Consider the following 121,896-nt stretch of genomic DNA (forward strand, 5'->3'; position numbering starts at 1 on the left):
ATAAGTTGTTTTTTTTTAATGGCAGGCTTTGGGGAAGCAGATAGCAAGAAAGCAGAACACTAATGGCCTGATTAACTTAAGAGTCTGCTTCTCCTTGTTAGTCCAGTCTTTGAGACTGAAGCAAGTCTCTGTGACCAACATAAATTCTAGAGGAAATGGCCAGATAATTAGAACAAATTTGTAACCTCTCAACACTAAGAGGAAAGCAATTCTTATTGGCAAGATTTTTGTCATTGTTCCCATTCTCAAAAGAATGTTGGCTGGAATTGTGTCCTTGACCAAGTGGAAAGGTTCTCTGCTGGCAGGAAAACAACACATTTAATAAAAACAAAGCAACTGATGCTTTTGACAGAACAAGAACAGACATCTGTCTGGCTGTTCTGAGTAAGCAAAAATAGCAGAAAAGGCCCATAAAATTTTATTAAAATAAATGGGGTAATGAAAGGGTTGCAAAGAATGCACTTGTTTGTAAGTTACCACCTTATCTGGGTACTGTCAAAGAACATGGGAAAAAAAGTATATCTTTTATCCTCAGGAAATGTAGGGTGTTATATTATCAAAGCTATCTATGAAAGCAAACTGTAAAAAACCCTACAGTAACATTTTAAGAACTGTGAAGATATAGCTATTAACTAAAAGCAGGAGACGAACTTAGCTATAATCTCTCGGAAAAGCTAACAAAGGTAACTACCTAGCTCACGTTCACTTTGGATTCTGCTTCAAATAAGTGAGATTTTTGTTACATATACTGTCCTATTAAAGAATACTTATTTTCCCATTAACAGTGTTCCCTGTTAAAAGCATTTCATAGAACTATAATTTAATTTCACTTAAGTCTTAAAATGTTCAGTCTCTAACTGATTGCTTTGAGAGGACAGAATAAGCATCACAGTAAAAGCCCAGAAGCTCAGAAGCATAATCATGAAGATACATCACTCAGTTCTCTGTATCTGTCTTAAAGCAGGGTCAAATATGCCTAAGCTTTTCTTAAAAACTGTGGTAATTGCACATTTTTCTTCAGTGATCTGCAGTTGCAGTGCTATCAGTACAGTTAGAGCATGCCTGTAAGAAATATGGGAACAAACTTTTTACTAAGGCCTGTAGCAATAGGGCAAAGCATAATGGTTTACAGTAAAAGAGTGTGATTGAGACTAGATATAAGGATGAAATTTCTTATAATGGGGGTGGTTAAGCACTGGAACTGATTGCCCAGAGAGGTGGTGGACACCCCATCCCTGGAAACATTCAAGGTCAGGTTGGAGGGGATTCTGAGCAACCTGATCTAGTTGAAGATGTCCCTGGTCATTGCAGGGATGTTGGACAAGATGACCTTTAAAGGTCCCTTCCAACCCAAACTGTTCTATGATTCTGTGATTTCCTAATGCCAACCTTCTGTCTCTCTTGCAGCTTAGCTTGTAATTTGTCATCCTATCTGCTTTACAATAAACATTAATCTCTCTCAGGATTATGAAACTTAGCAATGTAATTGAAGCCTTAACTTTTGCTGGGGTAATTGCTTGAAATGTGAGTCTCTAAGCCAGTTCTGGTTCTTGTGCACTGGAAGAGCTCCAGCTGAGAGTAGGATGCGGCCATGGCAGTGGAGTCGTGTCAGACCAAAAAGATGTTTCTATATAGACACACTGATGCTGATTTTCCGGGCTGCTTCCACAGTTCTGTGTGGAGCCAACCACAGTACATGTGATGAGGACTTCCCAACACTGGCTGGGTGTCAGGGTGTCCAGGCTGCTTCTCTGGGTTAGCAGAGGACACATGAACTTTGTAGGCTTGGCTCTAGCACCCCGACTTTAGGGCCAATAGGGTTACATCAGAAGGGAGAGCTTCCTATATAAAAAGTTGTGCATGTGTTTCTAGCCCTTGGGATTCAAAGGCAAAGCTGCCAAGCGTGACCCAAGAGTAAGCAGTAGTGAAATGTCAGCTGGTAGCGCTGAACACAAGCACAGCCCCTCCACGAGCTCCCCACACGCCGAGGGAGGAAGTGGTGAGCGCAGCCGGGCAGCCTCGCACAGCCCCGCACCGCCCCGCCCCGCTCCGGCCCCGGGCGCTGCCCCAGGCGGACACGGCTTCTCCCGGGCACCTCCGGGCCCCTCGGGGGGCACGGTGGGACACGGCTTGGCTTGCTCACTGGGGAACAGCCCATCACTGTGAGATTCTCGCGAAAAGGATATGCAGCTGGCCAGGGTGTCTGACGGCCCTTGTAAACCGAGCTGTTAATTTTCTGTAGTCCAGCAGCAAGACAATAAATACATGCACTCAGAATACTGTCAACGTGCCCAGGCACAGAGGGGGCGGGAGAGGAATTTTCTGTAGGAGTAATAATTAGCAAGCATGTGAAGAACCATGAAAACGTAAAAACCTTGGATTGCTTTGCAACATTTTTCCTCATCTCTCTCACTCTCACAGCATCCTCACCAGCCCTCCCCGCTCCTCCTTGTGTATACAGCAAGGAGCAGCCCCCAGTCAGGCACTACAAACAGTTGTGGTTATAAGGAGAAGAAACCCAGCTCAGCCATGATAATTAAGATAGCTGTGATACTTTAATTGAGCTGCTAATACCAAAGCAGAGGTGTTGCATAGAAGGCCAGTGGGTAGCAGCTTTTCTTTCAGTACTTTTCTGAGCAGGAAGAACTGTAGTGCTGCGTGGGGAGTCGCAGGAGATGCTTTGCTGTAGTGGATCCTTATCTCCTCCTTCTAGCTTCCCCGTCCCAAATAAAGCCTCTCCCACTGTCAGTTCTGTCATGATGCTGTATGTTTGACTGTACTTCTCATAACAGCAATCTCCACGTTGTTCCTCTGTTCCCCTCCCTGACCTTGAGGGCTCATTTCTAACATTTTGGACTACACCGGCTTTGATGCAATGCTTGTGTCTTTCCACTCAAACAATTAATCTTGTCAACTGCTGTGCTTACAAACCTACCTACATGCTTTTAACCTCTGCTTTGTAAGTGTGAGGAAGAAAAAGTAATGGATATCCTAGCTCTTGTGTAGTGAGGATAGATTATATATTATTTATGTTTATGATGATTTGGTTGCTATGTTTTTTAAGTATTGCCTTATGTTAGTGGTACAGTAAGAGAAAGCTTTTTCTGTTATCAAATCCTTATAGTAGTTTCCCCTTAAAATTTAATCAAAATCAGAATCTATTATCTTGTATTTTCAGGTATTGTAAGCATCATCCCTTAGTACAAAATATTGATACGGAACATACTGTTCAGATAACTGACCTTCAACAGCAAGTCAGACGAAGTTTTAAATTTGAGTTATGTGAATTTAAATTTTTGGAAAGCCTTTGCATAGTAAAATAAAGTAACTATTTTGTTTTTAATTCTACTGTAGTGGTTTTATAATAAATATTTATTTGCAGTCTTAGCAAATCAAGCCATAGTAGCGGTATGCCTGTGTGTAAGCACTGTCATGAAAAGCTAAGTAAGAACTCCAGGTTGCCAGGAGAACTCCCAGCTGGTAAGAGCTGTAAGATAAAAGCTATCTTTATTTAGACTGTATGAAACTTTGTTGCAGTGTGAGTGGCTGCAGCCACAATGACCCCAGAGGAAACAACAAAATCCAAACTCTGGTGGTCAGGCACTGATGGCTAAAGACAACCTCCATGGTGAGGGCGATTCCCCACAAGCCTTTGTCTCTCTGACTTGCCTGTTGTAAGTTGATTAGTTTCTGTTGTCCCCTCCCAGTTTTATGTATAAGTTCATAAATATTTATCCCCTTAGTTGATAATGTGTTAGTTCTGGAAAGTTCTGTGTTACTCGATGCCCAATTGGTTGTTCTCTGTTATCCGCCTACAAGTGTTCCCCATTGGTTAATTCCCTGTAGACGCCTCTCCTCTTGCCCTTCCCTATTGGCTATCTCCCCTTTCTCCACCCCGATTTCTCCGAGTATAAAATCCCTGGACACTGCGTTCACACCTGCTTTTCATCCCTGATCTTTCACCTTAGGTAAACGTGCTTGTGGAACCCATACGGAGAGTCCCTCCTTCTTCTTTGCCTCCGCCCGCACGCCCGTACAGCTTAGCTTGGGACTAGATCCCTTGGGTGAGGAGCTCGCTCTTTGCACCTACAGAGTCGCTATCGGTGAGGGCACAGCCAGACCTCCCGGCTTTCCCCTGGCTCAGGGTGCCCTCAAAACTTACCATAAATGATGAAGTAAAGGGTACTTCTATATAGTTCTATGCTAATATACATTTTTTTATTTTTAATTTGAAGTTCTAGTAAAAGGACTTTATTTAAATTGACCAACAAAATGCTTATAGAATCCTTCCTTCTTGAACAGTTTCCTTTAAAATGTTTTGTGATAGTAAGAGAAATCTGAGACCATGAGATACTCAGTGTTTCAAAGTCAAACAGATATTAGTGATTTTTCGCTTTCTGGAGCAATTTTCTGTCAAAACATGGATTTGATAATATGTAACATTTTGTAGGAAGATACTGATTTCTTTAATGTTTTCAAGAGAAAGCTATTGAAATACTTTATTTATGGTTGAAACGAGAATACAAGGAAGAAAACCGTAAGTCAAAACTGAACATCTGTCACTGTCAAAACGTCATAGTCAGTTGTTTCAGAGGTCCTAAAATAAAAATTGCAGAATTTGTCGTTTTTTTTACAGAAAGTGCTGTCATCTTATTTCTATTACAAATGAAATTTCAGAATATCTGTCTTTTCTTCCTAGGTCAGCATGATTTTCTTACTTCTTTTCTTCCTGACTTTTTACATGCTTTGGTTACTGAAACTGTTCTCATGGAGAATGTTGGACCAGGGCCTTTTGCATTTGATACAAAGCTCTTGGACCTCTGCTGATTTGAAGAACGACTCGATGCTTCCTTGTAGACCCAATTAGGGGAGTTAATCAAAGGCTCTCTAGGAGAGCAATGTGAGTTCTGGGCATCTTTGAAAATCTTAGCTGAATTTCTAATCGAGAGTACAGACTGCTCTTAATTCTGCAGCGAGTGTTGCTCCATCCTAATCAAAACAGAAGGGCTGCTCCACAATGGTGCTCCCATCCATGGAACAGCACGTGCTGTTACTGTGGTCACAGCCAGCCTGGCCTAGGCTACAGATTTGGTCTGAGATCAGATGACTAGAAATAACTGCTATTTTTTTCCCATGGTCCAGATGCATTATCTTTTTAAAATGGTCTCTGTGTTGATTTGAGCTTTAAGAGCATGGTCATATGACAGAGATTAAGGTTGTTAAGTATTTATTTATCAAGGATTTCTATTTTTAAAGAAGCTTACAACTCCATTATATATCTAAATATAAGAACTTGTAATGAATAGGCAGAGATTGAAAATTATGAAGCAGGCAGAAGCTCTAGGTTCCAAATTATATTTCTGAGAAATTAGAATGTTTTATGAAATCTGAAGAGATCTTCCTGGAAATACTGTTTGTGAAACAGCACTGAGCAGTTCTGACTGCTCTGAAAGTGGAACAAAAGTTCTGATTCTTTGTGGTCCTCCTCTGAGAGGGCAGTTTGAAATGGATTACTAATGGCAAAAAAACTCTGCCCTAAACATAAGACTAAACTGCAGTAAATGATGTGTACGTATCTGCACAAAAATCTAAACACATTAAAAAGAAAATTTATTGCATACTTTTTTTGTGCATCTAGAATATTGAGGCTAATGTGCTAAGAATGCCTGAAACACTAAAATAATTTAGGAGTTAAAAAAATAAAATCTGTGGAAGTAATACAAGCTGAACTATTTTCTTTTGATAATGTGACCTGACATTGAAGAACAGTTAGCTGCTGCATGAGAATAATTTGCCTGCCTTTTGTTTGCAGATGATTCATTACTTCTGGTAATCATTACAGTTACAACACATTAATAACAGTAAAATTAATAACTAATGATAGTGTGATCTCAGTACCTCTGTTTGCAATTATCAGGGTCACTCAGTATGTCACAAGCCACATCAGCACTCAGTCCCCCTCCTGACACTGGGTCTGAGCATGCAGGCTAATAAACTGCTCCTGCACTGCTGTGTCTTTGCTTCCGTTGCTTGTTCTTTGGTCCACGCTGCTCTCAGAACTGCAGAACTGAGCAGTAAACCAGCTCAGGGGACAGAATCATGTTTAGAAATGTGGATTTTTTTTACTTGGTTCTCTTCAGACTTAATTGACTTGGCCTTTTTTTGGTAACTGTTGGGTCAGAAAAACCAGGAGGGTCTCTGGAATAGCTACAGGCAGCAGGTGGGCAAGACATTGTGATGGAAGCTGTGTATGCCTGCAATGTTGTTGGCAGAAATCGTGGTAGGAATGCAGAGAAAGTCAGTCAGGCAAAGGTCTTTAAAAAAACAAAATCCCCAAACTGTTAAGTGTTCTGGCTGTGATAAGATGTATATTCTTTCGAAGGTAGAAGTTTATTATCTCCCTTTAAAAGTTCCATTTGGTTGTTCCTAAGATTATGTCATTCAATTGTCTCTCTTCATCTTAGTGAAATAATATAGCTTTTTTAAACCTTTGTTGGAACTAGTATCTATCTTTTCAGGAAAACAGACCTATTTTATCCAGTGTCATAGAAACTGATGACAGATTGAATTTAGACCATAGCACAGTGGGAGTATTCTAAAGACAAATGGCTTAGTAAGACATTTATATTCTAAAAGCAATTTTTATGTATTATGGTTTATGTTATAAAAGGTCCTTGAAAGCAACACATTTTTTTGTCAACAAATTAATATGCTACATACCTATGGAAATGAATGGTACAATAGCACAAGTCTAGAAACAGCTCAGACAGAATGATATTGATGTCCATGTGTAGGATGGCCAAGAAAAACTTGAGGAAGTGCATTGAACCTGGTATTTTCTCAGGTTCAAGGCTCCAAGGAAGTTAATAAACTTGCGTGTGAACACATTATCTACCTGTACAGAGTAACTGAAGAAATGAACATGGGCAAGGCATAGAAGACCATGGCTTTTAAATGAGTAATCATATGGGACAGCACTTTGTGACAGTGTTGGTGGTGTTAATTCAGGCTCTGTCATTACATGGTATTTGACACAGGCCAAATCACAGCCTCTTTGCCTTGATTTCACCGCAGAGCAATTAGATTACTGATTAATTTAATCTTTATTAATCCAGAAGATTACCAGAAGTGCGTGCTTCTGAGGAATAAAACATCCTGAAAGCATACTTACAAAGAAATTCCGGTGGCAACAAAAAGATGTAAAAATCAAAAGTAGCTATTTGTGGGGCATGCAGTTTTATTTCAAGATTGTTCTTCAGAGCAGTCCAAGGATGAACTCAGTAGAAAAAATACGGGGGGAGGAAAAATAATACTTGTAATTGAAAAGGCCTTGGAGTGCTGTGGAATGAGACTTGCCGACAATTGCTTCACTTGGGGAAGGCTGATAAGAATTCAGTATCTAAATAATGATTAAAACACACCTGATGGAAATTAGGAGGCATTCAATTCTGTGGCATTCCCATCAGGGTGCCTGGAAACATCTCCTGCGGAGCTGTCAGCCGTACCTTTGTTGGGCTGGGACAGTCAGACGTCACTCCGCCTCCCCCTGCTCCTGCCTCCAGCTCTGTTTTTATTTAAAAGTGTCAGGCCGGGGGGAATGCGTGATTTGGGACGGCGGCAGAACCCATGCAGCTCTGGAGCCACTCTCTCGAACCCATCCCAAGCGCTGCCGCCCGTGTTTTGTTCCAGTGCCCGCTGCCACCCGCGCTCGCAGGGCAGTTTCGGGAGCGGGCGCTGGCCCGGGGGGCGCATCTCCCCGCGGGGCACGACCCTGCTTAGCGCTCCGGACCCCGCCAGAGCTTCGGCCAGGACCACGCTCCCGACCCACCCGCGACGGGGAGCCGATGCCTTCTCCTCCGGCTTCCGTGCCCGCCCCCGGGGCGCCCTCACAGCGCGCCCACCGCTGCCACCCGGCCCCGCCGCCGCCGCCCGCCCTCGGAGCGGGCGGGCCCCGCCCATTGGGGAGCGGGGCGCGCGCACGGTCCGCTCTGCCGCGCTATTGGCTGGCGTGACCGCGCTGCGCGCTGCGGTTGGCTGCGGCCGCCGCCAGGCAGCGGTGGGGCCGGGCGGTGCCCGCCCGCCGCCGCCGCTCCCGGCGGGAGGGTGAGTTTGAGTCGCGGCCGCGGCGGAGCCGCCGGGCGGCAGGGTGAGTTCGATTCCCGACCGCTCCCGCGGGGACAACTTTTTTTTCCCGCGCGGGGCTGACGCATCCCGACGGGGCGGCCGTGGCCGTCGGGGAACTCGCGGCCGACTGAGCGGAGCCCCTCTGGCTCCGGGTCCCGCGCCCCACCCTGGGGCAGCCGGCGGCGCGCGGCTGGAGCGGCCGTGACTCGCCGGGGCGGCGGTGGGTGAAGGGCGCGGGGAGGGAGGCCGGGAGGGGGCGGCGGAGTTGCCGGGGGCAGGGCGGGTCCTTGTCCCTGGTGCGGGGCTGTGGGGCGCCGCTCCGGTACCGGCTGCGATCTTCCCCCCCTTCCCGAGGGTCCTCCCGGGGCCCCGCCGGCATCCCGGCCGTGTCTGGCCGCCCGCTCGCCGCGCGCCGCCCGCGCACGGTCCGGCTCCGGCAGGGCAGAGCGGGCAAGCGGCGGCATCGCCGGGGCGTCTGGGGCCGGCGAGGCAGCGGCGCCTTCTGCCGCCGGGAGAAGGCGGCCGGGGCTGCGGGAGAGACAAAGGAGCTGCTCCCGCGGTGTCCCCGGAGCAGGGCAGGCAGCGCGGTGCCTAGCAGCGGGCTTCCCGGCTCCACTGCAGACCTTCGTGGGGAGGTTTGGGGCAGGGTTCGGCGGCGTGCTGCGAAACGCCTTCATCCTAACCCGTCCTGTGGGCATGTTTGGTGCTCTCCTCGGCGCGGGGAGTTGGGTGCCCGCCGCGGGGATGCGGGAGGTGGCAGCAACAGTTAGAACCGCGGAGTTGGCGGCTCCCGAGCCAGCCGCAGGCTGCAGGGCTTGTGCCTCCGTGAGCTTCGTGATTTCACGTGGCGCACATTAAATTGAAGTGACCTTCTATGTGCTTTCTGTTTCAAAGGTGACGATGAAAGCAGAGATAGTGCCCCTGGACTTGTCTTCTCCCATGTAATCCCGACAGCCGTCATGTTTGTTTCCCGTACAATTGAATTCCAGCTCTATGCCGAAAAAGCTCCCGAGCCTTAGGTTCACAGGGGGAAGGTTTGTGTACTTGAGGATTATGAAGGCTTGCTAGTGTCGACCCTTCAGAAGTTTTAGCGTACACTGCCAGTGCGTGAGGAGATGACTGTAGAAGAACAGAGTATGAAAGTTTCTGTTACACGATTGGGGTTAGGGTTGTTAGCTGCAAATTCAGATTTAGTGACCTTTTTTTTAAGGCAACTTGAGTAAATTGCACTGCAAAGAGGCAAAAATCAGTATTATGAAGCAAAGTGTAGAGTGATGGCTGCATTTCTTGGCATTTAAAAGGCTTTTCTGCAGTTTTTCCCTCCAATAATGGACTTGGACTCTACAGTGTTTTTTCAGAAGTTTGTGCTTTCCACAATGTCTTTGAAAGGTTTGAGTTAGAAGGGACCTTAAAGATCATACAGTTTCACCCCTCCAAGGATGACTTACTTCTATTCCCTCCACGTTTCAACAAGTTCTTTTGTTACAAGAAGTAAGTAGTGTTGTATGATGTGGTCAAATTCATTTGCAATCTATTGGAGTTTCATCAGTGAAATAGTTTTGGTAAAAGTAATACACTTTGAAGTTGAATTTTAGATCCTTCTGGCAGTGTTTTTGGATGTATTTTTTCCTCCATAGTAGGAAAAAAAAGTAAAAATGCAAATTTTGAAATACAGAACCCATCTGCTTCTCTTCTGTGTAATCTCTTTGTGAGGCAAGGCACTTCTAGTTGGCCTTTTATCAGAGGGATGATAATTTTGAGGAAGTTCAGTACTACTTGGGATAATTTATTAACTGCAACAATTCACTTCCTTGCAGCGGTGAGCTGTTTTAAAGGGACATATTAAATTTAATCAGAAAGCTTCTTCCAAGGAGAAAGGCTGTCAGGGACAGAATCATGCTGAAATTCTGCTCTAGTCTCCTGAATGGGCGGGTTTGCTTTCACTTGAGAGAGTCCATGGGAGACAAGTTCTCAGGCATAGCTGGGTGGTTAAGTCACTTGGATTCTAATTTGGTGAGGACTTGTATCACAAACATGTGTGTGAGATATTGCAAGGCTGGGCACTACAAGTGGTATGTGTCATCTGTGTTTTACTTAGCACAGTGGGGCTGACTGTAAGCTGGGAGAAGAGCCTGTTGGCTGATGCATGTGGATGGGTCAAACCTAGTAGTAAGTCACTGAGTTCAAGTCTGTTTCATAGTACACATTCCTCTAAAACCCCAGTATCTTGAACCATCTGCATGTTCATGTCAGGAAATTACTTGTCGTCAAAGTGAACCTTAAGTTAAATGTTAGGTTGTCTTCGTAGTGTGTTACTGACTTCAATGCATGCAATGTGAAAATGACCTTTTCATTCTTGAGGTTTAAATTTTTAGTTATCAAATGTTGGCTAATGTCTGGTTATTTTAATTAGAAAATAAATATATATTTCATGGCCTGATATAACACTGTGTTTTTTGAGGTTGTATGGAAAATGCACAGTTTGCAAAATCTGCATGATTTCTTAGAGAAAAGTCACGGTTCCCAGACTTTCCTTTGGGACTAAGAGCTTGTGGAGTATTTGAGGCTTTCAGATGAGGCAAAAATGTTTATGTTGATGAGAATATTAAAATGCAGTAGCTCTTGGGCTCCTAACAAAGATCACCTGTGCACTCAGCAAACATACAAAGCCTCTGTTGGGAAGAGCTTAGACTTAAATCCTTTAGGTGAATTGCCAGGCCAGGTTTCATTCCCAGCCCTTCCCTTTGACAAATGTGCTCTCTGCATAACCTGGCATGCTTGCTCTCTCGCAAATGGAAGATTGGGTACAAAGTTTATGCTTAGGTCTCCCATGGGACTGTGCAGGTAGTTTTGTTGGCAGAAGTGGAGGTTACACCTGTGAATCACTGCATTGCGTGTGTTACTTCAGTGTTACCAAGCAGTCAGTCTTCCAGGAGCAACGTGCATGAAATTTAAGCAGGAGATCTGATCTTGCTGTATAGGAAATGAAAACCCTGACACTGTGACCTTCCTTGTGCGCATACTCTTGTTCTCCTTGAAGTTAAGAGAACTAGAGTCCAAACTGCATATGCTTCAAAGTGCAAAACTGAAGACTGCCCATCTGTAATTATCTTCTCAGGTTAGATAGTTTGACTGGAGTGACTCTGTCTAATCTCTGAGACTTCCATGGGATTATGAAAATACAGCATGCTTAAAACCTGCAGTTCATGGGCAGTGTCTTTCAGTGTGTTGGTCCCTACTTGGTAGGATGTACTTGAATTTGTTGGTTTACTGGAATTTTGTAGTTTCCCTGCTTAGGAGAATTACAGCTTTTGTTTTGTTAGTGCTGTTCTGTTTAATTGTGCAAGTGTGTGTGTGTGTATATATATATACACATAAAAGACCACTTAAATTAGAATTGTAGGCATGAGATCTTTTCTTTCAATCTGTGTTTTCTTTCTGTTCCAGGAAAAGTAGCCCTTTTGGCATTGGCTGTCCTCAGTTGCTAGAATTGAAGTGGTGACGTATGAAATGCACATTTGGAAGGGGAGAATATGTTGGAATTAAAGCATTTTTTTATTAGCATCAGTTATTTAGAAACTTAAATTGGATTAGTTTATTTGAAATGCTTTGTGAGATAATCTTGGAAGGCAGCAACAAGGTGTCAGGATAAGGACAGAACTCTGTGTCAGTGTTGTTGAAAACAAGGAGTACTAAAGTATGAAAATGTTTTTAGTGTGTAGCAACTGCCTATTGCTGCTAAGCTGTGTTTAAAGCTGCTGCTCAAGCTCTGCATGCCATTAAAATGTTTATTCCTGCAATGACCAGACTCTTTCCTCTACTCTACAACTTGTAAGTGTATGCACACACTTTTTAGATGAAGTACTTCTGCATGAACTTGAGATTTTCTCTATAAATAACTGACACTTGAATTATTTAGTTATTTGAAAACATTTGAAATTTAAAAAGTTTTCCACAAGGCTGACAGGTGAAATGCTTCTGCATTTGTTCTTTCTGTAGATCAGATTTCTATCAGAATTTGTGTTGAAACGTCACTTGCTTGAAAACTCAAATACTCTTGAATTAAATATTAAAAAAAACCCCAAACACCAAACCTACATCTGAAAGATCTAACAACTGTAATAGTTTTCAGTTTATAGCATTTCTAAATTAGTGCTGGATATGAGGTATTTTCTTGTACTTCTGGTGAAACTGTTTTGAAGCCTTTGCCCTAATCAGGACCATGTTCAAGAGGAGCAGAATAAAAATAGCATCTTGGCCGAGTCTGTGAGGGCAACTGTTATTTATGGCAATTTCTTTAGTAACATCCCCACATGAACTTACATGCTTTGCTAACAACTGGAAAGATAGTGAATGAAAGCAGTATGACTTACGGCCAAGTGAGTCCTGAAATTGTCTGAATGTGACCCTGTTTTGTCCTGTAGTGCCAGAAAGGAGAGGATGTTGGTGTAGTTGTTTGTGTGATGAATTAAGGGTTCTGTTTGGAAGGCTTCAGTGTAACTTACAAATGGTATACAAATGTAAAACAGACGGGTTCAATAAACAGTTGTTATTAGGAGCATTATTTATTAGAACTGGAATCAATAAAGGACATGGAATTTGGACACATATTTAATTATCATCACTCTTGTATACGGAGAATGCCATGCAAAGTGAGGGCATGCATGAAACACTTCTTAATTTATAAATGACCAGCAATGCTGAAGAATCATCTGATTGTTGAGACGAAGTCTTGGAAATGGGTTATCTCTTCAAAACAGATGTATGTTTTTGTTTTTCCATCTCTAACCTCTGATTATATGAAGTGCTATGTAGCAACCAAAGCATAGTGAAGAAATTTAGGTAAAAGTAGTGCTAGTAAAACGTGCTTATTGCTGATGCAAAAGTTGCTAAGTACCTGTTTTCCATCCTGATTGGCACAAGAGCTCTCATTCTAAACTTTGTGCCAAAAAAAAAAGTATATTTGGGTCACTTTTGACAGCTATTAAAGACAGCTTTCTTAGGCTATCTTATCTTTTACCTTTACATTTTCTTACTTCCCTCTATTTGGAAGCTAAGCTTTATTTAAAAATAGCATAGCATGCTCTGAAACTGCACTGGGTACTAATTAACACACTTCAGTGCTTAGAGCCATGCTGTCTCCTAAGGTTTCCTGCTGTTTGCACTGGATAAATATTTATGCTTCAGCAAGGCATTAATTTCAACCTGACGAACAGTGCATACAACTTTAATATTTTGCTAATACTAAACATCGTGATTCACTACTTTTGCTATATTTTATTGCAGTTCATTTTTTTAGGAAGGGGGGCAGAATCCCATTACACTTTAAATATGTGGTAGAGAATTATATCTAATACTCAAAAATTAAGCTGTCTAATAGTCTGAGTATTGTACAGGAGCTAGTGCTGGGTAATATGAGGTCTCCATGAGCATCTGGTTAATGGACAAGGCTGTACTATGTCACTGTGATTTGTTTTCAAGCAGTTGAATCCTGTTCTCATAAGTAACAGCAATTATTTTCTATTTTTAATTCTTTTTACTCCTTTAATACTATTTGCTATATTAAAGGAGATGACTGGAATATGTGTAAAAGCGTTAAGTTGACCTAGTAAATTTAAAAAAATTGCATTTGACAGGTTTTTAACGCCAGCCACCTTCTCTGTCAGGATACTGTGAATATTTTCACTCTGCTGTGTAAGACACATCAGGTATGCTACAGTAACATCTCTACCTGAGGAAGTAGACTAAAGGATTTTCAGGTATAAAAATAATTTTTTTTTCCCCCTGGTTAATACTCCTTTGCAGTATTTGCTGGCTGAAGGAAATTGTGTTTCTTCCAGATTTGAAGTAGGTAGACAGCAGCATCATGTATTCTGTGATGAAGGGGAGAAAAGTGTAATCAAAGTGTGGGAAGGAGCAGTGTTTGGGAGTTCCTTAGCTCTTGGTACTTGTGCTAAAGCAACAATTTTATGTTCCTTCCAGTCAATTTAGACTCGATTTGCCAGTGAAATGCTGAGTATTATCCTACAGTTTGTGGTTAGTAGCACATCTGGTTAAACCAATTACTATATACTCAGTTAAAAGAATATATTTCTTATTGACTTTGTTTAGGATGTGCTGAAAGACCTGCCTGCTTCATGTCACATGCTGCAGACGTGCTACTGTTTTTACTCAGTTATAGCTTTTAGGCTCAATAAGCTGCAGTCTTTCCGCTCACATCTCTCACGTTCCTAATTATATTGACTCTGTATGTCAGGTCTAGAAAGACTAATAGGCTCCTGCATTTTTTCCCCTGCTTTGAACTAAATTCCCAATGCAGCAGCCAAAGGAGCAGGTGAGAGACTTTTGACAGTAATTCTGCACATCTGCTTACACATGCATCTGTAGCTTTGTGAGTGCTGGTATAATATTTACCAATTTCTGCCTGTCTTAAGAGAATGTGATTTATATTTGATTGTAAAGCTGAGGAAAAAAATCTGAGTTTCTTTACCCCCCTTCCTGTTTTCTCAGCAGCATAATGTGTCAGTACTGTAAATGAGGGGTATTTTTGCAACAGTTGTGTTGTGATGAGACACTTCAGACAATCAAATTTGTTCTGTTACTCAGTGAAACACAACAAAGGAAACATCTGTTCTGCGAAGTCTGCAATGATACAGCTTGAAGTAACAGGATTCTGTTGTCTCAGCTGGAATTGGTTGAAGTTTTGTTGAATTTTCAGTAATGTGTACAAATATAGCAGAACTCTTCCAGCACTTCTGCATCATGCTAGGGATTGGCTGAGTAAATTTGCAGTCTCTGCTACTTCGTTCGCTGCCTTACTGACTTTAGTTTTGTATATGTATTTTCAATATTATTCTCTTTGTTCTTAGGCTAAAATGTAAGAGTCTCTAAAGCATTTGCATTGGTTACCAAGGGTTTTTACTAGAATTGAGTGGTTATATGTGCAGTGATATTTTCTCCCAGACTGTTAGTGGCAAACTGTAGCTGCACAGGGAAAAATGATAATGATTTTCCACCCAAAACAACATAATCAGAGGAGATCTCTAAACTGTGAAGTTGCCTTGCATACATGATGCACACATTCATTCATTCCTTAAGAAAGTCATGGAAATCTTTGGTTCATTTGTATTTTAGTGGTATTCAGAAGTGGCTTAGAGATTTTGTCCTGTTTTGATAAAGAAGTGGATGCTAGTTCACCTACGCTCACAAAGCTGCAGCAATCCAGTGAAACAGTGGCGGGACTAATTTAACCATTTACAGCTGCTTCTTGGTGTGGTAGAGTAAAAGTCCTGTATAAATTCATTAGGAGTAGGATGTGGATACACTTGATGTCATGGGAAGAAGGAAACCTAGATGAACGTCCTGCTTGTACAGTAAATAGAGGATCTGACAAAAGTGGGAATAGGAAGTTAACTGAGTGATGAAACAGGAACCAAGTGATGCCACACTTACCCTTGAAGAAGTTCTTTAAATGCGTCTATTGATGTTAAATGATGGGTGCGTGATCTTTTTGTTCTGTGCAATCAACCCCCACCCCTCAAATGTCATATTCTTTGAAAAGTGGCCATCCACTTAGATTATATTTGGTTTTTTCCTCCAGTGTGATGGGGGTTGCTTTGCTCTTGGTTCATTGCAACACTTCTTTCATAAGCTTATGACAGTTTTTACAAGCAGAACATGTTGTGTCCAAGGGTTGTTAGGCTGTTTTGGTGTCCTTCGGCTCTGGTTCATCTGAGTCCACTGCGCCCCAAATACAAGTGCAATCAATGACCAGTTTCCATGTATTGGCACAACTGTGTGCCATTCAAGTGGCTTCTCAGTTACCTCTCGTAAGCACAATACACTCAATCAAGTTCCCAAGTTCACAAACTCGAGATTATTGTAGAAACAAATTTTGACCACTTTGTAGTTAGGCTATAGAAATATTTTCCTGGATGTAAATCATTAATTCTGTGCTCTAAGCCAGGACTCTGAATTGATAATTAATTATAGAAACACCGGTCACTTCTAGCACTACAAGATATATAGGTCTCAAAGAATACTCTTAAAAGTCAGACCTGTCTTGAGCAGAAGACATTGTGTGATTTAATGAGAATGCAGATAAACAGGAAAAGAAGATGAATGTATGCTCTGTTATTTTTGATCTTAAACTGTGTTCTGCTACCCAAGTGATAACAATACAAATTCCTTAGAAACTTTCTGTTGTTGTGGCTTTGGAGTAATGGCAGACTATTTGGTACTATACCCTGGTCTGAACTCAGAGAGTCCTTCCAGAACCTGTATACTTTGAGTTTTATTAGCGTTCTTGGAGTAATTAATATTCTGAGCTTTAAATGCTTTCATGAAATGGGAACTTTTTGTTTTAAAAGCTTTTTCATCTAGCATGAATTCAATCTAAATTAATACATCTCTTAACATAAGACAATTATAATCCTTTTCTGCTTTGACACTATTACGCTTTTGGGATTTGACTTTTTTTTTTTAAATTACAATGCAGAGCAAGGCACACATAGTAGTAAATTGTCTTGTGACTCAGTTGCATATATTTCGTCTGTGCTACAGCGTTTATATGTGACAATAGAGCATTTAATGTATTGGATGTATCTTCTGAATGAGACAGAAGCGTGGGTCTGCTCTTCTTAAAAATTTTAGTTGAGAAGTCATGTTTTTCTGTAGCTTGTAAAGTATGTAAAAACCCACAAAATTGTTCTTAGTTGCTCTGAAATGTTTTTCAAATGAGTGTGTCCAGTCTTGTGAGTATATGTGGATGGGCTGTTATGGGGGTGGGGGAAAGGGAAGGGATGAGGAAGAATAAGAGAACTGTCATGAAGAGATAAAGCATATTTTTCTTGAAACTGTTTAACACAGCTAAATACATGCATTACATGCATATATTGATGGATAATTTTAATTCTCTAATTTAACAGGGAGCAGTTATCAACCACTAAACCTAAGTCCTAAGGTTATTTGCAGTATTGATGCACCCCTCTTCTGGAAAACACACCTTTGTATGTTTTTTTTTTTTTTTTCTGTGAAAATGAGCTACTAAAACACCTGTCAGTAGACTACCATAAACCTCCTCTTGCTATAAAATCTGGGATGTATTCCTAATAGCAAGGTTCCTACTTTTCTCTCATGGTCTTTGTGGAAATGGTAGAATGGTATATGGAGATAATATTTTGCAGATAGAAAGCTATCAGGAATGATGGAGATAATATTTTTCAGATAGAAAGCCATCAGGAATGCTAATGCTGCTGCATTGGTAGGGTTAGGGTGATGGGATATGTCATAGCACTCATTTAAAATAAAGGTTCTGGAGTCAAAATCAAACCTTTCCATTGCAGTTGTATTTGATCATGTCTGATATTATGCTATGTTGTAGATCTACCCTGGGTAGCCCAGTGCGGTGACACAGCTGATCTGGAGAAGCCAATGGGAGCCCTGGGGAGAGTTCTCTTTTCTTTATGAAGGGCTGGGTGCCCTGGAATGGATTTGGCCTGAAAGCAGGGCCTGCACTTTATCAAATAAGGCTGTCCTGGCATAGGAATGGTATTCCCCAATTTAGCATTCCCACCGAAACCTTCCAAACCACAGCATCTCTGTCAGTCCCCCTTTTCCCTGCCCCTTCCCCTGCGTAAGGATGGAGAGGAGAATTAGGGGCACAAAAAGTAAAGATTACAGGTTGAAATAAGAACAATTTACTGGAAACAGCAGTGGAATAAGAAAGCAAACAGTAACAGCTACACTATCAATAACAAAGTGTACAAAATAGGCAAACACCGCTCACCATGCAGAACTGGCTAACCCAGTGCTTCCCCGAAGTGATGAGGTGGTACAGAATAGCCTCTGGGTCCTGGCCATGCCCCTCTTGGCTCCTGCAAAAATTAACCCCATCCTGGCCTGAACCTGACATAAATAACTTCTGAAGCACCTGTGACTTCTGCAGCCCAGTTCTCAGTTTGTGGAGTTCCTCACGTTTTTTGGAGGCCGAAGGAAGATTCAGTTGAAATGGAAGTCCCAAGAGCTGCTGCAAAACGTCTTCCTCGTGTGGCTTGTGTAGTATTTTCTACAGTCAATGTCTGGCTTGCAGGTAGACATCTCTGCTTTCCAAACCAAAAGAGGTGCAGATACCTACAGCAGGATTGGAAATAGGCAGTGTCTCCTAAAATCTCATTCTCAGCCAGCAGAGTTGGGATGTTTTGGTCAAAAGTCTTGTATTCTTAATGTTGCTGCTAAAGAGTACGTGAAGAGTCTCTCAGACTCCTGCCCCTGCTTTGTCAGCTGAGTCTTTTTCCTTCTGATGGGTCCCTGTTAAACTACTTGCCAGATGAATGCTTCTGGACTTGTGTTAGCTGAAACTATGTGCTGTAATGGTAGAAGGCGTTGTAATTGTGTCTTTTACAGTTCATGCTCAGAGATGAAGTACAGCCCCTGCTCAGTTCTCCACATGCTTTTTAGTCATACTCAAGCTATTGTGCAGCATCTGCCTGTGCATGCTTTACACTGAGTGTCTTTCAGCAGCTGAATTACACAACATCTTTCTTTTCATATGTGACTGACTGTTCTGAACAAACTCTAACTTGAGATGGCTTGCAATTTTCATTTAGAAATCATAACTTGGTTTTTAAAATTAGCTTGCAGCAAATCGACTTCACAAATAGTTAAAGTGAATAACTGCCTGTAAAAGGTAATGCTGTGGTAGCATTGAAGGTTGAGAAGGCAAGGAACTACATGTCACAGCACTGCTTATTAAATAATGCTCCGTGCTTTTGAAAAGATCACTGGTTGGTTCAAGACTTACATGCAATACTAAAATTAAAGCTGCAACACAATTATTCTCTCTAAAGCTTATTATATTTCACTGTTTTAAATTTGGCTTTGGGTTTTGAGAAAGCTTCCTGACTTCATAGGGATGTAGTGTACTTTGGGCTTAGAGAACGAAGGTACAAAAGAACAGTAAGTTTGTTTGGGGTTCTGTACAGAGTGTTCCTTGCAAGTGGTGAACTTGTGCAGCACTGCTGTCTGTTACAGAAGTGATAAGAGCACTGTGTCGTGTTACTGTGGAATTGCCAATGCACTGATGTTCTCAACACAAGTTATGGAAGTCTTGATACATAGAAAACAGACAAAATTTCTAAAGCTTTCTAGTTCATTCATTTGGTTAAACTTGTGCTTGTACTCATTTTAATGTTACTTAATTTAAATTCTCTTTCTTTATGATGCATATAGTTATTATCTTGATTTTTCTTTGTATGTGTTGAACAGTTAGCTATATTAATCCAGAATAAGCAAGGACTTAAATTAAGACAAGATTTTTCAATTATGTGTGTTTTATTCTATCTAAGATTATGCTGTTTATATCTGTTCTTTCTTAAAGAGTCAATAAGATGTAAACAGTAATGTGCATGAAGTAAAAGAGGAAGCAAGTATATTTTAGGTGCTAAGAAAAACTGCTTTGAAAGTAATAGCTCTTACTTTATTTCCCTGTGATGAAACTATTGATATATTACAGGTGATAGAAAAGCTAACATTTGAGGATATACTCCAGATTAAATAGCTTGAAAGAGTAGGGATTCTGCATGCCAGAGAATGGGGTGTAAGCTGACTGGACTAAGTTGTCTTACAGGTGGTCAGTTTTGACTGACTATGGTTATCAATATGCAGATGTACTTAGAGTGTGCTTTGGTGCAGTAGGCAACAGGGAAGAAATAGTAAAATAGGATTAAAAAAGGCAGCAAGGAGGAAGTAGTTAAGGAAGATGAAAAAATAAGATTCAAGTGGAAGTTATTTTCTCTCACTTCATTTTGGCGCTGTACTGTTAGGGCTGCTTTTGTCCTGCTTAAACAAAATAGATCTGATTTACTATGGCTTGTATAAATTCAAGTGAATATATCAATGATTGTAGTCTCATATCTCTGTCCTGGTGACTTGTTTTGCTGGCGTGAGTCATTTGGTTGTCTTGGGAGAGATTTCCTCTTGGTAGTAAAGGGTAAATACAAGGTTAGTTGAGCACAAATGTGGTTTGTAATTGATTGCTAATCTGAAATTAAGCAAATAAATTTGCCAGGAGTTAAAGACCAGGATTAAAAAATTCAAAAGCCTGTGCTATTGGGAATCTTACCTTCTGCTTGAGACTTTTTAGAAAGCTTTCATCATGAATGTTTTGGGTCATGTGTGCCCATGTGACTATTTGCCAGCATTGTAAATGGCCTTGCAACCTCATGACTTCAGCCATAGGTGGTTTGTTGTTTTTTATTTTTCCCCCTCTTGACAGAATTCAAAGGTTATAGAAGACTGGGTTATACTCTGATATGTGAAGTATTTGATGCTTTACAGCCCAGAAACCTCCACGCAGTATTCTGTGGTACTGGATACTTTGCAGAAGAGACAACTGCATTTAAGACAGTTATTTATGGTTTCTGTATGGTCTAGTTGATATATGCTTGCTTTCTATAGACTATGTTTTTCCTTAATTGCTGGCATCAAAACTGAATTGAGGTCTCTCATCTGTGGCTGAATATTAGTAGATCTTTTCAAAAAAACTGTAATGGCTATCATTCAGAAGGACTTCTCTATTTGATGGGCAAGTATATCACTTCGTCGTATTCCAAGTGGAAATTGTTTGAGAAGCATATGTGCACAGGATCAGGAAGTCTTATTTAAATCTATATAATGGAAAAGTCTGTTGACTCCTGACTCTTTAAGGCTGATGTTCCACATTGTGGTATAAAGTGTAAGCTCTAAATAAGAGCTTCTGTCTAAGGCTGCTTCTGTCACTGACAGATGGGAGGGGAAAATGGGAAGCAAAACTGAATAACGCCCTTGGCAAGATGAAATTAAAATTGACTGCAGTTTCAGTTCCTAAGGTCCAGTAATCTTTACAAACCACTGGAAACAAATGTTCAGAACACTTATCTTTGTGTGTTGACTACTGTATTATGCAGAAGACTGCAGAATGACCATAGTGAATCAGACCAGAATTTCTGAAACCTTATTGTCTAACAGTGGCTGTTAATAGAGGCCAAGAAAGGAACTGAGAGAAAACTGGAAGAGTGTGCTGGGGAGCAACCTCTGACCCCAGCTTTCTGAACTAGAAGTGCTTATATATTTAGTGGCTCTGAGTAGATCCTTCCATGCATATGTCCAGGTGCTTTTTTTTTCCTGTGCATTTATATAAAGTTAATGTACTCAGACCTGTATGCATACTTCCTTCCTACATTGTTTTTGGTAACTCCTGTTTGTTTGGAGCCTGTCACCTATAGTATCACCTAAAACTTGTTATTTCTCTTGTTAGAAGGTGCTGAATAACCATCTCTCATTCTAGGAATTTGCTTGAGCCTGAGTCAGTGATGCTTGGTGCACCGTGGCTGTCGTCATCTTTTAAACTGAAGATGGCAATTATCAGAGAATATTTGATACCAAGTCTTTGAGCACTGTTTACAGTTGTATATCTGAATAGAGCATGTGACTGTTTCAGGCTTAGCACAATGGGGTTTTTGTTGGGGTTTTGTCAAAGTCAAGAAGTCAGACCTCACTTTTGTGGTTTCTGAAACCTGTCAGAGTGGCTTTTGGAGTCCACAGTAGCATCTGTTTCTTTTCTCAAGGGACTTCAAATGTTTTGCTACCCATTACTGCACCTACAAGTATCTGAACAGAACAGCTTGACCATATTCAAAACTGTATAGTAAATGAACAGATCACTGTATCACTAGAATGAGTTGTGCATTGACATCAGGAAAATACATTCTCCTCTTTGTCAGTCGAATCAAGAATACACTTGTCTGAGTGCTCTTTCCTGTTCTGTGCTTTACCAGGGATTGTGTCTTTGTCTCTGAAACAAGGAGAGAAAAGGGTTCAGCAATGTGAATTTTAAGTGTAGACTGTAGTCCTTAAGTGAACTTGATAAATCAAGTAGAGCTGACTAAAAGGTTTCTAATACTACTTGTACTACTTCTAAAGGTAAGAAAAATTGAGTCCTAATTGGCCCATCCCTACTTCTGTGTGCAAACTACTACAGAAGAGAAGATGAGCATTTACTAGGGACTTAAGGGTCTCTTGTGGGTCTGATGCATCCTAATGGAATGCTCACAAGTTTACTTTGTCCCTATTCTGGGGTGAGTTGACACATTTGGCTGATGATTCATAAATAGCTTAACTTTCTGTTCCATGTTTCCCTTAAGCTAATTTTTAAATTTTTTTTAAGCAAACAATACAGACTTCCAAGCAGATACTTTACAGATTAGGTAAGGATGCAGTATATGCTTTCTCTTCTCTTCCAGCAATTCCCAGAGGGTGGGACTTGAGCAGTTTTTGGCTCCTGGTTTTGTTCTTTCCAGCTCGTGACTTTCCCTAGCAAATACCTAATACTGCGGTTTCAGAAGGTCAATTCTGCAGAACTCAAGAGTTCGTTTTTATCCAAGTCCAGCCTCCTTGTACTTAATCCAGATGCACATGCATTCTGTGGATGAATTCTGCAAACACTGGATAGCTGTCAAGAGCAAGAAAGCCACCTATTGTGAGAATTTATTTTTAAAGAAAAACCTGTGCATGTGTTGTCTGTGATGTCCTTCAAATGCATGATTTGATATTATTATATTAAAGTCTTGAGTGATGTGTATGAAAATCCAAAGCCGTTTAAGTAGATGGATGCATTAGTAAGTTTGCAAGAGAATATGTCTTAATTTGTCTTGGCTGGCCCTCCACCAGCTCAGTGCCTAGTAACTTTTTCTCCCTCCTCTATTAAAAACCAGGAAGTTCAGTAAGTTCCTGATGTATTTGTGCTGTAATGGGTGAGGGGGGGAAAACTACCTTCTTAGGGACTTTGCAGAAGTCTCTTCTAAATGAGACTTGGCTTTTGTCAGATAAATTTCCTTGGTATCTTATTTGAGTTGTAATACTCACCTTGAAACAAACCAAAAATTGGTTCTATAAGGAGATTATAAGACTTATATTATTGTATTAGAGCAAGACCAATTGACAGCTCTCAGAGGCTGCTTAGGACTTGGGCATTGTTAATTATTATTTATTATAAATCCTTTCTTTGGCTGCTAATCCAAGTTGAGAGTCTTGCGGAAAATACTCCAAAGTGCTTTTAACTCAGAAGGCGCAAGCATACAGGTTGTATTAGCCATATAAATATAAACAATTAGCCATGTGTTAGCTAGACTGCATAAGCTATGCCTGCTTTCATGTGGCAGTTATGAAGATAAGACCTGCAATGAGAGAGTATCACCTAAAGTGGCTTTACTTCATGTGTGAGACAAGTTAATAACATATATGTGTCTAACAAAAATTCAACAGAGATGAACCACCTGGCTGTTACTGAGTTGCATCACAAGTGGTTGTGTGGTATTTAAATAATTGAGACTTCTTGATCTTTCCAGTAACAATCTTCATCAGGGCATCCAAATGAACAAGGAGCATGGGGACATTTGAAGCGGCTTGTCACGTTTAATCAAAGTGGTGTTTGATTTATGGTGACAAAAGCAAGTTGTTTTTAAAGAAATTCTCAAACTCCACTCATTTGAAATCTTTGCAGGGACTTAGTAGGAAGAGACCAAGGAAAAAATACTCATTTAAAGAGAATAACATGCTGATCTTAAAACAAGACTTCTATTGGAAAAATGCTGTGTAGTAGTTGAATTTTCATTACAGTTTTGGCATATATAAAGTATATTCTTAATACAATTTTACTTTTTTTTTTTTTTTTAATAATCCCCAAAGTAGCAGGTATTTGTTTTATCCACTTTATGTTGCTTTAATTCTGTAGTGACTGGGACATCTCATGCTTAACAGTGGCCTATATCTGCAGTTATATCCACTGAAACAAAGCTGTAATTAAGGCATGCTTTTTTAATCCTCTGGGTCTTTTTTTTTTTTTTTTTTCTGTAAAAGGTTATTTTGGTCCACTTAGTGTTAGAAATCCCATTTTAGACTTACTTTTTGTAAACTTTTTGTGGGCTTCAGCAAAAAATTGTGTTGTTAAGTGAAATTTGTTAATCCTCCTTTTGGAACAGTCTTCGTTTTTCCAACTCTGTCCAAATATTGTGCTGGTCCAACTTGATCTGTTATTTAACTAGGACAAATGAGGCAGTCTTCAGCAAAGCAGTAGATTGTCTGCCTGTTTAAATAGATCCCACACAGCTGATGTGTGAAATTGAGGCTTTTTTTTCCTTCTAGGGGACATCAATCTAACACATAATCTTTATTTTCATGGAAAATGTTTTTAAAGTTAGAGTTCTTATTTGTGATACTCAAATGTGTGTTGCTGTGGGCTAAACAGGTATATATGGATTTTTTAGTGCATAAAGGTAAAATATGGACAGTCTATCTCCTGTGTGTTTCGACTGCCTTAACTCTCAATGGAATGCCTCTGCTACTTTAAAAATAAATATAAAAGATCTGATCAGCAAAAACTTTGCCCTGTTTCTTTTTTATAGATGTCATTTCAAAAGTTCATGCTTTTGCAAAAAAAAAAAAAAAAAAAGTCACCTTTAAATAGTTAGTCTTAAAATTAGTCATAAAAACTTAGTATTCTTACTCCAATGGATAATGCCAGCCAAGGATGCTCTTACTGTTTTTACTGGTCAAATGAAACCTCTCTGCTCTGGGAACCTTTAATCTGAAAATAATGCTTGATGAATCACTAGAGATAGGTGAGAAAAAAATGCATCTCTTAGATAAATGTGATATCAGCTATGGACTTGGTGTATCCAGGACTCCTCTTGACTCCAAAAATGGGATTTTTGCTTTGAACAATCAATATTAGGACAGGTATTTGTGGTGTTAGTAGGGCTCAGTAGGGAATAGTTACGATTGTCAGCTGTGCTGAAGCATGAGACGCTGCAAAAACCTTTGTCCACCTTTATAGGAATGAAAGTAGGGCTAGTAGATTGTGGGCTTCTGTAGGAACTGGTAAGGTGTTTGCTTCAGTAACTGTAGTAGGACTAGCCTTTGTGTTTGTTAGCACGTGGTATTATCCTTAAAAGTTTCCCTTCACAGCAGAGTCTCTCACACAACCTATGCCGAGTATTCAGAGGTTGCTCCTCTGTATTTTCATTGTTACATCTTCAGAGACTGTCAGTGCTGATCAGAAAGACTTGGTATTTAGCTAGATGAATATTCTTCATGGCAATCCTTCCTATTTCTTTGTTGATAAAGGGTGATAGGATGGGTGAGGTTTGAATGGATCTTTGGTGATTCTGAAGTCCAGCCACCTTAGCTCGAAGTAGTGAAAATTGGAACAGGTGTCTGGCTGCTCAGGATCTTATCAAACTGGGTTTTCAATGTCTCCAGGGATGGAGACTGCTCAGCCACTCTGCCACTTGAGGCAATTTTCTGTGCTCTGAGATCCAGGGCTCCCGGGGGCTGCTCTTGCTGGTAACAACAGAAGCAAAGATGGCAGTGAATACCTTGGCCTTTTCTGTATCTTCTCTCAGCAGATCCCTTGCTAATTCAGTCATGGAGCCCTAGTTTTCCTGTTGCTGATGATATTTTTGCAAAAGCCCATGAACCATTCTAGAACATTGCTGATCCTCCTTCTTGCATTGATCCTTCTTACTGGGATCCTGTGATCTCCTTTGTCATGGTCATTGCAGCTGTGTCTGCCCTGACCTTGATTGACATCACTGGCCAGTTTTGCCATGTTTGTAATTATGATGTTCAGCAGAGGGCCTGCCCTTGGCTCCTCAGTCACCTGTTTCAGGAAGTGATAATCAATGCAGTCCAAAAACCACTTGGGTTGCTTGTTTCCTCTTCTGCTACCTTTCCAAGAGATAAGAGGGTAGTTCATGCTCCATGTGAGCACCAGGTGCCTGTAAATGTGAGGCTTCTTCAGCTGTATGAAGAGGGCTTCCTATGTTTTGTCTTGCTCAGGTGATGAGTAGCAAACACCTGCCATAATGTCACCCGTGTTTGTTCTGCCCTCTCATCTGTGACCTGTAAGCTCCCAGCTGTCTCATCGTCCACAGCAGGGCCAAGCTCCATGTGTCCCTGCTGCTCTCCCAAATAAAGGATGGCTTTCCTGCCTCGCAATCCTTAAAGAACCCATATCCAGCCATGGCAGTAGTCTGGTCTCCAAAAATCAAGTGCTTACGCTTCCTTGCCCTTCCCTATTGTCCTTTCATCCTCCAAAGGCAGTGTTCTTGTAAGCTTTGTGCACACTAGTGTATCTTTCTAGGGTGGTGAGAGGCTGTTGCCACAGCTGATTTCGCCTGTCCAGGTCTGTTATTTGATGATCATGCAAGTGAGGAGAAGGGGGCATAGAAGTCTCTGGTTGCCTTATGGTATTATTGTGTATTAAAATGATTCTTAAAATGAAATTGCTGAACAGCCTGTTCGATTCCTTTTGCCATTCATGTCTGAATAGTCATTTCCACAACCCTGTCTGTGCATTGAAAGCTTTTGGCCACTACTTAAAACCTTATTTAAGTTTGTGCTTCCCCACTCCTCTTGCTTTGGAGTGTTATAGTGAGCTCTTGCTATTATCATATCTGGTTCTTGTCCCTTTAGGATTCTTAAAATATACTGTATATAGTCTGTATATGCTCTATTACAGTCTGGATTTCAGAACAAAATATTTGTATTTGTGTTATAAAAGGCAGTTCTTCCCTCTCATCTTTTCCTTGCGTGTCATTCATGGGCAAGCCCATACTTGGATATCAGTACTTCAAAACTAGTTTTAAACTGGCAAAGTAAAACTGGACTGATGCCTTAAGAGGCCTCCTAGAAACAGAGACTAGACAGGAGTAAGGGAATAAAAGAGGTATTTATTTGAAAGGCCTTCAAAGGTGCACCCTGGGGAGCCTGAAGCTATTCTCAAAATGGACCCCAAGATGAACCCCAGGTCACGAGTTCTTCACTCTTTTATAGGTTTGGTTCATTTGCATAGCAGGATTAATTCTCCAATTAAAGCTTCAGTTTTCCCCACAGCTTAGCCCCATCTTTAGAGGCTCTTTGGTTTATACTTTTTTGCCTAGGACAGTCTTGGTGTCCTTGGAAAGCAGGGCCGGAGAGGCTTTGTTATGTCTACCTAGCATGAGAGAGCAGAAATTAACAGGCTACAAGAAACTACACCAAGCAATACAGAATTTGAAAAATACAAAGGTTAAAACCTAAGGCATCAGGATGGGATATCTGCCATGACTGAACATTTCACCAAGACAGTGTTTATTTTTTTCTCAGATGAGTATTTAATTTTGTCTCTAGTTGAAATCCATGGGCACAGTTTGGATAAGCTAACAGCATGCTCTTTTAGTAGTTTTGTATCTTAATGCTATATTGGTCTTTTGTGTCAGAATAAGCTGCTCCAAGGGACAATTGTTTTTAAGTGATTTCTCAAAATTGAAGAGAAATCAGAAATTAGTTTCTGAAGACACTCTGCATCTCCTGTGTTCAAGTCCTACTGCTGATGATCTCCCTCTGTCTGAGATTGGGTAGAGTGTTGGGCTGGGGAGTCCGTCTTAGGCTCCATGCTGAGGCAGCAGGCTCATTGTCTTGCAGTTGCCATGGTGGGGGAGGACTGAAAGGTTTCCATCCGCCTTTATTTCAGTGACCTTTTCCACGTAGGAATAGCAGTTGACTAGGAAAAACCTAAATAGTCATTTCTCTTCAGTCCGTACAGTTTCCTCTCAAGTTCTGTAAGCTGAAAAATAAATTGAAATTGAGGAGGTAATATTTTTTGTTTTCAGAGTGCCATTTCTGCAAATCTTTGGCTTACTGAGCTTTCTACACAGTACATAGTTGGAATTTATTAAACTGCTGTATGTGAAAACTCTTGTGTTTAATGCTTCCACCAGCGTAGATAAGTGAGGTACAATAAAAGTTCAAAGTAATGTCAGCATGTAAAATGTTAAAAAGTAAAAGCATGATAAGATTCTTTAAATATTCACAGAGACTTAATTTTCATCATCTGCTTAATGCAGTGACTGGAGTATTCACAACTGTGTTTGCTTACTCTTTCAGGCTGAAGGTTTTGAAGCAGATGTTGGAAGATGTTAGCTGTGGATACTGGGGTTGTGGAGGAGTGGTTATCAGAGTTCAAGGTAATACACTCTCGGGTCTTTGGCCAGAAGTGTTTGTATCACTGCTAGTGAAGTATGCAGGAGTACTTGCATCCTGTAGAAAATGAAAAATAGTAACCTTGGTGTCTCAGTTTTGGAGACAAAACTTCAGGAGGAAACACTCCAGAGTGAGTGTCTCCTCCAAAGGGAAAAGGGCCTTCCCTTTTCCTCCACCAATGAGACAAGTGGGTCACAGCAGATGAAAGTGGAAAAAAACCAAACTGTTTATTAACACCAAACAAAACCAGGGTGGAACAGGGGAAAAAAAACCTCAAAATACAGCAAATGCCCAGAGAGGGAACGGACACCCGGGCTCAGACCAGCCAGGGCCACCCTATGGGCCCGCCGGAGCCACCTGCAGGCTCCCCGGACCAGCGAGGACGGAAGGGAGGCAGTGAGGCAAGGGGGGCAAGGGAAGGGAAAAAGAACAAGACAAACCAACAGAACCTTTCTCCTGGTAGCCAGAACACAAAAGAAACCCAAAGAGCAGCATAGCACTCCCAGTGCACTCCCTCCCGAGCCCCAGAGACCCCCGAGCCGTTGGGCTGAACCGTTCAATGCCCCCTCGGGTCCATGGCTCTGACCCCGGCCCCAGGTCCATCCAGTGTCCTTGGGCATTGAGCGGACGGTTAAGGAATAAAGCGGCTTCATAACATCACCCCAGAACGTTCCACCCCTTGTTCCATACCGTCTGCTCAATGCCCAAATTAATACAATTCAGCTTTAAACACACACGTTTATACATATATATACAGCTAGGAATTGGATCTCTCGGGCAGGTCCCTTGACTTTGTTCTTTTGATGGCAAAGCTGGCTTCCAGGAGAATCTGGATGATCTTCTTTCCCAAATACCTCCAATGCTGTGTTCCCCCATACAGTGATGTCATCAATGTACTGCAGGTGTTCTGGAGCCTCACCCTTTTCCAGTGCAGTCTGGATCAGTCCATGGCAAATGGTGAGACTGTGCTTCCACCCCTGGGGCAGCCGGTTCCAGGTGTACTGCACACCCCTCCAGGTGAAAGCAAACTGAGGCCTGCACTCTGCTGCCAGAGGAATGGAGAAAAACACATTTGCAATGTCAATGGTGGCAGACCATTTTGCTGCTTTGGACTCCAGCTTGTATTGGAGCTCCAACATGTCTGGCATGGCAGGGCTCAGCAGTGGAGTTACTTCATTCAAGCCGCAATAGTCCACAGTCAATCTCCATTCCCCTTCTGACCTGCATACAGGCCAAACAGGGCCTTGAGTGAGTGAAGTGGGCCTTGCTGACCGCCCCTTGGCTCTCCAGCTCACCAATCATTGTGTGGATGGGAATCACAGCATCTCTATTTGTCCGGTACTGCCGTCAATGCACTGTCAAGGTGGCAATTGGCACTCACTTCACTACCTTCAGGAGCCCAACTGCAGAAGGATTCTCGGTCAGCCCAGGCAAGGTGTTCAATTGCCGAATGCCCTCTGCCTCCACAGCAGCTATTCCAAAGGCCCACCTGAGTCCCTTTGGGTCTTTGAAATACCTACTCTGGAGAAAGTCTATGCCCAGAATACACGGGGCCTCTGGGCCAGTCACAATAGGATGTTTCTTTCACTCTTGTCCAGTTAGGCTCACATCGGCTTCAAGCAGTGACAACTGCTGCAATCCCCCTGTCACTCCAGAAATAGAAACCGGTTCTGCCCCCACGTGTCTCGATGGAATCAAAGTGCACTGCGTGCCCGTGTCAACCAAGGCTTCGTATTTCTGTGGTTCTGATGTGCCAGGCCATCGGACCCACACTGTCCAAAAGACACGATTTTCCCTGGCCTCTGCCTGGCTAGAGGCAGGGCCCCTCTAATCCTGGTTATCATTTGAACCTTGAGCTGTTTCCCTTCTGGTGGAGCTCCCTGTCTCAGCATTACCATCCTTCAATTCACATACCCGTGCTGCCAGGACAGAAGTTGGTTTTCCATCCCACCTCCTCATGTCTTCCCCACTGTCACACAGGAAGAACCACAGTTCAGCTCTCGGGGTGTACCCTCTCTCCCTAGCCGTGGGACGTCTGCTTCTGATAAGAGGGCCTCTGGTCTGCACGGATGCGATTTGGAGAAGGCCCTCTTTCAGCTCCTTCCTGAGTTTCTGATGAGTCTTGTCCATCCTATCTTCCACCCTCTGTATGGTCTCTGACAGACTCTTTTCCACAGCTGCGATTCTTGCTTGTGTTGGGCCGTGCACAGTGTCTGCATACGCCCAGAGCCTCCTCACCATAGTACTCACTGTCTCATCCCCATATCACTGGTGTACATTTTACCATGTCAGGGCTCCTAATTGCTTGGTCACCTGAGAATATGATCTCTATCACTGCCAGTTCTCTCAGGCATTGAATCCCTTGTTCCATGGTTTTCTAGGGGTTTAGCTGCAGCTGGAGATCTTTCCAGCACGGGTATCTTTCCTTCACGCTTCTTAAGAGCCGTGTCCAGAGACTGAGAGCTTCAGGGCCCCTTGTCATCCCTTGGTCAATACTTAGGTTGCGTGACAGGGATCCCAAATGCCTCGCTTCAGTGCCATCCAGAACTGTACCATTGCCTGCAGCATCCCAGATTTGGACCATCCAACTTAATATAGTTTCATCAGGCCATGGAGTGTAATCTTTCCTCAGGGTACAAAGGCTCTCTATGGACAGGGACTCAGTGATGATTTCAGGTTCAGATTCCTCTGCTGGCTGTGAAGGTCCTGGCTGCCCTTCATTATCCACTGAGCAAATGGATTTGGCTTTGTGTTTCTTTCGCTGGGCAGGGGCAATCGTTATTGGTTTAGGCTCCCCATCTGCTTTAGCTGCAGCCGGAGTGATTGGGGTGTCTGCCGGCTTATTCTCCTGCTCCTCTGGCTATATCTTCTGCCCTACAGTATCTAGCAGGATGCGGTAAGCGTTAGCCAGGACCCAGCACATGGCAATGAGCTTTTTCTTTTCATCAGCATTGTTATTGCAGCTTTCCTTCAGATACTTCCTCACCTCAGCTGGATTCTGAATTCATTCAGGAGGGAAGTTCCAGGCTACTGGGTCAGAAAACTGCTTCAGGGTCTGGCCTATGTCCTCCCATACCCCACACCACTTAGGATTTTCCACAACTGGGTAGGTGTCTGGGCAACCCCTCTGGAAATCTCAGCCCTTATTTTAGACAAGCTGGAGACCACATAGAGAAACCCTGCTAGATAACATCATTAAAAAGTGGTATATTTAACATCCAGGGGAAACTGGACACTTTCAAAAGGTGACGTGCCAGATCTGAAAGGGAAGAAGGAGATGAAGGGCTGGGAATTATCATCCCCTGCTTTACCCCTAACAAACTGGGTGTAATTGCTAATACATTCCAAAAGGAAACTACCAGGGCCAGGATGGAAAAACAACATAACATACACATTCTCAATGGTTTCCATTACTTCAGACAAACTTCGAGAGATCACTAACACCAAGCATGTTAAAATGGCTGTCCTGATTCTTATTCCTGACTTACAAAAGGTGTAAGCCAGGGACCTGACTGCCCATAGCTGTGGACATGTACTTATGGTTAGGTTCCATAGAAAAACTATTAAATCAAACAGTGTGGTTTTACTGATGTGAACTCACTACAAAAGTTATTCAAACCAAAATGTTTTTTTCCGCTTTCACGTGCCCAATAAGTTGGGCACCAAATTTATTTCTCGGTTTTGGAGACAGAACTTAAGGAGGAAACACTCTGGAGTGAGTGTCTCCTCCAGAGGGAAAAGGGCCTCTCCCCTTTTCCTCTACCAATAAGACAAGTGGGTCACAGCAGGTGAAAGTGGAAAAAAACCGAACTGTTTATTAACACCAAACAAAACAGGGTAGAACAGGGGAAAAAAAACCCTCAAAATACAACAAATTCCGGGAGAGGGAACAGAGACACAGTCTCGGACCAGCCGGGGCCACCTGCAGGCTCCCCGGACCGGTGAGGACGGAAGGGAGGCAAGGGGGGAAGGGAAGGGAAAAAGAACAAGACAAACCAACAGAACCTTTTTCCCGCTAGCCAGAACACAAACCCAAAGAGCAGCACAGCGCTCCCAGCACTCCCTCCTGAGCCCCAGAGACCCCCGAGCCGTGGGGCTGAACCGTTCAATGCCCCCTCGGGTCCATGGCTCTGACCCTGGCCCCGGGTCCATCTTAAAGGCACAGCGTCCTTGGGCATTGAGCGGACGGTTAAGGAATAAAGCGGCTTCATAACGTCACTTGGGTTTTGCTGAGATCATGTGACAAATACAAATGTCTGCTTTGAAAGGATTTTTTTCCTTGCCTCTTTGGGGTGACTTACTTCCTGGCAGAGAGCAGTGAAACTGTGTATCATAGGTGAATGCTTTTACTGGTTTGAGTACCAGACTTGACTGTAGGTTTTGCTCCTGGTCTGCTTAGATGCGCTAGAAATACGTTCTCCTGTCTGTGGAGTGGAGTCCTTTGAAGGACTGGAGTTAAAAAGTACTGTAAGACTTATGTACATTTAAATGTACATCTTCTAAAGAGTTAAAAAGATTAGATTTTACCTTCTTAAGTACTGGCATAAAATATGTTTAGTGTTAGAGAGGAGCTGGAATTTGCATCAACTGGAATTTGTGTTTTTCCAGATTAATATTGTATCTGGTAATAATGTTCACTACCTGTGTACAGTTGGTCTTGAGAACTCCTTGAAGTATGGATCTAAAAACTGTAAAAGTTTCACAGGACTGACATCTCACTGTGAAATTTTAGTGGGGGTTGCATTTTTGCAACTTGTTTTTTATCCATTTCCCATCCGCTGTCATTACATTCTGTATGAAACTGCAAAATGATAGGATGCAGTGTGTCTTCTGGCAATGGTGTGAAAATGTGAGGATTTCTTTGTGAAACAAAGTTTAGTTTATAGTAAACTCTGATAAATAGTAACTTGTGATGGAAAATAGTTGTTGAAATAGCTGTCATACTTTAATGATAGAAATTGCTTATAATATTTTTATTTCAGACACTGCCAGAAGCATCCATATCCAGCTATGCTACCAGCTTGAAAGACAAGACTGCTTTGATTTCGTCTCTTTACAAAGTAATTCAGGAGCCACAGAGTGAAGTGAGTATTTTGGATCTCTCACCCAAAATGTCTGACATAACACTAGCAGAATGAAACCAAGACCTTGCATGCTAGTTAATTGATGAATAGTCGCCTTCAAAAAGTTTGTTCTTAGCAATGACATACTATCATGCGAAAAAAAATTGTAAGTTTTGTAACCTGCTGATCGTAGATAATCCTGTAGGTCACACTCATGGGCTTCAGGACTTGGATATAGAATAGAGAAATACATTAAGGAATTGAAAAGATGTTTGTGTCTGACAGAATTCTTTCTGTAATTATCACTTGAATGTGGATCTCTGGGTGTCAGAAGCTTGTCTATTACAGTGGAAGAGAAAAAAAGTTAGGTTAGCTATCCTTTTTAAATTGTTCCTTAGGTTTTAGGTTCTTTATTGTTTGAAATACATACAATATAAAGACCAGGATTTATACAGTGGATGTACCCTTACTGAAATGATGGCAAGATACGAAAAAAATGGTGGGGAAAGGGGCAGGTTTTCTCAGTACCGGTACCAAGAAGGTTCCACATCCCATGACTGCCCTTGTTTTAAAGTGTCCAGGTGTGTTCAGAACATCCTGAGCTGAGTTTAGTTGTGTGTTGTTAACTGCTTTCTACCATCCAGAAATCCTTTTGTGCATTATTTTAAAATTGCACCAAATCCTTGATTCCTCTTCTGAAAAGACCCAAGGCATCTTTCCAAAGTTTGAGATTATGCAAATACTAAAGGTCAGAGGATAAAATGCTTTCAGTTAATGCTTTTAGAGAGAATGCTGATAGTGAAACTCCCAGGTTGTCCAGCAAAGAACAAATGTAATTTTAATTTGCTGCTCAGAAAGGCATTCTGAGTCATTCCAACTACTGAGTCAAGCCTGTCTGGTCTTCAGAATATGTATCAAAATGTAAATTAATCAGATGAGTCTCCCTGTTGATAGCCTAATTAATACTTTCATATGTTCTTTGATTTCTTACTAGTTCTGGCTATCACTAGGTTTCTCAGGAGCCTTAGCAGCAGGATTCTGCTGCTAATTCTGCTTGAAAAGGTTCTTGGGATAATTCCAGGGGCAAGGTATTTCTCTGTTAGTGAGACTTTGAATTGAAATGAAAAGCCGGTGCTGACACTGAGTGTTGGGCTGTCTTGGGAAAAAGTCCTAACATCTTTTTTGGGCTGTTCCCCAAGTAGCTGGTATTTTGTGGAAGAGGCGACTTGGATCTTTCCACATTGTGAAAATAATTACAAACTAGCAGTTAAAAAGAAGAGTAATATCTTTTAACTGTTCTTTGAGATCTGTTTGCTGCATTGTGTAATGTCAGCTTGCTGTCCTCTCTTATCTCATGGATGTGTGCTGCAAAGGGTAAGGATTAATGCCTCAACACTACAAATACTGCTGGGTTTAAAAGTGGACAAACAACCCCATTTGTACACCTTCGAATATATGTACTTATAATAATTATCAGTACTGTAAAATTGTCATTCATCTTGTTTTGCGGGATGGATGTGTTCTTTTTTTTAAGCATTTGAAAAGTAATCATGTGTATTTGCCTCTGTAACTGCATTTTCCTGCTAGTTCATATTTTCTTTTCATATGGGTTGTTTTGGCTTGCTTTTCCAAAAAATTAATTACCCATTTGTAAGATAAATGTACTACTTGTTTAACATCCACTGCATAGTAGCTGCATAGACTATGTTAGTTACTTTTGAGGTTCCTGGGCCACTACTAGGTGAAAAAGGTAGTTCAATGAAGGGAGAGTCTTCAGAAGATGAGAAGATTTAAAGGACTTATAACTGACTAAAAACTCCCAACAGTAAAAAATAATTAAATAAATATGTGACAGGTTTTTCTTCAAACATTGAAGATTTTCTACTTTTTACTTAAAACACTCTTGCTGTCTTTTTAGATAGGAGCCATGCAGGCATTTGCATTAGGAAACAGCAAGCGTTTGGAGTGTCTAACACACTTGGGTGCAGCTTAAAAGGACGAGGGATGAAATTGCTTGGACATTCTTCTGTTCCAGCATTAAAAAATGTCTCATACCTTTTAGAACTTTGCAGTTCAAAATGGTATCTTGAAACAGCAACAGTCATTAGTGTGTTTTGATATTAGGTTGTAGCATGTGGTGGCATTTTGAGGAAGAAAACCTGGTTTTGTACTGATTACGCATTAAATGTGCTGATACAAAGCTGTCTCAAGTGAGATAACGATGTAAACATGGATACCTTTCACAGCTATTTATGTGCCTTTTAAAGTTCAAACACATCATTCAGAGCTGATACTTCATTACGGGAAGGATGCAAATTGTGTGAAAAATGTAAGCTGAAGATGGAATGCAGATCTGCTGGTAAAGTTTTCTAGAAGGATCGTTGCTGTACTGCTCTTAAAACTGGTGACTAATTTAGCTCAGCATGGCTTTTTTGCCTTTACTGTAGATTTTTCAGAGATGGTTTTTCCCTAAGTGAAGCTATATCTCTCAGAAGCTAAAAGTTCCTCTTTTTTTAGAATGGATCAGATTGTCCCAGATTACTTCTTAAAAAAGAACTCAAATCTGCTAAGATCTTTAAGTTTCAGAAGTAACTTTGGGAGTTAAGAAATGTTGACTTGACTTTTTTTTGTGTTCAGGAGGAAAAGCTTAAGAAAGCAAGCAGGTATTTTTCTAGCACGGTCTTCTGGTCATTTTACCTCCTTTGCTTCAATAAAGGGATGAATATAGAATTTGCTTCCTTATTTTTCCTACAAACTTACTATACTAAAACTAAAGTTGTGACCTAGACAAATAGCAGAACTGAGTTTAGTAGTTCAGCTGGCTTTGAAAGTACCTGCTGATTTGACAATATTTTCTTACTGGAGAAAATTAGGGAATCTCCTAATTTCCATACATTGACATGTGGTGGTTAACACAGTGCTTCATCCTTATAGCAGAGGTAGGTGGTAGCACAAGAAGGCACGTTAAATCCAGGGACACAGTGCAGGCTGATAGCATCATTGTTTTAAAATCTTTTTTTAACTTGATCTAGCTCAGTGCATTACTTCCAGTTCAGTGTTTTACATCCATTTGTATCTTAGCTTAACAAATTTGATTCTAAAATTACTCTTGAGCTTCCCATTTCTGTCTCAAATGTATAAATACATTGAAGCTTCTAGAAGATTTTAATGAGAGTGGGAAAATAAACTAATTCTGTTGTGTAGTAAGTTTTTGTAATACTTGGAATTTAAGTGTTATACGGCTCTTGTCACTAGGTGGGTAAAGCTTCTAGCAATTTTTGTGTATTTTTTGACCTTGTGACCTTTTGTTCAGGTATTTTTCCTGTATATTAGAGAAATTGAGTGCATGGTATGAGGTGTGTGATAACTATCCTCTATTTGTGCCTTTGAGGCTGGAGAAAGTGAGTCAAAAATGAGGCAAAGCAGCCACTGGAATTTTTTATTCACATGGGATGAATGGCTTTACGTTTATCATCCAAAAGTACGCTATGAGCATGAAGGTTTGTAAGGTGACTTGAGCAGTTATTGTATCAGTCACTCCCTAATAAATAAAATGTCATTTTTATCAGTTTACAGTTTTGGCTAAAGGATTGATGCAGACAAAGTTGCAGATTTTTGTAATGTTTTATTCATTCGCAATTGTAACTTGTATTTCAGCTTCTGGAGCCAGTTTGCCATCAGCTCTTTGAGTTCTATCGCAGTGGTGAGGAACAATTGCTACGGTTTACGCTGCAGTTTCTGCCAGAATTGATGTGGTGCTATCTTGCTGTCTCAGCCAGCAGAGATTTGCAGAGCAGTGGATGCATAGAGGCTCTTCTCCTAGGAGTTTATAACTTGGTTTGTATTTCAAGATTTTGTTTCAGAATTGAAATGAAGTGATTATTTCAGTCTCAACTCTTCAAATTAGTGTCCGTCAGAAATCTACAACATGAACTTTCATTCTTTGGTCAATATTTTCTCTGCTCCTTCTGTGGTTCTTAAATTTTTTATTACTTATTTCTTGGTATGGTGATTAAACTCACATTCTGCTTGAGAACTTTTCGAGGCACTGCTTTTGAAATTGTTGCCTGTATTTTCTGGGATATTTTGACTATCTAGACTAAAACCACAAGAAAATTACATTCAACTAATACTTGACTGCTGAACAGATTGCTTAGCTTTGAGAAATTAAAGGTCTCCATTTTGAAATAACCTTGACATTTAAAAAATATTTTACATGAAAATATCGTGTTTGTTGCTATATCTGTGCTTTGAAGAACAGAATTAATAAGGAACCCTTAAAAGCACCATATTTTAGTCTTTTTATGGTTATTTTAAAATACTTAGTGTTTTATTATGTCTGTTGGAGTTCTTGTTAGTGTAGTTTCTTCTGGTGGTTTTAGGAAGGCTTTTTGTGAAGTGAAATAGTGATGAACTTCAAGTCTCCTCATTCTGAAAATGTGGAGAAGGCAGCTGCTATCCATCTTCTAGAAATAATCACAGGTGTCTTCACCAAGCAGGTGAAAACGTTTTTTTCACCCAGGAGTCTAATTTGAAAGACCTGAGCCCTGTTCCACTCCTCTTGAGGCAGAGTACAGGCTTCCTGCCTGTTATCTGACAAGAAGAACGTTCCTGAAAAGCTTTTGATCTTATCTTATGCCTTAAGGCGATTCACTCCTTTATATCCATGATGAAGTCATGGAATAATAAGATGGTTCATGGATGTGGCTGTAATCACTTGTTTTTCTCCCAGAAGAGATTACATTTACAGTTAAGCTTGAAACCAGTCTGGTAACATCCTCTCTTAGCTGTGAACAGTTTCTTTCTCAATTAGTAACTCAGCTTTCCATCTCCAGCTGCCCCGGGTCATAAGAATTCCACAGCAAGCTTCTCTAGGAAGGTGTAGATCAGTGTGACTTTTGTGAACTTTTTTCCCCATTCTGCTTTAAGACATAATGAATGCTTCTGGTAAAACAGTGCCACAGTACTCACGCTGACTTCTTCCCTGCTGTTGATGTTGTATAAAATTTATAACAGAAACAATCATGATGGTATTGTTCTTTAGTATACAGGTTGAAAAGGTAGTAGGTGACCTGCTTAGATACTTATTTTCTCTTTAACCAACTACTTTTATGTTTTCAAAACCGAGGAAATACGAAGCCTAATATAAATAATAATTCCTATGTAAATACGTACGGTGGACTCTTGGAAACTTAACATGTTCAGTTGGAGTCCTGCAGTTTCTTACTGAAGGAAAACAAAAAATGAAAAATACTGCTTAGAATAATTTTAAATTGGTTACATCGTGAGGGGCATGGAATTATTGTGGCTGAACCTTGAGATCATGAACTGGTTTGTTCTACCTTCAGCTTAGGGACTGTGGTAGTGCATGCAGTTGAAAATTTTTGCTTTCATAGCTGTAGTTTTCAGGGCTTTTTTTAATACACTTCAGATCTTGAAATGCACTCCTGAAACTTAGTTACAAATCTGATTAGAATGAAGAATACAAATATTAATATTTTTAGAATTTAGAAATTTGGATGTAGCCATTTTCTTTTCCTTTCTCCTATATTTTGAGGAACATCTTTTCCACATTGATGCAGGAACAATATTAAAAACTAAAGTATTAGTGGTTTATGTGGAAAGTGGAGGAGCTGTGCAGCTTCTCAGAAGAAACAGCTCTTTGTGCCTTTTTGATCCTTTTCAGTCTTCCTTTACCACTTCATATTTTCTTTTAAGACAGGAGATTTAATAATTACTATGTGAAGCTAGACCTCCAGCCTTCCCAAGGCATGGGCGTTAGGAGACACTGAAACTTCTCTCTAATTATTGCTTCTGGATATATGAAATCAGCTGCTGAAAATTAGAGAAGAGAAAAGTAAAATCTAGCGTGTGGTGTTTGTTACTGGTCAAGTCTGCTTTGGATCTTTGGAAGTTTTTAATTTGAAATACTCCAGTGCTCTTCTGTGGTGCAAAACCACATCTTGTTTTGCCTTACCCTTTAGTCTACTACTGTGGTGGTATCTTTCAGGAAAGTAGCTTCTCTAAAGCTTTGCATCCATGCTTCTTTTAATTCCATAGAGAGTTACCAGACTTGGGCTTTTGCAAATGCTGTGGTCTGCTGCTGTCAAACCATATGAGGCTGCCATCATTCCAGAGCTGTAATATTTCTAAAACAAATTACTCGTAGAGTGATTACTTGATGGTTAATAGTTTTCAGAACAGAACTATTGATTGTTAACCTTCACAATTAGTAAATAGTGTATAATTAAAGAAAGATAATGCTGTTTAAACATGATGTTTACTGTTATTGTTTTTAAGGTGGATTATGCATGCAAATGGATGTGCCCCTTGGCTAGTTATTTGAAGAGTTTTCATAAACAAACAAAATGTGCTGTGATAGAAAGCAAATCGAGAGATAATTTCCAGCTTGCAGCTTGGGTTGTTACAGTATCCCTATCAGTCCTTATAATAGCATTTAACATTTTTGGATGTCTGTTTTCTGTAGTACAGTGTAACCATTGGTATCTCCTGTATTTTTCAGGAGATAGTTGACAAAGAGGGACATAGCAAAGTGCTGAGTTTCACAATTCCATCTTTGTCCAAACCTTCTGTCTATCATGAAGTAAGTAACACCTACAAAGTGAAATTCCTGATTGAGAAGGGCAGTATGCTTTGGAGGCCTGTTTGTTAAGAGCAAAAGTGAAAAGTAGTTTTAACATGTTGTATGATGACATAGGAACATGTTTGTCAGATTTCTGAGTACTGCTGACTGGTCTCTGAGGCCTTTCCAAGATTGAATAGTCATAATTCCAATACCCGTGCAGCAAGTACGTTTTTGTTTTTTTTTCTGAAGCCATATACCTTATCTGGTGTAAAATGACTTCTCTAAACAGTCAGATAACCTTAAACCTGTTGAAAATTTATACATAAATATGGTGACGCTTATTATTGTCTATTTTCACTTGCATTATAGCAAGATTTAAGGTGGACGTGCTCTGAATGACCCTTTTTTCCTTTAGCCTTCCAGCATTGGCTCCATGGCTCTCACTGAAGGAGCTTTGTCACAGCATGGCTTGTCCAGGGTTGTGTACAGTGGACCTCATCCTCAGAGGGAGATGCTGACAGCCCAGAACAGGTGAAATTGTATCACAAGATTTTGTTTGAGGGTCCGTAATGGATCTGAGCTTCTAATTTTTAGTATAGTTGTAGACTGAAGGAGAATAGGTGTATGTTGTGTTTTGTCATGTTTTGTCATTTAAACACGTGTAAATGTAGATGCAGAAAGATCCAGCAGGGCATGTAGAGGAAAAGCTTACGCAGTTTTTGATTTTATTGAAATGCAATGCCAAATCTGTTCAAATAACTCTTAAAAATTCCATGTAAACTTGTTTTCTTTTAAAGAATAAAATTGGTAATGGAATTCCAATGTTTCTTTCAAATCCCAGGTTTGAAGTGCTGACTTTCCTTCTGCTCTGTTACAATGCTGCCTTAAGCTACATGCCTGCAATGTCTCTTCAGTCATTGTGTCAGATTTGTTCAAGGTAATTTCTGTAGGTTGTTTACACTTAAAATGGCATTTCCAACTTGAAAGGCCATCCGTTTGGACTTTTTCTATAAAAACAAGCTTCAAGTTCCCAAAGGCTGCTTTTAAACTTGGCTTCTTTTCATAAGTGTTTACAGTTGCATTATTTGCTATTGAAGTATCTCTTATGTAACTTTGGGTTGAGATCTCAAAATGGGGGAACAATAACCTGGTTTATATGCAGGTTAAGCTTCTTCCTTAAGAGGAGAAGTCAAAGGGAACTGTTTTTTTTTCTAATAACAGCAGTTGTAGTTCTGTTAACTAAAGAAAACCAGAAACATTTTTTAAAATTGTGGTGTATTTTGCATTGCAAGTTTGCTAAATAAATTTGGATGCTGTGCAGGTTGAAACTTTCTTGAAATTATAGTAGGTGTTAAAACTAAAAATACATTAATTTTTATGGATACGTTGAGCATTTCCAAAATCAGCTGTTGCTTCAAAAAACCAAAATAACAACGCCAACACCCCCCCACCCCGACCTCAAAACAAAACAGCTCAGCTTTAATTACAGTGCCTATTTTTTGATCAATTTCTTTTTTCAAATAAGAGAAACGGGTAGTAAACATGTTTGTCTCTAGATTTTCAAAAGTGGACTGTAGGTTAAGGGAAAAATTAGAATGCTCTCCTTAACCCAGGAAACCCAAGAGACCCAGAAGTCAACTGCAGCAACTTTCTTCTAGTTGTAGTTCGTAGTTCTCTCACAACTAAAGGATGATAATGTTTTGCCTGCAAGATTTCCTTCTCTTCAAAGGAGGCAAGAGACCTTGGAGTGTTTGGCAATATTTACAAGAGTCTTTACAAGATCTCTGTTAGATAAACTGCTCTAAAATATGAGGTAAAACATGTTTAGAAGCTAAGGATTGAGGAAAGGAGGCTGATGTTGCTTATTCTGCTTGATTAAGTTTTGATTGTATTTGGAATAAATAATTTCTAAAGCATCCAAAAAAACCACAAGCAAGTTATCAGTAGATGCAAGCAAGTCTTTCTACTTCAAAATGCTGAATGTTTGGGTACTGAATTATTTAATGCTATACAATTTAACTTCTTTCATAGTTCTTCATTCCTGACTGGTTTTGTCATTCTTGTTTCTCTGCTTACTGAAAATCTTACCCTGACAGCATATTAGAATAGACAGCATGTTAGAATATGGGGAATATGTGTCAGAAGTCCAGAATATTTTTAAGTGTCTTGTTTGGATGTGGTGGAATTTATATTCTGCTATTTAAAGATAAAGAATAACTCTGTTAATTGGTTTGAGTAATGTGGAATTTAGGGATTTTTCTTTAAGATCTACAATGAATGTGCTTTCTTCTAGTAAGTCTAATTCAATTTTTATCACTTTCCTAAATTACAAACATGGATTGTCAATATGAAAACTACAGCACAAAGTATTTTGTGCTGATCTCAAGTAGTAAATCCAAATTTTTTTGCATTGGGGCAGTTACTAAGTTTCTCTTCATAAGAATGTTATCTTACTTGTATGTCATTCTTGCATTTTTAGAAGAAGTAACTCAAGGGTTCTAAAAACTAATCAACACTGGTGAAGTATTGAAAGTACATAAACCACAAAGGTGGTTCCACAGTACTTACTAATGACAACTGTATGATTTCTTTAGAATTTGTGTCTGTGGATATCCTCGCCAACAAGTGAGAAAGTACAAGGGAGTCAACAGCAGGATTCCAGTTTCATCTGAATTCATGGTGCAAATGCTAACAGGGATCTATTATGCCTTGTAAGTTGTTGTTTTTTTTTTTCTAATATGCATACAAGATAGAGAAATGCCAGCCTAATTTGTGTACTTGTTCAGACATGCTACCTTGGGGCCATTTCATTTTCTAGTGGGCAGATGTTGTGTCTAGTGGTAAGGTCCTTGGGAAGAGACAGTAGCTGGATGAAGTTACCTGTGTCATGCTGGGAAAGATGGTTAGAGCAGCACTCGATAGGTGTAACTGCTGATGGGAAGAAAATACTGTAAAAAGCCTTTTCCAGCCATTGTCTGCTGTCCACATCTTTGCATGGTTAGTTTTGACGTCAGTCTAATTATAGAAAAGGGGTTTTATTTTTTTTTTAATGAAATGCTGATGTCATCTACCATTTGATAGTCATGTTAATATGTGAAATTAGTTTCTTTCTTAATTACTTTCTTAGTAACTGAAATACTTGGAGACTAGTAATACAGGAATACTCAAAAGGTGGAGTAATATTAAAAATTCCTGTTTGTTTTTCAGAATATTTCATGAGTAGCTGATCAACAGCTAATAATACAATTCTTAAACTGCTTGGAATGGCCAGTGAAAATAAAACTTCAAAGTTTGAAGTTTTGAAGATGCTACTTCAAAGTTCTCTAAATAGCAAGCTTACTGCTAACAAACACAAGTAGTTCCAATCCTCTAAACTGAACTCTCAAGGAACAGCAGATATGTGAGGGCTTTGTGACCAAGAAGGTTGATCTGTTGATGCTTATTATTATGTATAATTTTACCTTTGCAGTTATAATGGAGAATGGGATCTGGCTCGTAAAGCTATGGATGACGTTTTGTATAGAGCACAGCTTGAACTGTATCCAGAACCTCTGCTGGTAGGTATTTTATTTCAGCAGTTTGTTGAGTAAAATTTTTAGCTTGGGAAATGCTTCCTGTGAACATGCATGATACAAGATGATACCAGGAACCTAAATCTGTGCTTGTGCACACAGCTCGATCTGTAAGTGCCCACACTACACAGGGCTTTTCACTCCACTTAATTACGGTGTCATGTTTCCTAGTGACCAAGCTGTTTTCAGTAGAACACTTCTGAGCCTTCAGAACTAAGATAATAGTGCAGCAGAACTCTGAAGGAGTAGCCACTTCTGGAAACTAGAACCTTTGTTTTAAGAAAGTGGGAAGTATTAGTTCTGAGAGCTAATTGCAGTCAGCATTCTTTATAGGCCATGCGAAAGGGGGGCGTGCTTTTTGACCATAAATTGGAATTGTACAGAGTATTCTTCTTGAAATAGTAAGAATCTCCAACAGAATTCTTGGACCTTTGTGATAAGAACTTAAGTGCATCTCTTCTGTTCTAGGTTGCTAATGCAATAAAAGCTTCACTGCCTCAGGGTGCCATGAAATCTAGTAAAGAAGGTACAAGATGTATTCAGGTTGAAATTACACCTACTTCATCCAGAATATCAAGAAATGCAGTGACTAGCATGTCTATAAGAGGGCATAGATGGAAAAGGCATGGTAAGAAACACATTTTGCAATGAATTCTTTTCCCATGGTTTTAAAAGAATATTGAGAATTTTATTATTTCACATATTTATTGCTTATAGGCAAGCAGCAACTTGGAGAATTTTATTTTCTTGACTGGTGAATGGGAATCTCAATACAGTTCAGATGAAGTATATTGTTTATTTACTTAACCATGGTTAAAAAAAAATGCAGCACACACAAACCCTTTTTGTTAAAGGGAGGTGTACACAATTACTGCTCTCTTTGAAAATGATGTTCCTGCTTTCTTTTGGAAAGTAGTTTCTAGTACTTGAAGCAAAGTAAATATTTAACAGCTTTATCACAGAACATCATCTGTCTTAAAGTACTTAAATAAAAATTGGAATTAAGGGTAGAGGGATAAATTACAATGTTTTGGTGTTGTGGTTTAACCCCACACAACAACTAAGCTGCATACAGCCACTTACTCACTCCTACAGTGGGATGGGGGAGAGAACTGGAAGAGTAAAAGTGAGAAATCTTGTTGAAACAAAGCCAGTTAATGAGATAAAGTAAAAGCTGTGCCTGCAAGCAAAACAAAATGGGGAATTAATTCACCACTTCCCATGGGCAGGCAGGAGTTCAGCCATGCCCAGGGAAGCAGAGCTCCATCATGCCTAACAGTTACTTGGGAGGACAAACACCAAATATCCCCCCTCTTCCTTCTTCCTCCCCTAGCTTTATACACTGAGTATGATGTCACATGGTCTGGAATACCCCTTGGGTCAGTTGGGGGCAGCTGTCCCAGCTGTGTCCCTTCCCACCTTTTTATGCACCCCCAGCCTGCTCATTGGTGGGGTGGGATGAGGAGCAGAAAAGGCCTTGGATCTGTGCAAGTGCAGCTCAGCAATAACAAAAATATCCCTGCATCAACAAAATATCAACACAATTTCCATCCCAGATCCAAAACACAGCCTCATACCAGCTACTGTGAAGAAAATTCACTCCGTTCCAGCCAAAACCTATGTATTTGGGCAAACTAGTGTGAGGGCTTCCACAAAGCAGAACACAAGTCTGGGCTGAAAAGCAGGAAAAAGTGGTGCCGAATGTACTGCAGAAGCAGCAGTACCAGCAAGAGATGCTGTGAGTCTAAATGTTGTATTTCACTACCCTTGCCACCTTCAGGTGAAGGAAGAGCTGCTGGACCAGTGATCAGAATTGGCCTGTTCTCTTGGGATTGTAATCCTAGTAATAGGCTAAGTGTGTGAGTGTAGATAAGACTGCTTTTCTAATAGGTTCACTGAAGATTTTTTAGTACCATTAAAATTTCTGTAGGATGTGTAGTCTGTGAGCTTTTGTAGCATATGGACAGTTCAGTTAGAAAAATGTTGCCAAGTTACTTGTCATAAATTGGCCAAGAGGTAATTCAGGTAAGGGTTGAGAAATGCTTGGTGGTAGAACACATTTGTGGTGGTAGTACCAATAGTAAGCTGCCAGAGGGGGGGAAGGACAAAGAAGAAAGGTAAAATAACCAAATTTTATTTCAATTAATCAAAAACTGCTTAAAACTATCAGACAAACCAGAGGAGCAAAACACTAGTGTCTTTAGTGAGTTGGAGTAGCAGGTCATTACTGACATCTCAAGGCTGCTAAGGACCATTTTATTTTTCTTTCTTCAGCCTTAAATTTATTAAGCACGGACTATTGACCAGATGCAAGAGAACTGTATGCTATCTTAGCTTTTAAATGGACAAACGTCATCTGAAGCTTGGCAATTTTGTTAGGTATTATTTTTGAGTGGTTTTGATGCTTGTTCAAATGAGATGGTGGAGGGTAACACAGAGCAGAGATACTGAGTGCTAGCTCATCCAGAGAAATTGAAAGTGTATTAAAATAAACGTTCCCTTTGTGTTTACAGGAGACCAAAATGTTACAAAATGAGTATTGGAGACATCCTTATAAGAATGCAAAATTTTCAGCAAATACAGAAATAGAGAAGTTTTTACAGTTACTGCCTCCTTGCAGGGAGTGTGGCTTGGTGAAGTTCAAGGAAAAAAGTGTGGGACAAGTGTGCCCTGCAGGAAATAACAGTAAGGTGAAAGGGAAATGAGAATGCCAGTTGAACTCAGAAGTGGGGTGGAATGCTGTGTTTTATAAGAGTCTTATAAAGTAGGACAAGTTGAGAGAAACAGCAATAATCTAGTTAGGGTGATCCAAGCAAGGAGTAGTCAAATGTTCAGGGATGAAGATTGAAGGACTTTCTCAAAACAGCTCGTGTGAACATTTTGTTTGGGTTTCTGGGAAAATGCAAGATTTGTCTCAACAGTGGAGGATTTAATGAAGAGGAAGAAAATCACTTGGTGTTAGGGTGGGTTGGAGTGGAATGTGTGGCAGGTTGTGGGAGTAGTGGTAAATTTGAAGCCTATGCAAATATTAGGCTAATTTAGAGTCCAAAGCTGAATCTGTGGTATCTAGCTAAGTGACTGCCAATTGTGTTGTTTCAAATGGTAAATGTTCCATGCGTAAATCACTTCGGCTAATCTCCTCAAAATTTTCATTATAAAATCTTAACAAAACTTTGGTTTGTGACTTAGAAGGCCTTTTTAAAGTCCGAGTGGATGGTAACCCATTTTCAAAATTCCGAATTCAGTGCCACACAATTCCTGAGGAAAGAAGGATACGAAATACATCTTCAGGGTCGGCGTGCAGAAAGAATAACAAGGCTTGTGCTTAGAGATCCTTGCTTGAATTAAAATGAATACTGGAATTGGTAGAAATTAGATGACACACCTTGCACCTCCTGACCATTATTCTCTCTCTCTCTCTCTCTCACAGTGTAAGGGGAAAAATGTATTTGGGGGGTTATTCTTATTTTTAAAATAATAAAAATGAGTCTAAATGGATTAGGAAGTCAGAGGAGACAGCTGAGAGGTATTTGTTGTTATACATTATGTGGACTTGGAGATCTGATGAAGCAAATTATCTCTTGGGGAAGCAAGGGCAGCAATTTTCAGTCACTAATTTTGTGTAAAATAAAATAGAAGAATCCCAGTGAATCACATTTCCAGCTGAGAAGCATGGGCTTTTTTTTATCTTTTAAATAATTGATTTTGCTATAAAAGTTTTCAGACATTAGATCTTGCTAGCCTTTGCTAGAACTCTAGATTGAAGTAAGTTTTGAATAAAGCTTGACTCCTCTTGTGATACTTAACCCTGTAATTTGTTCATTAAGAGCAAGTTACTTAAAAGGACTTTTTAAATTCAATTAGTATTGTGAATTCAGACTTTACAGATAGGTAGGTAGGTACCTTAGAGGTACTAAAGGTGAGGGTGATTTGCAAAATGGATCCATCTAATCACAAATGGGTAGCATTTATAGAGTGAGCTGATACTAGCCACTACTTAGCAACAAATTATTTAGTGCTGTTGGATTGCCTGTAAATTATCACAGCGGAAGGGGAGCATTAGCTCTTGCGTGTAGAGGTGTGTGTAACAGAAACACTCTGATGTAACAGGCTGAGAAGAGCTAACCAGATGTTGGTAAGATAGTGACACAAGAACAAAGACGTCAACTAGCAAAGAAGGACAAGAAGTTACTTTTTTCTTCATTGCAGAAATTGACTTCCATGTAGCACACAGGGTTTAGAAATACTAGTCTTTGAATTCTCTCTGTGGAATTTTCTTACTTTTTTTTTTTTTAAACAGTATTAATTCCTGAAATAATTGTAACTTGCAAGAATCTGAAATTAATGCTAATCTTGGGGTATAAGCCTGATGCTTTTATGCTAATTAAATATGCTAACACAGTTGTGCAGGACATGCAGCTTGAGCTTGTGGGAGTTAAAATTGAATTACAATCTGAATGGGCAGTTTGCCTTTGCAGACTGAGGTAAATAATCTAGGCAAGTGTAGTAAAAAGGTAGACTGTAATTTTGAATTAAGTTTTAGCAGTTAGCAAACATGAAATGCATTTTTCAGGGTTGATTGTACTACTCAAAGCATTCTGAAATGTGGCACCAAATTCATTTTCCTTCAACTGCTATGGGTGTATTTATGTTAACATTCAAACTGACATAATTACTCAGTTTTGTCTCTACACTATCCAGCAATGTCCTTGGTTTTCTCTTTTGCTACATTACCTTGTGCACTGGGTATTAATATCTCTCTCTCCAAGGCTAGACCCCCAGAGCTGTCCAGCTTGAAAGCAGTGTTATCTTCGCAACCAAGCACTATGAAGCTGAGAGTTTGGTTTGGATGGTTTTAAGAGCTGTAAAATAAAGAGAGTTTGCTGCTCTAAAGGGCATGGATTGTGTAGTCTTATCCCTGCCCAGAGACTGTAGCTGCTATGGTGGACAGTGTTAATGGGAGCTGAGATACCCAGCATCCCATTTTTTCCATTAGTTTCCTCCTGTAGTCAGTTAAACTTGGAGAAAGGTGTATTTCCTTTAGATGTAATGATAATGAGTAAAACTTAATTTTTGGGGTTTTTTTCCTCAGTTCATTGTAGCAATGGTTACACAGCTGTGGGAATGCAGCAATGGTGGGTAAAGTGCTGATACCACAGCAAGATGTTTCATTTAGAAATGCACACCACCAAATAACAATAACTGTGTTTGCTTTTATACAGAATCTTTTACAAAACAAAACCAATCTTCTTGTTTTTCTGATTTCTGCTGTGTGCTCTGAGTCTTCTTTCTTTGGAGTTGGATAATTGGTGCTTCTCTGCCCTTGGTGGGGAAGGGACTGACAGTTAAACTCTGTTCCGTCCTTCTCTCTCTCTGGGGCAGCAGGAAGGAGTTCTGAAAATTGCCATAGGCAAGGCACATGTTCTTCACCCTGGTGAATTTAGAGCACTGAGGCCAGTCAGAGCATTGGTCTTCTCTCCTCACTAACCTTTCTGCTCCTGTGTTTTTAGGAAAAAAAGACTATATTTGATGGCGGTATCGTTATCACAATTGTTTATTCACATCATTACTATTGCAGTTCATGGTGCTCCTTGTTACCTTTGCTACTAACAATAGAAGACTTTTGCAGAAAGTGCTGTTAGGAGTAAATGGATTTATTTTGAGTTTCCTCCCAAATACCAGGAATTTAGTGGCAAATAGCATCAGTTATTAATGTAATTTCCTTTGGATAGTGCAGCTTGTTAAATAGATGCTTTCATTGGTCATTGATTAGTTAGAAAGACTTACGATTATTAGAATTTTCAGGTAAAATAAAGGGATAGCTCTTACACCAGGGGACACTGATGTCCATGCCTGCCAGAATAACGTTCTGGCTCAGTTGTGGTCAGTGCAGACAGCACAAAGGTAGTGAAAAGCCCAGTGCTGGAGCCCATCTGACCTAGAAGTACACTGTGCCTACACAAGAGTCTTCAGTGAGGGGACAGGAGGAAGAGGGGATCCCCTCGACTTAAAAGCATTAGAGCTGCCACTGTGAAAAATCATCTCATTGTAAATTCCTCTGGTTTTGGACTTATACTGTCAGTTCAATGTGCTGCCAGCTTCTGTCATGTGCAGTAGCAGACTGGAAGTGTAGTCTGGGTGGTCCTTACTTAATCCTCTGGTCTGAAAGAGCTGCATTACAAATAAAACAGAGATTCAGCTGAGCTTTATTCTGAGCTGTGCATTTTTAGTCTTGTCAAGTTCTGTGCCACAGCGTTCTTCTCCACTAGTTTTTCTGGGGTATCCAGAAATATCTTTCTGGTTGAATATAGTTTTTTGAAATGTAGGAAGAAAATGGAAGTCAAAGTGTGCTTGAGTTGGCTTAGTTGTTTTACTGTTAGTTTTGAGGCTGACCGTGGTGCAGCATCGTGACATTGTACGTGTAGAATTTCTAGTCTTGAATGGTAATACATGAAGTTGATATGCCATTTCATTGTAAAAGCAAGTTTCACTCTAGCATGGTGATACAGAGAGTATAGTCATAAAAGGGAATTATGAACTGTTCTTTGGTTTCTGTTAATCTGATTCATGACCCTCAGAAATTTCAGTTTTGAAAGACCAAGTGTGGGCCTTTCCAGTATGTGGTGCAGGCTAGTAACTGGAAGATTGAAGACTGCAACTTTAGAAATAAAGCAAAATTCCATACTTGCTAATGTTGCTAATTAACAAGAGGTTAATATGTGTACATCTGCTTTAATTTATAATGCTTAAGTCATCTGTATCTATTGGCTTTTGTTTCATGTTTTGTTTCAGACATCTTTTGTTTGTTTTTTTTTCTTATCCATCTTTAATTCTAGAACAACCAGAGAATGGTAATGATGCTACTGAATTGGGCAACTTTATCATACCTGAGATTAGTGTCACAAGTGTGGCTGGAGAAAGGACCGGGAATGGGGAAAAGAGCAGAGCTCTAGCAGAGAATGATGTTCAGCATTTACAGGGAGTACAGGAAACAGCTACAGATCCTAGAACTGACAGCAAAAGCATGCCAGAAATCAGGAGGCAAAAATCTGTAAGAAAAATGATGGAGGATGGAATAAACTCATCTGGCAGAGTGCAGTTTTAGCAGAGCACTTGTAGCTGCACTCTAAGGTACTGCTGTTGATTGAAAGGGTCACTGCTGCATGTTTCAAGAATTAAAGTATGCAGTTAATATATTTGCATGCGTAATAACACAGTTGCATGTATTGCACACAGCTTTGTCTGTGCCACAGATGATAACGACATACTTACAAGTAGATCTATTTAATCTGGAGAGAATACACCAAGACTCAACATACCTTTGAGTTTATTAAGCATATTTATTTGAGTTTACAAAATCCAGTGATCAATGGTATGAAAAATCCATCAAAATGGATGTAAAAGGTATCTTGCTATGTAACTCAGATTTCCCAAATTCTACCTTTCACGCTGTACTGGAGATCTCATGTGGTGCTTGAGTTTCCAGCTGGTACCACCAGACCTGTGATGCAGAGAGTGACCTTTCAGTCCTAAAGCATTCTTGGGGTTGCTAAACATGCAGGTGCCATATTGGGTGTCCTGGGGCATTGATCACATACCTCTGTAATTAACAAGCTTTGCCAAATTGTGTAGTGGATCACTTGCTCAAAATGAGATTTACACTTTTTTTTTGTTGTGTATGGTACTTTCTAATCTCTAAGTTTCTAATTTCCTGCATGAATTAACAAGACTGCATTTCTTTTTTTTTTCCCTTTCAAAATCACAACAAAATGAGATTGGGGGCATGCTTTTTGTTGTAGTTAATGCAGCATTACGTGCTGTAACTCTGTATCCTAATGAACCTTAATTCCAATATGTCATGGAATAGGTAAGTGTTGTCTTCTGTTCTCTGTTCTATTGCTTTATGGCTTCATGCTTATAAATACCAAAATTGAGCAATATGTAAAATCGATGCTTGTGAGACAGTCAATTGCTAATTTTTTATTTCTGTTTCTATCATACAGATAACTCTGAGTTAGCAATTGAAGAAGAACTGATAGAAGTATCTGAAACCGATGAAGGGTTTTACTCCAGGGCTACTTCCAGTACGAGTCAGTCTGCCCTATCTAACAGCAGCACCATGAGCAGCAAGAACCTCTTAGGGAAGAGTCAGAGAAGGTCTGGAGGAAGCAAACCTGGAGGAAAAGAAAAAGAAGGGGAAACCTGCAGAGAGCACTTATCACGAAAACAAACTCAGAGAGCCATGAGTGAGAATCTAGAGCTTGTCTCTCTGAAGAGACTGACACTGACAACCAGCCAGTCCCTGCCTAAGCCTGGCAGCCATAGCCTGGCCAGAACGACCACTACTGTGTTTAGTAAATCCTTTGAACAGGTCAGTGGTGTCACAGTTCCAAATAATCGTGGTGGTGTCTCTGGTACAGAGGCAAACAGGTTTTCAGCTTGCAGTCTTCAGGAGGAAAATTTGATATATGGAACAGAAAGAACAGATCTTCCTATTTTAAGCAAACAACCTAATCAGCAGCGACCTCCTAGTATTAGCATAACTTTGTCAACAGATTGATAATAAATTGGCCAGTATGAAAAATAAATTACTGAGACTTTATCCTGATATTGGTACATTAAGCTTTTTAATATGCCATACATTACTTCCTTAAATCTCAAACCCATAAATTCTCACTTGGCTCATGTTTGACAGTAATAGTGAATAGACAACAGTTATAATTACTTTGAGTCAATTTCTGATAGCTTTACAGCTTCATGAAAAGTTTATACCTTCACCAACTGAACAACCATTAATTGGTTGGTTGTCACTGACCAAGGTGTGTGGCTTCTTACAGATGTACAATGAGGGAACAAATAGAGCGTCTCTCCCAGATTCTGCTTTTTGTCTAACACTTGGCATAGGCAAAACTGCAAGTACTTAGGGTTCTTTTTAGGAGGAGTCTTGCAGGATTGTCATGCAATTTTGGAAGAGCATTGTAAGAACAAACATTGTCATACTTTAGCCATGAGCAAGCTGTGCTTACATGTAAGGTTAAACTAGAGGCATCACTTCAGTGTTTGATGTTCTGGTGGCTTTTGTATTGGTAGTTAGTACATGTTGCAATGTGCATACGTCTTTATTCCTGTATAAGTCCAATTTTAGATGCGTTTTGGTTTACCTGTGTGTCTTCAAAACTGGGCCTAAAATAATACAGCAGCAGTGCTTGTGGCTGGGAGTTATTATCAATTGCTATAGTAGTCACTCTTTAGATTAAAAATTATGCAACAGACTCTTGCTTTAGGATTCTTAAATATCAGTTCCAAAACTACCCCCTGAAAAGTTGGTCATCAGTATTTTTATTGTCTGTGGGGAAGAGATGTGCTTATGTACCAATGTTAGGTAGAAATATGAGCCCTTTGCACTGACTCAAGCAAATCAGGAGTGTGAATGTGCTTAACATGAGTTTCGTGCTTGAGACTAAGAGAATACTACCAAAGGATGTTTACTTTCAGTAACTTGCAAGCACAAAGGGAAATGACAATGTAAATATAACTAGCACTGTAATTCGTAGGGTTTTTTATATCTATTATTTTTCTAGTTTAAAATTCTAAACCAGCAACCTGTTCAAGGTTTTACCTAACCTTTAACCTTCAGTGAATTTGACAATAACTTTTATAATGTTGAGATTTTAATTAAAAATGGACATTAAAAACTTCTTATGCAAAAATCTGAAGCAGCAGTAGCTGACAAAACCACTCCGGTAGCAGTTATTAGCTGATGAACAGACAATATATTATTATGAATGGAGAAACAGGATGAAGAGCTAAGGCATAGTTGCTCCCAACTGTCCAGATTTCTGCAGCTGTTAATCCATTATTGTCAAGAACATTGTAAGAAAAACACACTAAAATCCTGGTAGACTTTCCCATTTGCCTGGAGATAAGTTTAGATGTTTCTTTTTGACTTAAACTGAAGCACAAGTAACTTAAACAGCTAATGTTATTCAGGTTTATAGCAATTAATAAGTTGGTTAATTAATGAAAGAGTAAGTAAGCTGTATAATTGTTCTAATAAGACCAGAGACAGGAGGTGTACACTCGTGAGAATTCACCAAAGTATGCAGAACAACCCCATCAGCCTGTAGGTGTTGGTATTTACCTGAGAGCCTGAGTTCAAAGGAACGTGCCACAATTTCTCGTTCTTCATTTCGTTGTGTGACACTGTTCTATTCCAGTAATGCAGTACTTCACCTTTTTACAGTGAAGTCTTTTCCTAATTTTACATGAAAACTTGTATTCCTAATGGATAAACTACAAATTACCCTGTTTAGTTTTTAGTACTTTGGCCAGTGAGAAAAACTGGTTCTTCGAGGTTGTTTTTGTAAATACTTTCTACAGTAGAAAATTTAGCCTTTTTTAATAGGTTTTTCTGCGATACACATTAGACAGAGCATTTGTTTCACATTGACTCATGCATCTGGCTGCTGGACATGCTTAACCACGAGCAGCAGCAGGGTGTTAGGCAGCTGATAGTAGGCACTGGCTGTCTCTACACACACTGAATGTAGAGCTCTTCCTTCTCTTGAAATTGGATCTAGATGTTGGAAAGAAACAACCTGCAGAACTTACAGCAGTTTCCTAATCCTTTGCAGGGTCTAAGAGTACACTGGAAAAAAATTGCAGTAATTTGACGTAAACTAGAATAAATAAATAAAATTGCAGTAGAGAAATATTTGTTATGGTATTAGTTGTGAGGTAGTGTTGAGGGGCTAGAATTTTTGAGAATTCTGCTGGTTTTGGTTTGTTTCATTTAATTCATAATTGTTTGTTACCTCCATGGTAGACACTCTTTCAGGCTGGGTATTGGTATAAAAGATATTTATTATACTAGGAAGATTTAGCTCCAAATAATTAGGATTTCAAATTAGGATCTAAAATGCCATAAAGTGTAGATATGCAACATAATGTTTCCAGTACTCTTGGCTACAAGCCAAATGGTGTTGAAATGAAGTTAGTTTATCCTTTTATTTTATCCAGCTGGTCTGGCTTGAACCCAAGACATAGGCTTGTATTGCTACAACTGAAATAACATAAATCTTCATGCTTTTTTGAGAAAATGATGAAAGGTTCTTGGTACTAAAGACTATTCTGTCCATACATATGTGGCTTCATATAAACACATATGTATTGGTCTCTGGAGCACATTACCCAGTGAGTGTGTTTTTGTGAGCTGACATCACACCTTCCTACTGATCCAGTCTAAGGAATTTCTTTCCTGAGTACGAAAACTTTTGAGTTGTGCTTCTTTCTTTTCTCAAAAATTGAAAAGTTCACAATGAAAACAATAAAAAAGGCACAGTAAGGGAGAGTGAGGGCAGAATTATTTGTTGTCCAAATATCCATGGTGCAGGATTAGGAGAGGGATGGGGAGAGGGAAGTAGGGCAGGAAGCAGATATTTCTAAAATTGTCAGACTCTGGGGGTTTGAGCATTATACAATCACTTCAGACTGTCAAATGGAAAATCTTTGTTAAAGAAGTAGATGTCTTCTAACAGTGTAAAGGAAACCTATTAAGACACCACATATTACAGCCTGCCTGGGAGTGGGTAGTTCTGATGAATACCTTCCAAACGTACACAGCTGCACCATTCTGCAGGGAAAATGTTATGTAGGAGTGAATCATCTCACATTGTAACAAGAGAAGTTGTTTCAATGCTGGCGTTTAGAACTGACCTTACTGTTCCAAATCAGAGGGCACTGTTTCCAAGGATGGCTTTGAACAGCAACACTTGCAAAACTCATTGAAGCTAAGAATTATTTTTGTTGTGAGAATATGTAACATTTGTGCAAAAAGTGTATGGCCTCTAACCACTTGCTGTAGAGCTGCAATGACTTTTCTGAATGGATTTAAATGTCTTCAATTGCCTTGATTACCTAACAAATTTGAAAGGTACAGAAATACAGAGCTATTTTAGCCACACTTTTCTCTAAGGAGGTTTTCTATGAGAAATTCTAGAAACTTCTAATGTAATTGTCCAAATACCTTTTGCCAGTGTTTGAGGCTTACAGTGCTGTAAATAGATGTGTAATATATTGCCTTTTGTATTTGTATAATTCTACTTCTAAGACTAGATGTGCACATTTCTTGATATTCCCTGAAGTCTGTGGAATATCTGCATCAGTCTATAGATGTAGATCTTCACATGAGAACCTGGATTTAAGCAACTGCCACACTTTCATTCTTCAGCTCATTATGTGACACTGTTTTAGTAGCACAGTTTTTCACCTTTTTTGCAGTGAAGTGTTCTCTTAATTGTACATGAAAACTTACATTCCTAATGTATAGGCTACAAGATTTGTCTTTTTAGTGTTTAATAATTTTGGCAGTAAAATAAATTGGGTTTTTTTGAAGTTGTGTACTTTTGTAAATACTTTGTACAGCAGAAAATTTTGCATCTTTACAGACTTTGTTGAAATACACGACATAGCAACGTATTTGTTCAGTTTTCATTCTACACATCCAGAAATCACATTAAGGTTGACTGCATTACTTAAAATGTGCTGAATACCCATTTTATACAATGGATGCAAATGCAGATGCAGCTCTGTCAGGAAGGACACCATGGCTGAGAAGCACTGATGGGTGAAATTGAAGCAGGTGAGTTGGCAGAAGCACATGGGGGTCCTGTCAGTAGTGCAGCACTACTTGGGCAGCTTGGTAGGTGTGAGTATTAACAGTGGTTTGATACACAGCCATTATCTGCAGCATGTCCAGGGCCCCTGGGGGCTGCTCATGCTGCTGACAACAGAAGCAAAAGTGGCAGTGAGTACCTTGGCCTTCTCTGTATCTTCTCTCAGCAGGTCCTCTGCCCCACTCAGCTGTGGTGCATATTTTTCCCTAGTCTTCCTGTTGCTGATGATCTCTTTGTTTCCCTTCACCTTCCTTGCCACATTCCACTTCATTTGGGCTTTGCCTTTCCTAACCCCACCTGTGTGTGCTTGGATGTTGCATCTCCCCAGGTGGCCTGCTCTTGCTTCCACCTGTTGTATGCTGCTTTTTCATGTCCAGTCAGGAGCTCCTTGTTCATGCTTCCATGCCTTCTGTCACCTCTGCTTGCTTTTCTGTGTGTAGCCATAGACCATTCTTAAACCTGGAAGAGATGGTTCTTGAACATCCTCCAGCTCTCCTGGGCCTTTCTATGGTCTCCCATAGGCAACCGCAGGGAGATGCCTGTGCAAGGCAAGCTCTGTTCTGTAGGTCCAGGGTTGGGATCCTGCATTCAGTTCAGGGTTTTTTTTCCTTTCCCCTTACAAATGTAGTGTCTGGTGCAATGCTGTAGAGAAACCTGGATGACTGAAAGAGCTGTAGTAGAGGGCAGCAGCAGGAGATCTCACTGTGTAGTTTCCTTTTATTCAGATGTCAGTCTTTGACTGTGTCTTTTGAATGGGCAAAACTCAATTTCCCTTCATTTAAATAGGTGAGAAAGGAAATCTGATTCCAAACATCAGAATAGGTAAAAAGTTTTCCTTTGCAAAAGGTACAAATTAAGACTTGATGCTGTGATTGTCCTGTAAGTGTTTAGGATTTGCAATTTCAGTTAACAGTGAATGAAAGGAAGGGCTTAAAATGGGTTCTTAACATCGTTTCAGGCTGGAATAGCTGTTGATTAATGAAAGACAACATGAATTTCAACACCTTTTCTCTTCCCAAAACGTGGTACTCGAAAATACTGCCTGTATTTGAAGGATGAGAGTAGCCAAGAGCCTGCTGGACAATTCACAGGGAAAGGGATGTGTGGAAATATTACAGGCAATTAGTAACCAGTTACAGAAATTACATTTGTTCCTACAGACTTCACAGCTGGTTGCTTGCACTGAGCTTGTAATAGTTGTTTTTCATGTTAATTTGGCTCTGTATTAAAGATGACTTCAGTATGGGGGTTTTCTCCCAGCCCACAGCTGCCAGGTAATAAATACACCTGCTAAGTCAGGGCAGTGGGAAGAATGTCACTGTGAGACTGCAGAAGCCTTTGTGAAACAAGCCTTCACGTTGCACGGCGCTCGCTTCGTTAACTTGATTCCTAAAATAAGGTTGTGTTTAATCATCTGTTACTCTACATGTGCAGGGACAATACAGACATTTAATGGCGCAGAAGGACTTGTGGAAGTCAGTCTGAGTCACACAGCACTTCTGACAAGCTGCCTGCTTGTTGTTCTCATCAGTAGTGCTGACTAATACTGGCTGTCCTCCACACAGACTTGCTTGGTCTGGAGTATGATGGTAGGTTTTGGTACTGTGAGAGGGCACTTCTCAGAGGTGAGAAGAAATGTCAGCTTCTGCCTCCACAACACACAACAAATAAATGAAGGTGGGTCACATGTTGGCATAAGAAGTCCTTGATGTGGATACCATTTCTGCAGTACAAATAGTCAACCAGAATAATGAATATTCAGTGCTTTCTCTGGAAAGATACTTTCTTTGTGCATGAAATCTTAGAATCACAGAATGGTTTGGGTTGGAAAGGACTTGAAAGATCATCTGGTTTCAGTTCCCTTGCCATGGGCAGGAATGCCACCCAGTAAACCAGGTTGCTCAGAGCCCCATCCAACCTGGCTTTGGAGACTTCCAGGGATGAGGCATCCACAACTTCTCTGGGCAACCTGTTCCAGTCCCTCACCACCCTCTCAGTAAGGAAGTTTTTCCTAATATCTAATGTAAACTTACTCTCAGTTTGAATCCATTAACCCTTATCTCATTACGTGCTCTTGTCAGTCATCTTAGATTTCACTGTATCACTGAATATCACTCATTTAAAATTACATACAAAACATATGTATGTATATACACATTTTACACATCACATTTTACACATAATGTGTTCAGCTATCAAGGTATGGAGATTGTAGAACTGTCATGGAGACTGCTGGAGCTGGCAAAGGCTTGGACCAGCACTGGTGTTGATGACCTAGGATACTATCTAAAGTAGGTGTAGCTGTGCACTGAAAGGTTGTATTGTCACTGGTATATTTTCCTCATAGTTTTATCTGCCAAGAGTAAATTGATGCGAGTTTAAATTGTAAAGGCTCTTGAAAGAATTCCTTGAAGATGTTTCATTTTTTAAAAAAATCACAATACTCCTCTATTTTTTCCTTTTGCTTTTTTAGTTGTGAAAATGCATTGTGCTTTCATTATTGTTAATAACCTGCAGTTCAGACTTCACTAATAATTGGGAGGGAATCAGGGTAGTATTATATATGGTAACATTTTGTGAACCAACTGTCATACCAAATGTCATCTTTCAGCAGACTGTCTTGCCCCTAAAATTTTGGTGTTTAAGAAATCTACTATAATGAATCAGTAGAAATACATTCACAAAGTAACAGCATTGATGTTTCCTAGGAAATTGTTTACTTGTTAGTTCACTGGGATTTATATTCCTCATTTCAGCTGTTAGAAAATACCAATCCAGCTGCTCTTTAGTGAAACTACTGATTCCATCCCTCCCTGTATTGACTGGAGAAAGATACAGGCACTGTCAAACCGATTCAGAACATCCTGAGCTAGGAAAATCCTTTCTGACACCCCTGAGGTGTTTATCCCATCTCTTCCTCCCTTCTCATCCTGAACAACTGGCTTAGCATTGCTGCCTTCCTACTGATTCTGACTGAATTGAATCCCTATGTTCCCTTTCTTGCTGAATTAAGCCAAAAGAAGCTTTAGCACAGCATCAGTGGTTTCAGAAGAGCTCTGAATGTCAGCAGCTGTCCCCTTTGCTAAAGGCCTTACAAGCAGGCAGATGTCTAGGAAGAATAGATCTGGTTTAGTGGTTCTCTGGCCAGGCTGTAAAAATCAGCTTGAAATTATGTGGACAGGTGCTGGGATTTAAGATTCAAACTGCATCTGTTCAGATTATGTGACTAATCACAAAGTAGTTGCATTTTCAACCATTTTCAAATGTCTAAAGTAGGGAAGGAGGAAAGAAATAGAGCACAAATCTCTTTATATCATTCTCATTTCTGCTATTCTTGTTTTATGATCCCACTTAAAAGTATGTAATACCTTTACTAGCTTTTGAATTTTAAGGTAGAATAACATCAAGGCTGTTAAAGCTTCCTTACAACTGGATGATACATATTCAGCTCTAGCTGAGTCTTCTGACAAATCTTGATTCTTAAGTATTTGGGTTGGGAAAGAACTCCTTGACTCCCTTGCATGCTGTATCAAATTCATAACTTTAAGCTGTCTTGGTTATCCATGAGAACTTGCTTTTTTGTGCTGCCAGCATAGGAAGCCATGCTACAAAAACATTGAACAATTTCTGCTAGTTCCCTGCTTTGGCATTACTACACAAAATAAAACGTGCTTATGGATGAATAGGAAATTACTGAGCAATGGATTTCTCCAAGATCCACACTGTATGACCCACCTTTTTCATAAAACCTGGCATGTGTGATACGTACTGCAGCACGATATGTGTGCCCCATTCTCGATGAATGTCAGGGTGTCACTGTACCTTAGGAGCAGTACTGGGTAAAAAAGGGTGATGGTTCGGAGCACAAAGAGTTTTGATGCATTCTGGTAATGGTGAGATGAGCAACTTCTTAAATACACCAACAAAATTAGTTACTAGGTAGATCTACTTATAAGGTACTCGATGCCGTAATTCAATTTCAGGCAGAAAAGCAGCCCCTTGGAAGAATCTTGATTTGCTCTTGAGATATTGAACAGTTTTAATAAGCCTTGACATTCAGTACCACGTTCACAATCCCTGTAATTATTCCTTCCTACTCCAATAAGAGTAGGCAGTGTACAGCACAAGTGCTGAGGGATAGTTCTGTTTCATGCTTGAAAGGAGGAATGTGTCATACAAAGCACACTTTGTACTGAGCTGTGGGAAAAGAGGTGAATGGGAGGCGAAACCAGAAGCTTTAAGAGCAGTTCAAAATGTCGCTTCCTCTCTGCCTGTCTCTGGGGGCACTTCTGAATGAATGAAGAAACTGCACAAAATGAGACACACACAAAGCTGGGAGAGCTTTTGGAAGAAATCTCTTCTCCCGTGGCTCCCACCTGACTGCAAGGGCAGGTATCTTCCCATCAGGCAGAGCTTGTGCTAGGCATTCTGCCCCTTCCCTGCCTCTGCTTCCTTCTTGGAGAGGAAGCGAAGTGCTGGAACTACCACAGTAACAAATACAGGGAATTTAGTCCTGAAAACAACCTACCACGGGACTAGGAGAGCATTTGTGGGCAGCACTGGTGGCTGCACTCTTCTACATAGGTGTAAGTGGTGATGATTTTCTTGTTGTGCTTTGCTGTCAAGAAATGCATAACTGGTACCTTTTGGAAAGCAAAAAATGAAATGCTCAAAGAAAAAGGACACAGTCTGTGGCATTTGCCACCTTTAGAAGGAGAGGAATCTTGTATGGAAAGTTGGCACTGAACATAAAATTAATTTAAGGAATATACTTGAGCACCCGTAAGGAACTGAATGAAGAGGGAGCAGAAGAGAAGGTCCAGTCTAGTGGGGTCAGAAAGTCTTTGTGGTGAACTACTGCTAGAAGAAAAAGCGGAATTCAACTTCTGTAAAGGAAATTAAAACGTAAGTACAGACTCCTTCACTATAAAAAGAGAACAAGGGAAAAAACACGAAGTGGGAGGAGCAGGAAGCAAATGTAAGAAAGTATTTTCCAGAAGATTGACATTGCCACCCCGTGGCCTGTCAGTACAAGGATGGAGTGATGCACATCCAAAGGCCAAAGGTGTTCCTGCGGTCAGTGTCACTCACCGCTGCCTCTCGGAAATGCCAGTGGGAGGTCGGGCATCCCGGGCAGTGCCCAGCCTGAGCTGTGCATCATTCCCTCCGCAGGCACCACGGTGACCCCACAGCTTCCCTTACGTGGCACCACGCTCTGAACAGAGGGGACTCTTTATGCCAGGAAGAACAATCTGGTGACTCACAAGGTCAGTGCTGGTCTGCTCTCAGTTATCACAGCACATAACATTTCCTTGAGGTTTAAGCAAACGTAATAGAAATCTCTATGTGGTTTGTGGGACTGTGCTACACAAAGTACTTGCATTAACCTTTTTCTGTGTGGCTTTCATTGCCTGAATGGATGACATGAAGCTCAGCAGGGTTACAGTCCTGAAGGCACTTTGTGGGTCCTTTTGTCAGAAGCCTGATCTGACTTGACCACTTTTGCTTTAGTTTTTCAGTATCTGCTCAGTAGGCAAATTATTAGCTAGCATAAACTCCTCTCCAGCCTTGCCAGTCACCTCCTCTAACCTCTACACTATTCTGGCAGCCAAATCAAAATGCAAGTCAAAAAAACCACCCTATTAGGGAATGTGAGCAGACCACCATATGGAAAACAGAAGAAAGTAAAAAAGGAGGTTCAGGGTGCCTTGGCATATATATGCAGTGCAAAGAAAAGGAAACAGCATGAGAGAAAATACTGACTTGTTCAACAGCAAATGTGAGACACCTGGATCATTTTTCACACAGGTACACATCTTCGTAGGTGTGCACATGACTGTCATCAACTGAACTCATCCCAACCATATTTCTTGGGAAAATTTTCTGCAGAGAAAGTTATCTAAAAGTTGACTGAATTATCTGAAAAACTACATGGAATTCTATGAGAACATGTGATAGAAGAGAAATACTGGTTAGGTAAATAATAAAACAGATAAACCCTAACTTTTTATAAGCTACTGCATTGTATAGATGAAATGAGAGTTTTGCTGTCATAGTTGATCTGTGCTAATTACAGCAATTATAATACTTGCAGAGAAGGAAATTTGTGAAAAGTATATTAAATGTTCAGCACTCAGCTGCTTGTCAGCTGAAAGGAAGGCAAGTTAATTGGATGTAACAGTCAATCCTCTTTCTGTTGTTAATCAGTGGTTAATTATAATGTGCAGCTACATGGCCATATGTCACTTGCTGTGGCACAAGAGTAATGTGTCACATTATTGATCACTGCACTGGAGGAGCTGAGAGCTGCTATACCCCTGTGCTAAATGCCTTACAGAGAGGTGAGTGCTTTCAATGTTGCATAAAATCAATCTTCATTCAAAGTGTAGGAATTAAAATTAGGCCATATATCCTACCAGAATCTAACATACATTCAGTATATTCTATTAGTCTGATTTTTGAATGGTAAATAGTTGTAAAAAAGTCATTTTTTTATCATTGAGGTTGGAAAGAACCTTTCAGATCATCGAATCCAACCACTGACCTAACACTGCCAAGCCCACCACCAAACCGCGTTCCCAGGTGCCACATCTACGTGTCTTAAGTACTTCCAGGGATAGTGACTCCAGCCCTTCCCTGGACAGCCTGTTCCAATGCTTGACAACCCTTTCAGGGAAGAAATTTTTTCTAATATCTGATCTAAACCTCCCCTGACACAACTTGAGGCCATTTCCTCTTGTCTTGTCACTTGTCACCTGAGAGAAGAGACTGGCCTCCACCTTTGCTCTGGAGAGCAATGAAGTTCCCTCTGAGCTTCATTTTCTCCAGGCTAAACACCCCAATGTTGCTCAGCTGCCCCTTCTAAGATTTGTGTTTTAGACCTCTCACCAGCTTCATTACCCTTCTTTGGACTGAAAACCAAAATAAAATAGATGAAGTGGCAGAAAGATCTAGGAGTAGGCACAATTACTGAGAAGAGAGCTATTGCCAAGTGCAATTTTTCTGTAGGCTTCTTGAAACTAGCACAGCTGTCCCAAACTGATTTAATGTTCCTGGGTATCTGGAAATTGACTACTTTTAATCTGTAACAGCTTTGTCCACTAAAAAATGCAGAGTTGTCTGAAGGACTGCTTTTCTTAAAAGTTTGTTGTCCATTTGATAGTTTACTTGTGCCTGCTCTAAAATACCGCTTAGAAACCAAGCATGGTTTTCAAATTAGCGTCCCATAGAAATCGATCCTCTGTCTCTCCTGTCCTGATGGATTTTCAGGCTCCAGGGCTGGCCTGTGTAGGTGCAGATACCACACATGAGCGTGGGAATGAAGACAAAGCCTTAAACCTCAGAGGCCAAGTGTTGGGTACAGCAGAGTCCAAAACCGTAACCTGCAGCTCCTGGAACTGGAGATAACGGCATAGTTATCACAATTAAAAAAAAATAGTAAGGAATATGCACTAGAATATACTGCCAGATATTACTCTAACTTTCCCCTGAGTAAGCACTTTTAATCTGTGAGGATCAAGCAGAATCCAACAATGTGTATGAGGTAAGAAGAGCAGTACAGCATGGGAGAGAAGGTGGCTTAATGAAGCTGGTCAGGCTAACAGTGAAAGGGAGGCACTTTCCAACACAGATCCATTATGTCTTCCATTCTGCTTCAGGTAGCTCAGTGCTGGACATGGGATGCAAAAATGTCATGTTTTCTGATGGCAGGAAAACCATTATTAGTCCAGTTCACTAGACTGTGCAGACTGTAGCCGGTGTGTTTAATCTTTCTCCTGTAATAACTAAATAAAAAAGTGAGAAACATGGTGAAAAGGGGAGTTGAGTATTTACAACATTTAATTGTTTGAAGGTGAGGAAGTATCCACCTACCCTTACTTATAGGAGAAAGGATGCTACTTAAACATTTATCTATCCACTTGTGTCTGGAAAACAGGGAGTTGGGTATCTACCTGAATATCTGCATGCACTTACACTGAGGACTCCGAAGCAGGGATAAAAAATTAAAGGAAGATTAAAGGGTAATTATTGCTTTGCCCATTTAGACTAGAGCCTTTGATGTCACATCCTCCTTATGACAGCTGCAGCCAGAAAGGCTTGCTCCAAAAGGAGAGCACAGCATTGTTCTGATTTCAATAGATCAGATACAGTGTTGCTTTCTTCTGTCACTATTCACAGCACTTCATGGGAGGCTCCAGCATCCTTTCAAAATATTTCCACTTGCCTGGAATGAAGGTGGATGTTCTGTATTCTATCAGCAAACATCTTGACTTCTGAATTCAGTAAGAGCGGCAGTGTTGATGCCAGTGAGAGCAGAATGTCCTCCTTCATCTTAGACTGTTTTTTTATTGCACCCACTTTAAACTTCCTTTTTTAGGTCCACAGTTTCCTAAAAGAACATCACTTGCATGCAGATTATTATTTGAAAGTCAATGTCTTCCAAATTTGTTTTTTTCAGGCCAACATTGAGCTACCTCATGGAACCAGAGCTTTCGACACACAAGCTCTGAGCTTCTGTAGTGGCCTGCTGTTTGGTCCTACATCTTTAGTGCTGTGGCTCTGGTTCTTGGAGCATCCAGAGAAGTCACCTTTCAGCCATATGGTGTCTGCTCAAAAGGTGTATCAGTCATGTGTGCCTCTATGGTGTAAGAGCCCTCTCTAATTTGACTGAACTTTAGGTTGCTCCCCCTCACCTTGGGCCTCTTAGGAACACACGAGCAGAAAAGCAGAAAATTCTGGGCCTCTCTGCTCCAAACGGCCAAGGTGAATGGCATTTCTGAGAGGCACTTTTACTTCTCAAAGTGCAGAAATCTCTCCAAGAGCTGGGATTTACTCAAACACCAGACTGTCTGGGGCAGCATGCCCAGAAATGTTGGCATTTGAGTTGAAAATGTAAGTGTTTATACATCCCACTTCCTGCATTTGTCTGTGTAGTTATGGTATGGATCTGCTTTTTCAGGCAGAAACAAAAATACCATTCCACCTTTTCCCTTTTACTCAGATGGTGTTTTGCAATGTACGAAATAAGGAGTCCCTCTGCATAAGGAACCATAAACTACCATTTATGATGCCTGTGAAGGAGGGAAATGGAATATCTCTGTAGAAGAGTCAAAAAAGACACGACAGCACTGATACCACTGGCAGCCAACACAGACATCACAGTGTTACAGCTTGAGGTAAATGGAATTTGTCCTCTTTGCATGATGCACTGCGTCTTTTCAGATAAGAGAGTCTTCTAACAGTGTTTATCAGACTTTTCACCTTTCCTCTGTCTTAACAGAAACTCAGCTGCCCTGAGGTGAGTGAGAACAAACCAGAGTTTCTGACAGTAGTGCAAACCTGCCTCTGGAGGAAGGGAACCTATCCCACTAATTAAAGGTATTCCATAGTTTAGGTGTCAAGGCATTTATTCCATAATTTCAGTTTCTTCTCACTGGGTTGGTCAGGGCAGATAGTGTTGCTTACTGAACAGCATTGTGTTTTTTCTAATGGTTTGTATTTCACCTGCCAGACCTAATCATGACCTTGCAATCAGAGAAACACTTGCCATCTATACAGGGCTGGGAGGGAGCATGATGTTTTCTTACACAGAAATGCCAGAATTTTAAAATGATCTGTTCCTAAATGGGACTCCTACAAGGAAAGCATGTCGGAAACCCTAGTATGTGCCTTTTTCATTGTTTGTCTATGTGTTGTATATAACATATATAGAAGGAAATTATCTCAGGTTGGATGGGACTTTGAGGAGCCTGGTCTAGTGGAAGGTGTCCCTGCCTATGGCAGAGGGGTTGGAACTAGGAAATCTATAAAGTTCCTTCCAACCCAAACCGTTCTATGATTCCATGATCCTATTCCATCTCCTGTCCACTCCTGACAGCTTCCAAAGACTGTGCATGCACCTGCATTCTGCCCTCATGGTCAAAGATCTGCCCATGACTGTTTTTGTATCACCGTCACACAAACTTCACAAGACAGCTGTTAGAGGTGCCAGTCTGTTTCAGTTAGCTCCCTTCAGATTCCTCTCTTGCAATTAGTCAACAAAAGCAGTATTTAACATGTACCTATATCAGCAGATGATAGAGCACCCTTTCCGTCCATAGCCAGAATAACACACCAAACCTTTTCCTCGGCTTGTGCCTTATCTGGGAGATTTGATAGTCTGAGCTTCACTTGCAAGTGATGCCTGGGCCAGCCTCTTTGCATCGTACTTCTATGCAGGCAGGTTCATGGGGCTTTTTTTTAGGGTTTTCCAATGAGCTTCCTTATTTTTTAATGAAAATGTTTATGTGATGGCTTCAAAACAGCTGTTACACAGCTGAATGAGAGCTCAGTACATTTTGGCAGTGGCTCACGCACCTCTTTTTTCGAGCTCCTGGTTATTGCCTTGCTGCCTACTATGGAGCTGCAGCAGAACTGAGACTGAGCACTTGTGGTGTGGCTGAATTACTGTCAGTACCCAGTGCCTGGCTGCTTTCACAGCTTAATGAAACTTCAGCAGTGTAATTTTGAAGCTCTGTAATTTAGTAATGCCTGCATTAAGACTCCTTATCCTTGAAGATGATCTAGAAAGTGGATCATTCATTTGTGCTGGGTTCCTGTGACCTGTCTTGCCTGGCAAGTCAGAAGTTGATGTTGTTGGCTATGAGCATGGAAGTCCTAAGCACCTCCAGTGGAGCAGCTTTTGTTGTCACCACAGGCTAGGCTGGACATCTTCCAGTCAGGTCATTTCCTTCCTCCAGCAGGTCTTGGTAGTCAACATGACTGAGAGTATCCCTCAGGTCACCTACCCTGGTCCAGCTGTGTGAGGGAGCAAATTGGGTTTAAACCTATTTTTGCACATCACTTTTTTTACGCCCCAAATACATAACTTATTGCCTGGCAGATAAAATTCTTAGCAAACCAGGCTTTCCCCCTCTCCAGTGCTCATTTTTTGATTTGAGTGCCAAATATACATGAAGGCAGAAGCTTGGCAAGCCTTCTAGCATTGATTGTAAGAGAAAAAAAATACAGAGCGAATTTCTGTTCTTGAGCTCTATAAATCTAGAGGCACTCCAGAGAAGACACTTACGAGATTGTGCTGGATTGAAGACATTTTAGATAGAAAATCCAGTTCGTGATGTCAAAAATGATAAAACATTTGAATGTTTGGACACAAACTTAGTGTCTCAAAGACTTCACACTAATCAGGCCTTTGGTTAGCATTGCCAGGCACTGATCTCTAAGTACCATCAATTCCTTACAGCACCTGCCCTCTTTCCCTTCAGTTGCTGGGAGGGAGCAGCTCTGTTATTCAGTGCTGAGCATGCCACCAGTCCCTGCTAAATTAGCAAGTGTAACATTCTCAAGACATTTAGAAAGACTGGCTCAAGGTTACAGCAGAGGCCAACTGGTTGGGGAGCTACCAGTAGACATTCTGCAAAAGTCTGATCTGAATTTGAAAGAATAAATATATAATTGTGTCAGAACAAACGTGATACATGTCTAAGATTAAATACAGCCAGCTCCCAGGTAACATCTGATTAGAAAAGGCTTTTGCAGTACTTAACACAAGGACTTTGAGCCTCACTGACATCTGTCTGACAAGGTAAATGGACATACATATTACAGCTTATTTTAGTGTTACTATGGTGAGGGAGAAGGACAAAGATATTTATTTCTCCATGAGGTTTTTACCGGGAAGTGCAAAGGACCATACAGTCTGCTGCCCTAATCTCATCATTAATAGAAGTTGATATGTGAACCCTATCAAAGCTTGTGAAAGAAAACACATCCAAATCTCCCTTTCTGCATGCTACAGCCCAGCCTCATTGTAACTGAGCCCTTCTAGAAGTCTCCTTCTCTGGCACTACAGATCCAGAATAGTGCGGGGTGTTGGAAGGCATTATTCAAGTGTCCCACCAACTCTGACTCATACTGTGACTCTGGCTAAGTCCATATTGTCCTTGTATCAGGCTGACACATAATTTCCTCATTTTTATTGTTCCAGGACTTACAGCAGACTTTTTCAGCCTTCCTCCTTCATTTTCTTTCCAACCCTTTGTTTTTCATGTGGCTTTCCATGGAGTAATTTCTTTCTTATCAATAACTAATCAACTATGATTCGATAATTGCTTTAGTGCATGGGTTTCCTCAAAGATGTTTAAATTCCATGTCAAGAAATGCTGTACAAACTCCCTCTGTGTTGGGCAAACCAGCCATTTGGAAAAGCTATAGGAGGAAATGATCATCTATATACTCGTAGATAAATTGCCACAGAGTTTGTTACTACGCCACATCTAGGAAGGAATGCAAGAGTTAGAGCAAGTCATGAGCATCTCTGTCCCTCTGTCTGTGGGGGAGTTAAGATATGGTCCTCAACAAGAATGACTGCTCATTTGTGTAACAGTGGGAAATTGATGTAACAGAGGAATCAGGGTGAGAAAGCTCAGTGTGAGATCTTATGAAAGGGGAGAAGGTATTTATTTACAGAATCTTTAAGCAACTTGATTTCATGCACTCACACTCATTTTGCTGTAGTTAATTCTCTGACACTCGTATATTCTTAATCACCAAATCGTAGAGTTCCAGAGGCCTGACCAGGATTCCTTGAGCTTGACAGAAAGGAACAGGGATGCTGCTGCCACGCCCTCACTACAAGCCCTTGACTAGGGACAACAAAATGGTTTCTGGACCAATCTGTCATTTCCCTTAGGAGGCATCAGCTGGTATGTGGTCACCTTTTACCACAGAATCCTGTTTACTTTTTTCTCCATATACGATTAGAGAATGCTGCCCATTGCTTGTTTTTCCCTGTTTTCAACACATGTGTTTTCCAGGCAGGATAACAGGAAAGGCAAGGCATGCCTGACGCTGCAGCCTTGGTACCATCCTCCTGGGATCAGGATCCTGGGTCTGTTGCTGACAGGTCATCTGTGTCGTGGCTGTTTTCAAAGTGCAGATCTTTGGCCTTGACATAAGCAGAGCAATTCCTTAATTTTTCCGCTGGGAATGGTTTTCTGTGTTAACAAGTGTCCATCCTGTTAACCCTCTGTTCTGCTGTTCCTGCTGGTGCTTTCACACATTTTCATTCATTCTTAATTCACATCATCCTTCGCTTTGCTGTTACAAATCTCTACAACTGCTGTAGACATTCCTGATGCCCTTTTATTAGAATTCATAATCTCTCTAAAATACCTAATTTAATGCCCCTCCCCAGTCTTTGACAGCACACAGATGAATGCTCTGCTGAAATGTAAATGGAGCTTGTAAATGTAATATATCATACTTGGTGAAAGAAACTCTAAAATTTGGGGACACACACACTATATGTGCTGAAGCACAGACTTCTTGAAATGCTGAAATATGTGTGAAATAATGAAAACACTGAGGTGGCCAATATAAACAGCTTTAAAAATAACAAAATTATGCCTGCCAAAATAGTAATGGAAAACTGATAGTCTGTATTTCCCATGACATGCTGGAAGATTTGAACACACTGCTCCCACTGATGTCATGAAGTTACTGCTCTAAATTTACTGTTAGTAGGAGAAAACCAAGCTGTTCCTGGTTTAATATCTTTTCGCTTGTTCCCAGCAATAGAAGGGTTATTGCTGACAGGAGGCAAAATGCTGACTCTACTTAAAACCTTGAAGCTGAGGTTTGCTACTCCTGACCAGTGCTGCGTATGAAGTTGAGTTAGCAGTCAGTGTTTGGTGTGCATGAGACCTTTTGAAATGTGGGATAGCACAGTGAAGTCACTAATTAGTCTTTTGCAGCTGGTTATTAAAAGCCAGTGCTAATCAACTGCAAACTGACCAGTAGGAGCTTGCATGCTCCTGGCTTTCAGCATTTTTTTAGCTACTCACTATTATTTGAAAGTAGAATCTTAAAGCCCATTCTGTTAGTAACCTTGTTCTTCTTTCGTATCTCATTTAATTTGTGACACCGAGGCTAAAATGTGTTTCTGATGTCAGTGACTTGTGACACGGATGCAGGTAAATGGGACAGCCTGAGAACTCCAGCTGTATTAAGGGGAGAACAAAATTGCAGATGTATGATACCGTACCTTAGAGAGAACAGAACTTTACTGATCTAGCAGTTTACTCTATGAGTTCTAATGCAGAGGAATGTTTTCTAGGGACAGGTATTTGGTCACCCGAGAGCACTGGAAGTTGCAATGCTGGATTTATTAGAGTTGGAGATAAACCAAATTTTGCACAAGCTGGAACTTGCAGGTTTTATCCTAATGCTGCGATCCAATAAAAAAATGGAAGTTAAATGTGGTTAAGATGCCACAGAAGAATGCAGTAAGAGATGCCACACACTGTCCTATGTACAATCTTAATGCAGAATCCTTGTTCTTGATTTAGCATGCAAACATACAGCCACAGTCTGTGTCAGTTTTTGTAACCACACACTTTCTGTCTTTTTCAGAGCTTGGACTGGACTCTGGTACAGCACTCACCACAACTGTACATTGTACAGAATTACATAAAAACCATTTTTAAAAAAAATTTGTTGGGGAAATCGGAATCAGAAAATTCAGGACTATCTGTTCCTGCCTCTACTATAGAACTCCTATGTATCAACCTAATTACTCCAATCAAAGTGCTCCTAATTTTCTAATGTCAAATATTTGCTAGGTCATTCTAGGGAGCTGAAACACTGAGGACTTCCATGTGGCAGCTGAAGTTTGACTATATGTATCTATACATACTTCCTCAGAAATGGTGCTGGTATTGACATCCAAGCTGGCTCACTTTCAACTAATTCTGATAAACCTGCAGTGTTATGTACATTTATATACAAATAATGTGTAAGTGTCTATACACATGTACATTGAATCATAGAATTGCCTGGGTAGAAAGGAACCTTAAAAGACCATCTCGTTCCAACCCCCTGCCATGTGCAGGGACACTTTTCACTAAACCAGGTTACTCAGAGCCCCATCCAACCTGGCCTTGAACACTTCCAGGGATGGGGCATCCACAACTTCTCTGGGCAAACTACTCCAGTGCCTCACCACCCTCACAGCAAAGAATTTTTTCCTAATATCTGATGTATGTTGTCAGTTTGAATCCATTCCCTCTTGTTCTGTCACTACATGCTTGTGTATTAAGTCCCTCTCCATCTTTCCTGTAGGCTCCCTTCAGGTGCTGAAAGGCCACCATTAGGTCACCCTGAAGCCTTCTCTTCTCCAGGCTGAACAATCCCAATTCTCTCAATCTTTCCTTGTAGGAGATGTGTTATATCCCTCTAAATTATCTTGGTGGACTCCCCTGGACTTGCTCCAACAGGTTCATGTCCTTCCTGCACTGATGACCCCAGAGCTGGATGCTGTACACATATGTGTGTGAGCTGCAGGATTTTCAGAATGAAAACAAGCTAGTTTGGGTACCAATAGCATTCCTGTGGTAAGCACAATCTTCCCTGTCAGTTATAAACCAATTCTTTCATGACAGGGGCACTAGAACTTGCCAGGTAGCTAGTGAGAAATATTTTTGCCTTGGTGTTTTCTTCAGCCTTCAGAAGTGCTGGTTACTATGCAAGTGCTGAAGGCCTCCTCTGTCAACTGAGTATGCCTTACTGAGAAGGAAGAATACAACCTTATCAGAAAATTGATTAGATGTGTTTGCCTAGGACTCCTATGTTACAGTAAGATGCCCATGAAATGACCATGGAAAAACAGTTTTATTCAGTGCACTTGAAGTGAAACAAACAGTAGTTTAGAAAAGGCACTGTAGCCATTGGGCCATTACACAGCAAACATGGCAAGTACTGAATTTACTATAAAAGCATCCACCAACCAGAGAAGCAGAAAGAAGAAAAATATGAACAGCCCTCCCCACCAGCCCCCAGTGTGAACAAGGTTAAGAAGCATTTGTGCAAATGGATATATTTCTGGCTTGGAGCCAACTGGGGAGAGAAAGCAATTGCTATAGATAGAATCCCAGAAAGTGTAACAGAAGTTGCAGCAGGCTGTTGGAGGCTGAAGTATGTCAAGAATGAGATTAGCAATTAGTAATTCCAGGGACCTTTAAGTGCAGTCTGCTCACAGGTAGCAGACTTCACAGAATTCTAAACATGGAAGCAATTGCTGGTATTCTTCTACTACTTGTAAGTAAGTAAGTATAAACATTTTTGATTTATTAAGAGAAGGATACTTCAACACACATTTAAGGGTCCTGGCCACTTGAGAGCAGCAGGCTTTAAATTCCACAGATGTAGAAGTATCTTTTCCCTGTCATTAGAACTCTTGCCTCTGAAGGAACGTTACCAGAGGAACTGATCTTGATCAAATACAAATTTTATACATGGCATATTCCAATTTTTTTAATCCAGAACTAAGTTCACTTTTCCAATAAAATACTATTGCATTTTTTTTTTTTTTTTTTGCACAGGCACACAACAACATCATGTTCTCTATTCAGACAGTACATACATCTATCCCTTTGTTTCCATGTAAAGAAATATAGGGACAGGCTTTTGGCCAATCTGCCTATAGCAACAGCTGCTGCTCTAATACAGTTATTTTGCGTTATCTGTAACGCCCTCTGTAACTCAGTTGGGCCTGCTCAGCACAACAAACACAACTGTACATAACAATGATGTGTTTCTGAGGTAGTAATATCTTCACTGCTCTTAAATCACTAATTTTTTGAACATTTCACACATCTATTACAAATAAAAGGGGAAGTTGGGTACAAACAAAATATACACCATCTAGGATTAGTTAAAGAGAAGATCATTACGGAGGTAGAGGTGTAAATCTGTGAAGCTAACAGGAGGCCAAACCTATCATACCCCCAAACCTCAGATTTATTTGCCCCTAATAATGGTTAACAGTTTTCAGCAATGTATAATTAGGGATGAATAAAATAAGTTTGACACTGGAAACCACATTTCTCAAAGCAGCAGTTTCAGTTAATTGAATCGTTATCTTTCTTGCTTCGTCTTGAGCTAAGGCATCCAGTGGTTTACTATAAAATGAGCCTGTATACGAATGCCTTCAATTAGTGGAGAGTTAATGTTCTGCAAAAAAGCAAATAACCCTTTTCCCTTTTGAGATAATTGCATATTCAGGCCTCTGTGAATTATGAAAAGTGATGACTATTTGGAAGTGACAACTTTTTGTGAGGTGTACAATTACACGAGGTATAAAAAGAAATCACCAAGAAGCTTAAAGTGGCCTTTTGTATAATATATTCTTACAAACCTTCACACTGCACTTAAAAATGTGTGAAGACAACACATTACACATAACAAGAGTCAGACACAGGCTATCACAAAGGTTTTGGAAAGACTACAACCTAACTTAATGACTAACAAGTGTGCCTAAAACTGCAGAGTACTTGTTTTAATAATCAAAAACTACTTTAAAGCAGATCTTCAGGCATTTGATCTGACTGCCACTCATCTTCTTGGGAAGAATATTCTTCTAAAGATCTACAACCTGACTGTCATGTTGCCAGCTATTTAATCAGTGTAAGCTCCTCAGTCTCCACAATTTGGGCCGCTAGCAATCATTTCCATAAAGTTTGCAAGAGTTCAAATAGTTTATGTGTGCAAAGCACTGGATTAGATCTCAGAAATCTGGATTTTGTTTCTGTAAATCACCCAGATGGGTAGTCTGCAAGGTTACCACTTTATTCCTCAGTTTCTTCATCTGTAAAATGGGGATAATTATATTCCCTAGCTTTTAAAAAACATTTCAAGATATACATGGTTAATGATTAAGCAGTGTGGATAATCCCTGATGAGTAACACACAGCTGCTCATACACACTTATTCACTTTCGTATTAACGTCTTTATTTAAATTTTCGCAAAACACTCATTTTGTCAAACAGTAACTGCAAAGAAGCTTTTATCCAGCACAAGTGTAATTAGAATAGTAAAGTAGTGATGAGACTTTGAGCTCAAGGGACTATCTGGTATTTTAAGTTCAAGTAACTGCAGTAGCAAAAAGGGTTTCCAATTCAAGTCTGCCCTCTGCTGGCTTTAGCAGAACACTCCTAATAAATTTTGGATCAATAGTGTCTTTCTGTAATGAAGTGAAGGAACTAAATTAATAGAGGCTGAAACATTTATTAATTGACACCCTTATTCAGCATTTATAAAATTTTTGTAATAGTAGTTGAATGATTTGTAATTTTTTTTTTAAGTCCCATCTAGGCTCCCTGTCAGATTCATGTTCTTCAGGACTTCAGAAGTCCATCACCATATCATCCATGTTAGAGTTGCTGGAACTAAAATACAACATGGGAAGTAACATTCTGCATGTGGCTTTAAAGAAATGTAATAAAAAAACTGCAGAAAAAATATTTTGCTTGATACAATTAATGACTCTAATAGATAGTGCTGTATGTATTAGTCAAGTACTAATGCCCTAAAAGAGACCAGGATCAGTCCAGTCTAGTACTCCGTCACTAAAAGCGACCTGTCCCCTTAAAATATGAGAGGAAAAAAGCAGACTATTTACTACTGTGTTTATTTTAGAAAGAATCTTCCATCACAAATACCACACACAAATAACTCATGTCTTAACTCAGGACGACTCATTTTCCTTTCTATTTTTAAAATAGGAAGGTAATTGGGGTGTGGGGAGCTATCTTACTCATACTTACTCACACAGATTCACCTAGAGTGATTTCAACCCCAAGGTGACACTGGTATCTGAAATACAAAATCTGCATCATTACATGCTGGATGATGTGATGGAGCTGAAAAGCCCCAGGTTTATGTATCTTGTCATCTTCATGCTTTGTTACACGTAACGGCATTTAATCTCTTGTGACTGCTACCTAAATCTAAAATAAAGGAGTACAATATTGCTTCCTCAGATGTGTACTTAATATACACTTGAAAAAAAGGGAAAAAATGAAATTATTACAGAATGGCATTTTATTTGGACCCTTTAAATGCTTGGAAATCAGGGTTAGATTCACAGCCTGTGCCAAATTTGCCTAACAGACTTTATAAAGCAGAACATAAGGAACTTTCACAAGTTCCTTGAATGTCCTCTGCATCTGCTAAAATTCTTGCTTAGATGGTTCTCATTCAAAAATGAAACCTTTAGGAGGCCATTAACATTTTACAAGAAGCAGTGAAAGGCACACAACTAATCTGCCATTATGGGTTTGAAGTCGGTTTGTTTGTTTGTTGATTTTTCTTTTTTTTTTTTTTTCTCCCTCTAGGGAGGAAGCTATGGAAAAAACTACTGAAATCTCATTAATCACTCTAGTACCTACTGCTACAAATCACCCTCTTAAACTGGACTCCAAAAAAACCAGCATCTAAAATGCAGTTGTTCTGCAGTTCTAGGAGACTAAGGTTTGAGATTTTTAATAATCCTAACTGAAAAGCAGCAGCATTGATTGAAACACTGATAGGTATTTCCCTGAAAGGTCATTTGTTTTCTGTGCAATAGTGGAAAGAGTCTTAGATGAACTTAGAGGCATGTGAATCAGGCTGTCAATATATAGAGAAGACACACTTGTGTGTCTACTTGACAATGTTTTGAAGTTAGTAAAATCTAAAAACATTTGTCTGGGCTAAATATGGCATGCAAATACACTAAAATAGACAAAGTATGGACAGAAATTATGCATGAAAGGCAAAAGGGAAGCATTTTAAGAGACTAAATTTTATTTTAATAGAAGAGTAAAAACTTCATTAACCATGAGTTGCACTTCATTTAATCTTGATAGCACCAGATGAGACTTGGAAAGGAAGAAAAGAGCTTTGCTTGATCGCCTTCTGGTATCTAGGAAAGGCCTTAATTACTCCTCGTTATAATACTAAATTACTGATTCTAATCTTCCATGTGCTGAAGATCTCAAAGAATTTTCAGTGAAATCTGAACTACTGAAATGCAAAAACTAAAGACAGACATAAATGTTAATACTTTTGTCCATACTGGCTGAATTTCCAAATTCTGAAAGGCAGCTCTTGCTGCAGTGTCACCTTCAGCAGGAAGCTCAGGCAGCACAGCCTGAAGGGGCTTGGCCGGAGGAGGTGTGAACTGCTCCTCACCTTGTTGGTCGTGGTTAGGCCCTGCTGAATTAGGAACGTGACAAAGGTTTGTCCTTAAGTTTCTGAAGTCAATTCACCCAAAGTGAACAATGAAGATAAATTCATACTTATGTCCAGTTAAACTAAATAATTAGTTCTACGTTTAGATATACTACGAATTATTCAGTTTGTACATATACACGACACATTTCCTTTGTTGACTGGGCAATCTTATTCAAGATCTGAAAATACACATATTTTTACCTTTCCTTTTATGCTCTGGACTCTATAGTTTGTATTACAAATTGTTAAGAACTATTATAATTACAACACTAAAACCTAGACTATGCTATGCTTCAAATTCTATTGAAATGAAAGCTATACTAAATTAAAATTTATTTTACACGTTGAAAAAAATCTTAAGTTTCAACAAACACACTTCTTGTTTTGGAAGGTACAACAAAAAAGAATACTTAAGGATATACACAATAACTGAAACTACATATAATTTATTTAACTGGGACTGAAGTCAAAACTGGCAAACTGGCAAAAAACCCACATAGACCTGTTTCACATCCACCTGGCATATTTCAACTCAGAGGTTCTTCTTTTTGCTTTACTACGTGTTTTCTCTTAGCTTATAACCAGAGTTAATTAGTAACTTGTTGTATACATTTATCTTGCAAAATCTGAGAGTGCATCCAAAAGCTCAATTGTAAATCAGTGAAGAGAGTACTGTGCATCAATCAGTTCTATTTTCAAGTATTTCACTGTCAGAAAAAATTGTTTCAGCAGCATGTTTATTTTTTGTAGTTGGATGCTAAGGAAGACTATTACAACACTCATTGAAGAGAGAAAGAGGAATATGACTTCTAGTTACAATTATAATTTTTCAAATGCTGCAATTCTATGTTCTGTATCAGAGAGAAGTGTTTCATTTTCACATGCAATGCTGTCAACTGATTGCAAATACTTACATTATCAGTTTCACAGTTGTTTCACCACAATATAATTTACTAAGGTCAGAATTGGTATAAAGGCAAGTATACAAGCTTTTGAAAATTCAGAACATATTGTTTTCCTCATCTTGTTTAAATCATAGTAAAAATTTGCCTAAAATAAGCATCTTTTAAGTCCTTTAAAACTTTATAGATGTGTGCTGTTAAAACAACATATTCTTCAGCAACAAAAATCTATCTGAGATCTGTTGACAAAGGAAAGGTTTACATTAAAATATATTTAGAGGAATATCCTCCTAGAGTTACCAAAACTTTTGCTGCTCAGCTGCTAAAAAAAGAGCTTAATTTAAAAACAACAAATGAGTAAATATGGGTATTAGTTTTGGCCTCAGAAAATCCTTTTATCCATCAGATTTTTGCGTATCACTGAAAGTTTGTAAGGAATCAGATTATTGTTTTCATCCTTGGCCAAGTACTGCAATCATAAAAACATGAAGAACTGTTGTGTCTGTAGAAAAACTAAGGTAAAAAGTAGCAGTATCTCTAAGTGTAACACTTAATTTTCATTATTAAGTAAAGATGGGGAGAATGGGAAAGTCATGCTTCAAACAACACTACAGTTGTGAAGCAGGTAATATTCAATTTTTAAGCATCTCAACAGTTCTTCTCAGAGGTCTCTAAAAGCATTTAATGAGGTTCTTTCAATGCTGTCTCACCTCAGACTGCTGTTCCTCCTCCCCTGGCCTCAGAAGCTGTAATGAAAAATAATGAGATTATAACTTCATGTTACCACTCAGTTTTGGTTTATTTTAAAATAAATTGTACAGTTACTGTATTGAATATACAAAATTACTACACTTTGCTTTTTGTTCCTGCCACTCTGATCATTCCACTAATTTTCTAGACAGGCATCTGTTGTGGTTTAACCCCGGCCAGCAGTCAAACCCCACACAGCTGCCTGCTCACTATGCCTCACAAACACTGGGATCAGGGAGAGAATCGGAAAGAAAACTCGAGGGTTGAGATAAAGACAGTTTAATAGGGAAAGTAAAAGCTGTGCATGCAAGCAAAGCCAAACAAGGAATTCATTCACTGCTGCCCATGGGCAGGCAGGTGTTCAGCCATTTCCAGGAGAGCAGAGCCCCATCATATCTAACAGTTACTTGGGAAGACAAACACCATCACTCCATACATCCCTCCCTTCCTGCTTCTTCCCCCCACTTTATATACTGAGCATGATGTCACTTGGTCTGGAATATCCCTTTGGTCAGTTGGGGTCACCTGTCCTGGCTGTGTCTCTCCCCAGCTTCTCATGCACCCCCTGTCCCCCCACCAGCGTTACAGTATGAAAAGCAGAAAAGGCCTGGGCTCTGTGCAAGCTCTGCTCAGCAATAACAAAAACATCTCTGTGTCCTCAACCCTGTGTTCAGCACAAATCCAAAACACAGCCCCATACCAGCCACTGGGAAGAAAATTACTATTACCGCAGGCCTGGGCCCTAGGGTCTATCACCGTGTCCCGCAGCCATAGGGAAGAGAAGAGAGGATCCAGCAGGCAGGAATTGTGCAGCAAGATTGATCTATTTAATGATTTTACAAACTCTTCTATAGACTTTTTTCTTCATAGTCTAATTGGACAAAGGATCAGCCACCCCTTGGGGGTGATTGGCTAAAATCCTAAAACATCCATTGTCAAAATATTTTTCTACTATACCATAAACAAGACTTTTCAAGGTTGCAGGTATTTGGTTGTTTACATAACTCTGCTACCTCTTCTGTGAGAGAGAAAAGTCTCTCACGGACTTAGAAAATAGCAAGAAAATCCTTGCTAGCAGCATTTTTGTATCTACAAATTACCTCAGCTGAAACAAGCACAGCATCTGGCAATATCACTTTTCTTGGAAATATCCCGTATCAGACAGTGACCAGAATACATCCAACAAGTATCATACAGAAATTCATATGAAGAAGATCCTAATTTGGACAGAATTTTTTTATATGTATTACAACTCTGCATTCCAAGCATGTTTTGAAACTATGCTAAATGCAAGAACTCAAATATACTCACCCCCAAGGAATCTAGGTCTCAGTAACATTCAGGTGATATTTTCTAATTCTGGTTATTTTGCACATGACCTAATTGGATAGCCTAAGTCTTTTCTATTTTGAAAAGTTTCCATTTCTAGTAGTAGTTTCCATTTATCTTTGTCTCTTCTTGTCTTTGTGAAATGAAAAGGAGCATTTCCCAAATCAGTGGTACTGCAGAGGAGCAGGGATTTATTAGACTAAATGAATAGGAATACTAAAATGGAATGGAAGGATCATCATTATTAGGCGACAATAAAAATTGGAAGTTTAGTCGTAACAATGAAGTGAAATAGAATGCCTAGTCATAATATACTACCGTTTTTACTGACATTGTAAAGATACAGCCTGCAGTGGAAATCTGCTGAAGAGCTCTTCCTTATGTTCTTGTGCTATTTATACTGATTTATGGTATAATCCTAAAGTATGAAACTTCAATAAAGCTTTAGAGCTATGAAATTCTTTAACCTGAAAGGTACCCTTTGCACTCAAAAAGACAAATTAAAGCCATCTGACCAAGTGACATTATTTCCCTGAACCTGACACTTCAGTGATTCAGTCATGTCTATAAGAATTTCAGTTCTCTCATTTACCCATAAAAATGGAAATATTTTGCCATTGTACAATGAGTATTAGTGATATTTATTTGCTGTGAAAACACTTGTAGAATTACTGCTAATCGAGTTAACAGAACAGTAGGGATTCATGTTCTTGTTGTCCCGGTTGAAACCTCTGCAATTTTGTTTCTGATTTTATTGTTATTGCTGATCACATGAAGCTACAAGGCAAAAGAAATTCAAAGAGATTTGGTTTTTTGCAACAAAAGACTTTCAGCATCTATGGTATCACTAAATTTCTTTTGTCACTCCAGCAACTGCAGCTCTTGCTCTTCTTATTTAATGGATACACCATTCCAAGTGGTTTTGTCTTCATTATCAGCCACAAGAAAAAAATCAAATAAAATCAAAATCCTTCATGGAAGTGTTACCACAATAAATTGCAAACATGAATACTCATACCACACCCATAAAATCCCACTTCTGTCTTCTCCAGGCAGTCTCTACGCCATCTTACGGTACCCATTTCTTTGGGTATTAGGTTTTCTCCCTTCACGACAGCTCATTGTTTCATGCCCCACCACAAGCATCTTTGCTTTTAGGGGCTAGTTGTCAATATTTAAATTATGTGAATAGTGCTGTCCCATGAACTTCCAGGAAGGATGACTGCTGCTCTCATTCCCCCTTTGTCAGAGTCAGTAGATCACCAAAGGACTGCTAAGCTCTCAGACCCCCTAACATCCTAGGTGACATAGGAGCCAAATAAAGGCATGGAAAACTTCTGGAGTCAGTACAACCATTTACTGTTTTATATTTTGTTGTGGAGGTTTTGTGGGTTTGTTGGTTGGTTGGTTAGTTGGGGTCTTCTGGTGCAAATATGATATGTTGGACAGTATGAGACTATGGATGTGTGTTACGATGAAATAAGTGCTCTTCTCCAGTCACTTTTCTTAGCTTACAGACATCCTTTCACAGCTTCAGTATGTAAGATAATGTAAATCTAGACCAGCAACTACACAGAATCAACACTGGTTTATCTGCATACCAAACACACACCTTTGGGCTCTTCTAGCACTGATTTTGTTTGTGAGAAAACAGGCAAAGAAATACTAACTTTCTTGCTATTAATTTCCTGGCTTCTGTAGTTAAATCAATGAAATAACCTACAAGCTTTTAGTCAAACATTCAAATTGGCAGACGTGAAGAAAAAAGGCTAATGTTCTGTGCTCTGAAAATTATTCATTGACTCAATGTGTGAAGGGAAGAAGAGAAAGATCTGGTACATGTGGCACACTTTGGTGAGTATCCTTTCTCAAGAACATCCACAATAATTATATGCACTGTGTCACACGTGATACTGCTAAACCAATTTTCAAAGGAGACAGAGCTGTTCAATCCTTCAGATAAGGCAATTTGTACATTCGACCTTCTGAATCCCACTACAATTACAGGAAGGAAAATACCTTTTGAATTTAATTCCACTACAGTGGGTCATTATTTTACTGCAATATTTTTGAGAGATTATTAACAAGCTGTGTGCTGTAATGAACAGTTGGCTTTGTATGTTTAGAAAGAACAAGCTGTAACAGAAACCACAGTGTGGAAACAGATCCTACGTGGCCTCATCTACAAAAAAAACCAAAACAATTTAATACAAACTGCTAGAAAATAGGTTCTTTACTGCAAGTAAAAAAAGCAGGTTCAGTGGTTTGAGTTCTCTTCTGAGTATGACAAGCCATTACTGATTAATGAATGTGCCTCTTGCACTACACTGGCTCAGAGCAAGAGTAAATTTGTTATGTTCAATGTTTGTACAATTCCACTTATATGTACTAATTTGCAAACTTTGACAACAGTGATATACCAAAAAAATTGAAATCCATCACAAACTTGTGGATAGAAAGACTTGTTTTCTCAATTTCCAATTAGAATTCCCAGAATTTCCCCCCAAAAGGCATATTCCTTTGGGAAAGGTATAGGCTCAGAGTCCTGTGAACTTCATACTGATGTTCATGATGAATACAGACAGCACTGGTGCCTAACCTTTCCTCAGGGATAAGCTATTCAGTTTATAAAGGAGACACTCACAAACTCTATGCCTCTACTTTACTTGTCAGATATCACTAAATATGTGTCAGTCATATGACAAGAAATACTGGTGTACCCCACATTTAATGTGTACAGAAGCACAGGGCACTTGGACTGGTGTACAACAGGAAAGGCTGTGCACTCTGTGACATGACTGCACGTTTGTGCCATGACATCACCAAAATATTCTTCCACCCCCTCCACTTTATTCACAGACTATGGCAAAAGCAAGCCATTGGGCTGCCAGAATGCCTCATGTTGCCTGCAGTTTGCTACCCACCTGTACCTGGAGAGCAAGCAGTGAGCTAAAAGCTCCTTTTTTTATCATGCTGGAATGGCAGAGCAGGCATCCATACACTGGAAGAGGAAATAGGATATCTGCGTAAGTGATATTTATTGTATCCCTGAATTCTTTCTCGTCTCTAAAAAGCACAGACCTGCTGTTATTCTTAATGTGACAAAACGGCTACAGAACTTCAAGTAAATGCTGCAGGCAAACCAATATATAACATGCAGAACCTTGCTATAGGTAGCAGACATGATGTAGCCGGATGGTGTTAAATGCTGCAGCTGCACTAGTAAACCTGAAGACCTGCACGTGGCCTGGATCTGGCATTACAGCAAAAGGCAGGAGGCTACCTAAGAAAGAATGAAAACATGGTAGTAACTGGTTGAGTCAATGGCACAGAAACTATGCAGCAAGATGTCATGTAAGTTGCGTGAAACAAATAGTAGCTTGGTGGTTAGGGCTCTGCAAGGACAGAGACCACTCATTTATTAGTCAAAAAAGAAAGTGCCTCAGTGCTTATCCGGGCTCTGAGGTTTGTAAGGACAACAAGCTCCAAGCGCTGTACTGGCAGTTTCTAGGTATCAGCTCTCTCCCCATATTTCTAGTCAAGTTTCCACTCCCTGAACTCCTTGTTTCCATGGACTGAATACACCACACAGCCTGGTATCAAAGAATATTCTGAGTTGAAAGGGACCCACAAGGATCATCGAAGTCCAACTCCTGGCCCTGCACAGGACACCCCAGGAGTCACACCATGTGCCTGAGAGCGTTGTTCAAACACTTCTTGAACTCTGTCAGGCTGGTGCTGTGACCACTTCCCTGGGGAGCCTGTTCCAGTGCACAACCACCCTCTGGGTGAAGAACCTTTTCCTGATACCTAAACCTAAACCTTCCCTGACACGGCCTCATGGAGAGCTTCATTTAGAGGCATTTCCAGTTTCCTCCAGAAACACCATCTCTACCCTTCACTTACCAAAGGCACTTCCCACCCTCCAGAGGCGGCGTGCACGCAACACCTCGAGAGCTCCGGGGAAGAAACAAGCACAAGAGTGCGGCAGAACCCAAGGCGGGCGAAGAAGACCCACAGCATTTGTAGCCCCGCGCCCCCTCACAGCCCCGCTGGGCCGATCCCGCTGCCGACCCCTCAGCCCGCGGCGCTGGCAGGCGGGCGCAGGTCACCCCACGGCCGCCATTTCTTCGGCCGCCCGAGGGCACAGCCAGCCCGGGTCCCCGCCCCGCAGCCCAGCGATGGGTCCCGCCCAGCGCACGGCGCTGTTACGAGAGAGGCTGGGCTCCTCCTCCTTCTCCTCCTCTTCCTCTCTGCCCCGCCGCCGGGATGCCGAAGCTTAGCAAGGAGGCCAAGCAGCGGCTACAGCAGCTCTTCAAGGGCGGCCAGTTCGCCATCCGCTGGGGCTTCATCCCCGTAGTGCTCTATCTCGGTCAGTGCCGGGCGGGGGACGCGCGGGGGTCCTCGGCGGCCATTGCCGAGGCCGGGTCTGGGGCGGCCGGGTCCCATGGCCGCTCTCCGCCCCCCCGGCCCGTCCGGGCGCTGCCGGGGAGCGGGGGGGCCGAGGGAAGGGCCCGGGCGAGCAGGGCCGCCCCGCCGCGCTCCCCCCGCCGCCCGGCCCCCGCGGCCATCGCCGCGCATGTGCGGAAGGGAGGGCGCGGTTGCCCTTGGCAGAACTGCGAGACGGGGAGGCTTTTTGTTATTGTTGGGGTTTTTGTTTGTGTGTTTGTATGTTTTTGTTTGTTTGTTTGTTTTCCTTTCTTTGTAAGAAAGTAGCATGTGACCCTCCCACTCGGCCCTAGCGAGGCCACATCTGGAGTCGAGTTCTGGGCTCGTCAGTACAGGAAAGACGAGGAGCTGCTGGAGAGGGTCCAGCACAGGGCCACGAAGATGATTAAGGGACTGAAGCATCTCTCTTATGGGGAGAGACTGCGGAAGCTGGGCCGGTTTAGTCCAGAGAAGAGTAGAGAAGACTGGGAGGGGATCTCATTAAAGCATACAAATAACTCAAACGCAGGTGCCAGCCAAGAGGTTGGTGCCAGCCTCTTAAGTGGTGCCCAGCAACAAGATGAGGAGCAGTGGCTATAAACCATAGCACAAGAAGTTTCACCTTAACATGAGGAAGAACTACTTTGCGTTGAGAGTGGCAGAGCACTGGAACAGGCTGCCCAGGGAGGTCGTGGAGTTTCCCTCTTTGGAGACATTCCAAACGCACCTGGATGAATTCCTGTGTAACCTGCTGTAGGTGATCCTTCCTTGGCAGGGGGGTTGGATTAGAGGATCTCCAGATGTCCCTTTCAACCCTAACAATTCTGTGGTTCTGTAATAAAGAGTTTTTTGCTCTTTTTCTTGCCTGGAGGCCAATCCTGTGTGAGGGCCCCTCTGGGGAGTGGGCAGAGCACCGAAGCGGCCGAACAGCAAATGGGGCTGCGATTTCACCCTGTGTCAGGGACTGCCTGCTGTAGAAGTCAGGGCTGTGCTTTTTGCACCAGGGAGTCTGTGGTGAGGAGAACGCTGAGAGCATTGCTTTGTGGCACCGAGGGCATTGCCATCCTCTAGAGGGCTGAGGTTGAATTTGCAGCAACGTACAGGTCACAGTCTCTCTCCCACCAAAAATGATGTGGCTCCTGTTTCCAAGCTGCGTTGGAACGTTAAGGGGATGCCTTGATGTTTTGCCTGGTGCCCGGGATATATTTTGCTTTCTGTCACTGGGCTGGCCAGGCATCACTACTACACGGTAGTTCTCCTGCTGAGTTAGAGCTGGATGCCATCAGCTGTCCTTGTTAAAGAGCTTGGCCCACTTAAAACAGGCACATGTGCCACAGGCCTGACACTTTCATTCACTTCTTTTATGATGGGGGGCCCAGGAAGGCCGATCCCTGCAATTCATCTGGCTTACTTTCTGCCCAAGCTGTCGGGCCTTTTGGGAAAAGCACCTAAACCAGGCAGGCATCTCTGCATTGCATGCAAACATGAAGGAGGGCTGGGAGCTTGATGTGTTTATGGTCAAATCTGATAGGTTGTTTTGATTAATTGAGGGGAATGCAGTGTCCAGTTTGAAGGGCTTTGGCTGTTTATAGACAGCAACCAGGGAAACGTTTGTCTCTTCAGCTGTTACAGAAGTGCTTTAACAACAACTACAAGCAAAAGAAGTAACTTCAAAAACTATGGAAAAAACTAATTAGCATTATTAGGTCTGAACTTTAATTGCATTTCCATTTTTAGTTTATCAGTTATTTTAAATTAATAAGTTTTGGGTGGGAATTTCAGCAGTGTTTTGTGACCTAATTTGTTGTTGAAATTTTGATTTTACTTCCGTGGCAGTGTCTGTGGATGTGGGAAAGATGCTCTTTGTTCTTAGTGACATCAGAGGACATGAAATAAGTTACTTCAAATTGTATAAAGCCACCTTACTATATTTACAGTGGTACTAACACCAGGGTGCCTAGTATATTTTTGTTATGTAGCAGTGAGAAATTTTAGTAACTAAACTAAAGTAGTTTAGGTTCCTATCTTTAGAAAATAAATGTGCTGTTCCACATCTGCATTGCCTTCTTAATAAATTTATCTGCAGTAATGAAAGTATAAGCAGATGGGAAGGGGATGTGCAGATGCTACCTCGTTTGCCATAGACATTTATTTGGAGGTGGCGTGTACCCAGAGTCTGCAGGATTGGAAGAACCTCTTCTCTACTGGGATTACTTTTGAATCTGGGAGGGACGGTGTGACCCCTGTGTGTATAAAATACATGCTAAACTAAACATAGGCAAGGAAATGGTCAGAAAATTTGAGCCTGTAACTTTCTCTGAAAGGCTTTCTAGCTCGGGGCATGTACAAGGAGCCCGGTATGTGAACGTGCAATTATAGGTCATTGGTGGGGTTTTGTTGTACTTTTTTAAGCTTGCTTTGAAGTGGCTACCCTGCTTTTAAGTCAGTAAATTAGACCAATGCAGTTTTGTTAAACCTGGTTTGCTTATTTAAAGATACTGGGGGTGAGGGGAGGAGCCAGAAACATTCACATGCATAGTGTGACTGCAATTTTAAGCTGTGTTGCTGGGCAGTATGGCAGCTAAAGAACTCAGGTCGGGATGTCTAATAGCATCAAATCACTCAAGGTTATCTTCAAAGAGCTTTTCCAGTGCATGTGAAATTAATGGAAGTTTTTCCATTAACCTTTGTGGCCTGTGTTTCAGGCAAGATGACATTAATTATTTATTTTCTGTAAATGAGGGAAATAATATATTTTTCATGAAACATTCACTTCTAGATAGCCAGTAGTGTTGAGTAGTGCCTGAATTGCATGATTCTGTTTCAAGACTTTTATTTTACAGTCCAGAGAGCAAAGATACTTCATACACTAAACCTTCATTTGCTTCCCTAGCATACATATACTTAATCGATTGGTTTATTTGAGTGATTGGCTGGAAATGAGCTCTTTGTAGTTAACTTTCATTTCATTTCCCTGGGCATTAGAAGACACCTTGTTTGTTTGCAAGCTTTAGTACTAAGTAACTTTTTCAAAAAAGTGCCAGTCAGAATAGAAGATTTGAAGTTTAATTGATTTAACATTTACCATTCTGCCATGCTAAATGGAGTGAACTGTTACTGAAATACTGCTTTTAAGTTCTGTGTCAGATGTCATTGGAGAATTGCCTGTTAGGCCTCAAGGTGCTCACTCTACACCAGTTACAGGCTCTCTCTTGGTAGAGCCCTGCCAGGTTGTGTTCCGAAAAACATTTAAAATCTGTGGGTTTGTGTGTGTAAAGTTATGTGTGTATTGATCTCTGGGACAGATGACTTCCTTGATCTCACACAGTTAGTAGACCCTGAATATTAAGTCAGGTAAAGATGCAGGTAAGACTTCTTGAAAAAAAAAAAAGTGTACACTTGTATTTATTTTCTTTGCTTTCTAACCCTCATAAGAATGGCAGTTTTTGTTCAGGTTAGTGCACAGCTTCACAAATCACAATTCTCTGTTCAGTAGTTTTCTTTTTTATTGCAATTTAATGGGCTGGAATATTTTGATAGAGATTTAACTATGTAGGAGTCTGCACATATTTATTTTTATGTATGTTTGTAATGTATGTTTCACTTCAGGTTTTAAAAGAGGTGCAGATCCTGGAATGCCTGAGCCAACTATCTGGAGGTATGTATTGGTTCCAGATGTACATAGAAACCCAGTGCAGATAGTTACTGGTGTGGGTGTTGTCTCCAGCCAGCAACAGTTGTGAATGATGCTTCCATCCCTTGTTTTTAATTGTTGTGGTTCTTGTTTCTTCAGAAATTCAAATGACAAATTGGCAAAGTTCTAGTTCTTGGGAAGGCCTTTCTCTTAATCTGGCATGGTTTTTAAGATACGGAGCTTCCTGTGTCTTTTGTGTGCTAGCTGCTCTTCTAATCTGTTGTAGAGCTAGTTTGTGCAAGTTTTGGCACTGAAGAATAACTTCTCAGCTTTCTAGAACAATTTAAACCAAAACCCAGTCTCCTTCTGCCTTTGCAAATGAAGGAATAGCACTTCATAACAGTTGCATGAAATAAAGGGTTATATCCTTCAATATTAGTCACTGACATGAAGCAAAGTGCATTTGGCTCATGTTGTCTCTTTCTTGTGGGGCTCTTTGTTATGCTGCAGTGTTATGGCATTAGTAATGCTTAAGTCATAGTGATATTTGAGTTTTATTGAAGGGCTTCCTTGGGTCAAACTAATTAAAGTTTTGAAGAAAGGGTGGGTCTTCTGTTTTTCAAGAAATACCTTTGATTACTGTGCAGGACCAGATATTCCTGAAACAAATAATTGATGGGCTGTATTGTTTGCAGTCATAGATTAATTCTTCTAGCTTCACATAGTTACAGTGTCTAGAAATCTCACTTTTAGGATTCCGTGATTCAGTAGAAAATATGGGAAAAGAAGTAGTAAGATCATATTACAATTTCAGTTGAATCTTCTGTTGTCTTAGTAACCAAATTGCTGCAGTTGTTTGCTTGTTCACAGTGTTTCTGTGATTAGCTTCGCTAGTAGTTTGAGACTGCTTTTTTTGGTGTGTATCTGTACCGTGTAAAATACATGTTTTGTACCAGAAAATATATGTATACATAGATACCCCAAGCAGATGTTTGGTCTAATCCAGAGCTTACAGATGCTCATTTTTGTGAGCGCATGTTGGTGCTCTGTAGGCTTAAATTTTACTTCAAAGTTGGCATTATTTCAGTGTTTTGGGAGCTAGCATTTATTCTGTGTGTTTATAGAGCTGTTCCTCCAGACTTGTGTTTTACAAATACCAATTTAAAGACGAGTACATGCTGCAAATCTGACTTTCATTTCCTCCCCCCTCCCCTTTCAGTCTACTTTGGGGATGAAGGCTGTGGTGGTCCTGTTCTAGACGCAGCTGATGGACAGAGTGTCAGAAGATGCGTACATTCCAGAGGATGAGGCCGACACTTAGACCAGCTGGCTCAATCAGCTTGCTAATGACATAGGTTGTACATACAACAAAATGAAGTTTATATGGACCTAACTTATTTCCATTACGGTGTAATTAAATAAATACAATTTGAATGGATGCACATTGTTTTTAAGTCTTTACATAAGTATCATGTAATAATTTATTACAGAGACCCATGGTGGGCGTTTTGGTTTTTTTGTGTTTTTTTCAAAATATGGTGGTATTCAAACCCCATGCTTATCTTTGTTAATGATTGTCTTTTGGGTAAAGATTCCTTTTTATCTTCACAGTAACCAGAAAATTGAGCTAAAGTTTTAAATACTTCAGTATTCTTCAAAGGTTCCTTGCCCAAGTGTTGGTAAGCCTCTGTGGCTGGTTACTGTGCTGATCCACTTGGGGTTTTTTTCCTCCTTGTTGGATTCTTTTATCTGTGGATACAGTAAGGATTGAGGGATGTGTATGTTTGTGTTTTCTAGCACAGTCACATACTAAAAAGTATAATTTTCTGCTAAACTGACCTTTAAATACTATCTATTTTTTCTGGGATATAAGATGGGGTGGGAGGACACAGCAGTTGAGTGCTCTGGGTCTATGTGTATACATTGCTCTAACTGTAAGAGGAAGTTTCTAATGTATAACTGAAGGAAGAAAACAAGTACACTAAACAAGGTATATGCTTCATTTTTATGCTGAAGTCTTGCTCTTTGGACCATGGTTGTTTTGGTTTCAGTTGGTTTTCTCTCTTCTAACACTGAAGTTCAAGCGCTAAAAAGGTGACTCCTTGGTTTCTGTTAAATAGAAGCTGTGTTGGGTAGTTTGCTCTCTCCCTTCCAGAACTGTGCAGGGTGGTTTGTATCTGTGGTGATTTTTAAAAAATAATGTTTATTGGCCCTGAATTGTCATTGCAACAAAGGTATTCTAGATTTTGGCATGGCCTTTTTTTTTTAACCCCACAGATTTTCAGGCAGTTTTTATATAAATTAAATGTTTAAGAATAGGAGATTCCTCAGTTTTTAATCTGCCATGAAAATTCATGATAAAATGTTACTATGTTTAAGGGCTGTGATTGGAAAAATAGAGAGAAATGAGCCAAGGGAGAAAACGTAAATTGAAAGACAAGAATTTGAAAGAAAAAAGTGAAAACATTTATGAGAGCTAGTGCAAACCAGCATGTTCCTTAAAATTCCATTAATCATGATAATCAAATGCCATGAAATACTGGCATGGCTAATGCTGATAGACTGCTTACAGTGGAACAGAGCAAGGACTGAACGCAGAACATTTTCTCATGACCGTATTTCCTTTTGTTAGTGCAGCCTTTTTAGTGCCTTTTCTCTTATGGTAATTTAAGATTAATGTAACTGCTCCTGTGTCTTAAATTATGAAGGGAATTAAAATTTTGATTCTTTTTCTTGACTGATACTAATGATAATAGTAATGAAATAATCTGTTGGTACTTGATAGTGGCTTTAATCATGATTAGGAACATTTTTCTTCTGTTGAATTTCATGCAGTAACCTGAAATACTCAGTACTAAGGGATACAGTATTCAGTGTGAAGTAACTTGTATTTCTCTGTCAGATTTTGCATTTCACAAGGGTGTACAATACCCAAAATGCAGCAGTGGGTAGATGGACCCAAACACCTGCAGAAGTGTATTTCATGTGCTCTGTTGTGTGTCTGACATTTGGGGATGTGGTTTGTGGGCCATAACCGCCACATGGTTGCTGTGGCTGCTTTCCAAGAATGATAATATTTGGCAAGAGGTAGAGAAATAGGGAAGCGTTTCCTCTTTCATTAAAAGTTTTACAAAAGCATGGCTATGTCAAGCACAGGCCACATTCTGTGACGTCTCCATGCTGAAAGTTTGTCTTAAAAATAGTTGCATTTCAGTTTTTTTTGCAACTTGGAATTACAATTATGGGATAAATATTGCTTATGCAATTCTTAAGCATATCGGGTAGGAAATTTCTGGTAATTCACTGCTACTCAAGTGTGTTTCAGGAAAGTCATTAGCATGGAACTCTTGGGTTTTTGAATTGAGGAGGAAAAAGTCTTTCATAGTACCTTCAAATCAGGTTAAATTGAATGCCAGTATGTAGTATAATGTTTGTATAATGTTTTATTTGTATGTCCAGACTTTCATTCCATATAATGCTCTTTCTGTAATTAAAAGGTGAGTGAAACTTCTCCTTAAGTAAACATTTATATTCTTCCCTGGGGAAAAAAGAATAGGTATTAATCATTAAGTCTTGGTAATTAATTGTAAGATAGCAAAAAAAAAAATTGGAGATTTTTTTTTCTTCAGGTTTAAAAATGAAGAAATCTTTGGTATGAGTGTTTTGAAGTTACTTCGCAGTTTTTGTCATTTTCACAAAACTTGGATGTGCTTGTAAGAGCAGATCAGTGGTTTGTGAAGTTGTACATTAAACAGATTCCTGTGTAAAATCTTAGTTCCCTTAAATATGGTCAGGAAGTATTCTAGTTTTAGCAAGACTGGTATTTTTTGGTGGTGCAAGGGAGAAGAGGGCAGGTCTGTGGAGTGAGGTGGAAGGACTCTCATGTTTGTCAAGGCTGGGGACTTAAATTGAGTGTTATTAATTTCAAGTGTTTTAATCTATGATTTTTTCCTTTCCATTTTTCTCCCAGTAGAACTTGAGAAAGTTTTATTTTACTGTCGGATGGGAGATGCTTAGAAAAGAATGTATATGAGTTCCCTGCTTGACTGTATTGAGCTCTGTCACTGAATCAGTGCCTTCTGCAGCCAAGTGCAGATTCTTTTCTGTGGTGGGTTTGTGATGCAGTCCTGTGAACTCTCAGTGTTGGAATAAAGTCAGTGAGTATAGTTTACTGAAAAATGAGCTGTGACTTCTACAGCTGAGCTCAAGGCTACAGTCTAGATGGGTTAAATAAAATCATTGGTGCCTTCTTGTGTTTGATGGCGGTTGTACTGACTTTTAAGGTATCCCGTTGATCTTAACCTGGAGATGAGGATTGTTTGGCTTTGTACTTTGGTGTCTTCAAAGTGGAGGTGGAGCGTGCTTGTGATTGCCTTAGTGTCAGGGAAATGCCAGCTGTCACTGGAGCCTGTTGTACCTGGTGACAACCAATTATGCAAGGGACCAAGGGGGAGTCTTGAGAGTTTGGTGGTTTTCTTGGTCTTGGTGTATGGACTGTGGATCTCCTGGTAGCAGGGTATAAAAAGAATGGTCAGTTTAGTGTCATCACTAAAGGGGAAAAAAGTCTGGTTTTCAGTATAATTTTGTTCTTAATAATTTAATCTACAAAGAAACCTACTTGTGTGCTCCATAAGCTCTTCAAGGCCTGGCCAGTTGTGAGGCAAAATTAAGGTGATAGGGAGTTTGTAACAGGTTTTTAATTCTGCTACAAATTCCTGGTGTAGACACGGCTGGTACAAAGTAACTGTGCTATATCTCACCACAGTTATAAAACAGAGGCTGTGTGATTTTATTTTTTCCTTGGATGAATTCATCAGCAAAGCTCCTATTAGCTGAACTATAACATTTAAACACGTAAACTGTGCAGATCAAATCAATGTTCAGAATTTTGTTGCAACAGGCCCATGTTGGTGAAGTATAAAACCTGTCCTTTGCTACTTTGTACAGCTGTCTTCCAAAATGGCTGTAGGTGACAAAGAGCTGCTTAAGATCTCATCTTCTTGCATTGTGTGGTAAATGAAACAGAGACCTGACATAATGGTTTTTTATCAGAAAAATTGCTACATCAAAGTATATATACCTTGGATATTTTTGGAAGTATTTTGTTACAGGCTTGGAATTTAAGCTATGATGATACTGATGATATTTGGAAATTAAAGCTCATTACATCTGTTTTCACCACAGGAGGAGAGACCACATCCTGTTAAATGTCATATGAGTAATTTAATTTTTACAAATAACCACTTAATTGCAATTTCTAAATACTTTTCCATGATGATGTGTGATGCAATAGCCATTTCTTGGTTAAGCTTGTGGGATACATACATTGTTTCTTGGTTATGCTTAAGTTAATTCAGGATTAGAGGATGAGTTAGATGGAGGGAATGTTTATCTGCTATGTGGAAAATTACATGGAAGGGCAAATCAAATCTCAGTGTTTTGATTCTGAAGGTGAATGTTTGTTTTTTTAAAACAGATTTTCTCAGGAAAGATTGAATCTTAAATTCTGGTCACCGAATAGAAATCCAGACTGCAGAATTTCTGTGGAGTGTTTTCTGATGACTGCCAAAGTCAGTCTTGAAAATATACCAGGACTCGGTTAAATATGTTTAGATTACAGAAATTGGTTGATAGTAATTCATGGAAGAAGTAGCACTTCAGGGTTGAAGCCTACAGAGGTTGCATTTTTTTGGGAACAAGGGGGTGGGTGGGTTTTGGTTTTCCTCTTATGAAGAAGAGGAAAGAAATTCACTGAGAGAGATCAGAAATTGTTATCTAATCATTTGACTTGAAAAGCAAGGACTTAGTCACAAAGTTTACTGTTACATAAATATATACATATAAATATATATATATATATATTTGCCAGCACTTCTTGACTGTGGTGTCTTTGATGGATACTACTGCATACTTACCTGTCCATCATTTTATCTTTTAAATTGAAATTAGAAAAGATTATTATTTACAAATAACAGTGGCAAACATAGGGGAAGTTTCCCATCAAGCTAAGCCAACCTAATGGCTCATTACTGCTGAAAAGTGATGCTGCTCCCATGCTTTACTGGTGGTGTAACCCTTCCATATCTTGTAGCATCAGTGTGGTTTTGCTAATCTCACCATCAGCTGTTAATAAAATCTGTGGAGGCACTAGAGATACAGGCAGTCTCTTTCAAGTAGCTGTTGTTCTTTCTAAATTTTTTCCAAACTTAGTGTTTACACCAGTGCAGTTTTAGTGTTTACACCAGTGCTGGGTAGGGGATGGTACTGCAGCCTGGGAAGTCAGTCAGGCTGAAATGTTTTCCACTTTTTTTTTTTTTTAGAAGTTTCTTACACAATAAAGTGTGGTTAAAAAATAGAAAAATGGTACTTCAGAGACTATCACTTAAAAAAAACCCCTCCTACTTTTTTATTAGATTACTTTAATACTAGCTTGCATTCTGTCTTTTTGGTTTTTTGGGGGGTTGTTTTGGTTTTTTTTCTCTCTTGTCCAGCATTCTGGTATTATGGCAGCTGCTCTTAGGGATATTTTGTTTCTCATCTTAAACACTTTCTGAATACTGTGGGCTTTTCTTGCATACTGTGTAATGTATGCATGCTTTTCAACATAGCTTTACCTTCTTCCTTCTTTGGGAATTCAAAAGCAGGATGAAGGGAGCTGGTTATCTGTTAAGCATTCCAAAATCTCAGTGTGGTGTTAACAACTAAGGATGAATGGAAATGTGGAGAAAGGCTAGCTGGGATGTGCAGGGCGAGGCTGGTCCTGTACAGCAGCAGCCAAAATGCTGCTTTGGTGGGTGATTTCCTATTAGGTAATTATTAGCAGGTCTTTTTTTGTTTGGGTTGTGTTAGGGGGGGTTTTTTGTTGTTGTTTTGGTTTTTTGAGTTTTCTTTGCTCAGTGAGTTGGCTGTTAGTTAGGAAGAGCTGTCTTCAATGGAAGTGTTGAGGTATCGTTGCTGAGTGTAGTCAGGACTGCTCACTCTTAATATTGTTCTGTTTTTTTTATGTGTTTGTGCTGGTCTGCCAACTAAAATAAATGCCTTTGTGTGTTTACTGGTGTAAAATGCTTTCTACACAGCAAACTGGAAAAAGGATGATAAATTGATTCATTTGAGAGGCCCTGTATCATGCTCAGCAGTGTTTAGGTCTCCTCTGACTTCATCTGAATTCCCCACTGCAAATATTTGTGTGCCAGAAGCACCAGTGAGTGTTGGTTTCAGCAAGTGGTGCTGATCCTGGGAGCAGTCCCTGAAGTTGCCACTGTGACAGGAGATTGATGGCCAGCAAGGCAGCTGCTGCATTGAAGGACCCTGAGAACTGTGGGTGGCTGTGGAGGACACACAGGTGAAATAATGGCAGCTCAGTGGCACCATCAGCGATAACTTTGTTCCAGGAAGGACTTGAAAGTTGACCTCCCTACCCAACAAATGGTAGTCTTTGCTCATCTTCTGCACCCTAAAATGTAGCAGCATTTACATGTTTACTAGAATTGCAGACAGCCTGAGGCAGCTATCAGCTAAAGGGTGCTGGTGGAACTGTCAGTGCTTGTCTGTCAGTTGCAAGGGATTTCAGCACTCCAATTCTTACACGATTTTTGGCATTTCAGGAGATCAGTGTGAGTTTGTTTAGATGCAGTGTACATAGTAACTAATGGTGATCTCAGGCAGCCACTCTACTGGGAGAAGTGAAACCAGGAGATGCTTTTCCTTTTGGTCAGTCTTTTTTTTTTTTTTTCCCCCCGCTCTGTGTTCTCACGTAGTAATTAGGTCCAGTGTGGGATCCACTTTGGGTCTTATAGCTGTTATTGGCATAATAAAGTTCTCTAACCAAATGGTCACTAAAAGAAAATCCCTGTGAATGTGAGCAGTGAAAAAGCTAAACCAGGCTTTCCTATGTTTCCTGGAGCATGTGCCAGCACAGTTAAAGTAGGATCTTATGTGCTCTTAGAAAACGCATTCACCACAGGCATCTTTAAAGGTCTCCTTGAGATCTCCTCATTCCTTCTCCAGACGTTGCTCAGCTTGAGATGGCAGTTTTACCATATTGGGCAAAGCAGTGGTTTGGTTTGTTTTGAGCATCTGAGATGTGAGCAGTGGGTGGACTGGTCACTCTTTTGGCATCCCCAGTGGTGGAATGCATATGTGGACAATCAGATCAGTCAGAGGAAGAGGAGAGTTTACTGACATCCACATTCCAAGGCCTGCCTTTCATCTCCGCATCTTCCCCACTGTGCCAGAAGAAAAAGTGAGGATAATTAATATTTTACCAATTTTAGGGACAAAGCTTGAGGGACTTCTGCTGCCTGCATCCCTGGTGTGGTCTGTGAATTCCTCTGAGTTTGGGTTTATGAGGTACCTGCACAGCTACAGTGCTGCAAATGATGCAGCCAAGGAAAGTTTCAGTGGTTTGGTACTCAGTCTTAAGTCCTGTTCTGGTTGTTTTGTTTTTTTTTTTTTTAATACAGTACTCAAGAATATGCATTCATGGTATGTTGCTTGTCCATACTAGTGAAATATAAAAGACAAATGCATGTTGCTGCATTGCTCAGCAGCCATATGTTGATTTATATTGCTTAAGGAAATAACCTAGATTTTATTTTTCTGCTTCTTGGGGTAGGGGCCAGAAATGTTTAAGGAAACTTGGAAAATTCCCCTGGATGATACCAAAAAAACTAATCAAAAGATAGTGTTCAGGTCAGAGTGGTTAATGTGGTTGTCTCACCCCTTTATTTGTTTAAAAAAGATTATTTGAGTTGTAAGAAGATCCTTACAAACAGTTTTATAGGGTGTTCCTTATTAAGTATAAGGGACATGTCCGTTTGTTTCTCAGGAGCATTGATGGATTTGTTTCTCAGGAACTTGTTCATTCTTAAGTGTCATTTTCAGTGCATCTGGTTCCTTCATATCCCATTTTAAGAATTATGTGGTAATCAAGTTGTCTGTATGTGTGTGCATATGTGCTATATAGATACCTGGCCTAATTATACAGATAAATTCTTGAAAGTGCTTATTCTGATAATTGCAGGTATTAAAAACTGGATATAATAGAGTGCCTTAGTCTTATTTAAAGTTCACACAGGTTATACAAGCTTTTTTTAAAAATCAGCTTTTATTTGCTCTAAAAATACAAGTAAGTCATAAATACCATCTCTCAAATTTATAAAAACATAAGTTATACAGCAATTTTTCTGGGTTCTGAAAATGTTTTTTTGTTGAATACATATTAAATAAGTTTATATTCTGAACAGTACCATTAGGAAATAAAATACGTCCTGTGTTTAAATTTTTTCTAAATATTGAAAATATAAATAAGAAATATTAAAAACTAATAAATATTTTAAATACAATAAATAAGTTCCTAGGAGGAAATGGGAATGTATATAGATGCAAACCATTGTTACTATTTCTGGTTCTTAAAACAGAACAACACTGTCGTCTGCCACATGGCAGATTTGTAACAAAAGGATTGTGCCTGAACTAAAACATTCAAGCACGGAAACTCCTGGTGTTTTGCAAATAGCGCACAGCCCTCACTGTCTTCTCCATAAATGAAGTAAAATCTCGGAGGATGAGCTGGATGGTGATTTTCTCTGTCCAGGCCCTAATGGACTTCAGCTTTGTGTGAAGGGATTCCTGGGTAGCTGCATCTGGGATGATCACTTCTTCGGGATTGATCACCTGTGAGAAAGACAATATTGGGGGGCCTTGGTTAAAACACTGTAACTGAGCCTGTTGGAGAGCATTGATTTGTATGTTCCCAGCCTGCTGCATATCCAGCCTTTCTGTACTGCAGACAGCAGCCCTGCCTGGGCCCTGTGCTTCCCTCCAGCCCTGCTTCTGTGGAGAGGTGTGAGTAGTGCTGATGCCTGCTATAATTGCTGTGTAGGTGTCCCTGGGCTACACTGTTTGTTCTGGGCGTCTCGGTCCAACAGGCTCTGAGCAGATCAGTACACCCCTCCTGCTCTCTGGCAGTCACGTGGTTGGTTAGGTGGGGACGTGCTGATCGTGGTTTGTCCTAACCTGTACCTGCTCCATCCTGAGTCATAAGGTGTTCGGCTGACATTGGAGTACTCTCACATTTTGTAGTAGATTAACAGTTTCCAAAGATGTCAGACTTGTTTAGCTGCCTCATTCTTACTTTCCAGGCATTTAGTCACATGTGAGACTAAGTGCCACCAACTTTCACTGATATGTGAGAGCGTAACTAAAAGATGAGTAAAAGGAGTTATTTATCTAATGCTGACTCACAGAACTGTGCACCCAGTACCTAAAGGCCTTTGGAGAACTTGTCCCAAGAACTGGGACTTCTGAAAATAGGAGTTACACACCCAAATCATAGAGCTGTTTTAGGTGATTTGGAGTCCAAAGTTCTACCAAGTATCTGCTTAATCCTGTGTTTAGGATCTCTCCTACCCTTTAACAAGTGACAAAAACATCCAAACCTCCTTCTGGAACATTTTTAGTGAAATATAAGAGATAAATATTCTTTCTATCGATACTACTTGGGAGTGGGTTCTGATCACACCCCCTTTTACTTGTATGCCCAGCTTCTTGTTGTGCTCTGTAAAAGTCTATCTGGATATCTAGACTGCTGGTGGATCTATCTAACCATAAGTGATGGATTCTGGCTTTGTTGTCCTTGCCTTAAATAGCAGATTTTTCTCTCACAAAGAAAAATTTCCAGCCTGAAGATCAAGGCTTTCTCTCAAAAACTCCATAGTTTCTACAAGTACAGGTTTTGCTTTTCATTACTATGTTTAATTCTGCCTGTTTGGATTACCTTGATTAAAAAAAAAATCTAAACCCCCACAAAAACCCTGCAAACTTAACCCAAAGAACCTAGTCTCAGTTATGAAACAAACTTTCTGCAAACTTGTGTATCAAGCTGGAAGCCAGTAATCAGTTGCTGTCTTAGGACTAGTATTCTCAGCTGGCAGAGTGTGAAAAAAAGCGGTTCAGCTTCCTTTCACATAAAGAATGATGGGCATAAGTAAATATGTTAGGAAAGGTATGGCAAACACACAACAGTCTTTTCACATGCCAAAAACTACCTTGAAGGAAATAATGCCCCAAGACTTCTGCAGTCCTTACCTGGGTGGTTTTTAATCAGGCAAATGGTTTACCCAAAGACAAAAGGGAGTGTTCATATTAAGGATTATTAATATGGGCAAATACTATAGGGATTGAGTGAATTTTTGAACTGTGATCTTTCAAAGCTCTCCAGAACATGAAAAATGTTTGTCAGAAATTAATAGCATTTTAGTTTACCAAATCAAAAGAGAAATGGGTATTTTTATGACAGATTTTTTACAAGCAAAATACGTGTTTTTCAGTAGGGAGCTGTCTGGTGTATTGACAGCAATACTGATATCTCAATATACCATACAGCTTGGCTTATGTGTTAGAGAGTTTTAAAGATCATTAATATTGTAAAAATATACATGTTTTTTAAATGTGGGCTTTTAAAAAAAATTACTGACTTCTACTTCTCACTGGGTTCCAACATTAGGAGGTACAGGCTGAATGGCAGTTCCACAATTAGAAACAAGCACCCTGAGAAATCTTATTTCTATCAGCCAGTTTAATATATTTATTGTTAAAACAATGATGCATTTGGTCGGTTTGGAAATTAGAAGAAACAACAGAAAGTAGGAAGAAGAGTTGTTTCTCTAAGAGAAGGAAACAAAACTTTGTAAAATCTCTGAGTCATGAGGGTAAGATCTGAGCATAAGGAACTGTCACCTGGTTTTTTTAAGGAACTGAAGCATAGCATCCTCTATTTCTGACTTCACATCAGTATTAAGCCCCCAAAATTATCAGAATGAATTTAAAACCAACTCACCATCTGCCTTATGGTACGTGCCAGGCGCTCTGTACTATAGGATAGCGATTCAACATTTTGGTTTTCACTAATAAAAGTTTCTTGTACGTATTTGAGGTATGTCTGAAATGTATAAAGTCCGCTGGAGATTGTTCTCAAGCATTTATCCTGCAATGAGAGAAAGGTGAGAAAGTCACTTAGAATTCGAAGTGCCTTGATCTCAATGCTGTGTGCAGGTTAGAAGATGATGCTTATGTAGTGTGGAGGTCTGGCCAACGCCAGCCGGAGCCGGCACAGATCTTTAGGTCAACTTCCACAGTTCTTTTGAGCAAGCAAAACCTGCCCCAAGAATACAGGATTAGACCAGAAAGGTTCCTTGCCTCATCGAAGCCGGCGAGCAGACACCCATCTTCCTTCGTCACCTTGGGGAGGCTGAGGTTGTTGTGGAGGAGCATTTCCATGCTGTTCGGGCAGATGGTGAACTTCTCGCACACCTGGGGAGAGACACGGAGAGGTTTGGTCGCACCTTGGCAGGAGGCAGCCGCGGCCGGGCCGGGCGTGTGAGCGTGTGCGAGCCCGCGGTGCGGCCGTACCCACCTCGTCCTGCAGCTGTGCCGCCCGGGCGTGCAGCAGCCGAGCCAGCAGCAGGCTCTGGGGCAGCGGCGCCCGCCGCGCCGCCGCCTCGTCCAGCTCGGCCTCCCCCGAGGAGTCTGCGCTGGGCAGCGGGGCGGCGGCGGCCCGCGGCACCAGCAGCAGCAGCAGCAGCGGCGGCGGCAGCAGCGCGGCGCGGAGGGCGGGCGGCCGGCGGCGGCCGGCGCGGGCACGGTCGCAGCCACAGTCCCGGGGAAACTTCATCGTGTGGCTTCTTCTGGGCTCCGGCCTCGGCCCCTTCTCGTCGGCGAGGCTGGCGGGTTGAGTGAGCTCTGGGCATCCCTGAACGTGTATTTATCGAGGGGGCTTCAAGATTATTCATGGCCTGGGAAACTCCGGCATGAGAACACGGGGGGTGTGTGCACGGAGCGCGCCCGGTTTGACAGAGCTGCTCGAGAGCCGGGATTGTGAAACGGGCCGGAGGGGGCAGCCGAAAGCGGCCGGTGGGAACATGAAGTAATCGTGCTCCGTAACTCCTTGAGGGCCGGGCTGCCCCCCGCACCCACCGCCGGCTCACCTGCCCCGCGGGGTCCCGGCCGGGGCTGGAGCCCCCCGGTCCAGCGGCCTCCGAGCCTGCCAGCTCCACAGAAACTCCTGGAAATCATACATACATACCTACCCATATACGCACATACCTTATATATGCTATATACTTCCGTGTATTTTAATATTTTAATGTGGTTTAATGTTTTATGAATTTTGTATTATGTATATCTTGGTATTTTAACTATTTTTATTATTTGTATGTGTGAAACTAAACACCCCTGTTTAGGTGCTGGGTGGTACAAGTTCTAAGTTGCCTCTTTCCCGGTGAGCTACTTGTGGGTAGAATTAAATACACCAAATGCTTTAAATGGACCAAAGCCAGTTCCTACGGGAGGGTAGCTGCAGGAAATGCCACGAAGTTCCCTGTTATCTGCTGCCTTATCTCTTTCTGCCTAGCTGGTAGGTGTTGGAGGAATTTTAACCTTTCAGAGGGACTCTTCACCCAGGGCAAGTGTGCCTGTTGGGGTCAATCTTGTAGAATGCAGACTGAGTCAAATTGTGGAAGGCATGCTGACATTGAACTTGTGGAATGTGTTGAACTGATTTTGGCCAAACTACCTTTTTTTTTTTTCTTTTCTTTTCTTTTCTTTTCTTTTCTTTTCTTTTCTTTTCTTTTCTTTTCTTTTCTTTTCTTTTCTTTTCTTTTCTTTTCTTTTCTTTTCTTTTCTTTTCTTTTCTTTTCTTTTTTTTTTTCTTTTTTTTTTTTGGTAGTATTAAATCGGTTATGTTTTCTCACATAAGGAAGACCAGAGTCTGCATTGGAAAGTGCTAACAGGAGGGTACAGAGTGGGGAGAACAAGAACATGGGGCATAAGAGAAGTGTTAGAGACAATACAGAAACTGAAAAAAGCCCCAGATACTTCTTCATTTTCTAAGAACAGCCTGGAAAGAGAGCCTCAGGAAGGAAGCAGGGTACTACTGTTTTTTATTTAATGTCTCTTTCTGCCAGTAGCAGAAAAGCAGCTGCAGTAATTTTGCCCAGTGGAGAGATATTAGAGCTGGAACGCAAGTGTGAGAGAGCGGTTTTCAACAGCAGCAATCCGTCTCTGCCCAGGTCCCTGGGTGCAGCAGAGGGGATATTGCCAGAACAGTATCTGCTGTAACGTCAGCTCTGCCTTACCAGGTCTGTGGTGTTAGGCATAGAAGAAAGCATGCCACTAGCAGTACGTTTGACTAGTATCAGTGAAAAGATCCAGCTGAAATCTGCTAAAGGATTAAAACAGCCAGACCAGATGAGCTCAAAGTCTGGTGTTTGCTTTTGGATAACCATCAGAGGCAGATACATCAGGGAGGGAACTCCTGCCTACCTCTTTTTCCACTTGCGATAGCACAGGGATGTACATGTCTCGGGGATTTCCTTCCGCTGCTGGGCGACTCATTGGCTGTTTTCCTGCAGACAAACTTTTCCTTTACCTAACCCAAGTGAAAATACTGTTCTTAAAATGACAAAAATTTGGTAGAAGGCTGTGTTTCCTTAATAATACCTTTCAGCAAGCATTCTGTAATTTAGTCTTGTCTGTAGCTCTGTAATTCGTAATTTTGTAAATTTACTTTATGAGTTGTCATTTTCTTATTGTGTCATAAAACTTTCTGTTCCTTAGCAATTTTCAGAGAATCTTTTTGTGCTGATCACTGTTACACAGCCTTGCTGATGTGTGTAGTTACATCTGCAGAGTGAAATAAAAGCAAATTCCCACTGTTCCCCATCTAAAAGTCTCTAAGCCTTCAGTTACTATTTTCTCATTTTGGAGTTTTGTTTACTTTTTTTTATGTGAATGTCCATGTGACTTTTCAGAAGTACAAAGTATACTTACATGCTCCAGTGAAAGGTGCTCATTAATGCCTTAGAAACTCTGTTTGATAATCTAGGACAAAGCATAGCATTCAAGGGAAGAAGGAACTGGAATTTACACAATAGCGTTAAAATACTTCTTCTATTGGTCTGGACAATTTCTTATGGAAAATCACTTATTTAATTGGTACTGTACTTAGAAGAAATACTTTTGCACTGATCTATCTACAATAATGGTTAGATTTTGGGGAGGACTTAAAGGAGGTCCTCACTGTATTACTAATTAATCCGCGCTGTACTACACTGAATTACACTGATTCATCAGTAGTCACGTTGTTCAAAATTCAGTAAGCCCCGAACAAACAGCACTTGCTTATGAGTTACCTACAGATCAGGAGATCTGCCTGGAATTTAAAATGTAGGAGTAGTATTACTGACGGTCTAAGGCATAGTTTCTTGATACCAAGGAATTTCTTTCCCGCATAGCATCTTTAATACTGCAGATTACTGTTCTTGCATCCTTTTATTTCTATTGCACTTTGTTTCACTGTACAAGTTATTTATTTTTCTTTTCATTTCTACTGTCAGCAAGATGGCTGCATCCGGGCATGTCAAAATTTCCTAAGGTGGGATTTCAGAAATTCTCAATGTTCAACAAACTTTTTCTTCTTCTGGTACTACTACTGCACATTTCTGTAGGAGCAGAGGGACCAGTTCTGAATGTTGTAAAAGATCTCTCAGATTGTCACACGTGAAAATTGTTCCTGGTTCCACTCAAGGGTTGGTTTATAGCCAATCCAGGATCATCCCAAGTGTGTTTTCTAGGATCAATGTGCAACTCACTGACCCATTCTGGAAAAGGTTCTCTTTCTTCTAGAATTGCTCTGCCTGGGAGCAAGCCCATGCCAGTTTTGCTCCTGATAAACCTGGGAGATTTGCAGAGAGGAGCCTGTTTTCAGGAGAGGTGGGTGACACCAGCATGGAAATGCTGTTGCCACTGAAGAATTCAACAAACTGCAGAGCTGTCATGGTAAAAGCTTGTCTCCCCTCTTCTGTCAGCCATCAGGCACGTCTGAAAGGAGCCCACCATGTGCCAAGGCAAAACCCAGTGCCACTGGCAGCAGCAGCAGACCTTGCTTGCTGAGTGCTGTGAGTCAACATAAATTGCATTCCTAGATGGAAGAGTAAGGTCTGTCAATAAAGTAGAATTACTAGGGTTGCAGTAAGTTCCACGCCGATTTGTGTGTTTGATTTAACTGTCTTTTTCTTCCTAATAATCGCCACTATTTTACAGTAGTAAGAAAACCTGTAATGTTTATATGGGGATTGTGACTTAAAATAGTACTGTTGGTAGTAAGGGAAGAAATACAACTGAAAATGTGGTGTTCTTCTATAGTAAGTGTTAGATCGTTTGTGGAAGATAATGCCAATTCTCAGAAGACCATTCAAGTGGGATCATGACAATCACTAAGCAAATAGCTTCCAAATATTTTGAATGAGGAGGAAAGCTGATGTCTGGTTCCCCTGACATATTTTTGTTCCCTGACATATTTTTGTAATGAAGGAACTTGAATTCCTACAGATCTTGTAAAGAGTGTCGGAGTTCTTTGTAATGTTAAACCAAGTTGCCCTGTGCTGTATTTGAAGTGAACAGGTCGAACAGGTCAGTAATACCCTGTGTGTTCATGTTTCTCATAAGCAAACATTGCTTTGACAAGCTGCATGTCACCAAAGAGTGCTGGTGCACTTGACTAATGACCTGTCACTTTTGTGGCTTTGCAAGTTCTTTGCTTCTCTGTTGGTTGTTTGCGAGGTAACTGCAGAGTTGTTTGGGGATTTTTTGGTGAAAAACTTTGGGGATTGCTCATTTTTCTTTCTTAAAGGAAGACTTGCATCATTTTTAAACAAGATTAAGATGTGTAGTAAGACTTGAATTTTTTTTCTTGAGTGCATCATATGCAAATACTATTAATTTCCTTGCCTTAAGCTAATCAGAGGTTTAGAGGAAAAGTTTTTACTTACCTTTAAATTATGTCCTGGTTTTCAGCTTTATCTGCCTAATTGCAAGAAGACAAATAATGCCATGATCTTCTCTAGTCACCTTCCAGCAGACAACAACTTCCAGCTGTGCAGTCTTAGGTGAAAGAGGTCCTAAACATAACTATTCTTGGGGAATATCTGAATGCTACAAGACACATCTAATGGTAAATAGACACATGTACTTCAAGTCAAAATGATTGCAGGCATTTCAGTGCTGGAATGGGAACATTGAGACACTTGAGAGTGAAACCAGATTTGCACTAGGAGCACTTTGCTGCTGTGGCTGCACTGATAAGGAGGGAAGCAATTCGATAGACTTTTCTCATGGAAGGAAGGTAGCTGTTGCTTTGTCTCCATCACGGCATACTGTGCCTGGTAGGTTGGGTGGTGCCCCTTACAGGGCTGCATGACACACCAGAGCAGAGAGCTGGCCAAGTTAGAAATACACTGATGGCCTTGGGTCTTTCATAAGCAGCATGCTGTTATCTGGCTTGTTTGTGAGCATCACCCATGAGGGCAACACACAGTTTTGACAGGGATCCCATTTTGTCAGTATTGTATTTTGAATTATTGTAGGGCTGTACTTCTAAAGAAGGTCTCAGTCTGTTTTTAAAAATTAATTGACTGTCAGTTCCACTTGTGTTTAAGGAACTTCTCAGTTCCCTTTGAGCTCGCTTTCTAAGGATGAAAGATGAAAATTCAGAGAAATTGTATGATGAAGGAGAAGAGTGAGGTACTTCAGTCACCAGGGAAGATGATGGAGCTGAAAAGAGAACACAGTGAGGAGCCTGAGTGTATGGGACGTACTGAATTATGTAAGTATTTATCTTTATTGTTTGCCATTTTTAACATGGTACATTAGATGTAGATTGTGTTTTACAAAGGATTCAAAAGGGGGGTTTTCCCTCCAAGGAACTTGCTCAATGCCAAAGGAAACTGAAGGATATCAATGTTTATAATCCCACTCATGAACGCATGCCAGTCTGGTTCACCTCAGTAAAGAGGATCTATTTCACTCTTAAATAAAAAAGTTCATGTGTCGTTCCATGAGACATCCGTAAACCTAACTGTGTTTACCTTGTTCATGCCCAATGTTTTTGTGCCCATAATCTCATTATCAGACTATTGTCTTGCTTGGTTTGACATTTAGCTGTGTGCTCTCTTGCATTCTCATTCTGCTTTTCCTGGTGATTGCCTTTCTGTGACATTGTAAATTACCTACACATAAGTCACTTAACGAAATTTTTTTGTTTTTTCCTGGATAGCAGCAGTTTCTGTACTGAGAACAGAAGTTGGGTGGTGTCAGTGGTAAAAGTATTGTAACTCCATTGTCAGAATGAGATGCAAGGCTTCAGTACATTCCTTTTGGGAGATAACTTTTCAATAGCACTTTATGTGTGTTGGAAGTTTCTCTTAGCAGATGGGTAACTGCAAAACCAAAATGCATTGTGTACATTCAGTAAGTGTGTGCTTTCTTAAAGGTTTTCTAGCTCAAGGGTCCTGTAGTGACACAGTGAAGCTGCTGTGGAGTTTGCCACTTTGGTCATACAATTTTGTTGAGAAATGTGAGTATCACTACTCAGAAAGTGCCTTACACATTGGGGGATTTGAGTCTTTCTTCCTTTCTGGGTGGGTTCTAGCAAACTCCTTTATTGTTCTAAACTGAATTTGTGAAAGGGAACCTACTTACCATAGCAGGAGCACTTTCTAACTGCATGTAGCACACTATAATAGGATTAATAGGTTGTGCTGGATCTGTAATAGTCACTCTTCCCACACTGCTGTTCTTGAAGCAAAAGTGTCCTGGGGACCAGGTTAGCTATAAAGACTTTGATCCCATCACCAGAGGATTTGAGTGGTCTAGGTCCAACTAATTTTTTCCTTCAGATGGCTGGTTAGATGGTCTGATGCTTTTTGTTTAGATTGCTCAACCAGGATGTGGGAGATGTTGAATCATATCCCTTCCTTATTTAAAGGGATTATGAGCCCAGATTTACTCCATTACAGGAAAGTCTCCCAACTCCTAAGAAGAATATTGGCCAAGATGTTTTTCTATCCCTCCTCTTAAAGTGAACCATTTTTTTTGTCAGAAAGAGAAGATCAGGAGCCTGTGCCACCTCAGTGGGTTGACCTAGATTCCAAGGGAAGTTTGCTCAAATATGTAGTACAAGAAATTCAGACCTTGGGCAGAAATAGAAAGTGATTTCCAGGGACATGCTGACCTCAGAGCTATTGAGTAAGCCTAGGCAGAGGTGAAGGCTTCACTTCCTCCATGGGCTGCTTTTTGGAAGGAGGAGCTGGTTCCGATGGTGAAACCCAGGAGGATTGGGTGGATCCTCCCTGGGAAAGGGTCCTGGCTACCCAGGAGTCACACCTGCTTCCTGGGGGGGAAAAGCTCCTCTGCCTGGAGTTTCTTTTGTACTGGTGCAAGAGCTTCTCATGCAACACACCAGCTCTCACATACTCCTTCCTTGGCAGGGGCTCTGCGCACGCCTGGCAGGGGAACACCACAGCTCTGCCCACTCTGGTCAGGCGCTCCTCGCTGTGAAGTCCCCTGGTATTGCTTGTCGAAAATGCAGAATGTACTCTGTTTCCCCTGCTGATGTTAAAATTACGTGTGAGACCAGAAGTTAAAAATAAAAACCAGAAGCAGTCAAGCTGAACCGCTGTGATAGGAAACCATCCCCGTTGCTCCAGCCCTTCGCTAGAGCTGACACTACACCCAGCCCTTCCCTGCGGCTGCAGCTATGTGTGACAATGGCGGTTTTGGTGTGGAGAGGCAATTGTTGGGAATCTCCTTTCGTACTTTAGCTCAGCATCATCAGCACTCCCTGCTTTTACTTAGATCTTCATTGTTACTTACAAAGGCTCAAATCTTGAGATTCCTATGGTCTACTTTTTTCTGATACTCTTGTCTGGACTTGTCAGTATTTTGAAAGTGCCTAGACTTTCAAAACATGCCTACGTGAAGGCAACATGGGGTATTGTCTTTCTTCTCTGTTAGTACAGGAGCAATTGGCAAACATGAACAGAGAGCAGAGGCCTTGGTCAGAATTACAGGCATTTTTAAGGAAGAGTGAATTAGACTTTTATGTTTCATTTCACGCTATTTTCATGATCTGTTTGCAATAGTCTGTGCAATTTTTCTTGTGAAAAGTTGCGTATTTTATACATTTTGCAAATTACTACTTTCTAAAATTTGATTTTCTGCTATTTTTTTTAAAGTTGTATAGGAGACACCCCATGGAGACTGCTATGCTGTTACCAGCTGCATGCTAAATCTCCCATTTAGCCTGGGTACCACACAACAATTTAGTGAAATCTGTTGCTTTCTGCATAACATTTAGCATGTAGTTCCACAACTGTTACAAGCTGACATAGAAACATAGAATCATGCATTAGTGTGCTGCCCCTAGGCTTGTTTATTATTCAAGTTTAGTTTAAAGCTCTTTCAGTGAGCCCTGGTAACTCCTGGGAAGTGGAGACATGCTACCAAATGGGTACAAATGTGCAAAGGATGCTACCAAAAAAGAGTATCACTGCTAGTCTGCAGTCTGACTTCTGCCGCGAGTCACTTTTTCTCACCACCTCCCATGTGTGTCAGCACTGGTGTTTGGGACGTTATGTCAGACTGGGGAGGGGATCTAGTTGGAAAATGAACTACCAAAGGAATTTAATAGCCTTCACTAGGATCCGGTCTGTGATCTGAGTGACTCTCTGCCTGCCTGAACACTTGTGTCAGTATGACGGAGCAAGCTGCAATGCCTGACTCCTTGGACAGTATCACTAAAAAATAATAAAAATCATTGTGGTTTTCTGGTGAACATGAAAAATATAATACCTCATTTCAAAATAACTTTCACCTCTCACACCTCCAAAGCAGTGCACACTCTTGAAAACAGATGAAAAAAAGAGAAAGTTTTAAGACATTGACGTGATCATCATTTTTTATTAACAAACCAAAACTACTAGCTAAAGTCAATTTGAATTCATGACGACTTTTGTCTCCTCACCTGCTTTCAATTCCAGACAATATTTAGGACAAATTATTATTATTATTATTATTAGTCCCTGAGTGGTCTTTTTGGTCAGCTCTACCCCCTTGCCCATGGAAAGCCATTGCACGTTTTAAACTGTTGTAACTCCACTGATTTTGATAGAACTTCTCTTGCCTGATGAAAGAGCAAAGAGTCATGCAGCCACATGACCACTGTCAGTGCATGCTTTGCCATCTGAATGGGTAAGTCCATAGCTGTCAATTTTTTCTGCTAAGCAATGTGATGGGGTTGCAAGACCCTTTAGACGGCAAATTTAATGAGCTGCTAACCCCTGGAAACAGCTGTTGGAAGGAGCATTGATGTGTGGACATATGATTCAACCAGAGCTCCCAGTGCTCTTGGGGCTACAGAGAACATCTGCAGAATAAAAAGCCTGCAAACAGTCTGGAAAACAAAGCTGGCCTTCTTAGCTTCTGATGATGATGGAAAAAATGGTTGGAAGGCTCCTTTGACATTTCTGGAATTCCATTACTTTTTGTTCCATGTTTCATATCTTCCTTATTGTGTCCCTATTGAGAAAATTTTTGTAAATCATTTCAGGGAATCGGTCACAGGGGTAATGAAAATGTCTGCTTCTCAAAAGAGTAAGATTGGTGTCACAGAGAGGGAAAGTTGTTTTAAAACTTTCTCAAAGACAAGGTAAAATTACTGTAAGAGGGTGAACTCAATGGCAGCATTTCTATTGAATTCATTATGAAGCTGGCACTGTCTTGTATGCAAAAGGAAAGACAAAGTGGAAAATGGCTTCTACCATTCCTCCTAATATCTGTATAATTTGTTCACTCTCTTCTGAGCCTGAGCTCCTTCTCATGAGGCTTTGAGGAAACTCTTTTAAAAGCAGTACCATCAAAACCAAGGCTAGCATAGTAAGAAATATACTAATTTTTTTACATACCACAAGGAGGAAAATAAGTCAGATGATATCAGAAAAAGAGGAATTACTAGTTGCAAATATTAGATGACATCTGTTTGAAATCCTTTGCTTGCCATTGACGTAGGACACTTCTTTGCCAGGGGACAAAGTCTCTCTGCCTGTTCTGCCACTTCTTCCTTCAAGTTGGTTCCTTAAGCACTAGTAATCTTGATGTAGCCTGGAGTAACTCTTCTTGGAGTGCGAAGATTAAATGTAACAAAGTACATGATGGAATCATGATATTTCCTAATTCCAAGATGAAGTCACAGGTTTTCTGTAGTAATAATCTTTTTATTTTGAAATAGATTTTCTGTGGCCACTTGCCAGAGGTGATACTTACTGTTAAAATTTTGAAATAGATTTTTTGTTAATTTGAAAAAAGGTTGTAACACTTCTAATTTGCTCAGTAAAGGCCTTTTCCTGAATAGCTGCCTCTGACATCTGTAGGAATCTGTAGCAAGCCCACAGTCCCTTGATACTTCTGAAGTTTGCTGTTAGTTCCCTACTGATATGTATATTTTTTGTATTGTCAACCCTCTCCCCTGCACCTAGGTTCAGCTTCACCAAATGTGTTTTCCCCAAAGTCTCCTTTTGCCTAGGATGTTCCTTTTTGTGGTATTGCATGTGGTAGGCATTAAAACAGCATCACACTACAAAGTACAGACAGTTTTAGCCTTTGACCTGGACTGACAAAGCCATGGAGTATCATTTCTTCCGATAGAATCAGATGATATTTGTTTTCCTGATAAAGCACCAGCAAAGTCCTTTGGGGCAGCTCGTGCACATATTTAGTCTACTTTCTGCTCTTTCCTGTTGTATTTTTTACTTTTGCTTCTTGCTTTAGCATTTGCAGCCTGACATTCTCACCAAGAGTTTATCAGGAAGAAAAAGGTCACATGAAAACCATCCTTACACTACTGCAAGCCAAGCCTTTCAAAGGAAATATCAGCAAGAGTTTTCATCACTTTCATTTTCTTCCCTTCAGTAATCTGGAATGGTTTTAGTAAATCATAAGTTTTTTACATGAAACAGAAAATATTTCTTTTTTTCTGTGAATGCTCTAAAAAATCAGGAGTGGCTCCTGGCATGTCCGAATTGTGGGAAAGCTGTGATAGCTGCTCAGAGTTTTTGTCTTGACCACAAAGTGAATTAAGAATGAGAGTCTAGAATGGGGTTTTTTGGTGCTAAAATGGGGCATATTTAATGAGGTGGCTATTTACAAATTGAATGCATATTAGGTGATGTGTAAGTGATCACTACAGGGGACCATTGGCTCATGATGTCCCTTGCTCTGGAGCTTGGGGATGATGGCTGTAGTGGGTGGAACCTGAGTTGATGAACAGTCTTTTAGACTAATGGCGCTTCTCACAATTTACATATTTAAACCGCATGGAAAGGCGGGAATTGCCTTTTGTCTGAGCTCGCCCGCTGGAAAGTGGGGGGGCTCCGAGCCTCCAGGCCCCGCCAGGCTGGGCCGGGGCCACTGCCCCTTCCCCCCTTTCCCAACGCTGCAGCACGGACCCTGGGTCGCTGGGGGGGGACTGTCCCAGAGCCTCAGGCAGCTCAAACCAGCCATGGACTGCCACAGCTCAAACCAGCCATGGACTGCCGCACAGCTAAACCCAGCCATGGACTGCTCACAGCTAAACCCAGCCATGGACTGCCACAGCTCAAACCAGCCATGGACTGCCACACAGCTAAAACCAGCCATGGACTGCTCACAGCTAAACCAGCCATGGACTGCCACACAGCTAAAACCAGCCATGGACTGCCACAGCTCAAACCAGCCATGGACTGCTCACAGCTAAACCCAGCCATGGACTGCTCACAGCTCAAACCAGCCATGGACTGCTCACAGCTCAAACCAGCCATGGACTGCCACACAGCTAAACCCAGCCATGGACTGCTCACAGCTAAACCCAGCCATGGACTGCTCACAGCTAAACCCAGCCATGGACTGCTCACAGCTAAACCAGCCATGGACTGCCACACAACTCAAACCAGCCATGGACTGCCACACAGCTAAACCAGCCATGGACTGCCACACAGCTAAACCAGCCATGGACTGCTCACAGCTAAACCAGCCATGGACTGCCACACAGCTAAACCCAGCCATGGACTGCCACACAGCTAAACCAGCCATGGACTGCCACACAGCTAAACCCAGCCATGGACTGCCACAGCTCAAACCAGCCATGGACTGCCACACAGCTCAAACCAGCCATGGACTGCCACACAGCTCAAACCAGCCATGGACTGCTCACAGCTAAAACCAGCCATGGACTGCTCACAGCTAAACCCATCCAGCGCGGCTTCTGGGGACAGGCGGGTCCCTCTCCTCTCCATGCGGAGCCGGCGGAGCCAGCGGGAGCCGGCAGAGCCTCCTGGCTGCAGCCAGCACACTTCGTGCTGAACTGAAGAGGACACCACGCAGCCAGCAGCACAGAGGGAGCGAGGCTTTCTCCACCGTAAAGCCTGAACAAGAACACTCTTCAACATGGTGGCTTCAGAGTCAGAGAGAAAGAGAAGTGAGTCCTGTGGGACGGAGCTGGAAATGGCGATGGGAGAAAAGAGGGCGGTGCTGCGATTCTGGCGCGCAGCTTAAAAAACCTTCTCGCATGCCGTGGTAAGAAACTGTAATACCACAAACTGTTTGTCTCTTTAATCCATTTGAAGTACATGGGGGGATGAAAAATTCACGTGTGGCCTGTGAAGATTGTGAAGAGTGACTATGCCAGGCTATATAGAAGCAGTGAGAGGCTTTTAGAGACTTGTGGCGAAGAAAAGCCTTTGTGTGCAGGCCAAAATAACTTATCTTTAAAAAGATTAATAGCCACATGTGATGGCCCATGTCTTGCAGTGTGAAGGAACTGTGAGATTTTTCATGGGAGAGATGTTTTACACCACAGCAGATTGATTGTTTCCAGGCGGATCTGCTGTTAGTAGCAGTTTGGGAACCACGTGCAACTGAAGAAAACCATTTTTTCCTTAAGCATATGAAAGAGACTTTTCAAGAACTGCAACACCGACTAACATCCCATGTTCTGTTGTCCTTTGTGCGAGCTGGGTAAAAGGAGAGAAGTGCTGGAAAGTGTGTGTGGGGGGGATTTGCTTTAATTTCTTGTTATTTTCTCTTTACTTTTAATTCTATTAGTAATAAAACTCTTCCATTGTACTGCAACTGTTTAAGGTTTGTGCCTGCTTTCCTTTCTCCTAATTCTTATCTCACAGAAGGAAAATAAGTAAGTAATGAATATTTTGAACCAAAACCACTACACTTAATTGGTGTTTCTGCCCGATTTCGAACTCAACCCGCTACAATGGCACACCTCAAACACAGATGTCTGGGGTGAGGGACTGCTGTCGTTGCCACAGGGCCTAGTTGGCACCAAGTGCTGCCACAAAGGAGATGATTCAGAAGCCACAGGGATGGACTTTCTGAACCACAGCTCCTGACATCTGTAATGTCATCCTCAGTGACACAGCTGTCCTCTTCCTGATGTAAAAAAGGAACATGATTTCTTCAGCTATGTCCCATACCTCCACTGTAGACAGCGCTGTGCTGCACTGTGGTGTAGTGAGATGTACAGTATGTCAGCTATACTGAGTAACAGGAAGGAGCAGATGCTGGAGGGGGTTCCCTCTCTGGGAGGGGAGAGCATTCCCACTCCTTGGGTTCAAGCTTCCTCGAGCTGATTCACAGCAAAGCTGCTGAAAACTCCACATGGTGTTTTACAGATGCAAACTGAGGAGAAGTAGCTCCTCTCCCTGCTGTGGGACCTAGAGCACGGTGATGACACTCCTCTCTGTAGTGGGGAAACTGGCAGAGGGATAGTCTCTAGTGTAAGTTTTAGCATTGGCTCTGAAAGGAGCCAGAGGATGGCCTCGGGCACTTCACATGGCCTGGAATTCTTCCTGATTGTTTAAGGGTCCCTGTTTGCATATCGATTTCCCCAGCTCTTTTCACAGGGTAGCCTTAGATGTGGAAGGAGAGCAAACAGGTACTTCGGCCCATGTTTCTGAGTCAGCCTGTGTGCACGGCTGGTGGCTGCGGGGCCGAACAGCAGTGGGACAGGTGAGGGTGTCTGCTGGGCCTTTGTCCTACAACAAAGGTTTTTTTTAGGGAATGCTGTCTGGAGCCTTTAGCTTCAGCACACTTTTCTCAGCACACATGGAGCTGGCAGATGTAATTACCTTATTCTCAGGCAGAATTTTGTGCAACATGGCAGGAATATGTTAAATGTTTCCTGAAAATAAATGAAAGCTTCACAGACTAAGCAAGAGAGCACCAGGAGAAAAAAACATGCAATATCCTGGCACAAAGCAACATGTTTAGATATAGTAAATAGTCAGTTTTACATAAATAATGTAGTTCATTCCCATTACAAATAACCTTTCACATATGCATTGTTTGTGTCATTTCTCTCTGCTGACATCCAGCTTTCCAGTCTTTTGCAGTTTACTCATTACAGTGAGTTTACAGTTCTGATAAATTTAATTTTTGAAAATTCGTGTGATATAGATACCATTTTTTTCCTAAACAAATAGCAGTACCTACAAAATTTAGCTTTTAAGACAAGTGTTGTTACCACTGAGCTGCAACAGAAGTTGAGGTTATTGATGTTGGCAATTTTTCTCATGTTTTAGGTGTTTTTTTTAATAAAGGTTTTGTAAAGGACTAAACAGATGAAAGAGTTGGGTCTGGTTTAAATTACTAGGATAGAATTTCAGAATTAGGATGCTTATAGTATGTTTCAAGCAGAAGATCAGGGTATTCATTCACAACTGTATTTGAATTTAGAAAGTGAAACTATTTAAATGTGGAATATCATATTACAATTTGTTTAAAAATCTGTTTCTACATGAAGATTCTTTAAATATTACAGGATAGAGTTTTGCCACTTCTAGAAGTGTTCAATAAAATTGAGGGGATGCCAACAAAATGCATCTTGTTGATATTCCCGATATTGCAAAACTATTTTAGCTATGGGTATTGTAAAAGCAGTGCTTGTAATTGTCTTGCTGGGAATTGTGATCGAAAAGGATAATACAGTGGGGATTATCAGACATGTCTCAGCGAAGAAAGGGATTAGAAGGAAAATGAAATCTCTCCTATTGGTGGTTAACTCCTCATTAATTATTTCACCTCATCTCATCATTGTTTTTCCAGCTAGTAACTCCAGAAATGAAACTGCAGAGCTATTGAAACATTTTGGATCTCTATAACCTAACAGAGAAGCTCTTTTAATAGAAATACAGTTGAAGAAATTTTTGCCTTCACAGCTATGAACATAGTGCCAACTACTGCACAATTTGTGTCTTGTTGCATGCTTTTGGGATAATTATAAGTAAATTTGGGTCTCAGTCATTTCATTATCAGTCATAGCCGTCACAGCTTCATGAGAGGGAAGTCCTTATCAAACCTGATTTCCTTTATGACAAGGTAACCCACCTAGCTGATTAAAGGAAGCCAGTTGATGTAATCCTTTTGGATTTCAGTAAAGCTTTCCATACTGTCTCTCACAGCATCCTTCTGGACACAATGTCCAGCACACAGCTGGATAAATACATCATCAGATGGGTGAGCAGCTGGCTCACGGGTCAGGCACAAAGGGTTATAGGGAATGGGGTCACATCAGACCGGCACCCTGTCACTAGTAGGGTTCCACAGGGGTCCATCCTTGGCCCTGTGCTCTTCAACATCTTCCTAAATGACCTGGATGCACGATTGCAGGTTCACAGATTATACAAAACTGGGAAGAGCTTCAAAGGCAGGGAGGCTGGCAGAGAGACCTCGAAAAATGAGAGGCCTGGGAAATCACCAACCACATGAAGTTCAACAAGGGAAAGTTCTGGATTCTGCACCTGGGATGGGGCAGTCCTGGATGTATGGACAGACTGGGGAAGGAGAAGCTGGAGAGCAGTGCCATGGAAATGGCCCTGGGAGTCCTGGTTGATGACAAATTGAATATGAGTCAGCAGTGCCCTGGCAGCCAGGAGGGCCAAGCGTGTCCTGGGGGCAGCAGGCACAGCATCTCCAGCCAGGCAAGGGAGGGGATTGAACCGCTCTGCTCTGCACTGGGGCGGCCTCACCTCGAGTGCTGGGGGCAGTTTTGGGTGCCACAAGAAAGATACTAAACTGTTAGAGAGGCAAAGGAGGGCAACAAAGATGGTGAAGGGCCTTGAGGGGAACCTGTATGAGGAGCAGCTGAGGGCACTTGGTCTGTTCAGCCTGGAGGAGACTGAGGGGAAACCTCATTGCAGTAACAACTTCATTGTGAGGGGAAGAGGAGGGGCAGATGCTGATCTCTTCTCTTTGGTGATCAATGACAGGACCCAAGGGAATGGCCTGAAGTTGTGTCAGGGAAGGTTTAGGTTGGATATCAGGAAAAGGTTCTTCACCCAGAGGGTGGTTGGGCACTGGAACAGGCTCCCCAGGGAAGTGGTCACAGCACCAAGCCTGACAGAGCTCAAGAAGTGTTTGGACAACACTTATGGACACATGGTGTCATGTCTTGAGGATGGTGCTGTGCAGGGACAGGATTTGAACTCAGTGATCCTTGTGAGTCCCTTCCGAGTTCAGCTGATTCTGTGATTTTCTTTCTGGCACTTCTGTTGTTCAAGATGCCATGAATGTATCATTTTCTTCCAGAAAACTCCTGGATTATTGTGAGGCAAAGTGTGCCTCTGGATTCGGCAGGGACTGGAACGTGAACACACAGGTCTGGTAGCAAGTATTCCTGGTTTCAGACCTCTTAGGTAAGGACAGTAACGCACATATGAAGAAAAGCAAACTCGAGCCTCTTAGTTAAAAATGTGGGGAGAGGAGGTGACCCAGGGAGTCTTAAGTGGATGGCTGCAATATTATGCAAAGCTCTTAGGAAAAGTTTGAATGAAAGTCAAGTGGAGGTTGGGAGGTGAACTGGATAAAATGAAACATGACTTTGCAATGTTGGATTGTGTCAGCCCAAGATACTCATTGAGAAACTATTTCCTACACAAAGGAAGCATGTTTCCTTCCTGGGAATGTCAATTAAGCCTTTTCATGGAGTCTTGTGGAATGCAGTGATTAGGGAGCTGGGAGAAACAGGCATTAGGTGTGCATGGAGCTGGCTAAAAGGGAGAGCACTGCTGAGTGTTAATAAGCAGATGGTGAGCAAGGAATTCATGAGCTGGGTGCTGTAATGGCAGCAAATATGCTGCATGGAAATATCTGTGGAAGGGAAGGGTGCTGATGTCTATGCAGGTGTGCTGATAAGGTGATCTTAGAGCAGTCTGGTGAGGTATATCCACCAGAAAAGGGACAATCTCAGTGCTCTAATTCAAAGATATTGGTGAGATTTCCCTTCAATTTTGCATATGCTTGTGATTGTTGTGTGTCAAACATAGAGCAATGAACTTTCAAACGTGAACTTTAACTGAAGAGTGCCCATAGTAGTCAGCGGGATGGAGGGCTTTGTGCTGGGAAGGAAATGGGAAGTGGATACTGTGTTTAGTCTAGCGAAACAAAGCCTCAGAGGGGACCAAGACAGCTTCTTATTAGCAGTGTAAGTACCAGAGGGGATGCCAACAAACAGATGGGACTAATCTAGCCTTGAATGGAAATGTGTTTTTCAAGTGGGAAAGTGCTTCCTAACCATGGAACAAATTTTCTAACCAGAAAGGTGTTATACAGTGGGACTAGTCAAGCACTGGCACAAATGCGCAGAGGCTGCTGAATCTCCATCCTTGGAGGTGTATGAAACTGGACTGGATAAGACATTTAGCATCTTGATCCTATTTCAGAATGAATATTTTAGTAAGCGGATGGCCTAGGTGGCCTCCAGGGGTGCCTCCTCCCTGAATGATCCCATGCTCCATTAGAAAAAAAAGTTCCCAGATACCTTCCTCAGCACACGAATAAGAAGCAAACGGAAAGAAAGGAAAAGTCCTTAAAACCCAAAATGCTATTAAGGCAGACCTTTGGAACAGGATTGCTTTGTACATGTAGGTGCTGGGCAGGAAAGAGACCTGAGGACTGAGTGTTCTTTCCAGGCTGTGAGCCTTACAGGGAAGACATGCAGGGACAAGACAGAACATGTCTTGCCATCCCCTTTGGGTCACACAGCTTAGCAGCAGCAATGAGAGTTTTTTGATAAAGAAGAACTTGGCAAATTATTTATTGCTTTTCTTTATCACTCACGTCCTCAATATAGTTTCCACAAGATTCAGGGTATTTTACTGGAGAGCAGAGAATGGCCAAATAATGAAAAAAAAAGAGGTGATGAGAGCTGCAAAAAAATCTAATTCTTCACTAAATAAGAGCACAAGCTGAAGCAGAATTCAGATATAGAAAAGGAGTGGGTGGAAAAGCAGAATTAGGATATGGAAAAAGAGTGGAGGGAAAAGGAAAAAAATCAAAAGAGAATTAAAGTGAAGAAGGAGAGAGATGAGGTCAGATGTCCATATTTGTTAAAGAGTTCTGCAAAATTGATTTTCCTTTGTAGGTCCAATAGTTCAGCCTCTCCTAAATCATTTAAAAAGTGAAATTAAGTGGGGAAACAAATTGGCCTGGATTTTATTTTTGCATAGTGGAATTATAGAGCTTACAAAAGATGGGACTCTAGCCTAGACAGAGTAAGCAACAACATTTTGACTCAGGCCTCTCTCCCTAACTCCTCATCTTCCCCAGTAAACCTATGTGAGCTGGTAGGACCATCTCTAGGAGAAAGAGGCAATTTTTTCTTCAGGCCTATCCATCCCTGACACCAGCAGGAAAGATCCATTTCTTGTTTGTAACTCAGTTTTCTACCAGTGTCATTCCACTGAAATAAATGCAGGCAATTTGGCTTTTAGTCCATTAGACGTGCTATTAACACAGAAACACATGTGCAAGGACTGGGCTGATACTTTTCTGAACTAAATGGAAATATTATAATTGGATGCCCAGGAAAATATTTTTTAATGACTTTTTTTTTTGCATTGAAGTAGCAAGCAAAAAATAAACAAACAAAGGGAAATATGAGTAATTTAAAAGATATTTTCATGTGAAATGATATCTTATTCACGGTTTATTTTTTAATCTGAAAGGGAAAATTTCTTATGCTTTTGGTAATTGGATTGAGCTACAACTGTTGTTTCTGATGCTAAAGGTGTACTAAGGCTCAGCTTACCCTAAGCTCTGGACCCAAAAGATAAGTATAAACCTTCATTGACTCATGAGGCAGTTCTCCTTTTATGGGCATGCAAGTCTTGGCCTCTGTGAGGTGCAGGACAGCTGTATATGCAAGATATGTATGGTTCTGCATCCTCTCCTCACAGCTTTTCTCTGATTTTGCAGTGTCAGCCTCGCACTGAGAGCCAGGGCATGGCTTTCCATCTTCTGGTGCCCTGCAATGTGCTGCTCTCAGGTGCCCATCCTCCGGGCCCGGGTGGCTCAGCAGGCTGCTGGCAGCACACACACCAGCAGCACTGCTCTCAGCCTGCCCTGGGAGCTCTGCACGCATCACCTGTGTGTGAGCATGTACAGGGGCTGCTTGCTAGGGTGGCAGACACCCTGCTCTCCCAGCACAGCCATGGGCAGGGACACAGGTCTGAGAATTGAAATCAAAACCTCCCCAGGGAAAAAAGACCAATTTCTAATTGTTTGGAAGTGCCTTGTATTCATTGCCCAGAGGCAGACAACAGTGGATGAGCAGGCTTCTCCCCAGTGACTCAAGGGCTGCAGTTGCTCGTTTGCTGAAGGAAGATGTGTCATTCTGGGGAAAGCATCACGTCATTCTGCGGAAAACACCACCCACTTTTGGTTGTATTACCTGGCACCCAAGGATGTGACAACAGAGAAATGTTGGCAAGATAGCTTGGCAAGCGAGGCCAAGTGAAAACCGAAACGTGTCTCTGCTTGTATGGAAGAGGGATTCTCAGATACTTTCTTTCACTTCTCTCACTCTCAAGTTTCCCTTTTCCACTATAGTGAAAAAGGAGTGACTGTCTCACAAGCAATAACTTCAATCAGCTGCAGATCTTTGCCTCTGATAATGTCTTTATATTGCACATGTTTCCTCTCAGGACACACTGTCATTCTCACCACAGCTATAGTTAGTAGGATTGATACTCTGAGTGGCTGAAAATTTGCTCTGCATGCTGTTCTGAGCTCTCTGGTCTGTGAGAATCATCTCTTGAATACATCCTTGCTACTATGCCTTCTAATATCTCCTTTCAGCTTTAGGAGCACTCAGTCACTCAGTTCTTTGGATTTATCTCCTGCAATGTGGTTTCTGTGCCTATCTCCTGTTTCGGATCCCAAAGGCTTTCCCTTATTGGATCCACCTTTTCTGAGGGACAATCTGGCTGTGGCTTGTCTGTCTTAGTGGAGGATGCAATGTAATTTGAAGGCAGTGCTACTGCAGCACGCCCAAAAAACAGTGAAAGGAAAGCTGTACTATCTCCAGGATGCCAAGGACTCCTCTGCAGGATCTTGAATCCAATGCTGGACCTGACTACCTGTGCCTTGCAAAGACCAGTCCCACCTCAGGAGGTAAGGGTCGTGGCTGGTGCGCTACAGAGAAGAAGAGAGAGGGAAGTGTTTGGTTTAACTTAGTGTGTGTGGAGGCAGCAAAGGACAGGAAGTGACTGGGTCGGTTTGGAAGAGAGGCCATAGGGACAGGGAGAGGTCTTGTTCAAGGACTATATGAAGAATCAGTCACTGGCAGCATCACCAACCTCTTGCGGGCTGCATGGTGGATCAGTCTCAGGGATGTCAGACACATCTGACAAGCAGGGATAATTTCTACAGATGGCAGTTGTATTCCTGATGTTCATTCACTGTTGGGAGAGGCCAATGTTGCTCAGGAGAAGGAGACATTTAAATACTGAGGAAAAAAAAATGAATGAAATGATTCAATGGCAGTCTGTGTCTCTACTAGTGAAGACGGTGGAGGCTGTCAGAGGGTGTCCCTGGACAAGGACACTCAGACCTTAGTGTTATCAGAATATACATGTCCCCACTTCAGGCTAAGACAAATATCACTCTCCAGAACAGTTTTTGGGCACGGTTTGGGGGTTAAGACCAATCCATGGCCACTCCTAAGAGGCAGTTTGTGAGCACCCAATCTAGATTGGAAGGTGAGATAGTTTAATAGTGTGAATATGAGCTTCAGTGCCTGAGAATGGTTTTACACTCACAATTCACTAGCAAAGTTGAAGCATTAGATATTTAGTAAAGTTTCTGGCACATAAATTAGACCATGAAAATCCTGGTCAAACTGCCTCAGAAATAGGAAATCCTGGGCATGAAATTATTACAGGCTGGGGGCAGAGTGGTTGGAAGGTGGCCCAGCAGAAGAGGACCTGGTGGTGCTGGTTGACAGCAGCTGAACATGAGCCAGCAGTGCTCAGGTGGCCAGCAATAATGTGGCCAGCAGGACCAGGGCAGTGATTGTCCCTCTGCACTGGGCATTGATGGGGCCACACCTCGAATCCTGTGTCCAGTTCTGAGCCCTTCAACTCAGGAAGGACATTGAGATGCTGGAGCATGTCCAGAGAAGGGCAACAGAGCTGATGAAGGGTCTAGAATGTTAAGTCCTGTGAGGAGCAGCTGATGGAGCTGGAGTTGTTTAGCGTGGAGAAAAGGAGGCTCAGGGGAGCCTTACTGCTCTCTACAAGTGCCTGAAAGGAGGGTGTAACCAGGTGGGGATTGGCCCCTTTTCCCAGGCAACCAGTGACAGGAGGAAGGGACACAGTCTTAAACTGCACCAGGAAAGGTTTAGGTTGGGAATTAGGAAGAATTTCTTCACAGAAGGAGTGATTGGGCATTGGAATGGGCTGCCCAGGGAGGTAGTGGAGTCACTGTTGTTGGGGTTCCTCCCCCCTGCCATTGGGTCCTGGGAGAGGGGACCCTGGGGTAGAGGCATGGGGTCTCCCTGCTCCCTGGTCACATGTACGCTAATTCTGTTCCCCGATGGTTATTTTGTGTTCCCCTGCCAGGGGAGGACCCTGCTTGTCCAGTGATTGCTCAGTTCTTCGGCAGTCCCCCGGCCATGTGGCTGGAGAATAAAGATCTCTGAAACTTCTGTCAAGAATCACTCCCTATTTCTTTCCACGGGCCTTGCTGTCTAACGCATGTTGCAAGAGACCCCACTGCAACACACTGTCCCTGAAGGTGTTAAAGGAAAGACTGGATATGGCACTTAATGTCATGGTCTAGTTGACACAGTGGTGTTTGGTTGTAGGTTGAACTTGATCTGAAAGGTCTTTTCCAACCGAATTGATTCTGTGATTCTCTGATTCTATTGAGCCAATCTACTGCACTGACTAATGACTTGTTTGGCGCCTACCTTGTAATTACCTGCAGCAAGATCTCTATTTACCACCTTTGCATCTCTGTTTACCACCTTTGCCATGCACTGCCACAGCCTTTCTTTGTTTTTCTGACCAGTTGTGCCAAATACAGCTGGTACTCACAGCTTCCCATGGGCACAGTGTAGCAAGGACCCATAGCCTAGGCACACCACTGGAATGCACAACCTATGTTTGGAACACAGGCTGGGACCTGCCCTTCTCATGCACCCCAGCAGACATGGTTACATCAAGTGCCAGATGAATCCTCCAATGTGTCATCTCATGCTTCTGTTGTGTTGCCTCATGCTTACCTTGGAGAAATTGACATTGTTGGAAAACACCAGTGGTCTCTGGCAGGTTGGTCCTTTCTTTTCCCTTGGAAAGGGAAGCACTTCTCAGGGGAAGCACTGTCAGTCATGATGGATGCAGGACACTCTCCCTTCACAAGAAGGCAGGGGACAGTGTAGATCTTGGAACTTGGCTGCACAGGCCCTTTTCAGGACAGCCAGGTCTGAGATGGCACAGAGTGAAAAAGTTCTTTACCAAAATCCCCTTGTAGAAGGGGCCCAATTGAGGATGCCATTTCC

The 121,896-nt window shown here is 41.0% G+C and overlaps 3 protein-coding genes, 2 long non-coding RNA genes and 1 other non-coding gene across 12 annotated transcripts; 3 read left to right on the plus strand and 3 right to left on the minus strand.

Annotated features, from left to right (window-relative positions):
• Positions 1 to 8,050: 8,050 nt before the first annotated feature.
• On the plus strand, positions 8,051 to 55,796 carry FAM126A (family with sequence similarity 126 member A). 5 transcript variants are annotated; one of them, XM_032109845.1, is made up of 12 exons: positions 8,051 to 8,146; positions 28,087 to 28,166; positions 33,165 to 33,266; positions 36,903 to 37,082; positions 39,769 to 39,849; positions 40,247 to 40,362; positions 40,673 to 40,768; positions 42,426 to 42,542; positions 43,301 to 43,388; positions 43,872 to 44,031; positions 50,240 to 50,534; positions 51,407 to 51,491. In XM_032109845.1, exons 2-11 carry the CDS (start codon positions 28,116 to 28,118, stop codon positions 50,506 to 50,508), a joined length of 1,260 nt encoding a protein of 419 aa, XP_031965736.1. In that variant the 5' UTR covers positions 8,051 to 8,146; positions 28,087 to 28,115; the 3' UTR covers positions 50,509 to 50,534; positions 51,407 to 51,491. The 5 variants fall into 5 exon arrangements, with proteins under 5 accessions (XP_031965736.1, XP_031965746.1, XP_031965709.1 ...); XM_032109855.1 differs by having other exon boundaries at positions 50,240 to 50,454; XM_032109818.1 differs by lacking the exon at positions 50,240 to 50,534 and having other exon boundaries at positions 51,407 to 55,796.
• Positions 55,797 to 61,123: 5,327 nt separating this feature from the next.
• Positions 61,124 to 69,699, plus strand: LOC116444473. The gene is made up of 4 exons (XR_004240335.1): positions 61,124 to 61,344; positions 65,079 to 65,253; positions 65,358 to 65,455; positions 68,637 to 69,699. It is a non-coding gene; the product is annotated as an uncharacterized LOC116444473 (long non-coding RNA).
• A 4,144-nt stretch (positions 69,700 to 73,843) lies between these two features.
• Positions 73,844 to 83,240, minus strand: LOC116444462. Of its 3 annotated transcripts, none has more exons than XR_004240330.1 (4): positions 83,018 to 83,240; positions 82,036 to 82,112; positions 77,743 to 77,778; positions 73,844 to 76,112 (listed from the first exon to the last, which is right to left on the minus strand). It is a non-coding gene; the product is annotated as an uncharacterized LOC116444462 (long non-coding RNA). The 3 variants fall into 3 exon arrangements; XR_004240331.1 differs by having other exon boundaries at positions 73,844 to 77,271; positions 83,018 to 83,202; XR_004240327.1 differs by having other exon boundaries at positions 73,844 to 77,778; positions 83,018 to 83,234.
• On the minus strand, positions 77,410 to 77,497 carry LOC116436113. Its single transcript, XR_004236955.1, has one exon. It is a non-coding gene; the product is annotated as a small nucleolar RNA SNORD93 (small nucleolar RNA).
• A 46-nt stretch (positions 83,241 to 83,286) lies between the features above and the next one.
• TOMM7 (translocase of outer mitochondrial membrane 7) lies at positions 83,287 to 88,612 on the plus strand. Its single transcript, XM_032109865.1, has 3 exons — positions 83,287 to 83,483; positions 87,149 to 87,197; positions 88,393 to 88,612. Exons 1-3 carry the CDS (start codon positions 83,381 to 83,383, stop codon positions 88,406 to 88,408), a joined length of 168 nt encoding a protein of 55 aa, XP_031965756.1. The 5' UTR covers positions 83,287 to 83,380; the 3' UTR covers positions 88,409 to 88,612.
• A 7,935-nt stretch (positions 88,613 to 96,547) lies between these two features.
• IL6 (interleukin 6) lies at positions 96,548 to 99,885 on the minus strand. Its single transcript, XM_032109878.1, is given in 4 exon segments — positions 96,548 to 96,848; positions 99,013 to 99,159; positions 99,372 to 99,575; positions 99,577 to 99,885. Coding segments are annotated over 4 exon segments (813 nt in total). The 5' UTR covers positions 99,847 to 99,885; the 3' UTR covers positions 96,548 to 96,656.
• Positions 99,886 to 121,896: the final 22,011 nt, after the last annotated feature.

The sequence above is a fragment of the Corvus moneduloides genome, chromosome 1, assembly GCF_009650955.1.
Source record: "Corvus moneduloides isolate bCorMon1 chromosome 1, bCorMon1.pri, whole genome shotgun sequence".
NCBI classification, from domain to species: Eukaryota; Metazoa; Chordata; class Aves; order Passeriformes; family Corvidae; genus Corvus; species Corvus moneduloides.

Coding starts and splice junctions, on each gene's coding strand:
- FAM126A (XM_032109818.1), top strand. CDS start 28,116: ATGTTAGCTGTGGATACTGGGGTTGTGGAGGAGTGGTTATCAGAGTTC. Junction 40,769..42,425: donor TTGTGTCAGATTTGTTCAAG/GTAATTTCTGTA, acceptor TGATTTCTTTAG/AATTTGTGTCTGTGGATATC. Junction 43,389..43,871: donor TGTATCCAGAACCTCTGCTG/GTAGGTATTTTA, acceptor CTTCTGTTCTAG/GTTGCTAATGCAATAAAAGC.
- TOMM7 (XM_032109865.1), top strand. CDS start 83,381: ATGCCGAAGCTTAGCAAGGAGGCCAAGCAGCGGCTACAGCAGCTCTTC. Junction 83,484..87,148: donor CCCCGTAGTGCTCTATCTCG/GTCAGTGCCGGG, acceptor GTTTCACTTCAG/GTTTTAAAAGAGGTGCAGAT.